Below are 110,509 nucleotides of genomic sequence, written 5' to 3' on the forward strand. Positions count from 1 at the left end.
TCCTTACCTAGTTAAAAATACCTGTTTGTGAGATGTATCTTCAAAACCAGGTATTTTTGGAGGCTTCCTGGAGGGATGTGTTTAAGCTATAGTGTGACCTGAAAGTTTATAGAGGTGCAAGCAAAAAAAGATACAAGATTCACTTCTCAAAATCAAGCAGCAGAAGACAACTAGGTTGGCCACTACTCCCTGGGACTGTGCATGTCTCACAGGGGCCGGAATTCGACTCTCAGCAGCAGAGCAGCTTAGCGAACACATACTCTGGGAAACATCACTGAGGAGTCCAGGTCAAAGTTCAGCTATTTTGGAATTGTTAATGTGAAAAATAGTACTTTACTATAGGAAAAATCCTAGGAGACTTTGTCACACACATTCATCACAAGCAGCTACAAGGAGGTTATTCAAACTTTCCATCCTCACGTTATTGTAGGAGCACCTTGGAGTTCCAGCAAGGAGGAAAGCCAGACTGCGGCAGGCACTTTACACGCATACAATAAAGGAGACAGTCAGTTCTCTGGGAGTTTACAATGAAGCAGATAACAGAAATAAATAGATCAGCTTTGGAAGAGTAAGCAGCATGGAAAGCATCAGGTGCAATTATAACAATTTGTGTAAGCTGCGAAGGTATGGAAATGGCTTTCTAATTGACATTTTTCTGAAACTCAAACTGTACCTCTTGCCTTCAAGTGGACAGAGCAGTATCACACAAACCCTCAGTACATTCAGCACAAGCTTGACAGCTACCAATTAGACCAACCATTACCTGAACAGTTCAGGGAACAAAAAAGGGCCAGAGCACCATGATCCTCAACATTATCGTGCTGATTAAAGTATCTCTGTAAATTATGGCTGTGTCACCTGTAATGGTCGTCTTGCCTGCTGATTAAAGCTTCCTTGCTGTTTTTCAGTTCTAAGAGAAAAATCTTCTGATGATATTAGAATTTGATAAAACAAATCTAACAGCAAAACAAAGCAGGTTTGGAGAACAGAAGCCTGCTTTTATGCCAGTTGTTCTACTGAGATGAGGCTTGCGTTCATCTTCTGAGGTCAATGAGAGCTCTCCAGTGAGTCTCACTGCACACAGCTTTATAAAGCAGTGATGTCCTCAGTCTTAGTTTTGAAAAATCTGTATTGCTGAATCCTGGAGTCACTTGCTCACACTGATTTCTAGATCCGCATGCAAAGCTTTGCACGTAAATTCTCCAGCTCATGAACAGCAGTTACGAAGATCTGGCAGCAGACTGCAAATGCATTTTCAACAGAAGAAGGTATGATAAGAAAGGAGGGAGAGAAGGTGAGGGACCAATTCACGTTCCTCTCATATTATGTAGAACTACACAAAACACAGGAAGAGAAGAAAATTGAAAGGAAAAAGATAAACTTCAGAAGGAGAGGATATTTCTCAGAGAAAGACTATTGGTACTTGGAACAGCAGAAGAGAGTGAGAAGCAGACGTGCAGCGCAGAGGACCTGGGCACATCTCCTTGGCCAAATGCCCATCTCACAACAGGTTTGCAAGGTCCACATGGTGCACTGCAGAACATGTCGTGGGTGTTCCCCACCGATACCAGCTAGGTCTCCTGAAAATGAGATCCAGGACCATCCTAGCAGTAAGGAGTCCAGAGACAGCATACTTATTGTCAATCCTTGCTCTTTCCTACCTTTTAATATATCCAGATACGGCAGAAAACAGCAACTGACATCATCTACCTGGACCTGTCCAAAGCATTTGACACTGTTCCACACAACATCCTTGTCTCTAAATTGGACAGACGTGGATTTGACAGATGGACCACTCAGTGAATAAGGAATTGGCTGGGTGGCCACACTCAAAGAATTGCAGTCAGTGGCTCAATGTCCAAGTGGAGGCCAGTGATGAGTGGTGTTCCTCAGGGGTCAGTACTGAGACCAGCATGTTTAAAATCTTTGTCAGTGACATGGACAGTGGGATCGAGTGTACCCTCAGCAAGTTTGCTGATGACATCAAGATGTGTGGTGTGGTTGACACGCTGGAGGGAAGGGATGCCATCTAGAGGGACCTTGACAGGCTGGAGAGGTGGGCCTGTATGAACCTTATGAAGTTCAACAAGACCAAGTGCAAGGTCCTGCACATGGGTCAGGACAATCTCAAGCACAAGTACAGGCTGGGTGGAGAATGGATTGAGAGCAGCTGTGAGGAGAAGGACTTGAGGGTGTTGGTTGATGAGAAGCTCAACATGAGCTGGCAATGTGCACTGGCAGCCCAGAAAGTCAACCCTGTCCTGGGCTGCATCAAAAGAAGCATGGCCTGCAGGTCAAGGGAGGTGATTCTACCCCTCTACTCTGCTCTCGTGAGACCTCACCTGGAACACTGCATTCAGCTCTGGAATCCCCAGCACAAGATGGACATGGAGCTGCTGAAGCGAGTCCAGAGGAGGGTCACAAAGATGATCTGAGGGCTGGAGCACCTCTGCTATGAAGACAGGCTGAGAGAATTGGTGCTGTTCAGCCTGGAGAAGAGAAAGCTCTGGGTGATCTTATAGCAGCTTTCCAGTACTTAAAGGGGGCCTACAGGAAAGCTGGAGAGGGACTTTTTACAAGGGCATGTAGTGACAGGACAAGGGGCAATGGCTTTAAACTGAAAGAGGGGAGATTTAGATTAGATATAAGGAAGAAATTTTTCACTCAGAGGGTGGTGAGGCACTGGAACAGGTTGCCCAGAGAAGTTGTAGATGCCCCATCCCTGGAAGTGTTCAAGGCCAGGCTGGATGAAGCTTTGAGCAACCTGGTGCAGTGGAGGGTGTCCCTGTCCATGGCAGGGGTGTTGGAACTAGATGATCTTTAAGGTCCCTTCCAACTCAAACCATTCTTTGATTCTATGAAAAGAGGTCAGAGTCTCTCACCACTTCATGTCCCACAAGATGAATGTAACATGCTTCAGGACTGCTCATCGAGGCGGTGGATGCAAAACTATCAGCTTGATTCATTGGGAGAAGTCTATAAAACACGGGAGAGGCAAACAGTATTGGGAGCTTATGGATTAGCATCCATGACCTTCTTTCTATAAATGCTACATGTCTACCACCACTACCAGGTTTCAAAGTGAACTAACAGCTCTAATTGCTTTCTTAAAAAATAATACAGGATTTTAACATACTTTTCCTGATTCGGAGCATGTGAGGATCTCTCATCATTACACGGATAGTGAAAAGATTGCTGCTTTTTTAATGTTTTAGCAGAAAAATGGAAATATAGATTAAAAGATATAAATCAAGACTTTATTAGGAAATATATTCTTCGGTATGAAAACCCTGAAACTGAATCATTTTAGAGAAGTTGGTCACTAGGAAAGGGCATTGTTTTCCTTTTCTTTTTTAAAGCACATTAAAAATGGATGAAAATGAGCACACAGCCCTCCAGCAGCTCCCAGCCTGCCCGCCCTCTGGGGTTCAGTTGGAAAATTGTGCTTGGAAAACATCTACAAAAATGCTGGCAACTGTATATCAGCTTTTCCCCAAAAGACCTAATGGGCTTTTGTTATCCAAACAGATCAGATGGCTCAGAAAATCCACATCTGTACCGAGCTGCCAAAAGGGAAATGAGATCAAAATGTGAAACTAAGAACTTCCGATAGCTCCTTTGTAAGTGTCATTAAAACCAGACAGAGGAGAAGGAGGTCTGGCTTCTCCGTTCCCCCATGCTCGCCCAGCTCCCGAAGCCCCAGCAGAAGGAGGCTGTCGGTGACAGAGCAAGCTCCCCATGGGGCCAGCGAGCCCCCTCCCAGCTGATTGCAGGGAGGAGGAATGAAGAGCTTTGGTTTCAAGGGGACAGCATTTGTGATGGTCTCAGCTACCAGCATTATGCTCGAACAGATGAATCAATCTCCTTTCCAGAGAGGAAAATACGAACAAAAGCACTTTCCATTGGTGTTTTTTAAACCAGAGACAATACTTTTAATATAAGGCCTCTTTTCACCAATTTAGGGGTTCCTTTTTTAAATGCAACATTGGGGCTTGTTAGAAGGAACATTAAGATTAAACTCAGCACACAAGTTTCTCTGCTCAAAGTCTTTCTTCCTCCGGACAATACAAAAAAGATTGCACACTTTCTTTTTCGCTCTGACAGTGACTGCTGTTGTTATTATTTTCCTCTCTCTCTGCAGATGCTGCCAGTTGAGTATGGAAAGACACCCTCATGGAGAAAATCAACAGGAGGAAAGGCTTTTAGAGTGAAGGTCACCTTACATCACTTAAAGTTGCTAGGATTAGCTCATTTGAACACCTATGAAGTTGGTAGATGTGTTTGGAGGTAAGCCTAGCTTTTTCTTTAGTGATATGGTTCATCCACTATAATAAAGTTTCCACCAGGATGAATTTGAGTTTATCTTTAGTCTTCCTAGTTTCTGTTGTTCTGTTGCAGCAGAGAGTCCTCTCTGCAAACCTGTATGTTTCCTTAGTGCTCAAGAAGGCAGGTCCTAACTCAAGCTGAATCCCCCAAAATATAACCAGAGAGACCATTTCTGAGATATAAAAATGAATCAAACACGTGCACCCCAGGGCAATAAAAAATAATGTGAAGTGGGAAGAGTTTTTCTGTATGAACAACTGACTATTCAGATGTAAAAGCCTCATTAAAAGAACATAAAACTTGTAACTAATCAGATACACATAATTATTCAGATCTCCAAAAGCCAAGGCAGCCTTAAGACAAGCTCTCTATATAGTTCTCCTCTGATGTGTAGCTGTGATAAAGCACTTGGACTGAATCATCACTTTGTTCCCAGAGTCAGATAATAGGACATACCATTGCACAGATATTTATTTTCACCCAGTTATCAGCAGCAAAGCCAATAAATACTTGATGCATTTCTCGTTCCTCTATGCTGGAGTCTCATTTTTTTAGGGAAGGTTAATAGCAACTGGCAGGCTTGTAACCCAGCTGTAGAAACAACACAAATGTCGTGCTTTTACCTCACCCCAATGCCAGGGAGGGCTTTGGTAAAGAGAGAGCATCTTATAGGTGTAGATGGAGCTGCTGGAGCAAGTCCAGAGGAGGGCCACGAAGATGATCCAAGGGCTGGAGCACCTCTCCCATGAAGACAGGATGAGAGAGTTGGGGACGTTCAGCCTGGAGAAGAGAAGGCTCCGGGGTGATCTTATAGCAGCTTTCCAGTACCTAAAGGGGGCCTACAGGAAAGCTGGAGAGGGACTTTTTACAAGGGTACATGGTGATAAGACAAGGGGCAATGGATTTAAACTGAAAGAGGGGAGATTGTGATTAGATCTAAGGAAGAAATTTTTCACTCAGAGGGTGGTGAGGCACTGGAACAGGTTGCCCAAAGAAGTTGTGGCTGCCCCATCCCTGGAAGTGTTCAAGGCCAGGTTGGATGAGGCTTTGGGCAACCTGGTGTAGTGGAGGGTGTCTCTGTCCATGGCAGGGGGGTTGGAACTAGCTGATCTTTAAGGTCCTTTCCAACCCTAACCATTCTATGATTCTATGATTCTATGAACTAACAGAGGAGGTAGTAGGTACTCTAACTAGTAGAAGTGTCTACTGAAATCCAGGCAGACACATCTCAACCACATTGTGGTGACAACAGAAACATTTAATCAGGTTGGACTTGAACCCGTATCTGGGCTGAGCTACACAAGGCTCCTCAGCCTTATCCATCTCCTTAGTATCTAAAGATAAGCTGCATCAGCCTCCAAATTGTACTCCTGTGCTTTATACAGAACATGCAGATTTCCCATGGCCTCGCTGTTGTCTTTGTGTGACTTCTGGGTGTGTAAGTTCAGAGTATAGCCAGTGCATAGAGCTAGTATGTCATCTTGTCTGAGAATTAACTCCCGTCCTACTGGAGCCAATGAGATATTTGCCCATTTTGCTTCACTGGGACCAGGTTTCAGGCAAAGTGCTTATGAAAGTGGGCGGTAGGTTGGAAGAGAGGAAAACAAGCATCATTGGACAGCTCAGGCCCTACCTGTTTACTGGCAATAAAGGAGAGCTGTAGCTCTTGTGTTACATCCATAGCTGAAACTACTGAGCTCCATGGGTAGAAACTGTGCTGTCTTCCACCTTATGAAACCTCAAGGCTTCCCCCTTTTTTCCATGCCCTACACAGGTGCTGCAGCTTTCATATGGTGAAAAAACTATATGCTATACTTTGCTGATATGGTCACCTGATGGACCACACTTGCAGTGGTTCTCAGATGAAAATATCACTCAAGTTTCTGGTAGGACTCAGGTCAGCTGTAGCTGGAGTGGTAACACCCTTTACGTTGATCCACATGTGTTCCCAGCACCTGGTGCTCTCAGATCCACTTTCCCCACATCTCCAAGGTGAGAACCTACCAGCAGTGAGTTAGTAGAACTGGGCAGGAGCACTGCCAGAAGCCATTCTCAAATCTCTTGCACACATACACACTCAGAAAACATTTCTTCTAACCCTGGTACACATCACTAGCTGAACCAACAGGAAATTCCCTCTTAACCATCCTGGTGTTTCTTATCTTCAGCATGCGCTCCATCATCTTCTCCAGTTAACTTCTCTCCAGCAATGAATTCACAAAAATCCACTTTGACATCAGCTTTGATATTTTAATTGTCCAAAGTTTAGATGAAATTCAAGAGCACCTTCTCAGCCTGCAAGATCCACTGCTGCGCTCTCAATATTTTCCCTGTCCTCATTGTGTTGGATGAAGGACACTAAGAGCCTCACCACTGCCAGCATTTTACCAGCTGGTTCAATGGGATTTTTTTCTGTAGTCCAAGTTTTTCATCATGGTCTGTTACCTCAAGTGCAGTCTCACACTGACATGGTTACACAGGTTTTGAATGACAGTGAGCTTGTGCATGGCCAGCTTGGTGCCCAAGCAGAGAGAGCTTGTATCCACCCACAACCTGCTGAGTCAGCATCGTTGCATCCCAAAGAAGCCCCTAGCCAAACTCAGCTCTGGTTTCAGCTGGGGCTTCTGGGCCTTCTCATAAGGCAAATATTTCTCCATGTAAGATCTGCTAGGACCACAGATGAAGGTGGACTGGCTGCATTAAGCATGTGTTTTCCATCACGATCAAGCTGTTTTAAAATTGCTTGTCTTAATTTCTGAAGCATTAATGTTTTACCATCAGCTTCAATGGGAATCTCTATGCCAAAGAAGCAGATGAGGCAGTCCACCACCCTGCCCCCCTCTCTTTTTTTTCTTTTTAATTTTACAGTACACACAAATATTAACATATCATCCTGATAAAGCTTTGTTTACTGGTGTGGCGCCAACCCCTCTGCAGTGCCTCCCGCTCAGCAGTTTAATCTCCTGAAGTTTGAGGGATGCAGTCCAAATCTCTTAGCAACATTAAATCTCATTAAATTAACTTTACTGGGGGACAGAGTTGTTTTGCTACCACTGTTTGCCAGTCTTGCCGTATATAATACGCCATCCAGCAGCTAGGCTATTCAGCCTTTAGATATGACAAGGAGACACAGCACGCTCCAGCACAGGAGCTCTGGCTAGATGGGGCATCCTGAGCTGCAAAACAACCCGTTAGCCAAAAATCCCACCAGTCCTCAGAAAGGTCCACAGTGGCCACAGGTCCAAGCCACTGCCTGGGTTTTAATGCCTTCTCTTGGTGCCACTTGTGGTCTGCACCCACCGGAGACACCTGCTCCCCTCAAGGCATTATCGCTGCCTCTTTGGACTCATACGGTGTCCCTGGCTTGAGAGCCACCACTGCAGCAACAACCAAACAGATGTACCAACATGGCATGGCCTTGAATTCAGGCTGGTCAAGTGCCCTGCCCACAGTAAGTATATGAATATACATCTCTGTCTGGCACTGCTCTATGAGTAAAAGGTCATTATTGCCTCCACAGGGATTTATTTTGTACCTGTAACAAAGCAGGGAGGGGTGCGAGTGTGTCTTCCAGGTCTCCGATGAAGAAAAGGAAACTACTACTAAACCCAGCTAGAAGATGCTGGGTGCTGTCCCCTCTGGGAAGCAGTGGGTTAACACTGCAGGCCTCCCCTGTGTGTGATTTTACACAGTATTTATGCTTAGTTGCAACATGTGAATCTTTAATTACACATATAAGACATTAAAGGGAAATTAGTTTAGTTCCAACTCATTTTCTTTCCAGAACCAGTCAAAAACAACCAAGGAAGCAGTAATTTGTTTTTGCCACACAGCAGGTGGCATTATATCCTTCATTAAATTATACAGATATGATTAATATTAATCTGCATTTGTATCACTATCCATCAAATTCAATATCCATCACACCATCCTTAGCATGGCATTTATTTTTAAATGCATTTCATTAAAGTATTGAGACATAAATAAAAGACGTGAAGAGAACCTGGACATGGAGTGATCCTTCCCTCACCCCTGCCCCCAACCAGTAGATCCCAGCATTTCTCTGAAAGACCTGCACTGATATTATGGCATTAAGGAAATCATTAATAAATTCTACACTTATTTTTCATTCCACTACTGACTTCCAAAAACCGTTGCAAATAAATTCAAAGGGTTAGGGGAAGGGGGATCCCTTATCTGCATATTTTTCAATATTGAAAAGAGTAGGTCTGAAACAAGGTGGCTCTATACATTTCATAGCCAGCAAAATGCATGTTCACGCCTTTATAAAGGCATATGCCTTTATCAGTTACCCTCTTGGTCTGTCCCCTCCATGCGTTTTCCAATCTTCCTCCTGTATTTCCACCCATGAATTGCAACTTCTAGCTCCCATCTTGCCAACTCAGTCCTGGATGAAACACTGTTGTTGGCTGCATGATGTTAAATTTAATTTGTGTCTTGTAATGTAAATGCACCCAGAGGTTGAGGTAACAGGCACATGTTTTATTATAAAGCAAATTTTACATACAGTATCATTTTTTTCTCCCTAGACACTCTCAGAGTGCAGGAAAACCAGTATTTTACAGGCAGCGCTTGAGTTGAGTTTAACCATTTCTGTGGAAAATTGTCACCTTAAATTTGTCACCAAACCAGGGTGACATTTAAGGTGCCTACTGTGACAAAATATTTGGCACTGAGAGCACTTCCTTTCAGGGTTTTTCAAGACTGGAAAAAATATTTCCCTTTAATTGTAGTAAATACTCATAGCCTAATCTGTAATTTAGCATGTTCTCCAGCAGCTAGCTTTGCAAATCCACCTTTCCAAAACTTACAGGAGCTATTACTAGTATGGCCTTGCAGCAAAACAAAATCCTGTAGCTACCTCAGCATGCAGGGAAAATCTATGCACTGAGGACCTAAGGGCAAATCTCTTACTAAGTAGGTGATACGAACTCTTGGCTGAGCCCTGGTAGGATAAAGACTCTAATTTGTTTCTGTGAGCGCTGTGATACTACTTTTATATTTCTGATAGTGGCACAGGTACGCTTTTCTTTGAAACCAGGATATTTCCTACTGCCACTGCTGAGATCCAGGCCAGTCATAAATATTTACCGCAGCATGTAGAGAGCCGAACTGAGCATTCCTGCTGGTGTCACCAGTGGGGATGAACACTGGGCAACATGGCTAAGCCAACAGGTTTAGACTCAGGGGATCTGGCTGTGCCACCAGTTCCTTGTGTGGAGTCAGCAAAAGTCACAAGATCCCCAGCGCTGCCGTTGATGTTTATGAATGCTTGGCTGCAGCCAAAGCCACTGGAGAACTTGATCTCCAGTTTCCTGAAGCCCCAGGTCCCCACCGATAAATCAGGATAACCACAGGGACTTGATAATATGAGCGTGCTGTTAAGCCTATGAAGTTAATCTTCTGAGCACCTTGAGACCCTGGCGTGGACGGAGCTACAGAAGCATTGTTATTTTTGAGCATGCACAGTCAAAGACCAGTAAACTAATTATATTCACCTTCGGAAAATAGAAGATTTTAATCTTCTCACATTAAACCCGCCCAGGGTAAATATGCTTCTACCCTTCTGCTATTAAAATATGTTGCCATAAGTGTTTAGTGTAACATTTGACCTATTTCTCTCAAATCTTCCTAGATTATGGTCAAACCATTTGCACTTCAATAGTTTGGGGGCTGTGCTGCGTTTTCTGGGGTTAGAAAGTAGCTCAGTGGTAATAACTTGCTGGAGACTGTAACATGGCATAAAGAGGTTGAGGCAGGGAGCATTTTAAAAGCCAGTTTTGGAGGGAGAAAACCATGATACTTTCTTCCTTTTTTCCCGTCCTTTTTATTGTGAGCCTAAAATATTACAGAGGTCTTCAAGGTGGCCTCACCAAAAGCAACCAGCTTTCTCACTTGACAGGTAGAGCAGGGAGTCATCAGTGCAAAATGAAATGGCTTGATTAGTAATACACTGGGGCTGTATCGATTATGCATGTTCAAAAAGGGACAGGGGAAGAATAGATGTGTGAGGACTGTAAGTCTCATGCACCAGCTCCACCATAAAGGACTGTGTGCTCTTCTAGCACCATACAGACCTTGGCACGGCAGACCCACCGTGGTCCCCTATACCATACCATCATACAGAAGTTGCCACAAAGTCTTAATACTTGTAGGTCTAATACTACAAAAATCTAATACTTCTCCTTTGCACGGTGTGCCACTTGAGGAACTGCATCATTTTTCCCAGATTCTCTCCTCCCCTTCCCAAAACACCTCTCAGCTTTGTTAACACGTATAATTTAATAGGTACATATCATTTAAGAAGTTCTCATAAACTCATGCCTGTTCAGCAACAAATAAAATAGCCAAACAAGGCTGCTTGTTAACTTCCCAGCTTCCCGGAGAGGTGGCAAGCTGTACCACGAATTCCTCTAGAATTGTCAAATATCCCCATCAAGTCTGTTTGCACCTCCAGTCTAAAGATGCTATATTCTAATCTAAGGGACAGATAAAGACACGTTCTGAGATACATACTAAAGTACAGATAAATATACAAGCTGTCTCGGTGAATTAGTTACACGTTCAAATAGCTTCCTGGAAGAGCAGGCTCAGTTTGACGGTTAAAATCTGATCCAAAATCCACAGGAATCAAAAAAAAAAAAAAAAAAAAAAAGAAAGAAAAAAAGAAAAAAAAAAAAGGGAAAAAAATCCCCTACTTTGAACCAGGGGCTCTGAACCAGGTCCTTGGTTAATTGGAAATGGGTAACACTGGATGCGACACCTGCTGGGAGGTCTTTGGTCACTAATCCACTCCAGTTGTCCGCAAAGGCTTGTGACAGTTGTCACCCTTCCCCCGCCAGGCTCAGCAGGGAGGTGAGAGATGAATGCCTCAGAAAGTCAAACCACTCACCCCTACCCCTGTTATCTTCTGGATGGGGTTGGGGCAAAGCCACGGGGGAGCATAGGTGAAGTATGCATTGCTACTGGCCGTGCAGTACCTGCCTCCAAACAGGAAAAAAGACAATCTGGTCTCCAGCACTTTCAATCTGTGGATACACAGGGAGGGGCGGAAAGGAAAAAAGTCTTAAAAATTCCAAGGATTTCTAATGAAGTAGTATCATAAACTGGTGGAAAAGACTTCTCAAAGCAAGCAACTCTCTCTAAGGAGAGAAATACACGATTTCTCAAGTGAATGACCTCCCCCCATCCCTAGCACTGAAGTCCTGTGAAAAGCTCCAGGAGGGCTTTACTCTGTCTGAACCAGGACAAATCCCATCGTCTTGTAGCAGGGATCCCACTTTTGTTAACACGGAAGCTGCTTTTTATTCCTTCTGCCAAAGCAGCCTGGCCTGCCCGGTCCCGCAGTGAGGTCATAACTCAGGGTTGATCACATCACAGCACGTTGCCATGGCGATGCTTGAACTGTCACAAAGGATGTGCGCTATGATTTCACAGCAGATGGGCTGTGAGGGAGGAAGCCCTCATTTAAATTTTAAAAATTGCTTTAGTAATTAGTAAAAGCAATAGAAAAAGACATTAAAAAGACACGAAAAATCCCCAAACCACCGCTCCCAGCAAAGGCTATAGGATTCACGTGGGATCTGCAGGCCATCCGCAGGGGAGGATGGCTGAGCTGCTGCTCCGAGTTCACCCGGCTCTTGGGGTCCCTGATAGATCCCAAACAGCCTGGAGCCTGTCCAGCTGCAGGAGGCCCGGAGCAGCGGTGGGCGAGCGAAGCCTCCATGCATTTCAAAGCACGCCAGGGGTCAGTCATCCGCGCATGCAAGGGCCGGAGAGGAGAGTCAGAGGGCAGGCGGAGGGTGCCAAAGACTTTGTTAAAACACGAACTGCCTGACGGAAGGAGAGGTGTAGCGCTCTGGCTTCAGAAGTTTTTACCCAGGAACTGGCTTAGGTAATTCTACGACCCTTTTTAACACAACACGTGAGGAGCCCGGAGTCATGCAGACGTGCTTGCACTTGCACCCTTCCAGGGACACGGTGAAGTGTTCCCCCTCAAAGATGAGAGTGAAACCCATTGGCCCGCTAATTCTCACAGCCCAGCAGCCCTGACCCACGCAGTAGCCTTGTCTTGTGTCCTCAGCACCTCTCTCACAGATCAAGGACCCCGTCCCACCTATTGCCTCTGCACTTGGGAACCGAGATCAACACCAAACAACATAGGCAGAGCAGACGATGTCAAGCTTTCCAGATAGCCGTGGCGCAGCCCTGCTCCCTCCTCAGGCTCCTCCATCCCGGGCAGAGGTGACCTTGAGGAAGCAGAGCCTCAGGTCCCCGTCCCCACAGCCACCACGGTTCATTGCAGAGACGCTGGCATCCCCCTGCTTGCCGCAGCAGCTCTCTTCCACATCGCAGCAGCTCAGCAACCTCAAGGCAGAATTAAATCTGTCTCCCCTCTGCCTGCAGCAGGCAACGCACACAGCATTTCAGGGACCTTGGGCTCAGTCCTCATATTTAATGGGAAGAGCAGACCTCAATGCAGCATGTTCCTCGTTCATTCAGTGACTAACTGTTGATCTCTCTAAGAATAAGCCAGATGGTTCCCGTGATAAGTGATCAGCTCTCCTGGAGTTTTTGAAACAGAAAAAGACAGATGCCTGCGTGCCTCTTGCCAGGACCCATCTTAAGCTCAGGCGATGAGTGCAAATGCTTAGGGAGGTTGTGTTCAGGGGATTCTCTCCATCCAGGCTTAGCAACTAATCTTCCCCATCAGCTCTGTGTCCTGACAGAGAGGCATCTTGCCTTCTGACAGCTTCCCCTGGCTTAAGGGCACTACAAATCATAAGGTCAGCCCTTATAATTGGATCAGACCTTGATATTGCTTTGCTCTTCTGTGCATTTATATTAACATCTCATTTTGCAGACAGCACGTCTGATCGGTGCTTACAACCTCAGCTTGCATTTGCACACCGTTGGCGATTAAGAACACCGATAGGATCAACAGAGTGTTTTAGCAAAGGAGAAAGCTCAATCTGGGGAGTTGTATTGCTGCAGTGAAAAAAAAAAAAATCAGCCAGGTTGGGGAGTGAGTGGCAAACACACGAGGCTAAAGAGCTTTGTTTCTCAGCCCCTGGTCTGCACAACATGTGCTGACCACCAGCCAAGCACTGCTTGGCTGCATTTATCTGGATTTAACAGCATTCATGGGCTGACTTCTTTCTAAATTGTTTTTACCTTAATTTCTACTGCTGGCTGCATAGAAAGCCTAACTTCGCTATTGAGCTGTCATTAAAAACACCAAGCAGGAGTCAGGGAATCATAGAATCAGAGAATGGTTTGGATTGGAAGGGTCCTTAAAGATCATCTAGTTCCACCTTCCCTGTCATGGGCAGCGACACCTTTCACTAGATCAGGTTACTCAAAGCCTCATCCAGCCTGGCCTTGTACACTTCCAGGGATGGGGCAGCCACAACTTCTCTGGGCAACCTGTTTCAGTGCCTCACCACCCTCACTGTGAAAATTTCTTCCTTATATCCAATCTAAATCTATCCTCTTTCAGTTTAAAGCCATTGCCCCTTGTCTTATCACCATGTACCCTTGTAAAAAGTCTCTCTCCAGCTTTCCTGTAGACCCCCTTTAGATACTGGAAAGCTGCTATAAGATCATCCCGGAGCCTTCTCTTCTCCAGGCTGAACGTCCCCAACTCTCTCAGCCTGTCTTCATAGGAGAGGTGCTTCAGCCCTCGCATCACCTTTGTGGCCTTCCTCTGGACTTGTTCCAACAGCTCCACGTCCTCCTTATGTTGGGGGTCTTCTTAGGTTGAATCGCTGTACCTGCGTGGGGTAAGAAAAACTGAGTGGAAGAGAAGTTAGGAGTAAGGTGTAAAAACAGCAATTGAAGTTGAGGCTGGTTCTTCTCGAAACCATCTCTAAGGCAGAAGCTGGTTCACCTTGCCCAGGAGAAGCAAACACATCCTGAAGCTCACAGTCCACCCATTTGCTGCTGCATCCTGTACGTAAAATTCCACCTGATTTTACGGTGTTAAAAATGAGCAACTTGTAGCCATGCACTCAACAGAAAATGACTCTCCAGTTCTTTTATTTACATGCCGCTGTTTTGGATCTTAAAGGATGCACATTCCCTTCAAGGATATTTACGCAGTCTCTTCAGAGCGAAATTCGGAGCTGCACCTCCAAGGCAGGGAATTACATCTGTAATGCTGACTCAGCCTGCAATTTCACAGGATTAAACAGTCAGAAAGAGACCATTAAGCTGAAAAAGACTGAAACACATGTGACAATACATGTGTCAGACACTCATCTCCTCACCATAAAAAATATATATATACTTATCAGTGCACAGTTCATTATCTCTGACCAAGGTATTATTTCACAGGCGAGCTTGCAACTTCGTCTGAGGGCTTTATGGAGCAGATGTCAGTTTAAACCTAGGGAAAATGCACAAAGGAAACAGAGAGGACACTAGATTTAAAGCAAGCAAGCGCTCTGTCCTCACTTTCCTGGGAAATTGTGCATGCCTGTTCACTGTGCTTTGTAATCAGTGTGGCTTCCATTGTGTTATTAATTGAAAAGAGAGGCCTTATGCAGAAGAAATTTAAAATTGCAAATTTCCTTTTTGCATCTTCTCTGAAAGCAATTTCCATTTTGTTATGTTACCCTGCATCGTTTTAATGTTAGGTTTCTACAGACAAGTTACACACCTGGAGGTGGCAAGAGTATTCACAGTGCATTTATCACTGATACTTTTTTTGGGGGGTATGATTTCTTAAGGAATCAAGGCTTTTGTAATTATAAACTTTAATCATGTTCTCTGAGTAAACTTTTAATCCTTTCACTTAACTTCAATTAAATTTGACAGAATCAGAGCTAACTGACTAACCACAAGTTTCCTAAAAGACAGCAGCTGGCTAGAGATGCCACGTAGCCTGTTGGTACCACCACTCAAGATTCAGAGGAGAAATTTGATGACCAAGTCGAAAAACATTCACAGAACAGACCTTCGCGCACTATATTTTTGCACTTCGATGTGGGAAAATGCAGTCACATAGGAGCGGGTATCCTTCGACTTACCTGCCCGGTCTGAGCAGCTTCTCTAGCACTGACACTGAATACACGGTGCTCACAAAGTTGTTCTTAGTCTGTTTATCTGTAGCAACTGCTACACTTTTAAACCCACGTCCTCCTCAACTTACATACAGTGAATTACGCTCCTTTTTTAATGACCTTTCAGCTCCTCATTTATGTGACATCAGCCAGGGTTTTGGGGAAGGCAGCTGAGCCTCACCGGGGGCCTTGGTGCAGGAATCGCTTTGACCTCGGGTTAGAACCGTCTTTGTTACAAGCCGGGCTTGAAGTCTGAAACCCCGGACCCGGCTCCCACCGCCGGCCCTTTTTTGCACTTGAAAGGCAGCATTAGCCGCCGTATCAGTCGATCAATCAAAGAGCCTTTTGCATTCGGCAATGCAAAAAAAAAAAAAGTTAAAGAGGCTTTAAAGTAAGTGTTAATTAGGACAAGAGCAAGCAGACGATTTTTCACCTGCTTTTCCATTGATCTAATCTTTATATTCGTAAGTCTTATTAAAACACTTTGGCTTTTTTTTTTTTTTTTTCCCAAATCATAGAAAAACAATTTGAGACAGCAGGAAAAAAGCTGTATCCTGGAGGGGGGAGTATTTTTTCCCCCTTAAAATAGCTCCTTTTTTAATTTTTATTTTCCCAGGCGTTCAAAATTCAGAAACATTTCCAGGGCTGAACAGCTGTTGAAAAGTTGAACAAAATACATTCGGTAGTATTTATAAGAAAAAGGAATAATAATAATTAAAAAAAAAAAAATCGCAAAATCCAACCAACCAACCAACTCTCTAGGGAGGAAAACCAGAGCTCAGTGAGCACCAGCAAGCTCTAAAGGTCATCTTTCGTACCCCCGGCAAGTGCGGAGAGGATGCCCATGCTCACCCCTTTCTAAGAGTTTCGGTCTAGAAAGAAGAGGAAAAGTTAGCAGAACTGTCGGAGCTGGTGGCAGCGAGGAAGGAACCCAAATACTCGCAGAGACTGTACTCAATCAGGCAGTCAAAAACACGCCTACTCAGATAAGGGTATCCCTGCAAAGAAATCTCTTGACACCGCTTTGACATATTTACGTTCTTCCGCGATTATTCAGTTGCAGGCACTTGGAGCTCCTCTGCTGACACTCCGATACAAGCCAGTCCCCAGCCCCACACCGGGAAGGGAGACAGAATGTTGCCCGTGGAAGTTCCCCAGCCGGGCTCAGGAGCGCAGCCCGGCTCGGGCTCTGCGTGACACAGAGGTGCCGACACGGGGCAGGGCGAGAGGCGAAGGAAGTGGCGATTCAAAGCCTTTGGAGCTTTAAGTACACAATTAAAATATTGATTTGATGCGACCTAATCAAAGATATCGCACAGTAGATAGGATACTCCTGAAGTTACGGCGAGATTATGCCACTCGTAAATCCTATTAGCCTGGACCTGTTGGGAGATCTGCTATCTAGTAGCGAGATACGATCGGTAAATTGTTTCTTTTAATTAATTCATTGAAGCAAACAGAAAATAGCCTGAGTCCTGTCTGTCTGCATCTCTTTGGAAGAAAGGCAAAGAGGCACAAGAGTTCAGCGGCGGTTTCACACGGGGGAAAGGGTTCCTGCGATGCAGCAGAGGAGCAGAGATGATTGCAGCATCCCTTGGAAATACACACTACCTTCTGCAAAGACATAAACAACTGTCGCCCGAAGCCCACCCAAAATCGCGTGGTTTGGAAAACCTTCGTCACAAGCCAAGGATGAAGCAATGCCTCCCACCTCCCCAGGTAACCTGCCCCGCTTCGGAGGGGCAGCCTCAGGGACGCGGCACAGCCTCACCCAGCCCTCAGCATCCCACCGTCGTCCCTATAGCTGGGGTCCAGCCCCCACCGTTCTTGTAACGGGGTCTAACCCCGCCGTCCCTATAGCAGGAGGTCCATCCCTGCCATGCTAAGATGGGGGTCCCGTCCCCACGTCCTGTAACACGGGTCCAGCCTCCGCCACTCCCAGAGGGGAAGGTCCAGCTCACGCCATCCTGGACCGAGAGTCCTCACCCCCCGGCCCCTGTAACGAGGGTCCATCCCCCGGGCGCCGTCACCGCTCGCATCGCCCGGGGCCGGGGGGTGGCCGCCCCCGCTGCGAGCCCCGGCTCCACCCGGAGGATCGCGCGGGGGGATGTCCTTGTGGTTCCGTCCGTGGAGCAGGACGGGGGGCGCGGCGGGACCGGCGGAGCGCCCGGCGATGCCACCGGCCGGGCCGGGCACGGGCCGGCGCTGTCACCACATGGGCGGCGCAGCAGCCGGCGGAGCCCACGCGCGCACCGCTCGGGGCGATGGCGGGGGGCGGGGGGGTGCGTGGAAAATTCGTGGGGCTGAGCCGGAGGAGGAGCGGCCGGAGCCGGGCGGGGGGGATGGAGGGGGCACGGCCCCGCTCGCAACTTTCCGCCGCGCCGAGGGACCCCGGCAGCCGCGCCGGCGGTGGTATCGTATGCAAATACGCACGCTGACGTCAGAGATCATGTGGGTTTTGGCGTAGATCCCCACCGATCGAGGGCTCTTTTTTTTTTTCCTTTTTTTTTTTCTTTTTTTTTTCCCTTTTTTTTTTTTTTCTCCCCCTTTTTTTTTCCGCGGCGGGGCCGGGGCGGCGTGTGCGTGCGTGCGCGCGTGTCGGTGCGCGCGTGTTTCCCCGCGGGCCGGCGCGGCGCGGCGGGGGGCGGGGGGCGCGGGGTCCCGCGGCCGCGGGCTGCCGCGGCGGCGCGCGGAGCGGCGCGGAGCGGCGCGCGGAGCCCCGTGCCGCTCCGCCCGGGACACTCGGTGCCGCCGCCCTGGGCGCAGGTAGGAAACTTCCCAGGCGGGTCCCCCCCCCCCCCCCCATCCCCCCCGGCGGCGCGGCGCTCCCCGGCCGCCCCCCTCCTTGCACACACGCACTCGCCGGCGCTGCCGCCCCGGCCGCTCGCACCCAACTTTTCCTCCAGCAAAAAACTGTCCGGTTCCCGGGACTCCGGCGGGGGCCGGGAAGGGAGGGGGGAGGCGGTGGAGACCGCTGGGGGGTGGGGGCCGGGAGGGTTGTTCGGGGTGGGTTCTTAATTTTTTTAGGTATATTTTTAATATTTCGCCATTCAGCCTCCTTTCCCTCCGGCCTCCTCCCCGCTCCCTGCCGCCTCCCGATCGCAAGTTTGGGTGAAGGGGGAAAGGCAGGAGGAGGAGGAGGAAGGGGGGGGGGGGAGGAAAAACATGTCTACGTTTGTCTATGTCGACATCAGCAACACAAAATATGGCGTCCGCTTTCGACAGGGCGTTACGTAGAGGCGAGCAGGGCGATTTTGTCAGTGCGGTCTTTAAAAAGGAGCCGCTGGCTTCCAGGGAGGGGAACGGGGGGGGGAAGCCGCCGCGGGGGTGCTGCGGGCGCAGGAGGGGCCGGGGCGCCGCCGCGCGTGGCTCCGCGCCCGCGGCCGGAGTTGGCAGCGGTTTCTTCTGGTTTAATTTTTATTTTCCTCGGTACCAACCCCCCCCCCCCCCCCCGCCCCTTCCCGTCTGCTCCGCCGTGGCCGTGGCGCGGGGACTCGCTGCCTCCTGCCCCGCCGCTGCCGGTAACTGCGGAGAGCGGCGGGGCGGAGCGGGCGGGCGGCACCGAGCCGGGACCGCGGCGGGGCAGCGCCGGGCGCCCCGCTCCATCCCTCCTTCAGCCGCTGCCAAAGTCTCTGCCTTCCTGTGGCATTTTTTTTTTTTCCCCTGGGATGGGGAGATTTGAGGAAACTCGGCCTTTGGCATGTTGCACCCACTTTTTTTTTTTTTTTTTTTTTTAGGAGGGGTGGTTTCCCTTTTGTTTTAGCTGATTTCCAAAGCCATCACACAACTGTTTCCTCTTTTTTTTTTTTTCCTTCCTTCTCTCTCTCCCTGTGGGATGAGGGAGATGGCAAAAGACACAGATTTTTCTCCCCTCTTTCCTAGGAATAAACTTGGAAGTGGAGTTGGGAAGTGCCTGCCTGACTTTGGGGGATTCCCCCACCTGGCTTCTTCCTGAGCCCTTTTGTTTGCTTTGCACCTGTGAATCCCTTCTTAGGGAGAGAGGCTGGTGGGGGGATGTGGCCCTGATTTCCTTCCCCCTTGGGCTCCCCAGGCACCTTTCCTGGTCCTCTCAAGGGAAGGTGCTCCTCTTAAACCTCGGGAGCTTGTGAGGGCCCTGCCATGCACGGGAACTCGTCAAAAGTTTTGGGTCAGAAGGTGGAGAGCAGAAGGGGGGAAAGCATCCAGAGAAGTAGGAATGGAAGGGAAGAGGAGGACTTTTGCTTGATGATCAGGATTACTGGATGTCAGCACCTCCGGGGCCAGCGGGGTCCCAAGGCAGCAGAGCTGGGGGCAGTGGGGTGAGGGGGATAGAATGTGTTCCTCAGCCACTCCGGGGCCGCAGTGTAAGGCTGTCAGCTAGGCAAGACTGGTCTTTCCTATTTGACTCTTTTGTGCCACAGCTGTCAAGATCCCAGTCTAGGAGGGGATGTTAGCGCGTCCTTTAGTGGAGGAATAATAGTCATCCCAACCCTTTCCAGATTGGGGCTGAGAACTAAAATGTCAAATGCCTCAACGTGATTCTTTTACAGCAAATGATGGTAGATCGTTGCTGCTCTCTGCTTTGTCTCCCAGGTCACCTATAAATAATCCACATGTACTTGGTCAATGAGTTGTCTTTTTTTAAAATAAACCAGCTACATGTTAAACTTTGTGTGGGGTTTGTCCCTCCTGGCTGGGGCTGGGATAGTGGTGCAGGTGCATGTCTCTTAGCCGAAACCTCTCCCATGAGTCTTACTGGAAAATGGCACGTGGAGTAACGTGGCTGTGTGCTGCTGTAGTTTTAGCAGACCAGCAGAGGAGTAATGTTGTTGTTTAAGAGGTGTCTGTGACGGAAGGGTTTTGCCAGTGTAATATATTCCTGTCCGGGTGAAGCCTTTCTAATGTAGATGTGGCTTCAGTTTGTTGTATGAACTCAGCAGCTCTTTGAAACACGGAATTGCAAATTGATCTCCGGGCCAGGGAAAAGCAAGGTACCTGCCAGCAATTGTGGAGAATATAAATGCCAAAACCCCTATGCATTTTTAAAGTTGTTGGCCCGTCCTTATTTTACTTCAGCAGCCATGTGTGGGGTTTATCCCAGAGTTTATCCCCTTCCAGGCTTCTGCAATGTGTCTGCAGAAATGAATGGCCAAGAGTTCTCCTGCGTTCATCCTCTCATCTCGTGCCTGTGATGAACTCTTTTGTCGGAAAGCACTTATAGATGTGCGTAGCTACCAACCCAAAGCCCATGTAATTACTCAGCATCATAAAATGATGTTTTTCCTGCCTGACCACCCCAAAAGTTCTCCTGTCAGAGTTTTGTCCCACGGGACATCGCTGCTGTCAGTTACCTTCTCTCAAAGTACCACTTTCCCCCCCCACTTTTTACCCTAGTTACAATCAGCAATTCCTGTAAAATTAATAATCCATTGTATGAGACAGCCCAAGTTGGCAATGTCCCGGTTTGGTTCTTTTTTTGTTAGGAGAGGGAGTTTTATTATGTTTTTATTAAAAGTTCAAAAAAGAAACCTACCATTAAATATAGCAAAGTTACTTGCTTCTTTTTGCATTATCAAACCAGTTTCATACTGCTGCTGGCTGGAATGAGAACACAGCAGGTTTTGCTCATCGTTGTACAAGATGAGGATTTTAATGCCAGGCATGACATCACTGTATTTGCATGTGTGACATCTTCGGGTTTTATTGCTTTTAGCTTTGCTCTAACTGGGATGATCCTCAGTGATATCATTTGGACTCTATTCTGGTTGAGGTGTTTTGACCCATGTCTAAATTATTTTCCTGCATGTCCGCTTAACTTGAGGAAGGAAAACATCCACTGAAAAGAAAACAAAATAGTATTTTGATTAGAATTTGTTTAGAAATGAACAGTGTCAAAATTGAATTCCTTGAGATTTTAGTGTGGCTGTCAGGTTGCAGTAAAGCCGCCTTTGCTTTTTGCATGGAGGGAGTGTAATTGTAATTTTGATTTTCTTTTCAAGTGTGAGGATAATTCAGCGAGTGCATTCTTTCCCTAAAAGTTGCTGCAAACTGAAGGTTGTAATGTGCACATCTGCGTGATGGTATCTGTTCGTATCGAAAGTAAGTAATAAACAAAAGGCATTAAAATCATCTATAAAGGCTTTAACTTAAAGCTGTAAAAGTAATTGCTGGTCTTCTGTCAAGGCGTGTTTACATGTGTCACCTCAGCTGGAACTAATATTTGTGGTGTTAGTTTATTTTATCAACTCTTCAAAAGTAGGTCTGAAGTTTACTGGATGTCATGATACGGTTCAGTGCCAGGGTAGCAATAAGTTTGAGTTTTTTTCTGTAAAAGCCAGAAAAGCTGTTGATTTCCAGTATAATAGAAATACTTTTCATATGGGGTAGTATTGGAGAGTTTGGTTTGCAAAGGTGTAGCAAAAAGGGAATGAAGGGAATCAGGCCTTTGGAAGATGAAGGGAAGAGAGCTCATTTCCAGCCTTGCCATCCGGCGGCAGTTCAGAAGTCACCAACCCAGCCCTCCCTCCCCAAAACCGCTGTGCTTTTGCAAGTCAAAAGTGTTGTTTGATGGATTGTTCTGTTTTAAAATAGGTGTGCTTTGGGTTGTTTCAAGAAACGCTGTAGGTTTGGATGTGAGACGATGCACTTGGCAAGCTTGTCTCTGAACCGTGAGACCCAAAACCTGTTCCTAAAGTGAAAACTGAGTTTTCCATAAAATGAGTTTACCTGAGCTGATGGAGCAAGTCTGGAGGAGAGCCACAAAAATGATCCAAGGGCTGAAGCACCTCTCCTATGAAGCCGGGCTGAAGGGATTGGGGTTGTTCAGCCTGGAGAAGAGAAGGCTCCAGAGAGACCTTCTAGCAGGCTTCCAGCACCTGAAGGGGGCCTACAGGAAAGCTGGAGAGGGACTTTTTGCAAGGGTGTGTAGTGATAGGACAAGGGGCAATGGCTTTAAACTGAAAGAGGGCAGATTTTGATTAGATATAAGGAATTTTTTACAGTGAGGATGGTGAGGCACTGGAACAGGTTGCCCAGAGAAGTTGTGGCTGCCCCATCCCTGGAAGTGTTCAAGGCCAGGTTGGATGAGGCTTTAAGCAGCCTGGTGTAGTGGAAGGTGTTCCCGCCTGTGGCAGGCGGGTTGGAACTAGATGATGTTTAAGGTCCCTTCCAACCCTAACCATTCTATGATTCTGTGGTTCTATGAAATGATTGGTATTGTGAGTCTACTGGTGCAACTGGGAGATCTGGTCAGATTGAGGGACATAGAGTTTTTCAGGGAGATGTGAGAAATGATTTTGTGGTTTTGGCACTGAAGAACCTTTAAAAGTCTGTTTTTTATTAGTGGACAGAGAAAGAAGGACACAGGCAAGCAGAGGAGGTTTTAGCACTGATAACCAGGAGGGGACTTGAAAAAAGTCCTCCTGGAGGGGTTTGTTCCAGTAGCTGAGGACATGAGTTAGGGTGCAACATCCCCTTGAATTCACGGATAAGAGGGCATGTGCCGGAGCTGCCTGTGGCAGGCGATGCTCTGAGTGGGGCTGGCGGTGGGAAGGCTTGCGTCGGTGCTTGGCAGAGGGGAGCGTTTGCCATCTGGAGGGCTGACGGAGAAGGGAGGAAAGGTCGGGAAGCAAATGGAGAAGGTGGTGATCTGTAACGCCTGCGTGGTTGGAAATCACACGTCGGGAGCGGAGGCGGGGGGATTTCAGCAAGTTTTGACAACCTTCTGTGAGTCAGCTGGGTGCACGGGGTACGTGCCGGGTGGTGAAAGCAGGCCACGTGCAGGGAATTCAGTGTCACCCTGGCAGCAAGCCTCCACAGCTATACCTGCAGTTGATGTCTTCTCTAGGTTGTGGCCCCCAAGCAGGCTTTCCAGTAGGGACCTCATCTAGCAATGTGAAGCCTGCTCATCGCTGGCCTGCCTCACCAGTTAGCTTTTGCAGACATTTTAGGAGAAATTTGCAGATTCTTCCCCTTCCCACCCCCATAGACTACAGGTTAAGCAAGGCTGCAGTCCAGGCTCACCCTTTGGTTTAGTTGCTCTCACACCATTGCCAAGCTCTGAGGTGACACAGGTGTCCGCTGTCTTGTGCTGCCTTTCACTGGCTGCCCACCCCTTGGGGCTCTGGCTCGAAGAGCAGCACCAGCATCTGTAGAATCATGGAACCATAGAATGATTTGAGCAGGAAAGGACCTTTAAAGATCATCTCATCCAACATCCCCTGCAATGGGCAGGGACATCTTGCAGTAGATCAGGTTGCTCAAAACCCCGTCCAGCCTAACCTTGAACACTTCCAGGGATGGGGCATCCACAGCTTCTCTGGGCAACCTGTTCCAGTGTCTCACCACCCTCATCGTAAAGAATTTCTTCCTTCTGTCCAACCTAAACCTACCCTCTTTCAGTTTAAAATCATCGCCCCTTGTCCTGTCACTATAGGCTTTGGTAAAAAGTGAGCACATATGTATTTCAGTCTGTTTAACATCTCATTACACTGGATACCCAAAGTGTCCATGAATGCTTTGGTGGGGTCAGTATCACACGACCACCCCAAGAACTTGTTCTTTGGGTGAATTTGCTGGTAATGGGTTTATCCTCCCAACCCTGCATGATGAGTTTGATAAGCAGCATTAGTGAAAAATGCCGCCTTTCTGCTGGCGGCATTTGCCAGCATGGATGATGTGAGTGACATGCCCTGCCCTGGGCTGACACAACCGCATGGTAAGCATTAGTGATACAGAGCTGACATGAGATGTTCCCATGCAGAGATGTCTGCTGTTAGGTGCTTGTTCAGCTCTTGATGTCTGTGCATCAACACTCCTCTCTGGGAAACACTTTTACTGCATGAATTAAGCCTGAGTTAAGCCTGAGTTAAGCCCAGTCCTCTGTCCAGGAGCAGGCTTTGGATGCTCTGGACCACAGGAGCAGGCGCATCCTGGCCTAAACGCCAGCAGCTCTGTGCACGTCGTGCTGTTTCCTCCACACTGGTATTATCTGACCATGGCATAGTTCGATTCACTTGGGAGACTCCTCCACCCTGAAATTTGTCTTCCATCCTGGAAAAAATGTGGCAAAGCTGGAAAATGAAATTATTTCCCTTATGTTACTTCACTCGCTGTGAGTTTGCATGGAAACAATCTTGATGAGAAGCAACTCTCTGCAACACTCTCCCTTTTTTTAAGTACAAGATATATAGATATAGAGATATATACATTAGCATTACTTTTTAACTTGCAGCATTTCAGTGACATGATTTACAGCGTGGTCCCAGTTGGCACCAAAGGAGACGACAGTTTTAAATTCATGCGAGTGGAGGGAGAGGTGGGATGGGAACTTCTCACACTGGTTTCCGTGCCCCATCACCGGCCTGAAATCGTAGTTTTCTTTCCCTCTTTTTTTTCTATTCTTCCTGTCCTGGCTTTATTTCCCCTTGTAAATACTAAATATTTATATAAACTTACAGCCTCAAATTACCGGTCAATTTCGGCTTCTCTTTTATTGTTAATTGTCTGTTGTTCCCACAATTTTCTAGTAAGTGTTAAAACTGCATATTTGACTTGTTGGAGTTTAAAACAAAGCAACCCAAACAAACGGGAAGAGATTTTCTCGCTTGTCTTGGGTCAATGACAATAACTAAGGAAGCCTCAAGTTCAGGGTTTAACCTCTTGTCCAGTCTGGTGAGTGAGGGAAGCCCTGTGAGCAAAGCTACGCAGGGAAAAATGTGTTTCCTTTCTTTTTAAACAGAATCTTGTTGTCTGTAGGTTATTTTAAATAGCACCCAAAAAAAGCAGGTTCTGAGCTGCTGCTAAAGGCACCCTCAGAGGAGTTTAATAAAATCACCAGCATTTCTCAAGAACTCTGTCTGACGGACATGGTCCTTTTTCTCACTCTCCAAGTTTTGGACGTGTTTCTTTTTCATACCTCTAAACCTAATTTCATGCTTTTTAGTTTAAGTTACTTTATGTTACACTTCACTCAGGTAGCAGAAGTGGGAAAATACTTGTACTTTTTTCAAAGATAATTTGCAATGTGAAAATCCGAGAGTAAGCAGTTGGAGGCAGTAAGTTTTTTTGGATTTCAAAGAGTGTGGGGACAGAGGCCCCGGGAAGCAACGCGGGGAGGTTTTCCGTCCTCTCCTGCCAGGGGAAGCCGGTACGAAGCAGACAGCGCCGGCGTCTTCGAGCTTTGCTGCTGGGGCTGGCAAAGCGCTGCTCATTCACTCTCACACAAAATAAAGGAAAGTCCTGATGGTTCTGGTCTGAACTGTTTTTGAGGAGATGCCCTCCCCACCCCTCTTCCTGCCTTCCACTTCTAAAGCAAATATGTTTTGTTGTGGGTTTGGATGGTTTTTTTTTTTCAGCATCCTCTTCAGCACGAACTGTCAGACACTGCAGGGAGTTTTTCCTTGTCTTTTGTCTCTCCAGAGACTGATTTATTTAAATAATGTGCTGGGAGCACGCTGCTGTTACAGGCTTCGGTGTTTGTTGTCTTCCAGGCTGCAGTACAGTTCCCTTGAAAACTGTGGGAAATAGAGTTATCCTGGAGGATCGTGGTCCTCCCCTGAAGCTGAAGAAACACCCTGCATTTTTCTAAAGAGATTCCCCTTAGGTTTTCTGAGAAGAGCGGCCCAGGGTTGGACCTATTTATTTCCACATGATCGGAAGGTGAGGAAGTTGGACACCTGGCTGGGTGTCCACACGGCTCTGGCTGCTCCCACCCGTGATGAGACAACCGCTGCACCAGCACCCTCCTTTTGCTAAGCCAAAGGTGGTTACAGAGTCCTTTATCACTCATTTATTTTCTTGTCACTGGCCAGTATCCCCATGGCATCTCCTGCAGCTTGTCAACGTTTATGATGCTGCTTTTCATTAGCATCATATAATGCTCGGTACCGAGAGAAGTCGTGACATTGTGGTTGCAGATTTTTGGGATCTGTTCCTCGTCTCTCAGGACAGGGCAGCCAGGGTTTTTTTCAGGCTCTGAGAGCCAGAAACCCTTTCACCTGAGCTTTAACCTAAGACATAGGTCTCCCCAACCAAGATGTACAAGCATCTTGCCAGGAAGGTGTCAGCTCCACTGTGCCGCCGTTTTGAGGATTAGGTTTAGTTTTCTTAGAGAAGCCAGCAGTGATAGGATGCTGAGAAAGCCTTGTGTAGAGTTTTTTAACCAGGGAAAGTACCTGGAGATGTTGGACAACAGAGTCCCCAGTGCAGCCATGCTGGCTGCAGAGGCTGGTGGCCGCTGAGGACCTGCAGGATTTTGCTCAGCAGCTGCAGGTGGGAAGTTTCCAGGTACCAATGTGGTGATGAGCAAATTGTCGTTTACAGATAGTTTTGGAGGAGACTTCTGCCTTAGGGAGCCTTTGCTTCCCTTCTGCTGTCTGGGATCCTCCAGCATAAGGAAGGAATAGGCTCCACGTGCATTTTAAAGCAATTAGAGTGATGAGGAAGAACGATGTGTTTGGAGGAAACTGCTTTCTTAACTGCTCTTGACTTGGCATCTTCTCTTTTTTAAGAGTTAGAGCATCCTCACAATTTTGCTGTTGCTAAAACAGTTTTTACAGGTCACCCCTCCTCTGCTTATCTGTTGGCATCTCATCTGTGTGCCTTGTGCTTATGTCGGGGAGATAGAGGTGATTTGGGAAGTATTGCTCAAGGCAAACACAAGTTTCAAAATCCACAGTTAATCAGATACAGGAAAAAAAATCTTAGCGCTCTAAAGTATTTTGCTTTCAAGCCTAAATATACTTGAAGTGCCTTAAATTCCGTTTGCTTGTCCTGTTATCCTGGATCTTAGCCTTTATCTATAAGTAACTTATTTTCATGTTTCACCTTATTTTTACATGTTTACCCTCTGCGTGTGTGTCCGAGTCAGGAGAGGAGCGTCACTTATGCCAAAAAGAGCTCGTACATAAGGATGATCTGAGCTCCGGCCCCGTCTCTTCTCCAGTGGCAGATCAGAGTGCCAAGTCAGTGGATTTAATGTTAATCTCCTGAAATCTGAACTCCTTTTTGTTTGCTCTGCTCTCACCAAGAAGCCTTGGTGAGCAGTGAACGGTGGTGTTCTCCCCGCAAAACACTTGAGAGCGGGCGTGCTTTCAGCCTCAGGGTCTGCGGCTCTGGGGTGTGGGGATGACTGGGCACTGGCACACCCCTTGCCAGCTGGCTCCAGTTCCCAGCTGAGCCCTTTGCATCTCTCCCACAAAATTTCTAGGGGACTTAAATTATTTTTTTTTTTTTTTTAAAAGCCACAAACTCCAGTCTGCACCCTGTCCACAGTTTAGGAGGAAGGATGTTGTCGAGATCGTGTTTTGCATTTTGAATTTCTTTGCGGTACCCTCTTCCTTCCCCTCTTCCCCCGCCTGCCTGTTCCCACCCTGCCATCACTTCAGAGGGCTCCGTCCGCGTCCCAGCGAGGAGCCTGCCATGGCAGGGTGCTCGCAGGGCAGGGAAGACTCCTTTCTGTCCGCAGGGAAAGAGCTTTTGTGGTGCTTGATGGAGTGCTTTGAAATGTGCTATTAAATGTGAGGCACCCCCTGAAAAATGTGCAAGGTACATTGCAAAGAGGATGTTGAATATTTAAAATTAGAACTGCTGCATCCCAAAACTGGTGATGATGTGGTAGACGGTGTGCAGTACTGTATGGTAAAGGATTTGTGACTGTTTGCAAGATGCTTTACTCAGAGAAGGTAGCAGACAGCAAGTGGAGATAGGGATTGCCACCTGGTCTCTGCCACATTTTAACTTTTCTTTGGGACATTTTGTGTGCAGTGGTGTGAGGTGCAGTTTGCTGTGCTTTGGAAATGGTGTATTTGCACAGGAAATCATTATGTAGTGGACTGCTGAATTTGTAGCTGAGCCTCCTCTATCGATTTCTGCAGCCAAGGTTGGAATTTGATCCTATTTTTCTGCTAGCTGCCTTGGACTTGATGCATCCTTTCCTGTTTGCCTCTCGCTGGGACAAGCAGTACCTAGTGGTAGGTGCAGCTCTTGCAGGGCTGCTCAGACTGGCTCATGTTTTCATCTAACGTGCTTTTGTTGTTCTATTTTATTTTTTAATCTGCCTGTATTTTGTCCCTGCCCGTGCAGATGGGGGTTTTATTTCTTCCTTCTTACTCTTGTCCTGACATTTTTACTGAATCTCAGGGCTGCTACCGTATGTTGCAAGGTCACTGTCACGTTGGGTTTGGTTTGTGCATCTAGACACTGTCGTAGCATCCTCCAGAAGAGCTCCCATGCCGAGCTTCTGGCATAGGTCGGCCAGGAGACCCTTCTTCTGCTCAAATTCATGATTGCTGGTCTGCGCAGCAGCAAAGAAACACTGTAATTCGCCACCCGTTATTACTGGTCTTTTACAATCTACAGATACTCATCTTGAAACACTTTTTCACTGTGGCAGCTTGGCTTGGTTGGGGGCAACATCATTGATTTTTGACTAGCATGTGAATGGCACTTGTCTCTTTGCTGTGTTTGAAAATCAGTAAAAATTAAGTACTGAAAAAGAAACAGCAAGCTTAAGGCATGCTTAGTACTGAAACTTTTACAATGTATCTAGAGAAGGGGAAAAATATCAAGAATGTTGTTACTTTTACTTTTTTTTAAAAAATGAAACACAACAAATAGGAAGGTGATTAAACATTTGAAGTTAGGTAGATTTTTTTTGTCATTAAAATTCTTTTTTTGGTTGTCTACGGTTTTAAAGTATCTGTGTGTAAATTATGTAAAATAGATGGTGTGAGGGTGAGGAACAGCCCAATGCACATCTGGGTTTGGCAGGGTTCTTCATATGTGAAGTTTCCTGCTTAATGTGATTTAAATAGTTCAAGGTATTAAAGTCTTTAAATCAATGCTTATAATGACTTTAAGATGCTCCCCACTTAAAGCATGAAGGAATGTTACATGCTATGGGTTTTAAAAGGAAGCGCTGTACTTTCATTCATCGGTAATTATATATTTTATTATTAAGTCAAAGTAATGATTATATTTTTTCCAAGGCATGTTTGGTAAATGATCGTTTTTAATCGAATTACAGAATAAAATAATTACTTGAAATTTAACATAATAAACTTATTTTACAAGTCTTAGTACAGCGAGGACCTATTAAGGTCACCTTTGATCTGCACCGATCAGTAGGCAGGCAGAGTCTTGTTTTAAGGCAAGCAAAGCCAAGGACTGATTTTGTTAAAAACTAGAAGAATCGTCCCAGGAGGTGCTTGGCCGGAAGCCCATGGTTTAGGTGGGAGTAGGGTGTTAATAGACAAGTTTTTTGTCTCTTCGGTGAGTACCTGCAGATAGATTAGGCAAATCGTAGTTAATTATTTAACAAAGAACCAAACTGTGGAGTTGCCTTTGACTCCTGCACTACTTAACAGCTCTGGTTTGGAGGGTGGAATTAAGGCTATTACTTTGAAATTAAGCCTTTATTTTCCTTTTCTTCTTCCCAAAGAATTCAAGGCTCTTGGCTGCCAGCTCTGAGCGTTACAGCCCAAACAGATGAAGCGCAAACTTTTGCACTCCATGCTAAGGACACTTAACATAAAAGTGTGATACTCAGATGGCATCTGAACCCCACTGAGTTCATGGGCTTGGTGTTGAAGAAGGTCGGTCTGTGCTGTCCCTATCCAACTAAGGGTCTTCAGGGAGTCTCTCTGCTACCAGTCCTTGCTTTTTGTGCAAATCCCTATCACTTGTTGAGCAGAAAAATCTTCATCTGTGACAAGCCAGTTGTGATGTGCGCTGAAATCCAGGAGATTGATTATTCCTGGGAGCAGTGGGACGGACACAGACCACTTGCCAGTGTGTTTGACTGGTGAGACTGGATTCCTGAGTGCACTGAGAGAGGGGTCAGAATAACCCCACATCCTCTCCCCTTCATGGCACGGGTGCTGGGGATCTCTCCTCTACACCCTGCCTGTTTTCATGAGACTGGTAGGAAATTACTGTCTTCAAGATTTTCACCTCTGTCAAATGTGACAGTCATTAGCCAGCAAATGTAAAAAAAAAATATAGCGCTGGGATTGAGAAACTCACATACACATGAACGTGGAGACAGCCAGAAACCAACCTCACAAATCCCTTAAATGAGTGATACTGTGGGGGTAATAGAAAATATAGTTTGACAATGTCTGAACTTTTACCCAGTTCTTCCTGCTGTCCCCCTTTTGTTTTGCCCCTCCCTGGGCTATAGGGTTGGAGTCACTCCCAGCAGCCAGGCTGGCAGGCGGCAGCCGTGCAGTGCCCTTCCTCGGGAAAGCTCCCAGCAAGTGGAGGTACCAAACGGTGATGGCCGAGGGATGCTTCGTGCTTTCCCAGCTGTGACTGTACAGACAAGGCGATATCAGCTCAGAGGTATGAAAAAGTACCTCAAAAACACCTTTTCACCGGAGTCCTCGCTGCTTGCAAGGTGGAAATCAGGGGAGCTGTTCTTTGAAGTCCTTTGCCTAATTATATTGTGCATTTGGCTTCAAACAAGCAGCTGAGACCTTTAGCAGGTCCAAACCCCCGCTCTTTTTATTGGCATTTTTACGTATGTATGACTTCAGGGTGCACCCAGGCGCCTGCACACATGCATTGCGTGGACCGACCTGGGTGAGTGTTTGGGTCAGTGCCCTTATGTTTAAGTAAGATGCAGCACCGAGGCCTTTTCATTCCTGTGAACGTGCCCACAGCATCAGGACGGTCGATTCCGATGCTTTGCAGTGGTCTCCGTCCCTGCTGGATGATAGCAGCAGGGCAAGTGGGTCAGTGCAGTTCTGCTGAAGGTCCTGTGATCAGCTCCCAGCTCTTGCCGTGATGGCGAGGATTTGATGAAAGGATCAAGCCATTCCTTCGCGTTATCACATTGTAGTGAATGGGCAAACACTTCTGTTCTCGTCTTGCCTTTACCTCCGAGATCACCAGCAGCTGCTTCATTAACTATTAATGGCCTGCTCATTAATGCTGTAAAAGGCTAGGACCAATCTTGCAAATTTTCTGGACACTTCTGCTGAAATATTTATGACTTGCTCGCTGTGCAGAAGGGCAAGAGCAACAGCAAAGAACATGCCTCCAAGTTTTGCTGAGCATTATTAAAGAGCTCATGAATATGAAGAAGCTGGCAGCCTCTCTCTTTTTTTTGGCTTTCCAAGTTTGCACTATACTTCTGGCTGTAGGGATCGAATGGGCTGGCGGTGCGCTGCATCAGTGGCTCAGTTGGTCTCTTGGTGAGCTGTTACTCCAGGCAACCTTCTATAACACGGCAGATTCATAACCAGACTAACCTAGTCTACTGTCTGATCTTCTGCCTTCTTAGCAGAGTCGTGGCTGCTTTACTGATCATCTGTAGTTTCTGTAGTGCTTTCCTTTGCATTGTGATCTACAAGCAATGTAGAGGTGTAAATGATACCTCCAGGGGAGATTTTATTACTCTTGTTTAACAGATGAGGAAACTGAGACACAAAAGTTGAACAATGTGCCTGGAAGTGAGCAGTGCGAAGCCAGTAGAGGTTGGAAATCATAGAATCATAGAATGGTTAGGGCTGGAAGGGACCTTCAAAGGTCATCTAGTCCAACCCCCCTGCAAGGAACAGGGATATCTCCAACTAGATCAGGTTGCTCAGGGCCTTGTCCAACCTGGCCTTGAACGTCTCCAGGGATGGAGCATCCACCACCTCTCTGGGCAACCTGTTCCAGTGTTCTACCACTCTCATAGTAAAAAATTTTTTCCTAATATCCAACCTGAACCTACCTCCCTCTATTTTAAAACCATTACCCCTTGTCCTATCATAACTGGCCCTCCTGAACAGCCTCTCCCCATCTTTCCTGTAGGCCCCCTTGAGGTACTGGAAGACCGCTATAAGGTCACCCCGGAGCCTCCTCTTCTCCAGGCTGAACAGCCCCAACTCTTTCAGCCTGTCCTCATAATGATTTTACCTGAAACTGTAATGCTACTTTTGATTAAAGTCTTGGTAGTGTGAAAGAGGAGGACACTCACCAAGCCTCATCTGAAGCCATTGCTGCAGGCCATTCCTGTCCCATCCCAAACAGAGCTCCTACAGGATTGCAGAAAGGAGCACTGAGTAGTGCTTTCCCTGGGAAGGTGCCAGTTGTTTTAGCTCCCTCCAGTACCAAGAAGCAGCAGGGAAGCTATTTTTCCCCTCCATCCAGATTTTGGAGATAAAATTATGTTCTTCCTGTCGCTTACATCTACCAGCAATAAAGAGCCTGTCCACTAAATCCCAACTGCAGCTTGGCTGGTGGTGTGCCAGGCAGATTAAAATCTATATTTCTTTCCCACAGCCATCTGCAGAGCAAACGCTAGTGTAAATAAATGTGGGAGGCTTTTTTTTGGTAAAGTAGGGAGGCATGCTTTAGAGAGAACAGGTATGACTTCAGAAGTGTGGACCAGTCTGTACAAAGTTTAACATCTTTTCCATGTGCAGCTGGCCTTTAGAGTAAAAAGGCTCCTGTGTCTGTGGAAGATGCAGAGTGTGTCAGGAATGACCAGCCTTTAATGCTGTTCAAGCTTCTGGACTTGCAGATAGCGCCAGAGTGGAGCCAGGTGGCAAAATAGATCTGTATCAGGAGCATTCCCTGGCACAACTTTCGCATTATTATTTCTCACTGTGGAGTGATAGGACAAGGGGTAATGGCTTTAAAGTGAAGGGGCGTAGATTTCCATCAGATCTAAGGAAGAAATTCTTCCCTCTGAGGGTGGTGAGATACTTGGACAGTTTGCCCAGAGAAGTTGTGGATGGTGTTCAAGGCCAGGTTGGATGAGGCTTTGAGCAACCTGATCTAGTGGAAGGTGTCCCTGCCTATGGCAGGGGGGTTGGAACTAGATGATCTTTGAGGTCCCTTCCAACCCAAACTGTCTGTGGTTCTATGATTCTGTGATTTCTTACAGAGTGTAAATATTTTATCCCGCATCATATAAAACTACAAAGGATGCTTGATTTCTCTCCAGGGGCCATTCCTTTTAGTTCATGGAGCGAAGTTTCGATGGATCCAGGGTAGAAATTCAAAGTCCTGTGCTTCACCGAAGTGGTGTTTAAGGACTTATCTTAACACCTTAATTTTATTCCGCTACAAGGTGAAAAGCATACTCAGGAATCCTGGTAGCCACAACTTATTGGTAGAACATGGTCATTCTGTGCCCTTTATGACTGCAGCAGGCCCTGGTGGGACTCCATTGTCACGCTGATCTCCAGGAATATCCTGGCAGCATGCTGAATGCCTTCTGAAAACTAACATAAGTGTATCTGGGGAAGACTTCTGGGACTCTGCTCGTACAAGAATAGCACTGAGATTTTGAGAGACTCTTGTCACTGAAGCAATTCCTCCAACAGCTGAAAAATGGGTAGATGCAGGAATGAAGTCCCTGTCCCTTGGCTGGTGCAGCTCTTCCTGAGACAGCTGCAGTGGCGGCTGCAGAGCAGATAGGCGTAGGTTTTTTTGGTTACCAGTGGTACCGTTACCTCTCCATCTGTAGAGCTGTCCTCTTCCTTGTGGAAGATCTACTCCCTCATACCACCAAGAGCATGAAGCTCCACCTAAGTTTTGGGGGCCCTTTCCTCACTGCTTCTTTGGTAGTTAAGAGGAGTCTGCCCACACCAGACCCTGTTCCTCCTCTGTGAGTTTGGGGTTGAATCACAGGTGAGGGATGTTGCAAAATCTCTGTTCCTGAGCTGAGGAAGACCAGTGTAATTCAGAACATTGGAGGCTGTGTCCTGTTCTTGCCAAGAGCACCAATGATCAGGTATCAGTGATGTGAGAACATACAGCGATGATTAATGTTTTCAGTAAGTAAAAACTTACTGTATCCTATGAAATAACTGGAAGAGGGAGGGGTTCTCTGTAGAAACTTTCTGTTTTCTTTGTCAACTTTTGGTTTGTGGTGTCGTAACATGAACTAAAAGAACTATCGGCAGCCAGAGGAATTCCAGATGTGTCTTCTGCATGCCGCTCAGCTGCAGGTTATGTTTCCAAGGAAAAGGTGTTTCTCTTCGCACTCTTGGGCAGATGCCTCATTTCAACACATTCGAACTGAGGACCGAACCATGCTTTGTAGGATGCTGCAACTCATTATTTATTTTCCTTTTCCATCAGTGTACTCATGTCTTACCAAGATAAAAATGATTGCTCACATGTACCAATAGTGGTTTCTAAAGTCTAGCCTTTAAAGTGATGTCTGGGCATGTAAGTGATCAAGGAGGTGCCAAGTGGTTCATTGGGACTTGCAGGTTTCCAGCATTTTTGGAAACAGCTGTTCATTAGTTATATCCATGCTTGTCCTGTGCCCCTGGGAGGGTACCGAGGTTTGGTAGTGTTAGCTTAAATTTTCATGTGCATTTAGATTGGTGAGTACTCCAGCCAGCAGCTGCTTTCGTTCACAGTAAATTCTGACTCGGGAAAATGTTACCTAAGCCTAAAATTAAGAGAAAGAAAGGGCAAAACTGGCCTAATAGTTCATGGGTAGAAATGGGGGAACAGGTCATCTGGCCAAATAAAATGGCTCCTGATTTGATTGTGTGTGGGATGAAAATGTCCTGCAAGACCTGCTAAACTTTGCCTTTTCACATTTTTATCGTCCTTTGAGATGTGTTAGTTTCTCATTTTTGTCACTGATTCTCTTTATGTCTTGTGCTTGCCTTGGCTTAAGGAGTGCAAAGTTGCCTTGCAACTGCCGTGCGCATATAGTTGGGTCCTTCTGCACTAATGTGACATGACGGGCTGCAGCCAGCCACCCATGCTTCAGGGCACTGTGCAAGCCGCGAGCATTACAGATCCATCCTGGGTGCCAAACCTTCTCCCAAAATTTAGTTTGCATATCAATGAAAACTGTCCTGTCAGACTTTTTATAAAACCATTTATTTTATGGCGTTGGCATCTTGACCATTACTTGATAGCATCTGATGGTCCCCACCTCCAGTGGCCTGAGCAGCTCTGTGTGGAAGGGCACCGAGGCTGATACAACATGGGTTGTAATACATGCTGGGAAGTTAGATCTCGCCTTCTTCTGAAAATACTTTGGGGTTAAGCTGTGCCTGCACTACAGACTTCTGCTAGCAAAGGTGTACTGGCCAAAAAGCATGGAGAGGTGTGATTCCTGAGTGATGGGGCTGCGCCAAGGCATGGCATGCCTATGCTTGGAAAACTGCCCTTTCTCTGGCCTGTGAGGGACTCACGCTGAGCTCTCGTAGACCAGGGCTTTGCTACGGTAGCCCTAGCTGCCATGTAGTGTTTTGACAACATTAATGTGGATGTTCGTCTGCAGCTGGAGTGCTTCTGGGGTCTTAGTTCCTGTAAATTTATAAGGGGGTGTTTTCAGATCCTCCTCAGTAAAACAGAGGTGAAAGGCGCATTTTAATGTTACAGGTCCTCTCTCATCTCTTCTTTGCAGAGTAGTTGTGATGTTCCCCCGCACTCTGGAGCTGGGCATGGTGGCTGTTATTCTGGCTATGTGCCATCTAATGCTGGATAGTGTTGCAAGATTCAAAAATAAAAACTGGAAAAATATACAGACAGAGGAAACAAGTCACAACTTTACCTCTTGGGTAGAGTAGCCCCCTTCCTTCTTCCTAGCACAGCTTCACCCCCCAAGTCTCGAAACGCAGATAATGCCATTGGCGTTTTACCACCTACTCTGTCATTCTACATAATTTTCAGCCTTGGCTCCCTTCAAGAACTGATGTTGTTACACTGCTACTACAGGTATTGTGGTGAAATATGGCCCCTCTCTTCCTCCTCAGCCTTTTAGAGTTACACATTTCTTTGCTCGAGAAAAACAATTCAAGGTCATCCCCAGCCTTGTTGGAGAAACAGAGAAGAGAGCAGTTTATCAGTGCTTATTTAATCCCATCACTTAAAATACAAGCACCTGATACCTGCTTGCGTATTTTCCATCCCGGTATTTGTGATATAGAAAAGTTTTGTTAGAAGAATTAGGTGTAGAAGCACTGAGGAATAAAAATGGTTTTCACAAGGTCAGGTAGAGAATTAAAACCTCCTGTCCCATAGTCTGGCTGGGACCATACCCTCTTGCCTCTCCTTTTCCTTCAGTGCACCCGTGTCCCTGGTTTATGAGTTGCTACCTGAATAGTTTGGCTTCTTGGTACAGTATAGGACACACTGATTTCCAAACAGGTCCCTAAGGATGTGCCAGCTAAGTGCCACAGATAGCAAAGGCCACATCAGACCTGCAAGTCTCTTATTTATCTGTTTGCTTGTATGTTTAAAGTTACTTATTGCCTTTGGCAAAACTAGTGCAATCATTTGGTCTGTTGGAATTGGCCAGTTAAGTCTCAGATCAGATCAAAGTCTGTTGAGATGTGATTATCAACAAGAAAGCATCAAGATCACCAACTTGGCCTCTGTGAGGAGTGTGAGTTCTGACTTGGAAAAAACACGTGGCAAGGCTGAGATTTCGGCTTGGTTTTCCCCTAAAATAAGAATAGGAAGCGTCTCATCGTTTGAAACAGTCTTTAGCCACTCCCCGCCACTGCCCTATGGAACGCGGCATTTTTCTTCCTGCAAAGGGGACCCAGAAAATGATTTTGCTAGAGCAGGGTCCAGTCAAGATGCAAACACGCTATGGAGGAGCTGAGTCTGAAACATTACTGCTCTCCCTCAAGTTTCCTATATAGATATGCCAGTTCTCTTCATAGCCATGGAGAGCAGAAATGCTTGGATTTCCAGGGCATGAAGCTCTCATGCTTAGCCTCTTCCAGTATATCACAGGAGACAGGACCTCAGTGTAATGTCCTTAATTACATCTCCATTCCCCGTTCCCCTTCTTCCACACTCTCCCTGCAGCCAGGAAGCCACCGTACTGTAGGAGTTCACACTGGCATCCCAATGTTCTAAACCAACACTTGCTATTTTCACCTGTTTAGTGGGGGTTATTTTGGAAGCAAAATGCTGAAGACAAATAAAATAAACAAGTCAATAAGCAAAGCACTTAAATGAACGTGCAGTCATTATAACTGATATCAGGGCAAAGGAATGCAAACAAGCCAGTCTGTGGCTTGGTGCTTTTAGCTTCTGTCCTCTGTTTTGTTTTTAATTTTGAGCACAGGAAAGGGCCAGTATATGACCATATGCTTACAAAATGCTGGTTACACACGTCTTCCAAACAATGTTGTCATAGTAATGATATGTTCTGTACATGTCATGTTTTGTCACGCTGTGAATGTACCCGTGTGACTCCAAACGTTATTCTGTTTCCTTCTCCTGTTCTTCATCACCAGTAATAACAGTTGTTTCCAGTCAGCTTCTGCATCCATTCTGAATAAATTGGAAATGTGATTTCACTTCATTCAGTGCTGGTGGGAAATTCATACCCTGGGAAATTTGCAAGAGTATTGCAGCGAAAATGTTAAGCATGTGCTTAAGCGTCATTGATGTTGATCAAGTTAAGTGTGCTCTTAAGCCTTAGGAGCTATTGCCGCTTTCCAAGTGTTGGTCTTAATGGAGGGTTCTGAAGGAAGGGGAATTGGTCTCCGCTTGCAAGGCCCTAAAGATGGAATTGCACCTTGCGGGGGGAATGATCAGCAGGCGATGATGCTGATATTGCTGTGAGCATTATCTTGGTCATACTTTTTCATTTTCCACACATAAGATCCTTTCAGCATGATCTAAAGATTCCTTCAATTTTCAAAAGTGGTTGTTTTTTTTTCTCCCCTACTGATTTGTTTTCCCTTATTTTTCTTGTCATGTAATCGTCTTTGCAGTTTTAACAAGGTTTTGAAGTTAACACTACTTTGAGGCAGTGATATCTAGGCCAAAGAGGTTCACACCTCCTTGGTGTGAGCGAGTTCTTGTGATTTTTGGGGAGGGACATCTTGTGATGAGAACGTGGAGGAGCAGGGAATCAAGATTTCTAAGACCAGATTCGATCTCTGTGGCTTTTCCTCCTGCGAGCCTTTGGCAAATGAGAGATTAATGCAGCCTCCATATAACCATCTTTAAAATAGATCTCCCTTGGGGAGAGTATGGATTAATTAACATTTCAGAGGCGCTTTGAGTTCCTTTGATAGGTGTTGCAGAAATGCAAAGGGTTTTTTTTCTTGCTAGACATAGGCTGTCTAAAGGACATATTTTAATGATGTTGGTTTACCTCCTAAGAGGTCTTTTTCAAATGGAAGACTATTTAACTACTTATGTGTGTACCAATATGGTCTTTTACTGCCAATTTAAGTGAAACAAAATATACAGTGTCTGGACCAAGACTGAATTTGGTACCTTCACATCATGAAAGCTCATGCTGATAATTTGCCAGTAGCCTCAGGGCTCTGATAGTAATTTGCCAGATGCTATACTGAATGTAATTTGCATCTGTATTTACATAAATGCTTTAATTAAAATTATATGCACCAACCTGAGATAGATGAGCAGCACTGCCTGCTATTTGTTTACATTCACTCACAATAAAACCCTGCCTTGACTGCTTCTTGCTGATCGTACGGCTTGACAAGGCTGTTTGAGGTGTGGACTAGAAACTTGACAGATTTCTAGTTAGGCTCTGCTGCAAACTGAGGAGTGACCTTCAGCTTCCAGGACCAAATTCTACCTTTATTTTAGCAGCAGAAGAGATTTGAGCATTTTGATTCTAGAGGTCATGTTTGGTCCGTGGATGCGCTAGATTTAGGGTGGTTCTACACAGTCAAGATTTATAGCTTCTTGCAGACCACATCTGCTTTGTCATACGTGCAAAATGTGAAACTTCACTGAGGACACTAGGAAAACATTTTAAATACAGCTTCCCTCAAGATTAAAATTTCTGAGCACTGTTCAATCTTCGAGCAGAGCGTTACAGAGCTCCTTGTAGGGCAAAGTACTGTAAATAAAAGGGATTTCTGGGCTCAAGTAGAGTCCTCATTGTTTCAGTGGGACATGTGAGAGCTCATAGCTGAGTTTGAAGGAAGGCAGTGGAGACTTTGGCTGAGGTTTTTGCTTAGACCATGCATTTAATCTGGAAAATGCAAGCATATAAATACAACTTAAATCCAAACTGTGCAGTTTGCCTTTGAACAGTGGAGGATGCTCTGGTTGATGTTGCTGTACTGCTTCCTAGCTATTTGGAAGCTGTCCTAAAATCTTGCAAAGGAAAGAAATCGAGTGACAAAGTTTCGACTGGTTTCACGCGCCACTTGGAAGATGCACAAGGACGGGCTAAAGAGAGCAGTAACTACCCTGCATGGGTTTGGAGGGTTGCTGAGCTTTATTTAAAGGTGTTTACTTAACTTGCTCTGTATGAGATACTTCAAAGGCGCTCCTTCCCTCTCTGAGAAGTTGTACATAAATCTGAGCGTTATCAATCGCTTTCTCCAGTCACCTCTGACTATATTTCCCCGTAGTCATTTCTGAATCCATTTTGAGAGAGTCCATTCAGGTTCAGCATATTCCTACGTTAACCCGTTTGCAGGATAGCTCTGTTGAAGAGGATGATTGGCCCCACGTATTACGACCTGCATGGGACAGGTGCCCAAAACCACTTTATTGAAGTTCGTGTGCAGGAGCACAAGCACGAAAGCATCTAGGTTTGTTGCAGAGGCGATAATGGTGCTGAGGCACCATCCACCCCACAGCCGGGGTCTGCTGGGGGGTCGTAGCCAGGGAGCGCTTTGCCTTGCTGAGACGTGGTGGTCTCAGTCAGGTAATGGGTGTGACAAAATTGCCATCTTGTGAAGCCACAGCTTCAGTTTAAACTGAAATAACATAAATAAATCCAAACTGTCAGTCTCGCTTTACCTCATCCATAACAAGAAGTTGAAAACACTTCCCGTATTCAATTCATTACTGCGAGAAGGTGCTCTGATACTTGCTGGGAAGGTGGGGAAGGCAGCTGAAGGAAAGCAGCCCCATTTCCTCCTGGTGTGAGGGAGAGGAGGGGAAGGGTCCACGTGGTTACTCAGCTGGGCTTTTTACAGCCACTGACCGGCGCGTGGAGGGGAGGCAGAGCTCGGCTCCCCTGCACTGACCGAGCTTTTTTTGTGCAAGGAGAGCGGGCGACGGAGGAAGGATGTGCTGCACCAGGAAAAAAAACATCCCCCAGGGAAAATGTCCTATTAGGTTGGGACATGTGTTTGGGAGGCCTTGAACTTTCTGTTAAAATCTCCTCTTCTGTTTCCTCACTGGCAGATTGTCCCCGCTCAGCCACCACTTTCCCCTCTGCCATCCCCACCGTGTCTCCCAGCACGGTTGGTGCCGCAGCCCAGCCCCTGGGAGGGACCAGTATGGCAGCAGAGGCAGAAGGCCTGGAAAGTGGGGGTTTGCAAGCCCCTTCCAATGCTGAAGCAGCCACTGGGTGGAATTTGGACCAAAATCCCATGTTCAGTATCTCTGCCTTCCCCAGGACGACCTCTCAGTGTGTTTTCATGGGTTTTTTTTGTGATGGGAGAGCCAGCCAGGAAGGGGGGGCAGCAAGCAGCCCTGTGTTTGGAGAAGGTTTCTTTCAGAAATCATTGTGTCCAATTTTAAAATAAACCACTAATGCTTTAAGTGTACCAAGCGCTGCAAGCCAGCCTTTAATCAGCCTGCGCGTATTTTAAGAACCATGCCAACCGTCACTGCCTCAGAGATACCTGGAGATTTGGAGGAGAGAAGCCTGGCCTAGTTTTTCGGGATAGCTAGCAATGCGTTTTCATTTCCTTATTTAACAGGAGCCTCCCCAGACTCACTTTTTGAGGTGTTTTCTTCCAAAGATTGCAAAGCTCTGAGCAACCAGTTAATGCATAGGGGAAGAGAGAAGTCAGGGTGTAATACAGCAATAATTCTTGCAGTCAGAAGTGTGTTAAGGACTGCACTTCAGCCGTGGATGGAGTACAGCACGGTGGGATGTGGGAGGGTGGCTGGTTGGTGCAGAGGGTCACCCCGTTGGGCGAGGGGTTCTTCTCAGGGAGAAGCAGCACGGTTCTCCACAACTCTTCGGTTATAGATGTGCAACGCCGGAGGCAGCATCCAGCAGCCCAGTGCGGGACTGGCATGGTCTCCCTGATGAAGACAAGGCTTAATTGGGTAAAATAATGGCGAGAAAATGTTGGGATTTAATAATTTGAGCATCACAAATCGTTGTGCAGTTAGGCTGGGGGTTTTGTTTGTGTTACAGAACTGGAGTGGTGGGAATGATTACTCATCTTTCTATCCCAGCTGTCCACACTGGGAAAACGGAGTTTAAAAAGTCTGAGAGATCCATCTTGACAATCCTTTGAATCTCGAGCGTGCCAGGCGGGTGTCCCAGAGCCAGGAAAGAAATGCTCAGCATAGTCAGATCCCTCTCGAGCTCTGACTCGGAAGCACACATGTTAATGGCTTCACTTACCATGTACCCCGGTCCCTGCCAAAGGAGGTCTTGCCAAAGGGGTTGCCCGGATTGCAGCAGAAGGACACTTGCTATTCAGGTTCTTGGGCAATGTGTTGTTATTCTTAGCATCGCAGCACCACCAAAATACACAAGAAGCATCTCTCAGAAGTAAAAGGAACCCATCCTGGAAAAGCACGTGAGAGCCAGTTCATTAGCTCTTTGTTTTCACCAAGAGTTAATTAGAATTCCCAACTATTTTATATATTTTTTTCTGCTGTCATTTGGAATTGCAAGCAGATTTTCTGAGTTGCTGCAACTACAAACTGTCACCTGTTGGTAGGCGTCCTCTGGGAAGTGTCCTTTCTCCATTTCCCACCTGTGTGTACAGATGAAGCTGAAACGAGACCTTCAAGATGTCTGCAACAAGTCACCTCGTTTTAAAAGAGGATCCAGCCTTTTGTCACCCGAGATCAGTTCTTATTTATTATTTCTATTTCAGGGCGCCTCAAGACACACATTGAGGTTGATAAAACAATGTAAAACAAAGCTGAAGGCTGTGCCAAGTAGTTCATAACCATGAAGGAAAACTTTGCAGAGGGCAGAGAAAGGGAGGAATGAGTTAATGGTAAAACATCTGTGTGAGCATTTTTAATGTGTTTGTCTCATGTTAGCTTTCCTAGATGTTGTCAGCTGTCTAAATTTTGTACACCTAATGGCAAAGACATTAAATAGTATTTAATAAAAACAGAAGCAGTATGTGAAAAAGGCATATACTGAATTTAAAAATCAACCCAGATGTTCTTTCACTGTTAGTTAAACTTTATTACAAAAAAAATCTACCTTTTTGATTTGGAGTCCCCCAACAAAACTAATCCTTGGCTCAGATAGATGTTTGACTTAAGTTCTGATGTTCTCTTTTTCTTCTTTTTAAACTAAAAAAACCTTAGCTTTAAAAAAACGATATGGTATTTGCAGAATCAATAGAAAAGCTGACCCAGATGAAAGTGTGCAAAAATTGGTTTCATGCCCTAGAACTTTTCCTGCATGCTTTTTGATGCAATGTATCTGATCCTTCAAAAAGGAGGTAACATACAGTGATCTCAGCAGCTTTGAAGAATTGTTCTGGAAGAATAACAAGGAGCACTGGAGAAAGGGGTGTGCACATGCACCTTTTTTTTTCCCCTCATTAAAGATACCGTGAGACGGAAGAAATTAATGTCGTGTTGCTGGTTATGTGGAAGAATAGGATAAATTTTGTATGAAATCCGGTTTTATTTGATTCTTAAAGGGTGAAAGTGCGTTTCTCCTGAACAGCTCTTCACAGTAGGATGTGAATTGCACTTTATCTTCTGTGGTTCAAACCTGCTCCTACTGGAGTGAGTGGCAAAGATGAATCCAGTAGTAGCAGGATTCGGTTTCAGAAATGTAATTATGCCCTGGATCCTAAATCAGGTAGAAAGCTGCAAAAAGCATCTGCTGCTACAGATCTATTCCAGTATAAGTAGGACCCAAATCTTAATTTGATTCCAGTACAGCACTTAGATCTGTGGGAATCAGACATTCACTGTCTGAACCTGTATTGCTTTGGCTTCCAAAAACATCCCAGGCTGTTTAGGGCTGTGGACCCGGAGGCGTAACAAATCAGCATTCAATACAGGCATCGCCGTGGTGGAGGTGATAAATTGATAGGACATACTTGTGGGACTGCGAGACTGGCAGGCTGTAAGGAGAAAGTTTCATTTCATCCCTTTGTATTCTCTGCCTTAAAAAAATAAATTAAAATCTACCCAGAGTTACTGGTTCCTACCAGAATAAGCAGATGTAGTGCCCAGGCTGTGCTGGCTAGCCCCAGAATCGGGAGAAAAGGCCACAAAAGCAGCTGCTTTGTGGGGATTTCCACAAGCCTTTCCAGTCCTCAGGGTCTGTTTTTCAGTGCTCGGTGGATGCAGACTTTCCCATTTCGGCTGTGTCTGCTGGAGCGCGGCGGGGGAGCGAAGCGCGGGCGCTGGGGCTGCGCGGCCGGGGAGCGAGTGCGGCAGGCAGGCACGTGCCCCGGGAGATGCTCCCCTCAAATGGGCTGCTCCGGGAGCTCGCAGTGAGGAGAGCGCATGAAGCTCAGCACCGAGCAGGACCGTATAGCAACGTGTAGGGGACTCCAGGCATCCTTTCCTACAGTCTCTTTGTGGCTCCTTGATTACTTGTAGCTGAAAGTAGGTCACCTGGCATGAGTGTGTGGACTGCTGACCCGGGTGCATCTCACTTAACTTTCCAGATACAGACACATGGAGGCTCTTACTGAAAATAAGAGACTCGGTAACACCTAAGGGCACTGGTCTTCACAAGCGAGTGAAGCACAAACAATTATTTGAAAGGAGCGAAGTAATTTCATGCTTTATATTTACACCCTGTGCTCATTTCGTTTCTTGTACCACTTTTGCACTGACGGCTGCTGTGTTTGGCAGGAATTTGCAAACACGTCGGTGCTTACAGCCAAAAGTAGGAATGGTCTTAACAGCCGAAAAAGGGAAACCCCTTCCTCTTGTATTTATTTTTATAACAGCAAAATGTAGTCGCTGGCTGGCCTTGATCAGTCTTTTTTTTTTTTTTTCCTTTTATGTTGTTTGTTTTTTTTCTTTTCAGCTTGAGGGTTGAGGGAAACAAAAGAGGGAATGAATTAAGAGCAGGAGAAGAGAGTGTCTGCTGTTGGGCTGTGTCATGTGGTGAGGAAATCAGGCTGAAACTGGAGAGACTGGGCCAAACCTGACAGCAGTACTGGGAGGCTTTAAATTGTGTCACTCTGACAGCGGATCTAAGCAGTGAAAATAGCTAGGGATGTTTCTGGCTGCAGTCTGGGTTAAGTAGTGTTGTGTACACCTGAAGTGATGGTGATGGGTTGCTGCTCACATCGGTTGCCCTATCTGCCGGCGTGATACCTCTTACAGGCAGTCTCAGATGATGACCCCCATCCTTTGCAAATTGGCACACTTGTTTAGACAGTGGGGATTGATGTGGATTAGTGTGCTTTTGCATTGTGTTTGCTTCAGTACGGTCTTTCTCTTGGCCTTTTCCTCTCTAGTGCTGCTGTAGTTACGAGCTTGGGTGTTTGGGGGGGAGAGGAAAGAGAGTGTAATTCTTGGCTGAGTCCCCTGTGCACAACATACCCTGTGTCTCTTGAGCAAACTTGTGCAATGACACCTAGATGGATCTTAATATAGGGACTGGACATCCCGTGGTGTTGAAAATTAATAAGTGGATGAATAGTCTGCTGCTTGGTTGTTTAAAAATAAAAGTTATTGCTGTACGTATGTTGGGCAGCAAAAGCGTCCTGCAGCAGTGCTACTGTAGCAACCACTGTGTTGGAAAACAATTATCAATCCTGGTTCTGGCAGAGGAGGGTCTGACGATCGTTTTCCAGCATGTTTATCACTATGGGCAAGCCTTTGGTGCCTTGTCTCGTAGGTAACTAACCAGAGGGTGACAGTCTGACATGCAAGGTTTAAGAGGAATGTTGTGAAATAGTTTAACTCTACTAAAAGCCAAATAAATTAATGATGAACTTTCTGTTGGCCAGGACCCTATAGGACATCGCTGTCTCTCTAGTTGAATTTTCTTACACGATCAAACATTCTTCTCCTTGCTTTAAAGCCCTTGCTGCCAATTTACAATAGTATACGAGACTGAGATTTCTCACCCTTCAAGAAAACACTTTGATTTGTTGAAGGAAACTAGGAACAGTTAAGGATATAAGAAAGAAAGTAATATACCTTTCTCCTGTGCTGACATCCACAGCTGAGGGATGTGTTGAAAAGTGAATATAATCCACTTTGAGCAATGCTTTCCCATTCTCTTTCATTTCTCTGGTTCCCAACGAACTAGACTTTACGACAGGAAGCGAGGTGCAGGAAAGGCTGCATGACCTGAGCAGAGACACGGGGGCTACATCCCACTGTGCTGAGGCCGTGGGGGTTAATGATGTTTGTTTGCAAAGTTTTAAAGAAAGCGCTGAGATGAGAAGTGGCAAAGAGTCGCTGTCTGTCCCTCCAGTGCCCGGGAAGCCAAGGCCAACCACGGCTGCTGCCAGCAGCCAAACCACATCTTCTTACAGGAAGGTACTGGCTTCAAGTAAAGCTGCGGACAGACAGATCTCAGCCCCTCCACCCCGAGCAGTCTGCGGCCGCAGGGTCAGAGCAATCCCCTGGGAGCGGCGGTTGGGCAAAGGTGGCCTTGCTGGCTGTCCGGGCTGTTATTTGCTCTTTGCTTATCTTCATCTTTCCGAATAGCTCCGAAAGCAGCTGGTGACGTTAAGAAGGCATTGCAAAGAGGAGCTTGTTGCATTCCTGTAGTTTATAAAAGTTTTCCTGGGGAAGTGAAGGCTGAAGAGCTGCAGCATGCCGTGACCTCGATGTTCCTCCCTGGGTCAGCCTCCACTCATGGCTACGTGCAAATGATTCAGTGTGGATTAAGACCTCATGCTAGTGGTTGTAACACTGCTGAGGTGGAGGAAACGACCCTTGGCAGCAGCCTCCTACCCTGTGTTTTCCAGGTTGACGCTGCTGGCTTTGCTGGGGAGCGCTGGGGCTGCCGTCACCAGCTGCTGCAGCGTGGAGATACCTGTCTCCGTTTCAGCTTTGTTCAGAAGGCTGGAGAGAGTTGCCTGAGCACTGAGTGGGGTAGGGGTAAGATCGCTGAGGATGGAAGGGTGCAGGGGATACTCCTGGGCCTCTCTGAGCATCAGTGTCTGCACGGGGTGTGTCTGCTTATGCAGAGACCTCAGAGCACTTCTGGGTTTTTTATTGGCTTTTTCACCGCATATTTAGGTATTTAATGGAAACTCTGGATTTGTGTTTTATGTCTTTGTCTTAGGGAAAGGGGCAGGCATGGGTTAATTTTATTAGCTTTATAAAAAAGTGATGAAGTGAAGGATGCTCATGAGCACATTACTCCCTGCCAGATTTGGTGAATGTTTAACAAGGACTGGACCAGCAGCTGGGAGCTGTTGAGGTGCTCAGGATCCACCCGGGATAACCTGGATTTTCAGTGTGTGGATACAGACAACTTTCAGGAACGCTTGTATCTGCTAATCATGCTGTAATAACAGTCTGCAATCTACGAGCTGCAAACTCCCCCATTTCCAATGCAGCTGTGCATATTTAATTCAATAGAAGGCATTTCTAGTCTAGTGTTAGAAGTAATTCAGATCTCTAAGGTGGTAATTTTGATCATAGTAGTTTTTAGGTATAATCTAGGTATAAGCTAGACTGAGAAGGCAATAAATGCCTGGCACAAAACAAACACCAAGGGGTAAGGAGCAGACATGAGTCTGCACCCCGGCCTCGCCGTATTCCTGCCCCACTGAGCCAGTAGCAGAGGAAAGCAGCATCCCGGGGCTCAGTAGGTTGATGAAGGAAAAGTGGCCCCAACCTATTGCCAGCCCCACCAAATTTTGGACATTGGGGCAGTCAAGTGACGGGGGTGTGTCACTGGCAGTGCCAGGGGAGAGCACCAAAGCCTTGTGGGGCTGCCGAGGATTGGTCTTACAGGCACGACCTGCTCCGTGGTGATGCTTTCGGCTGACCAGTTGCAGGGTTTAAGCCACTCAGGGGGCATCTTTCAGGAAAAGAAATCAGGAGGAGTTTGGGGTTTATTTTCCTTCGTCTCGAGCACAGCTAGGGAAAACAGTGCTTTCAGGGCTCCCAACTCCATTTCTCTCTGTAAAATGTTCTTTTACAAGATTGATCATTTCCGTAGGTTGAGAGAGTCTCAAAGGAACTTCTCTGTCAAGTAGCTAAAAAGCACTGTTATTTCTCTTCCCTGCCCTAACAGTAGCTTTAGATTTACATTTACATTTTAGCTCACTAAAAATATCTTGACGATCTGTATTTTGGGAGAAATTTCATGGCAAACAAAGCAAAATAATCCCGTTTTCAAGTGGTTGGTGCTGTAGTGTTTGGGTTGCAGAAACCGTGCAGAGTGCTGGTGTTTATCAAGTTGCATACTTCAGAAAAGTATTTTGAAAATGTTTTTGGTTTTTGTTTTGTTTTGCCATGAGATGTTAGTTTTTTGGACATCATCTAGAATATCGAAACAGGGATCGGGCTGATGGCTGAGTCTCCTGCTCAGCGTACAGAGAATGGAGGAAGGCTGGAGGAGCTGGAGTTATCCTCTGCGTGCTGCAGGCTACGTACACACACACGGAGGTAGTTCCTGTAAACCAGGCGGTGCACGGTAACTCATAAATCACCGTCCCCTGTTGCGTAGGCGCGCTCACCAGGTCACTGCACAGGAGCCAGCAGATACAAATCTCCGCAGCTCCTGTCCATGACTACGCGGGTGTTTACATGGGACAGCTCACGTAGGTGAGGATAGGACACCTGCCTGAATGCTCTCCTGTGGAGTGGAGAGGTCTGATCTGAGTTACTCTGATCCCAGAGTTGTGGTGCATTTCAGGGAAGCAATGCTTTCATGCCAAGGGGAGCTGCATCCCCTGCCTTGAGCTGGCTTGGAATAAGCATGCCCCCATGGGAGGCTACTCAGGAGCTACCCACACAGAGGTGCTCAGGATGAACAAACACGGGCAAGAGTTTTCGTTGGTAATTACCTACCTGTTGAAAAAAAAATTGATATTTCTGTGTGAAATGTGATTGTGACTCTTTCATTTCACTATTGCCTAACTCCAGGCTTTCAAAAGCAGTAGCAGATCTCCCAGAATCATTAAATTCTTTAAAAGATCTGAAATATGTATGTATGTATGTGTGTATATATATATATAGCCAACTTGTCTCTGAGCTGTTATGTTAAACGCAAATCATATTCTCATAGCCACAAGGGGTAGAAACTTTTTGCATACTTTCTGAAGAGGATTGTGCGGTACGAGTACGACAGCAAGGGACTGGATTTAATAACCCTGGAGATTTCTTCCTGCTTTATGTTTCCTAAAGTGTGAGATCCTCACAGAAATTTCACCAGCTGGGTCTTTAGGAAAAGCATCAAAAATTTTGAAGCTTATTATACAGTCCTAAGAAGCGACAGCACCATACATACGTATTTAATTAACTTTCTAAGCAGAGGTTTGAGATCAGGTGAAGGACAGGACTGTGTTGCACTGCAGGCAATTTTGTTGTTCTTTGGAAGTGTTATATTTGTAGGAGTGGTTTTGGTCCTTGTTGGCAAGATGTAGGGTCACTTTTGTGTGTTGGACAAAGCACTGAAAATACAGTATGTCAGATAGTGGATTTGGTGTAAGATAACTGGACTAAGCTCATTAAATACAGAAGCTGCTCAGCCCCAGGCTTGCAACCTGTGATGGGAGAATGGGGAATTTGACCCAGAAGAGGGAGGAAGGGCAGCAGAAGGCAGCCTGCTGCGTCCAAAAAGGGGTGATGGTGTAAATACCACAAAATCTGCAGCTATCCTGTGTGTGTATTTCTCTCTTAGAGTTAAGTGAAACTAGCATTTCTTTGCCTTACTCCGAGACAGAGCAAAGTGGGAAGCAGCTTCCCTTTTATCTATGAATAAACATGCAGCTTTTTCTATTCTAAGCTCTTAAAAAATTATTTTGCTTCTGTAACAGCTCCTGGCCTCCCAGCTCCTCCAGTAGCCATGATATGCTTTCAGGAAATCAAGTCATATCTTCATTTGAAAAGGGCCAAAAAAGTATCTTCCTAACCTGCTGGGAAGGAGCGAAAGGCTATGAGTGATTTCTTTAGGGTTTGCCAGATGACCTTCCTCTGGCCAGATAACAAGAGTATGAAGTTTCAAACTGAAATTCTTCAGCTTGAGCTGAAAATGCAGGTTGTGCTCTTGGTGCTGCTGAAGCAATCAATAAGTTCCTGTGTCTTTTCTTGAGGGAGTAGCAGGGTGTTTTGCTGCATGGATTTCTTTTATTAAGAGCAGTCCCATGATCATTTATTCTCTTTACCTATTCTTTGCAGACCCATAGACATGGGGTTTCTCAGCCAAAGGGGGAATTTTTTTCTATCAGTTCTGCTCTCGCAGCTGCTGGAGCTAAACCTTCCTCTCCCTTGTCGGTAGGGAAAAAAAAAATAGGCAAAATGAGGAAAGCTTTGGGACACAGCAGGTGAGTCCCTTTAAAAAGGAGAAAGGCAATTTTGATGGAATTTTGTTGAAGTTCCCAGTAGCCAAACAGCTTGTTCTGGTACGTGTCTGCTGCAGCAGATGTTCTGTGGGTATTTCCAGTCCAAACTGCAATGGCAGAATCTTTGGACATCAGTGTGGGAGTGCTCTCCGCTGTCTGCTTGGCCTAAGAAATATGGATTTTTTTTTTTCCCCAAGAGGCCCCCTCGAGATTCATCGTGTTACTGTAACAGGGCTGGAGCACCAAATCTTTCAAATTCTGCTTCTGTCTGTGGTGGTCAGTGGAAAAGGGAATTGCTGCAATTCCTGTCAGTTGGGATTCCCGGTTGCTGGCGAAAAAACTAAATTGCGAGTCAAAGAGTAGAAGAGATGGCTGCTAGTTTCTCCTTTTTTTTTTTCCCCACCTGACTTACATAACTTTTCCCTTTTTTGTAGGTATCAGAAGTTCTGCTCACCTTCAGAAAGATTTAAGTGCTGAGATTCCCAAGATGTAAGAAATACAGTGCTGTGAGTAGCTTTTTTTTCCTGTTTTCCTTTAAATGAGAAACCCAAGCTTGCTCAAACAGAAGGAAGATTTTTTATTTTTTTTTTTTATTTTAAAAGACACTTTAAGAAATGTTTACAGCAAGCAAATTCAGTCTTTTGGAACCAATTGTGTGCCTTTGGCACCTCTTTGCAACCCACAAAATAAAGTCAGCATTGTATTACCACATAGGCTCAATAATTATCTCACTGCAGATATGAACCACATGAATGCATTTAACTGAGAATATGGTCAACAGAATGGACCATTAGCACCATCTGAAGCTTGTTTGTCGTTTCCAAGCTTTACCAGCTATTGAAAGACAAAATCTTGCTGGAGAGTTGAGGCGAGGCGTTCTTCACAAAGAAAGCTTGCATCTTTCAAAAGGGAAGAAGAGCACAGATTTGCCTTAAGTTTGGTTTTTTGCATGTGTGTGTACAGCACCTCAGCCCTGTCTTCAAAACACAAAATTATCCAACAGTTAGCTCTTCCCTGATCTGCTGAAATAACTTTGTAGGCATCTTTACATCACAGTCATCACCTGCACTCTTGACTCCCTCCCTTGCTGCAAAGCAGCCCAGCCAGGAGCTCGTATTTATATTTAAGGAGTGGCTGCGCTGTGGCCTTTTCCCTTGCGTTGCTGAAGGACCTGGGCTGTGATTTTACAGCAGCTGTGGCTGGTTTACAGCTCTCCAGGTGGAAGGGGCAGTGCTACACTAGATCAACCTCAGCAAGCCCTAATTAGAGCCCTTGGCTGTGTGCTCGGTGCAGCGTGGGCTCCTGGGGCAGCTCCTCTAGGCTACTGCAAGGCTGGATAACAGGGCTAAAATTTGGATTGGTGTTTCAGATGCCGTTGCTCTGTGCTTTGCTGCTTTTCTGTAAGTAAATTTTTTTTAGCAGAGGGGTTGAATTAGGGAGCTTTTTTTAGCTTTTTAAAATCAACCCAACTCCTGTCCCATTTTTACCCTGTTCTGTGGTGATGGAAATCTATGGTTACTTGGAAATCAGTAGAGTTTTGTTTCTGTTTTTATTTCAGTGGCTTACAGCCTGTTTTTTGTTACAGCAACAGAAATCTATTTGGGCTAGAGCAGAATAAAACTCACAAGTTGAAATCAGCCTGAAAAAAGAAAGGGCTATGTTTTGTTAACAGGAGAGAAATCAAGTCCATCAGTGTTTGGTAAAGACATAGTAAAAATTCCCTAATAAATATCTACCAAGTCTTCAGAAACTGGTAAGCAAAAATCCTGAATAGGGAATTCTACTTTCAGCCTTTTCTGAAGGTTACTGGCAATGCGAGCAGTTACTGGTAGAAAAGGGATGGGAAATTAGGACAACGTTTTGTACTGATCCTCCCTCAGTAATGTCTATAGTTCATATTCTCCTTTTGAGTCAGAAATGTTTTTTCCTTACTCCTTAGTGTGTAAACTGCTGTGTGAGATCTACTAGTCAAGCTGTGGGGTTGATTTTTTTTTTTTTTTTGTCAGTCACTTACGAAGCATTGCACAGGACGCAGCTGTGTTAGTTCTGGAGTGGTGGGAAGAGTAGATACTGGTTTAGGTAAAGAAATTCAGCAGAGAGATGCCATGTGTATGTATTGTGTATCTCAAAGTACATTTATAGGCTAGAAATGCTGTTTGCTTATCTGAAGACAAAGCTTGCTTGGTTTTTCACTTTTGTGTTAAGTAGACAGTGTTGAAACTTGGCCTCTCTGCTGCAAGTGTTTCTGAGGTCCTGATGAATCTGTGTCCAAATGCACCATGTGGTGGATGCTGCTAGAAGAGGATGTGCTTCTGCTCTTCGAAGGTAGACTGCTGGTCCCGGGTAGATGTTGTTAAGTCAAAGCAAAGCAGTGATGCTAAGGGCAGCATGCAGTCCACGGGTGTCTTTGATGTATCATAGCTGAGTTAAGAGGGTGAGAGAGAAACAAGAGCAGGCTGCTTGGAAGCTGCCCAGGTAACTTGTGTTTGGTCTCGGATGGCTCTGGAATTATTGCAGTGAGATGCAATCGTTGCTCAGCAGTGAAAGGAGACTGTAAATTCCCATTTACCCATCTCCTACCACTGTGGTGTATGTACGGCTGCGTGGAGAAGCCTGAGTGAGGATCTGGGAGTGTGAGATGGCTGCAGCAGGGTGATGCCAACTGAGAAACTACGTCCTGCTAAGAAGCTCAGGGAGAAACCAGAGCAGGAACAGCTCAATTCCTGTATGTCTGCTCTCTGCGTCCCCGTCCAGTATTATCCCTGAAAACATTTCAGGACCGGACGTTTAGCATGGAGAGACAGGAAAGGAGACTTCTTTGCCGTTTCCTTTTTTCTGTTTGCCCCCAGCACCCAGAGGGTGAAACTCACCTGCAGCTGCTCCCAGAGGTGCTGTTCCCTGTGAGGGGTGGCAGTGCAGGATGCAGTAGTGGTTTAGGGTGGCTCTGTCTGATGCCCTTGCAGACCAAGTGCTGGTGTGCTATGTTATGAGCAGACAGGGGTGGTGTTGGTTTGGGGAGCTCCTGCCACTTCCAGTGGGCTTGGGGACATTGATGAGCAAAAAGGCAGGGAATGGAGCTACAAGCAGCTATTGCTTCACCTGTTAGGCTTTAATCTCCCTCCCCTTTGTAGGGCAGCATCTCTGTTCTGCTATTTAAAAGCAATACCCACTTTTTTTCATGATCCAGATTCCCCCTGATGGGGTTTTGTTCTCTGGGCAGTGCAAGGCAGGGCCATCTTTTCATGGGAGACCAAACACTGGGAGGATGCAGGGGGAGGGTTTTCATCAGGTTACAGGTGCTCAAGGAGAAGCATGTTCAGCTGTAGCATGGTGGTGTGGCTGCTGTCCCACCCCAGGACACCATGTGTGAGAACAGGTTGGTGAGTTGGCTGCAGATCAGGTGAGGCCTCAGGGGTGCCCAGTGCTGGTTATGGTATTGGGCTGCAGAGGCACAGCAGGTCTGGCAGGAGAGCACAGAGGGCAGAGAAGCACTTTTCATGTGTTGGAAAAACTTGAAGAAAAGTAACTTGGAAAAATTAACTGGTTTATGTCAAAGCTTCTGGATGTGTAACTATAAAGAAGATACTTGTTGCAGTGGGCTGTTCTCTACCAGGTGAGATTTAGATGGATTTGGGGGCTTCAGGGGTTGGTACTTGGAGCTTGAGCAGTGAGTTTGCAAACGTTTTCTGTCAAAGCAAAGGAAGACTGTGACAGCAGTGTGTCCTATGAGTGCCATAGGACATTACGTGCGGTAATGACTTTGTGAAACGCAGCAGTGGTGCTGCCTCCTTGCTCTTAAGCAGGACAAGAGGTTGGGCTACAGCTGGGGCAGCCCTCAGAGGCTGAAACCATCACTTGTACGTGTGACCAGAAGAGCCACCTCTCTAAACAGTGCACTCCCCACAAAATCAATGCACATTTCCCCTGTGCTCGGTCAGGCAACTGTCTGGAAGCGTTGGGCAGAATGCATTTTATTTTTAAAAAGGAGGGGGAAATACTGCTGTAACTGAAGAATAGAGGTGGGGAGGAGAAGTTGGTTGGAGAGCAGGAGAAACTTAGCCAGGAGAGATGTAGCTTAGGCAAAAGCCTCCATTGCTCCCTTTGTCTCAGACTTGGAAGCCAGGCTTAGGCTTTGGATCCCAACTGGGAAAAGGTGAGGAAGTTTCCTCAGTGTGACTGCAGACTTGCAGTTCATCTCACAGCTGAGGGGAGGGAAGAGGGCAGGTTTTCCCATGTGCTCAGTGCTCCCTGGGGTTTGGTAAGGATGGAGTTGCTGCTGCCTGGCTGTCTAACAGCCCCAGCCTGGTGGTCCTTTGGGACCTTACTTTATAGACAGGAGTTGATGGTGCTTGAAGAGGCGAAAGCAGGTTTTGTTCCATTCTTCATATTTTTGGTAGTGTCTCTTCTTCCTCTTCTTTTCCATTAAGCATGATGTCACAAATGACATCAGTCCAATAGCTGCTTGTGGTTGTCATAGTCACAGCCTGTGACACCCAAACAAAGCAGCAGGAAACCAAAGCTGGCATACAAATGCTGTAATATTCATCACATTCCTTTCAGTTAATAACTACATGGTTAGGTGTTTATTTTCCATTTGAAAAATAGAGGAGGAGGGGGTTGAAAGCACAAACTTGAGTCGTTGAGGAGGCAGAAGGTTGTCCCCAACTTGCATGTGAGCAAGGCAGCTGCACTTCTCCCTCCCGGTCCTCTTCTCCCAAGCCAACGTTGCTCTGGACCTCAACCACTTGACTCCCTCCCGCAGCCATTCCCATTGTTGCAGAGCACGTGGTGATGCCACAGCATGGGTGAAGGCAATGGCAGATGTCCCACCACCTCTAACACAAGCCCTGTCCCCAGGGAAAAGCCTCCCGAGGGCTGGCAGCAAGTGATGGAAGCAGCTGTGGGTCAGCCAGCTTTGACCGCTGCATGGCTGAGGTTGCCATCCTCGTGGTGCACGGACAGAGAGTGGAGAAGGGTTTTTTCAGCTTGGTTGAGGATGATGTGTGATGGGGACAGGGGGTTGTTGGGGTTTTTGTTTGATTTTTTTTTTTTTTTCTTTTTTAAAATCTGTAAAATAAGCCATTCTGGGTGAGTGGCAGAGCTGGTTTGCCCTTGCAAGGTTTAATCTCCACTCCCTCGGAGTTTTACACAGTTGGCCTGATGGTAAGAAGGCACCTACTGCAAGAAATAATTCCAATAATTTTAAAAAGAGTTTTTTACAGAAATAGATCTGGTGCGAGCACCACGTTTGTGAGACGAGCGCTGGGGGTGGGCAATCAGGGCTTGCTGGCAAGGAGCCACCCCAGGTGCATGGGGAGCCGCCATCCTCACACCCCTCACCAAAACCTCCCCTTGCCCAGCGTTGTCCCCCTCCGTGCCCCCGCAGGGATGTACAGACCCCGAGCACTCCAGTGTGGCTTCCCCAAAACATTTGAGCGTGTTATTCCTGGGCTGAGCCTGGATAAGTACCCAGCCCTGCCTGAGCCCGGGGAAGGGAGCGAGTGCGGAGAGGGCAGAGTCCGGCAGCGAGCAGTGCCTGGCACGGGGGCTGTGGGTTCAGACATTCGGTGCTGCGGCTCCCACGGGTGCTTGCAGGGGGGTGCTCATTATATAATAGCTGGTGGTTGATTAATATGCTGTGAGTCAGAAACGCCAGGGTATTTTAGCTTTCTCTAGTTGCTATGGCAACATTATTTTAACAAATAGCTTTTTAATATTTAATTAAAACTCGGCTTTTGGCAAGCTGGAGTAAGAACTATTACAATTGCTACTACAAAGGGTTAGCAGTGAAGTGTATTTCAGAGCCATGTTTTTTTGGTTAAGATTTTTTTTTTCCCTCCCCTCTTCCAGAGCTGTCGGCTTCCAAAAACAAAAAAAAAAGGAAAAAATCACTAATTCATTAGTTGTGAGAAACGTGTGCTTGTTCCCAAGACGCAAAGCAAATGTAATGCAAATCTGCAGTTACTCCTCACAACTGAAGGTTGTCACTTCTATAATGTATAATCCCAAGCCAGCTCCGTAAAGACGGAGCGGTATGATAGCGTTTGTTAATCGCTGCTTTGTCACTGGTGTTCCTTCTTTCTACCTTTGCCTGCCGGATGAGATCATTCCTGTTTTGTTTGCTTCATGTTCCCTCTGTGTCAGGTTGGATGCTTTTCCCGCGCCAGCTTGTCGAGGAGGCTGGTGCTGTGTCCGGATCAAGCTCTGGACTGGTTCCTAGTCTTTTTTTAGGTGAGCTCCTCTGCTTCCCGATACAGAAAGATTCTGCAGTGGAGACAAATGAACAGAGAACTCAGTCTCCAGAGAAAAATAAATATTTAACAGCTCTCTTTGTAAATACCCTTTATTTATAGAACAGTTGCAGGTTCTATCATGCTTGGTAAATGGGGATGCATTTTAGGCAAGAATTCTGCCTTGAGGGACTCGGTGGATACTTAATGTCATCTGTGATATAATAATGAAATAAATGCATCGCTCTCGTGGGATTCCCTCCCAGCCCCTATCTTCTGTGATTAACTTCAGTATTGTATGCTTTGTCTCTATTCACATTGCTTCCCTTAGTATTGAACCTTCTTTGGATGTTAACACCATTATTTCCTGAGGGGAGGGCAAGGCTGTTGAGTCTTTTGACTCATGCCAAGGAGCCTGAAACTGTATGTACCTCCATCACGTATCACTGTGCTGTCTTGCCAGGTCCCTGGGATGGATGCACTCAGCCTCTCACTCTCCTAGAGGCTGGGACCATGCTGGTATCCCATCTTATAAGTGGAGAAAGGTAGAGCTGGAGAGATGGACTAGGACGTGTTTCACCCCAGCTGCCTAGGTTACGCCGTTATTCTGTAGTAGCTGTCTAACCGCTTCTGGGATTGGTTGAGAGACTGCGCTGTTTACAGAGATGTTTCACCCTGCTTTAGGACAGGTGTTTGAGACACGTCACAGGTGTAATCCTCAGAGTTGCCCATCTCTCACCAGTCACTCTGAGATAGGGAAAATTAGAAGAGAGAAGTGCTATCCTGCATGAAGGACCTTCTATACGTGTTTCTGTAGGTAGTCCTGTAGCGTCCCAGGCTGCAGGATGTCCTCGCTCGTTACACTGCTCTGGTGTTGTAGTATCAGGTCCCCCTTCCAAAGCAGCACAGTGAATCTCTGCCACATGTTGCTCATGGATGGGTGTCCAGGATTGAACAGCTCAGAGAGATGCAAAGCTTGTCCCCAGGCATGTAAACTGAGGTGCAAAAGACTTTCCTGAACTCCTCTAGCAAGCCGGGAAGAGAGCTGAGACTTTCCTTTCTAGTGGTGCTGGAGGTGTACTGTTGCAACCAAAACTATAGTGATAGTATTATTGCTGCTGTAATATTGCAAATGTGTCAGGTGGTTCTTTAAAGCATCCTTCTGGGTTGCATCCCATGCTTGTTGGTGTGCTAAGTTTTTTGACCTCTGTTTAAACCCCTCTGCTAGCTGATGGCAACCTCAAGAAGTCCAAGAAGCTGTGATGGGAGCAGGGTCTCTGAGTGGATAGTGTACAAGCACAGAGCAGGGCATGCTCACAGCTGCTTGGGTCAGCAGCTGATTCCTGAGCGGTCTGGGCAGGAATTCTTTCTGTTTGCTACCAGTAAGGAACTGAAATGTACTGCAAAAATCAAATTTGTCTTGTTTCATAGCAAGTGTGGGTCTCCATGAGGCTTGAAAGGCAGCAGTTGGGACGGGCTTTGCAGACGGATGGCAGGAGGTCCTGCCATGCTGGAGGGGCAGCGTGGAGGGACAGGCGGTGACTGTTGTGGGGGAAGCTGACAAGCAGATGGATGAAGCTGGCATTGCCAGTGGAGCGGAGGAGGCGAGTGCTGCTACATTAATGAACACGATCAGGCAATCACAGAGGGTCAAGGGGGGGCTGAGAGGTCTGAACCAAACACCCTGACCAAGGGGAGCCTGCAGAGCTGCTCTCTGGGAGGAGGCGGGAAGGGTTTGGTGATGGTGACTAGCATGGGTAGGGTTTGAGCAGTGATGCTTTTGACTGTTACGGGATGGAGGATTAAGTAGCTGAAATGGGAATTGTGGTGAGAAGGCAAAGAAATAACGTTTCTACCTGGAATTTTCATTCTGCAGCAAAATTTTGAGGATACAGAGAAGAATGCTGCAGGATAGTGATCCTGCTTGGGCTATGTGCTGGGGCGTAAGAGAAATGCCCTTAGGTTACGGGTGAGAGAGACGTGGCCGATAGCCAAAATACGGGCAGTAGAGCAGATGGGAGAGAAGGGAAGGTCAGGAGCACCGCCGTCCCTGAGCGGAGGTGGTGCGGAGGCGAGCAGCGAGCTGTTGGGACGGGATGGCCGTGCCAGGAGCCTGTGTGGTGGAGCAGACCCGGCTGTGAGTGATTTGGGGAATCCCTGTTGCGTATTGCTCCTGAGTGCCGTGATGAGTGGTGGGTCTAAATGGTCAGATCTGCCCTGGTAAATGGTTCCTGAGGAGGGAAATTGGGTTAGTTAGGAGAAGAAAACAGTAGAAAACTAAAGCTTATATTTTTGTTTGGGTAACGTGCACTGAAGTCGTACTGGAAAAGCTGAAATGTGATTTGCAAGGGGAAATGAGGGCTCTACTGCAAACACAGACTGGTGTAAAAGAGTTTACCTGCCAGGTCCCCAGCTCAGCCTCTCCTTATGGGTGAAATATGCTATATAGATTTTCAATTTACAGTAATCTGGGACTGGCATGTAGTTGGGAAAGGCACGACATGTGCTCTGGCAGGTCTGACTTCCGCACCCCTGAAGATAAGGGTGGATCCAAGCTGGCAAAAAGCCCTGTGTGGGAGTGAAGGGCATGTCTCTCCTCAGGGAGTGCTCAGAGATATTGCAGTAACGAGGACTCCCCAAAATGAAGCCTGAGGACATTTTTTATATGGTGGTTTAGCATCTATGCACACACCTTATATTGCAAGTTGGTGATCTGTCCCAAATCCCCATGTAACTGAGCATGAAGTCTCTTCCCCTTGCCCAAACCCTCACTCCCTCCACTTGAGGTTAACCCAGGCTTTGCTTGCTTTCCTCTTCACTGTCCTCAGTTGATTTAAAACACATGATGCTACTTGCACATCTCCTTGGTAAGAGAGAACATCAAGGGATAGAATAGAGAGTCAGCTGCATTGAAAGGAGAGAATGGGAAGTGACAAAAATTGCAGTGAACTTGCTTGGAGCTCCCTATCTCCACCTGTACCAGATCTTTCCTTTATCTCTTGCTGCCATCAGTAGTTTTTGGTAGTGTTGTCTTCTCAGCGGCTGCTCGCTTGTTAGGGTGCCTGTTGCAAATCAGGGAGGGTTGATATCCTGAAAGCAAGAGCACTTGAACCTGCGAGTCTGCTCGTGTATTGGAGAAGATACTCTGGTCTCCTAACCCACTGAATGCAATGGGGGTGAGTATCTGGTGCTTTGCATCATGAATAGTTTCACACAATGCAACTGTGGTATTTGCACGAGTAATGTGTGCTTAGTCCCATTTTTGCTGTTGGAGTTAGGGTAGAGCATCAGTACATATGTACTGAGCACAGTAGTGGTCTCTGAGTTGTCTTGGTTTTCGCTGTCAACATTAGTCATGACTCAGGTATAAACAATCTGACATGTTTTCTGTCTGCGCTTCTCCAAGCACGGTCTTCTGCTTGCACGCCTCAAACCAGACTGTAACTGTGTTTGCTGCGCTCTGAAATCCAGACAGGCTTGCTACAGATGAATCAAACCCCGCAGCACGCAGGGTGGCTGAGTTTCACATGCTGCTGTGAGTGTGTAGAAAGGGCGAGGAGCGAGTGTGGCACTCGGATCTACTACGGGAGGAGACTCGAGCTCCGGAAGGATGGGGAATGATCTTGCGTTTATTGTTATTATATATAAATGTTATAAGTATATATTGCTTATATATAATAAATATGTAATCTGGACAGGCTAGATTGGTGGACCAAGGCCAGTTGTAAGAGGTCCAACCAGGCTCAGTGTCGGGTCCTGCACTTGGGTCACAACAGCCCCATGCAACGCTACAGGCTTGGGGAAGAGTGACTGGAAAGCCGCCCCATGAAAAAGGACCTGAGGGTGTTGATCCACAGCTGGCTGAGTATGAACTGGCAGTGTGTCCAGGTGGACAAGAAGGCCAATAGCATCCTGGCTTGTATCGAAAATAATGTGGCCAGCAGGACTAGGGAAGTGATCATCCCCCTGTACTCAGCACTGGTGAGGCAGCACCTCAAATACTGTGTTCAGTTTTGGGCCCCTCACTACAAGAAAGACATTGAGGTGCTGGAGTGTGTCCAGAGAATGGCAACGAAGCTGGTGAAGGGTCTGGAGCACAAGTGTTATGAGGAGCATCTGAGGGAACTGGAGTTCTTTAGTCTGGAGAAAAGGAGGCTGAGGAGAGACCTTATCGCTCTGTACAACTACCTGAAAGGAGGTTGTTGCAAGGTGAGGGTTGGTCTCTTTTCCCAACTAACAAGTGGTTGGACAAGAGTAAATGGCCTCAAGTTGTGCCATGGGAGCTTTAGATTTAGGAAAAATTTCTTCACTGAAAGGATTGTCAAGCATTGGAACAGGCTTCCCAGGGAAGTGATTGAGTCACCATCCCTGGAGATATTTAGAAGATGTATAGATGTGGTGCTTAGGGATACAATTTAGTGATGGACTTGGCAATGCTAGGTTAATGGTTGGATTTGATAACCTTAAAGGTCTTTTCCAACCTAAATGATTCGATGATTCTAAAATCATATCTAATTATTATATATTAATTATTATGTGCTATATAAATACAAAGAGGAACTGCTTTTTTTTTTAGCTTTGTTGTAAAGCATTCAGTGGATCCCGGTCTTGATGTGACCTTACTCTCTGATGGTTTTCTCCTAACTAAAAGAGCCTACTGAGTGCCCGTGGACAGGCCATTCCTCTGATACTGGAGGAATGCAGAGAGGGAGCATCTTTATGCTTTGATCTTGCTTCTGCCAGAGTCGGTAGCAAAATTTCAGAACAATTACATGAGCCAGGATCAGCCCTTCTAAAAACACTCCCAAGGCACTTGGAGAAGGCACTTGCACCTAAGTGAGAAGCAGCCTGTGTGTGCCTGTGGGGGCAAAGGGAGCGCACCCTTAATAGAGGTTGTGTCATTATAAACACGTTCCTTCTGGTGCGTGTTATTAAAAGGAAAGAAACTCCTGCAGCACGAGTGTAACATGGAGTGCTGCCTGTTGCAATGATAAGTTTTGGTCTGTTACTATAGAGATTGTGCCACTTTGTAAGAGAAGATCCATAAGCACCTTACTTTGCCGTCTGTGAAAACTTGAAGGTTGTGTTTTGTGAGTGTCAGGAGGATCTCTGAGCATCTTTTTCCAGCCAGGTCTGAGTAATTGTGTCATTTGGATGAACTGAGTGCGTACATTAGCCTCATGCTAGCCCTGACTGCTGGAGGTGGCAGTGAAATTGGAGGTATGGTGTATATGTTAAAAGCGGTATAACGCTGCCAGAGCCTGCCACAACAAACATCACCTTTGTGGATCCCGGGGAGGGTTTTTGAGCGTAGGAAGCAGACAGGGGATTGGATTTGCAGGCACAAGAAGATGGTGGTGCACATCTCCCTTCCCAGCAGAGAACGGCTCCAACATGTCTTTAAGCCTGAGGCTAACCAGGTGGAAAAAAGATCCTGTGCTCGGCACCCAGGATGGCCCTGCACTGCTCTACAGTCATGGTGTATCTGGCCCACGCACAGCTGTGCACTCAGGGACATGATACGTGGAGAGGAGGGACATCGTGACCTCCAAACAGCTGCTCTGGTGGAAGGAAACAGTGGTTTAGCTGCTCTTGGTTTTGGTAGAGGGGTAGGTAATGCCAGAAGAGAATTTGAATAGCAGAACAAATAGCAAGCTCAGGCTGAGAAGGGATGTTTCTGGGCGTTTCATAAGCTGGTTATGACTGGAATAAACATACAAAAAAAATGTCATTTGTAAGGGTGGGGAGTTCCTAGGCTGTACAGGAGTGGCTCTGAGCAGCATCCCCAGGTTAGGAGTGCTGTGTAGCATAGCACTTACAGGGCAGTGGATCTGTGTGATCGTTTCAGTGTGTTGGTTTGCTTCGGACTCGTGGAGGCTCAGCTCTGTACCTGCCTCGTGCCCCTCTCTGCTCATCTAGCCGTACTCTCCTTGCCCAGGGCTTCCTGCATAGCGAATATTTAAAAAAAAAAAAAAACACACCAACAATGAACTATAATAGATTTAGCTGGTGAGTTATCTCTGCAAATCATGGTCCCTATGTACCTGTTTCTGACACCTGGCTTCTGCAATGTGTTGCTTGTCTCCCAGCAGACACACAACCGTGCCCATCAGGTCTCTGGCCAGCCATAGCTACATGTTTAAAATGCTACTTCTCCTCCTAAAAACCTCAGCATTCTCATTGTGCTCTGGGATGTGTCAGTGGGATGGAGCACTGGTCTCATGTGACGCATCCTCTTCTACGGCCACATGAAACACACGCCTATAAACTTAGCAGCGTTAACATCAACGTAATGAGCTCTGAGCAATGCACAGCTTCGGGAGTATGACAGCTGCTCTAATATTGCAGAGTCCCTTTCCAAGACCCCTTCCCAACACCCTGAGCACTGAGGTGTCACCATACCAACTGCCAGCTGGCTATTGAAAGCCTCCCTTAAAACATGTTACTTTTAAACCACAGAATTTTGCAATAAAAGATGGCTTTAAAATGCAGCAGTTCTTACCCCCTGCAATGTGTGTCTGTGCCCTTCCTTGGTCCCGACATAGTATCTGCTTGGGCGGAGGCTCTGGGGAATGTTGAGTATTACAGCATGTTCATGTTTTGCGTCATCGCCACAACTGTCCAGCACCGGGTCTATTTTGGGGCAGAAGCCAGCCTCTTTCGTGCAGCCCCATCAGTTGATATCAATCGACTCGATTTGCTTTTCAGGATGCTCTAGAAGAATTAGTCTAGCTGGCACTGTCGGACACTGCTCTGTGCCTCTGTTCTTCCTCCAACACTCAGTTGTGAGATCTCCAGGAGGGACAATCCCCAGCATCACCTCCCATGAAGCAGTGACATTCAAAGAGTTGAAATAATTAGCTGTGTTTTCCTTCTTAGATAGCACCTATTTATTTGAGCGGAGGAGCCAGCCACAGCCATCCTGTTTGCTTCGGCAAGAGTAGCTGGGGTGTTACGTAAAGACCTCAGTGTGTGTCCTGGCATTTCCCCTCTCTCTTCTCACATGGGAGCCTTGGCTGGGATAGCAGCGTGGACCCAGATAACATCATAGCTGGCATATTTTCTGGGGTTTAAGTGCCAGTGCTGTGTCAGACACCTATGTGAAATGCGTAGGACTTCCATTTTTTTTCCAGGACATTGAACTCTGGGAGGTCCCATTAAATTGCTTGGAGATTTGAGTAACCGGACACATCTGAAAATTAATCCGTGGCTGCTATACAAAGGATGGATTCTGCTCCAGGCAATTGGAAGCTGGGGGAGATGATGACAACTTTGCATTCCTGTGAGTGAATTTGGTGGATTTTTTTCTTACTTGGCCAAATAGATAACTGATAGCATGGCTAGATGTGCTCACGCTGCTGGCCTGTGCGTCCTCTCCCATGTGGATTACTGGGGGTGATGGCGTTCTACTTTGGCAGAGGCTGAGTGCCAAATTGCTCTGTGCACCTTCAGCACAGCAACTGTTAACTCGAGGTGAGCTGTGTTTCATAGTAAATCCAGGAGGATGGTCCCCCTTTGCAAAGATTGACGTCATTCTGGTGGATACCACTTGCTCTTCGCCCTCTGCAGTATAGAAGCACACCCAGATTTTTGCCTTCATTGGACTGAAGGGATTGAACAAAATTTGTTCACTTTAACCTTAGAACAGATTTGCCTGCAAGGGGCTATTGTCGGAGACAGTAACACTTGGTGTTGCTTGTTGTTCCTGAGCCGGTGATGGTACAGCATGTAGCTTATTGCTCAAAACTGCTATTTTTATCGTAGTATAAATGGTTGGTAGAGAGTTTTGAAGAGTATGTGTTGACTCATGGGGACAATATTTAGAACTAACTTTTTTTTTTACCTTCAAAGCAATTTACAGCTATAATCCTCCTAACTCCCCTTTGAGCAGGGAAATAGTGTGTAAACTCTTTGGGATAGGGGTTGGGGCTTGTTTGGTTTTGTAGCACTGAAGTTGTGATTGGGAAAAACTGTTGATCTGGGAAAACCTTCCTGCTATGAAAATCCTACCTTGTAATCCTACACTTTATATGAATAGGTCAAAAATGCTGGAGAAAGTATTGGACTGGGTCGTTTCTAGTGCTAACGGTTAAATAGTATCTTGTATTTCTTAAATTTATGAAAAGTTTTATCTGTGTCAGGAGGTCTTCTTTTGTTGTTTAAAGTTCCATAAATCTGCAAGGGACACCTAAAAATTGTGTGAGGACTGTGTGACTAACTGAAACGTTTCTGAGTTAAGTTGTAACTTGAAGCATTAGAAAATATGGTTCTCTTGGCTTGTTGCACTAGTAGGATATATTTGAACCAGTGTGTTGCATGTCATTAAACATATGGTGAATCACATTTGACATACATGCCAAAAAAAGTCTGAGATAATGGGACCAAAATGTCATGCAGTAACAATATTCACATAACAGTAATTTCCTGGAATATAATCCTCAGGGAATGCGCAATTAAATTTGAAAATGTATCCCTATTTCTGTCTTGCCCCTAGTAAAGTAAAACCACTGGAAATTGTTAACCCCTTGGTTGTTCTTATAGCAACTTGTGAACGTTGAGCAACTTGTGAATGTTAGGTTGCAAGTGCCTTTTTCCTACCCCAGCTTCACCTGCTCAAGGGCAAAGTGAATCCATGCACCATCTCTCTGTAGCATCGCTAGACCCGTGCTGCCTAGCAGACATGAAGAACAAAGCAGTTGTTCTTCAAGTCTTCAGGACTCCTGAAGTGACAGTGACTGTTTTGGGTAACATTGCTGCTGTGTGTAATGTAACGGACAGAAAATTATTCTCTGGGCTTGTTTTGAGTTTATAGGATATATTCAACTAAAAGGCATTGCATGTAGTTAAGCGTATCGCATGCAGTTAAGTGTACAGCAAATCAGTGCTGGCATGAACAGTGGTGTTCTTCAGGGATCTTTTACACCTCAAGAGAAAGTATCATCTAATCTAATTATGGTAACCTATCCTAAACTGCAGTAATTGAACTTAAGAGATTGCTAGGGTTGTAGGGTTGGGTTTTCTGAACGCCAACTTCCAGACCTGCTCGATCCATCCCTAATCTGTGTTTTAAACGTTGATTTCAGCTTCTAGCTAATCTTGTTTAGTTTCCACTCTGTTAGTCAAGAGGCTAATTCATTGGGAACTCTTATGGGCTCAAGTCTGTTTACACAGTCCTTATTGAATTAGATTGGAAAAGCACTGTGGAATTTGAAAGAAATGAAGAGTGTGGATTTGTGATCTTTCCTTTTTTTGTAGTCTTTTTTGAAGGAGGAAGCCTGGAGTGTCTTCATCTATGTGCGGATACAAATCGCTAGCAAAAATATATAACAAAAAATGTGTTTTATCATTGCTGCCTTGCCCAGCGTGCTGAGTTGAGATGGGCATGTCTGTAGGTTGGGCTAAAGTTGGGCAGGAGTGAGGAGGCATTGTAGGTCCTGTGCATTTGGCATGGGAGAGGAAAGCCTGGAGCCCCTGACCAGGTCTCCGCTGGTAGAGGGAAGGTGCCCTGGCCGGGTGGGATTTGGCAGCAGCAAGACTGGCTGTTTGGCCATTTGAACTGAATCCAGGACCGTAGGAGGCTGGGGGCAAAGCTGTTTCTTATTTATTCTCCTTTTCCCTTCTCTCCAAGCTCTTGTAGCCCGTTGCTACTGTCTGTTCCTTTCTCTCCCCCTTCCCCTTGTTAGCAGCCCGAAAACCAGTTGAGGTGCAACCCAGCACCTGTTGTTTTCATCATCTGCCTGCAAATCACCCTTCTTCCCCTTGGGAAAACCCTGTGCTATCATCCATGCGGACACATACAGACACAGTGTAAACTTATGGTCCCACCAGGATCAATGCTGTATTAAAATCACACATGTAACACCATCAAAGCTCTAGTTTAAGCAGGGCAAATGGAAAATGCCCTGCTGACCTAATGTCCATTAAAAAAAAAAATCAGTAGCTGGTGTCAATGGGCTGCTTTCTTCTTTTCCTTTCTTTCCTTTTCTTATCATTTCTGTGCTTTCTCTTCAGAAGAACTTCAGTGCTGCATTAAAGAGATTATAGGTACTTTTCATCTTTACCTTTTTTTTTCCCCCCAATTCTACTTCTTCCCAGCAAGCCTCAGGGGGTTTTGTTGGTGTTTTATTTTAAAGCAATTGATGTATGGCTCTCCTACCTGCTGGGAAAGATTGACCCGCTACTGAGCAGCATCTTCCAGCCCTTCACTCAGGGCTGAAAGCAAACAGAGGGCTAGATTCAAAGGTGTTTCTTTCCCGGTGCTATATGCACCCTAAGGAAACAGCGATGGCATGTGCTGTATATCAAGTATAGCTCGGTATATGTCGTGTGTGTATGTGCCTGCATCTTGACTGGGGTTATCCAAGGAGGAAAGACTTTCCCAACCTGCCCCCACACCAACACCCTCTTGATTTCATAATTCAGATCTGAATGAAATCTCATTGTACTTTTTTCCACCACTCTTTCTCTCACAGTATGCTTCTGGTGGGGTTTTGCTGTGTGGTTTTAGGAGTGGTGATGGTGATTTTTGTTTACACAAGCCTCAGGCAGTGCTTTGGTTCCTCTGAAACATGAGGTGTGGATCCCATCTGAAGCCCCTTTCAGTGGGTTAAATAATTTGTGGTTCTGCTCTCACTTTGCCGCCCTGGTCTCTCTCTGCATGTCTGGGACAGAAGACACAGGGCGAGCAGCGGTGCTGGGCCACCATGCCAAGAAGTGAACGGGAAGGATGCCGTTCACATTGCTTTGGTTTGCTGAAGGTTCGATGGACCACGGGGACTATCCCACTGTTAAGAATTTGAAGCCCTGAAAAGGTATCTCAGAGCAGTCTGGAAAGGGTTATTTTTTTTTCAGTTTCTGCCATCTGATACCAACACTAAATTGTTTCGCCTTCAAAGGAACAAACTTGACATGCCGGAACGGCTGTTCTTCATCCTTTGTAAAGGATGAATCAGCCAGCGCTGAATGTCCTCAGCCGGACCTTCCACTTCTATGCGTTGGTCTGAAAACACTGACCTCAGCAGTTAGGCTGATTTATTCCACAAAAGGAGTAAAATCTGTCTATTCTTGTTTGAGTTCAGTTTTAAAAGAATAAGATAATAGAATTAAAAACAAATGATGAGAAGAAAACAGAGAGGCCTTCTTTTAACTTGCATTCCTAGATCTAATATTAAGGCTTTTCTCATTCGCTCATGCAACAGCGAAGACCGAGTCCCGCAGACATCGCTCTTGAACTCTTTTATTTAGTGCTGCTTTTCATCATTAGGAAACAGCTAGAGATACCGTGTTTGAACCTTGGCAAGCGACAAAAGAGACCGGCAAAGACTTAGACACCGCCCTGGTCCGAAGAGAAATCAAACATGGAGTGACCCGTCCTCTCTTGTCTCTCCCATCCCTTCTTGTCCGGGGGTGGTTTGGATGCACTTAATAGATGTGAACCGCCAGTTTTTGGAGAGGAGGGGTTTGGGAGCTGATTTCAGCAGCCGGATCCAACTTCTTAGCAGTGTTGTGTGCAATTGGGCTGTGTTTCATCATATTCGCTTTATTTTAATCAGTGTTACGAGCAGACTGCTCAGCGAATGAGTGAGGATTTTCCATTACAGGCTCTGCAGCCTTTTTATGCTCCCTGGCTGTCGTTCCTCCTCTTGCAGTACTGCATACGGGATGACTTTGCTTTAGAAAAGAATTTTTTCAAAAGGATTCTTGTTAGTTCTTTCCCTCTTCCCTCTGATTTTTCACCCTTTAATTTACTATAGTGAGGCCATGGGAGATACCAGGGGAATTGAGTGCCTCGGGTCACATCTGGCCTGATTTCCTCCAAGCCAGAAGCAGCCCTCCTCCACAGGGACTGCCTCTCTGGAGTGTTTCTAGAGTCCACGCAAAGCAAGAGTTGTGTGAGCAGTTTGTCTAGTTTCTTCTGCCTGAAATTCCTTCGCTCCCTGAACGTTTTGATGGGTGTGGAGAAGACAAGAGGCATTGGAGGAGAAGCAGATCACCTCCACGAGATGAAGAAATCATGAAGAGAGCAACAACTTTGGGGAGAAACAACAAAAGTAATTCAAGAATTCCTTTTTTCTTCTTGGGTTCCTCTTTCAGGTGAGGAGCATGCAGTAAGTCTTGGTCTAGTTCCCTGAATATCACAAAAGTCTTGAGACAGGAGTTGCTTCAGAAATCGTTCTTGAGCCAAGCATTTCCCTGTCAAAAGGCAGCTGATCTGCTGCAACTGAAGCTCTTCACTTAAAGGTGTGTTTTGCCAATGCTTTTGTCAGGAAAGATGCTTGAAGTCCAGGCTGCGTTTGAGAGAGGTGATGGCTAATGAATGCTCCTCTGAGATGTGGTTTCAGGTGTCTGCCACCAAATCCTATCCATGGGACTATTCTCTCCCCTTCCCTCCTTCTTGTTTGGATTTTGGGATTGGGCGACTTCGAATAATAGCATCAGCTCTTGCTGTGGAACGTGGTTTTTCCTAAACCTCAGAAACTGTTGTGCAACTAAACTTTCACATAAAGCCTCAGGAGAAATAACCCTGGACTACACAAGTCTGAGTAGTCATAGTGCTAAAGGCAGAGTCTTGCAGGTGATAAGACAGGGAGGGAATGCTGCTGGGAAGAGGGGGCAGGGGGAAATCCCTGGGAGCTGGCTTATGTGTCAGTTTTGGATCCCAAGTAGTTACACAAAGGATTTGGCTACATGGCTAGGTTGAAGAATAGCCAAAGAGGAGATGTGCCTAGAGGTCTTACCTCCCACATGTCTGGGGATGCTGAACTTCTGAAGTGTTCATTAAAGAGCATGGGAGGGGAGTGTGTTCTGGAGGAAAATTTGTGGTTGCAGAGACAAGCTTGAGAGCGAAGCCCGTGTTTAATTGGTGCTGCAGCAGTGGCAGGTTGATCCTAACAGAATATCAGGTGCAACGTCCAGCAATGGCTGTTGGAAGCAGTGAGGGAGCTCAGAAACACCCTGCCTGCCCTTCACCGCTGCCGCAGGCAGCATGGAGGTGTGAAGCCAGCGTGGCTGTCCTGCCAGTGCTGGGAGTGACACAGACTTCTACCTGTCCTCCGAATGGGGGCATCCGTTGCAGTGGGCATCCGTTGCGGTGTGCATCACATGTGGAGATCATGGCCCGGTTGCCTTAATTTCACTCCCTTCTGGTACAGGGAACAATTTTGAGACTACAAAGGTAATTTTCCATGCTGTTTGGGAAACAAAATACATTGACTGTGCTTTACAAAGCAAGCAAACGCAACCAACCTGCAAATGACCGAGCAGCTGGTTAACAGTTGGAGCTAAGACACGTTTCAGTAGTGAGACTGTAGAAGTGTTGCCTTTCCCCGCTGTCTTTGGTTCCCCAGGGCGCAGGATTGCCAGGCTGGAGTCGACAGCCGGAGCTTTTCAGCAGGCTCTTTCCTGGTCCTCCTTCGTTGTGCAGAAAAGCAGGCTCGGTGCTGGTGGGTTGCCATGGAAAGAGCTGCCACATCGCACTGAGTTCATAGTGGGGTGTTTGGTGGTTGTTTTTTTTTTTTTTTGAGAAAGAAATTTTCACAAACGCTATAAAACTGGGAGATGAACTAAATTAACACAAGCTGGTCATAAAATCAGTGGCTCTTGGAATTATATCATTAAGGATCTTTTTTTTTTTTTTTTCCCTTTGCCTTGAAAGGAGCACACGTGTTTTGGCAAACAAATACTGAATATTAGCGTCACACTGGATTTTGATGACTGGTTGGTTGGAGCCTGTTTTGCAGCGCAGAAGAGAAAGAGGGAAGGAGGAGGGTTTGCTGGAGCGAGTAGGAGCAAGCGTACACCCTGGGTGTGCTGCTGCAGACCTCGTCCTGGCCACTTTTGTGCTTCTCATGCTCCATGGCCCTGGCCTGCAGTGTTATGGGTTCTTAACGTACTGTGTCAGAGAAGATGAACTGTAAAACTTGGCTCTGAGAGCACATGGGCTGAGTGGAGGTGATTTCTGAGCCTATGTTGTACAGTCAATCCCAAATTTTGGGGCTCTCCTGGCACTAGCATTTCACAAGCCATTCCTGAACACACTCTGTGGTGGTTACACTGAGGGCTTTGCAGGATTTCCAGCTCCGTTTGGCTGGAGAGCCAGTGCAGGCTGCCCAAATGACGGGATTTTTTCAGAAACAGTGAGACTTAACACTTCAGCAACACGTTCCCTCTGCAGACCTTGCTGGGCTGTGCTAGCAAGTGAGAGAGACTGGAGCCTGCACAGATCACAGGTATGGGTAGAAAGAGGTTGATGCTTTCTTCCATCTTCCCTTTGGCCTTTTTGGAAAAAAATTAGCAAGATCATCATCCATGAGACCAACAGAGTTCTGGAGTTTATAGCAGGAGCGGGGAGGTAGGTTGGGAAGGGAACATGAATCATGTGAAATAAGAGGAAAACTGAACTCGAGACTTATGGGATGTTACAAACCGAAGCTTGGGTCTTGCTTTCCTTCTGTTGACCTGGATAGCAGCAAGAGTGGCCATCTACTGAGTTGACTTGTGGTTTTTTGCTTCTGCCTTCCTATGGCTGCTTTGTGATACTGTGTTACTCGTTTGGGTGTAATCTTTTTGGAGAGTAGCTGTTCAGTTTTTTGCTTTTAGGAAGATATAAGTTAGAAACTCTTCAAAAATAATTTCTTCAGATACTTTTTAATGGAGCAAAATTGCTCAATGATAGATTTCTAACATACCAAAAGGCAACATGAACTAATCAGTTGACCTCCTGAGAGGCAAGGAAGATGTGTTTCCCCAGGGGGATGTTTCTCATGTGTATAAAGCAGCCTTTGCTTTTTCAGGCGAGATCCCTCCTACTCACCAGAAACTGGAGGAGAAGAAACCCAGTTTCAAAAAAAAACCCCTAAAAAATTAGAAAAATACCCTTCAGTGAACAACTGTTTTAAGGAGCAGTTCTCCTCCTTTTCTGCATTTCTCAAGTATTGCTCAAGCATCACTGTTACAGTTTGTTCATCTGGATGTGCTATGCAGTAGCCCTGGGGGGAATCCAGGCACGGGGGAGACAAAGAGGCCGATGCCTTCAATGACCCTGGCCCTGCATGGCAATAGTGAGTATGCCCGGATTAAAACGTGTGGGAAGAGACAGGAGGAGGCGACTGCCAAGTGTACTTTGTCACGCTTTAAGGTGTTCTGATGGCAAACACTTCAGCTGGTAAGAAATACATGAATGGGAGGGGTTTCCAATTCTTTATTTTTATTTGTTTTCCTTGGCAGTTTATTCTTCAGCATAGTAATAATCTGAGTGAAACATGGTCCCTCTGTGGTTTGGGAGCGTAAGGGACATTCCAGGCAGATGCCAAGGCATCCAAGCTCTGGATGGTCCAGATTGAGCTCAGTTTTGGAAGCAGGAACTGGTTTGTTCTGTATCTCTTGATATTTAAAATGAGAAATGGAAGAAACAAAATATGTCCTACTCTGTGGCAAAAGTCTGCAAAGGCATGGATTGTGTTAGTCTGATCATATTTGCAAGTATGTCTGTTAGTATTTTTTAATATATAATCAGATCTTATAAAACTTCATTTAATTCCAAAGGTCCTTTTCACTCTCTTCCGCTGCATGTTTCCAATGGAAGCACTGTTTCTTTTGAACTGGAATATTATATAATTTGTGAATGATCCAGTAATCGTCTTGTCTTTGTATTTCCTTAGTGAAATGAAAATGCAGAGGCATTTGCATCCTGCTAAATCTCACTTTTCCAGCAGCATTGTGTCAGGGTGTGCTCACTCTCTGTCCCCTGCCCCTCATATTGGCATCCTTTCCCACAGCTCCTGGGTGCTGGCAGCTTGTGTCCTGGCCCAGGGACCCTCGTTACAAGGGCTGGTTGAGGGAAAGGTGGGACAAGCTCGTTTCAGAGCAGTGTCTCAGAGCTGCTGCACTGAAATAAACAAACATGTATATGTGTATACAAACACACAGAGGCTGGCAGGTTAAACACAGATGGGGAAGTGTGGCACAAAGGAATTGCATGTTGTTAGATGGGATCTATCTGCCAGGTTTCTGGCCTCTTGAGGACAAGAATGTACCTGGAAATTGGAAAGCCTTATATTCAGGTGGTCTTGTAGTATCCGGATAGGAGAAGTCCTGCAAAGAGACTGAGCACAGATCTCCAGCAGTCCCTCAGACCCATCTTTGCTGCAAGTCAGGTTAGCATTTGCAGGAATGAATGCTGCAAAAAGTGACCACTGTTCCCCTCTGTCTCCTCCGTCCTACAGTACTTGTTGTGGAAAGAAGGATCTCGTGCTGGGGTGGGGGGGACAGTGTTTGGGTTTGTGGGTTGCAGTTGTCGGGGAGTGTTTCTAACCCGGCTCTGTGTGACAAGGGGGAAGGATTGCATTGTGCGCCCAACTTCTGGCACGAACAAAGGTCCTTTGTGGCTGTGCCAAATTCTCCCAACAGCAAACTGTTACTGTGCACAGAGGGCAGTGGCTCTGCCCTGTGACAAATTGCAGCAGCAACGGGTGCTGCGCCATGGAAGAGGAAGATCCTTCTGTCCTGTGATCCCAGGGGCAAAATTTGTTTGCTGTTCTGCCTAATAGGCACCCATTGGGATGCTTAATAAACTGTACACACCCACCTGAAATCCCAGCGTCCTGTGTGGCAAGGCAGGCCTTTTCCCTATAAACAAGCATGGCTTTCTGGTTTAAAAAAAAAAAAAAAATAAAATAAGTAATTGTACATATAATCTGTGATTATCTTAAGGAAGATAAATATTCGATTGGGAGCATATTTGTTGGATGACAGAAGAAATTAGAACAGTGGTACAGAGTAGGAATGTGTTACTTAGTGAATAACTTCAGCTCCAAACAAATATTAATTTCAAACTTCAGATAGTGTAAACATCTGTAACATCAGTGATGCTTCAGCTGGCTTCTGGTTTCCGATGACAGACAATAGTTGCTGGCTTTTGGTCTTATATCAGATGCCTTAAATAGCCATTAAGCTGGGGGCAAGTGTTTTGTGACCTGCCGTGAAGGGAAAGCACACAAGTGTTTCAAAGGATCTTGCTGGCCTTGCTGTTTGTTGTCTCTTTGCCTCTTCTGCTGAACATAGGTCCACTGTCTTATGGTCTACAGGATTATACTAAAGCAAAGTGTTTTGCATGGATATGAGGTCTGGGCATTTATAAGAAAAGGAGTGATAATTAAATACACTTTGAAAACCAAGTGCTGAGATAGTTTGAAGCCAGTAAGAGAAAAATGATGTGCAGAGGTGATCTGAGTGAGAATTGCAGGAGGTGAAATACAGCAGGTGTAATAAAACAACTTCAGCAGGCACAGCATGTGATTAGGATGATGGAAAACAGAGTAGCTAAGCATCTTTCAGAGGGTCACTTTTTCCGTATTTGACCTCAGAGCTGACCAAGGAACTGATGAAGACATGATGTGATGCGTGCTAGGAACACTCAGTTTGTATTACCAACAGCAGGAAAAAATACGCCCTTGACCAAGAGGTGCAGGTCACCTCTCCAGAGCCTTCAGAGCCAGAGAGGAGAAGAGAACAATTATATTGATGGTGCCCACAGACTTTGGATAAGAAGGTCTTTGTCACATGAAAACACTCCTTAAAATACTAGATTTTTCCAGAATTTAGGCCAAAAAATGGAAAGGGGCTAGTTCTTGAACTGTAGCATTGAAGCAAGGAAGACCAGGAGGCATTGGAGCGGCTTTGCTAGTGATGTGTTTTGCTGCAGCTGCAGAGGAAAGTAACTTTTAGCTTGTGTAAGGACCAAAGGAGGTTTGGCATCATGAGAAGCAGACGGGCTTCTGTGCTGTGTACATGCACCTGGCCTGATGAGTGATTTCTGAGGGAAGGCAGATCGTTCAGACCTTTGATCTTCAGACTTTTGCTTCCTCCCATGAGCCTGCTGGTGAGTAAGAGTTGTGGTGGTTTTGTGACTTCAGGTCCCAGCGAACAAGCACCAATCTAAGAATACCAGCTCTTTTTGCAAGGGCTGTTAAATATTTTCAACTCGCAAGCCAGGAGAATACCCTGAATTTACTGGAGAATGGAGCAGTAGCCTGTAGCACAGAAAACCTGGATGCAGTTTCCAGCCCTGCTGAAGACTTTGGGTAAGACATGATTTCTGCATTGTTGCTACCCCATCCCTTTTGGTGGCAGCAAGCTGTAAATTGGCTCGGCCATTTAACGAAGCCTCAGCTACGCTCTCTTCATGCCTTAATTGCCTGTCTGAGCAATGGGGGTAATAGCAATGCCTTTATTCACAGGCCTGCTGTGAGGATAGGTGTCTTAACAGCTGTAAAGCCTGCAAACACTGGGCCAGTGGGATCCTCTGATCACCACAGGTCATTAACTATCTAAGGCAGACTCCTACATAAGGGGCAAGGACTCAGAAAAGATACTTGTTTTACATAGTTGGTGAAAGTCACGTCATTGCTTTTTAGAGGAGAAAAGCCTCCACACGTGGAGCCACGTTTTTCGTGGTCTGATACAAGGCCACTTTTGAAACCGTCTTTCCCTTAAGCAAGTAGAGCAGAACGAAATTTAATGTAAAATGCAGCAAGATGAGAGTGAAAGTTATTTACACCAAGATACTTGCAGAGCCCCTCAGCAGAACCAAATCTGCTTGTCACCAGGGCTGGAGGGAGCCGAGGAGGTCAGATAGATGCAAAGCACTGCATGAGCATGTACTCTTCCGAGCGCCTTATTCCTCTTCACCAGCAGCAACCACCCTTCCTGTGTGCTGGGACAGCAGAGATGTGGCCTGCTGACCTTATACATCTGCTTTTTGTCTCTGCCTTGGTTGGGAAGAAATTGTGTCAGGTTTGAGGAGGGAGATATATTTTCCCAGCAATGCAAAAGTTCATCTGTATCACAAGAGTCTCCTAAACTGGAATAGGGTAGATTTGGATTAGATCTAAGGAAGAAATTCTTCAGGTTGCCCAGAGAAGTTGTGGCTGCCCCATCCCTGGAAGTGTTCAAGGCCAGGTTGAATGAGGCTTTGAGCAACCTGGTGTAGTGGAAGGTGTCCCTGCCCATGTTAGGGGGGTTGGAACTAGATGATCTTTGAGGTCCCTTCCAGTCCTAACCATTCTATGATTCTGTAAATAGACATCCAGATTCATACCACACGTGCATCATCTGGCAGCCGTTTAGGGTCCGTTGTCAGTTTGACAACTGAGTGGGGGACCCAACATGGCCATGGGCACAGGCAGCATGGGTGTCTGCAGCATGCTGCCCCAAGCTGGCAGCGATACCTGTGTGGGGGTCTGTTTGCACTGCCAGACAGAAACACGGCATTTCGACACGAGACGCCGGAGGTTTGCCTCCTTGGTTCATCAGGGTACTGAACCATGTGAGTCAGGCCAACGGCTGACTGTTCGTGTGCTTAAAACTGGAGCTGTCCTGAAGTGCCTTTGCCATCAGACTTGTTTGATAACCTCTGGCTGAGTTTGGAGGACACGGGGTATTCAGGTCCTGTGAAAATCCGTCTGGCAGTTTCCAGGGGTGGTTTAGTTTTGAAGGAGTGTGTTGAAAGTCCTGGTTCTGGAAATGTCGAGGTGAATGTTTCTGTTGCATTGCCGTGCAAGTATTTAGTGTGGTCTGCTCCAAGATGCTTTTTTGTGCCCCAGACCCTGCTTTTGGGCTTCCTTCAATAGTGTCTGGCATGGTAGCTCAAGACTTTCCATTCTGGAAGTGAATGTTTTTAGGTGTCACAATTATCAGCCAGGCCTAATGTTTTAAAAGGGGAAATTACTGTGTACTGAAGCTCTTCCCAGCGGTGCAAAGGTTCAGACTGCTTAAGCTGTGTCAATCTGGATGACTTGAAACGATAGCCGTTGAGTTCACTAGAGCGTAGACGAGTGGAGAGGGAAACGGGGACAGGAGAGAAGAACAGCAGTGTTTAGGGGGCATGGTTAAAATCATCCCGTGGGAGGGAGACATTACTCTAGTCTGCTTGTAGTGTTTTATTATCCTCTCATCTGTACTCTGCGTCGGGGAACGTGAAAATACACAGAGAAGCCCTTGGGGCGGGGAAAGGAAGGAGGTACGGTGACTCATCAGCATTATAAATCACAAACCATCTGCGTTTTTCTTGCACATCATGAATGAGTCAAAGGGGGAGGTGTGCAGCTATAGACACACGCAGGTTACTAATGTTTTGTGTTAATTATTGAGCTCCTTCCTCTCTTTTGGAAACTCCGTAGGCTCCTTCAGTGCTGCTGTTGTGTTGGACGAGGCTGATGCAAGGGGTACTCCCATGTTGGGCAGATAGTGGTGGCCAGGCATCCCATAAGTCTGCCTGTATTGCCTGTCTTGTTCAGACCCGACATCGTGGTGACAAGGGTTTTTTCTCTTTCCTCTTTCCCTTGAATCTAAACCGCCTGAGAAGCAGTCACCAAATCATCTCCTGGGCTCAGCCCTCTTTCCCCTCCATCATGCCCTCTGAGTGCTTTTCTCTCTGTTTCATGCTATGATGTGTGCCACATGCTGCCTGAACCAAGAGACGCAGGGTTTCAGGGCTGCTTCCTGAGATGTCAAAGCTTTTTTTCTGAGAAATTTAGAGCTTTTTTCTACTCTGCAGCCATGCAAGGGGATGCCCGGAATGTGCTTGTGACTTATATTTTGTTTTCACTTTGCAGTTCACCTGCAAAAGTGTTTGTGAGTGATAATTGGACTTGAAAAAATGGACCCTCAGCTGACTAAAGGCAGGGTACTGTGGTTCCCTGAGCAGAAGAATTTGCCAAAGGAGACAAGCAGTGTGAGAAGTACTAAAGCAGGAAAACTTCTGTACTGTTGCTTAAGTCTTGTAAGCACGTGGAGCAAAAAAATCAAATATATTGATTCTGTCATAATCTATATTGCTGCATTGCAGGCGTTTAATTGTGATGGTGTCCCTATAATAACAATAAATCTGGAGAGAGAGAATATATAATAATAGATAAAATGCTTAGTAATAAATAAAATGTATACAGCTGTAACCTGTCTAGGTGGCTGTGTCATGGAATGATGACATGAAGGAGAAGACAGAATGACAGGCATTTCTGTTAGAATGTTTGATGTTAACAAATGGAAAATGATTACTTAAAAGTTGCTTAAATGAAGAGTACTTTTTTGATGTCCTTCCCTTCCTAGAAGAAAAATCACTCTTTAAAAGTGTACCTGAAAAGAAATGAAGTTGAATATTCAAACAGAAGAAACTATTTTTTCCTGCATAAAATCAAAGGTGGATATATCCAGGTTTTACCCACGTAGCTGAAGCGAGCGTCTACAGATAATTTTTGTTTTCTGTCTGTGAGTCTCTTGTCCTCCCACCACATGGTGCTGGATAAAAACTCAGTATGAAGAATTACTTAAATCCAGTGACTTTAGACCAGTCTGATGATGAGGATTCAGTGAGCTGCACAGACAAGTAATTAAACTAATTAGATGAATGTTTTTATAGTGTTTCTATTTCTCTCAAGAAATCTGTTGGTCTTTATTTCTCTTTTATGAACATGCAAGTACCCACCCTAGGAGTAAACACCCCACTGATTAAAGGAGAGAATTTTGACAGGGTATGAGACTAACCTTTAGAGTTCACTACCCCTGGAAGCCACTGATGGAGGGCATTGGAGGTTCACCCCTGCTGCAGGTGTTGAAAACATCAGCTGATGTATCTGGCTGTATCTTGCATGGGTGATTCATGGATCTTCTTGCTTGGAAGAGGTCAGTTCATATTTTTCCTTCCCAAAGGAGAGAGCAAGGCCACAGGAGTGTACCCACTAGCACCTTTTGGGGTTTGAGCATGCATGGTCATAAGTGCCGCTGGGTTTGGGGTCCCTTTCTGTCCCTGAGCATCTGCGACTCCACTGGAAGGCACTAGCTAAGCCGTGTTTCAGCAGGACACTGAAGCGGGTGCCTCTGACAAAAGCCCATGCTACAAGGGAAAAAGCTTTTCCCAGACTGAGCCAACTTCAGAAACCAGTGGGAGCTGCAGCCCTTGCGTGCTGTTCACGGTTGCCCATGTGTCCTGTTTCGTGTGTGCGCTGTGGAGGAGAAAGCAGTGGCTAGGAAGCAAGGAAACCTGGATTTTGTCCCTGCCTTGGCACTCTGGTGCTCTCCCTCCTGCCCGTTGCTTGTCCCATTCACTCTGGTGTGTGCCCTCCTGGAGAGGAACCATCTCCTGCCTACCCTGAGATTAAAGCCACTGTCTGGAGTTGGACAAGTGACTGTTGCTACACTATAAATATTGTTTCAGGGCAGGAGCTAGTCTGTAAGGTGCCATTTCCTCTTGAGTAGATTATTCTATCATTTTTCCAGAGAACAAAAAAGCTAAAGTCAGGCCTAATTCAGATTTTAGCAACTAAACTTAGGTCTGCATTTAAAAAAGAAAAAAAATACAAGCTAGCGATTGCAGATGAGTATTTACTATAGAAATTCACAGCACACACTATTCAACTTCCCCTTTTCTGGGAAGGGGTTGGCCTCTCGCGTTCATACAACATACAGCACAGAAAACCCACCATTTTTCCTATGTCTTTGGCTTTGCAGCAGCATGAATGAGAACGTTGGAGTTCAAAAGAACAGCCTGTGAGCAGTGTACTCTGAAACACGCCTATTGTGCGGTCCTGCCTGACACAACCTATTCTGGTAAAGCCTACAGAGGTTTTTTTTTTTCCCAGAATATTTGTATTTTCCAGAAGAAGTTTTTTCTATCTCTACACAGTGGTCACATCGCAGCTGAGCTGTTAACATAAAGAGGCAGCTTTCACGTGGGTCAGCTTAGGCATGCAGTTCTCCATGGTTTCCTGCTACTGTTGGTGCTTGTTGAAACCCGGTTTCATCCTACCTTTGGCTCATCTCCTCCAAAACCCCTCATTTGTGTTTTATCCATGTATTTTTAGAGAGACTCTGGGTGACCATGCTGTAGGGGTGCGAGGCGGAGGTGGGTTGTGCGCTGAGTTTGCTTCTGTCCCCGTTAACAGACGTGTTGACATCCAGTTTCACAGGACGTGTTGCTGGGGGGGTCAGGAGTCCCAGAGGCAGTTTGGTTTGCTGATTGCCTTTGAAAGGTGTGAGCCGCTGGTCCTTAAAAGAAAGAAAAATTATCAATTGCTGCTTCTCTGTAGACCAAAACTCATAGCCATGGCACTCTGCTACAAACATCTGTGTGGGTTTTTTTCTAATTAAAAATGTCTATACCAGCATATGCACATTGAAAATGTGTAGCGCTCTCAAATTTGTTTTTTCACGTCTGCAAAAGTTATTGCTATAAGGATCTATATACCTCCCTGTTAACTGTGTTTCATTCAGCTTACAAAGAAGTGCAGAAGTGTCAGAGCTCTGACGCTGGTCTGACTTAAATGCTGGTTTAAAAGCTCTGTTCTAGTTCACAAAACCTGCCTTTCTTTCAGTGGTTTTCTTTTGTAAATCATTACAGTCCTGATCCATCATGCAGGAATTATTTGCCCTGGTTTGCTTCTGCTTATTCTCCTGCATATAATTAAGCAATGTTTTTAAGTGTTTTATCACAGTGGAGAGCAACAGCATTTTTTTGCTGTGCAAGCTGATGTGCTTTTTGATATTACTGTAGCAGCTGCATGCTAAAAACAGTTGTAAGGAAGCAAAAACATCACCCTAGGCATGTTCCTTTTTTGGACCATGAAATGTGTATCTCACCTCTCATCGTTGGATTTGTAGAAGAATAATATTACTGGAGCATTAATCAATGTGTATCAGTGTCTCTGATATGGAGCAGGATGATAGCTCTGCTCTGTGCTGTGTATGTTTGTGTTGCTGCAGCCTTCATGGGTGAAGAGTAGATGGTCGTGGGGAGGGTTATGATACTGTCAGGTAATACCAATTAATTTCTACTCTGCTCTAAACAATATGGGCATGACTTCTGGGCAACCACGCAGGTTGGAGTCGAGTGTGAAATGCAGAGATGCTCACAGGGACATGTGCTTTTGAGTCCTGGGGGAGCAAGGGACCCGCGAGCTTGGAAGGTTCTGAGAGGGAGAGGACCATCACTGAAGCTAGTCAGTAGCGAACAGACGCTCTGAGGTCCATCACAGTGTGGTTGGTCACATGTCCTGGAAGGGGTGGCAAATTCTTCAGCTCAGGAAAAAAGCGGTGCACAGAGTTAAATTACAAGGGCATAATTTGCCGTTGCCTGTCCTGTGTAGCAGAGAGGATGCTGTTCGTGGAAACTGAGCTCCCAAGCAGTAAAGCAGTAAAATGCTTCCACCCTCTTTAAACATCAGTCAGCCCTTGCAAATGAAACCCCCTGTATTTCTGCACTTACGTGCAGGTATCCTCATGGTGGTATTTTTCCTGCTGTTCATTTTCAGATGAGGCCAGGTGCTGGGATCTCTCTGCTAGCACAGGGCAGAGCAAACAGTGCAGGGAGAAGGGAAATAAGAAAGATTTTATTGGCAAATCACACAAGTGTAACTAAAGTGTTTTTCTTTTTGGGTGTTTTTTCTTTTTGTACCTTTTTAAAAAAAAAAAATATGAGAAGTAAAAATCCATTTGCACTGAGTGACGGGCTCAACCTGTTTCAGCCTCCGTTGTATTACTTGCTTGTTGCAGCACGAAGTAGTGATATTTCTGGTGTGCTTTTCCCTGTCTGCCAAACTTAAGATTTTCCATACTTTTTAATTTGAAATCCTTTCAGATTTGGTTATCTTTGGACAGCACTTTTCAGACTCGCTTGTGTTTTGGGGTGTGAGAAAAGACAGACAGCATCTCGCTCTGTGTCTCCACTGCCATACCACTTCCCCAGCTGTGGCTTGCAGGGTTTTGGCCAATGCTTTGTGCAACCGGGCTGTGTCCCAGCTGCCATGGAAAATTCCTGCTCTGCCACCACCTTGGAGGAGCCTGTGTGGGAACAGCACTGTGAAAAAGCAGTTCAGTGTCTACCCAGATATTTGCACTTCTTTCTGAGAGGGGGGTTATAAAACTGGCTGTGTGCACAAAGGAAATACGAGAGAGTGAAAAGATTTCAATGTTCAGTAAGAGAAAGCTTTTTGATTTGTTTCTTCCATCCTTCCGCTTGAACGGTACAGTTATCTTTTGCTGCTGGAAGGTGGCATTGCTACACAGGCAAACGTTTTCTAGTGCCAGCCAGGCCTGAAAGCATGATTTATTTAACTTGTGCAGTTCTCTGCAGTTTCCCCAGTCTCGGGCCAGGGAACCAGGTAGGAAATCTGGTGGTTTTGCAGTTGTGTGCAGAGCGACTAAATTAGTTGCCACTTCATTCTCTCATCAGATGCGTGAGAGCCATTTTAACAAGGGTTTGAAAGATCCGAGGACTGTAGCTGGGTTATTTCGTTAATTAAACACATTAAACAATTTTCAGAGATTAGACAAAACCAGACTAGGGCCTCTCTTGTAACTGCTGTGACATGCTTGTGGAGAGAGAGGTTTAAAAGAACGTGTTGCTTCTGACCTGCGTGCTCCTGTCCCGGATGGCTTTGCAGAAGCAAAGCAAATCAGAAGCTCATGTTCCTGCACACAGGCTCTCTGTGGTTTGGTTTGGACCTTGTTCATGACCGCAGGTGTCTGCATGGGGCTGTGCGCTCTTGTTTTTCACCTGGTTGCCTTTTGTGATTTTATGCGTCTTCTTGTTTTAGAAATAATCCAAAAAAATTCAATGGTTTTATTTTTGTCAAATCCCTTCCCCCAGTATGGCAGGAGCAGCAGGAGCTGTGGCAGGTGGGCTGGGGGGGCTGAGGGCTGCCCTCCCTCCCCACGTCAGGGGGCACTGGCTGCTTGTGGGGCAGCTGCTGGCAGCACCCCTGCACCCCGCACCTCTGACCACCCCACCGTGACAGCAGCCCAAAAAGGACGTCAGGTGCCCAAGGTCTTGTCGGTAACAAAACACGAAGAGTGAACCAGGCCAGCTTTAGGGATAGAGGTTGTCCTCTCTGTGGTGCAGCCCCGTTCATTGAACATCAGATGTGAATTTTGTCCCTTGAAGAGACGTGTGTGCCATGGACACAGTCCAGGTGATGACGTGTAGCTTGGATTCCCATCACGATGCACTTGTTGCTAAGCTTTAGCTGTTGCTGAGGGGTATCTTCTCTCTCCCCTGGGATTTTGGGGTTGTCACTAGCTGGAGGAACAGCTGTCTGCAGGTGAAATCCAGAGGTTTGTGGGATCGGGCTGGCGTTTTTCTCTACCTGCTGAGCTCCAGTGGAGTGACTGTCCGGGAGAGCAGCCTTGCTCCTGAGCCAGAGGAGCTGAAGCAGTGGTGTTTAACAGCTTTGTCAGGAGCAGCACCATGTGTTTAAAGCTGTCTGCTGGCACTTCAGTGTTCCAGCGGGCATCTCGTGTTTGAAAGCTGTGAGATGCTCCTGGTGCTGTCTGTCATCCTCAGATGAGACATGGCAGCCCCTGCAAACGTACGTGATGTGGCTTCTGGAGATATGACATGGGTGGGCCATCCCCTGTAGCAGCTGTGTATTGATTCATCCCAAGTGACATCCTTACCGAGGCTATGGCTTGGAGGTACCAGTAAACACTCCTTGCTCATACAGGCTTTGGGCATTGTTTCCCCTCCCTCTTTCAGGACACAGTTTGAAGAGACAGAGACAGTCTCTGGCTGGTCGTGAGCTCCCACAAAATGCACATCTTGGACTGAAACTTGTTTGGTTTCATTACTGACCTCCAAAAAGAAGCATTTGACTTGGGCTTGATTTCTGTGGTGGATAGTGATTTTCATGTGGCAGAAAAACTATTGAAAGCATAAAGTTAGCAAACCAACAATTAGACATGTGGAAAAACCACTCTGTGGGATAGAACATGGAAGAGGAGCAACACTCTGTACAATCATCTAGTAAAACTGTAGCAGACATATATGTATACTTTTAATCCATCCACCCATTTATGTATATTTTGGAGGGGCCTTGGCTCTTCCCCTGTATCAGAGCATCCTTGCTTGGGGCTGATGCTCATGTCCACATGAGAGGTGGGAGCTCAGTGCAGCAGAGAGCTTGCTGAGCTTCCAGAGACTGGGGAATTCAAAACATTTAGTCTGACTTTTAAAAAACCTTTGAGTGATTCAAAGTTGTAACCTAGATGTTTCTTTCTTTTTCTCCACACTTTCTCTCTCATCCCAGTCCTTCATCTTTTTGTTCTTAGCTCTTTCTTCCTTTGGGGGGGGCAGGTGGGGTGGATAGTCAGTGAAATATAAATAAGCCTTGCTCTGTCTTTGATGTCTTTTGATTTTTCTTCCTTTTGCTGATATTGCCACGTGAATTTTGCAGAGGTCATACATCAGAAAAGGAGCATACCATTAGGTGCAGCTGTGTGTCCTGGGAGAGAGAGCGAGCAGCAGAGGAGCATCTTGGGAGCTGTGGTTCCATGCTCATCTTCGCCCCCGATTCCCAGGGCACTGCCTTAGGCCTCTCTGCCCTCATCTGTGAAAGTCAATGTCACAAGCATGGTGGGATCTGCAGGGCAGAGTAAGGTGACCTGATCCCCTTCACCCTGTTTCCAGCAGCAGCCAGGCTTACACAGGCCATTCTGCCCCCTTCTCTCACCTTTTGGCCTGTTTCAGCCAGATTGAGTACAAAGGAAGGTGTTTCAAAGGTAACTTTCTGCAAGCTTTGTTAAAAATGGGTGGCCAGGAAGATGGGCATTTGGGCAGTTGTGTGTTTATCTGTAACTTCTGATCACATCTGCAGTGGGATACAGCAAGGTGCAGATCACAGCCAAAATACTCTGCAGGAGGACGATTGTGAGGGGAAATAGAGGGAAATTCTGAAGGAATATGTGGAAATAACAGAGAATATTCAGTGTAATCCAGTTTAAAGGTCAGTCAGCACAAATCTTTAGAAAGCCAAGTGTCATTTGTTCCACTGTTCATATGCTTGCTTACTATTAAAAGGGAGAAGAAAAAAAGAAAACAGAAAAGGATGTTTTGGCTCAGAGGTGCTAGTGCTTTGGAGCATGACAATGACAGTACTGGTGATCCCAAGTTAGAAGGAAATGGCACCATGTCACCCTCACCGAGCCAGATGCTTGAGGCAGAGCCATAAGCCCACAGGCAGCCCCATCCCAGTTTCATGGAGCTGAGCAAAGATGCCACATTTCCCAGAGAAGAACCCAGAGCTTAAATGCACGCTTGAAAGCCAACCGGATGCTCCAGTGCTTCACCAGTCTCCATCGGGGCGGGGAGGTGTGGAGGCGGCGGTGGGAGCGAGCGCAGAGCACCATACCTTTACACTGGGGCATCTTCAGTATAGCAAATAGTGTCTCTGGATGGCCTCTCCCCTGCGCTGCGTGCTCAGCGTTTCACAGCTTGCACTTCACGACAGCTGTTATCTGCGAAGATGCTTTGTGGAGAATTCATGTATGAAGTGGTTTGTGTATGGAGGATTGCTTCACGCTGGATTTTGAGCACATGGAGGTGGAAGCTGCCATCCCTGCTCTAATCCCCAGCCAGAGCTGCTTCCTGTGTCGGTCCATCGTTTTGGGTTTCCTTACTTACAGGAGCGATATGATCTGCGAAGGGCAGAGTAGCAGAGATTTGCAGCGTGTTCGTCTGCTGTGAACAAAACAGAGAAGTTTGTGGCTGCTTTTGCATCAGCTGTTCCTGGCTCTTGTGACAACGTGCAAGCAAGAGGAGCAGGTTCAGGGACAACAGTGAGGTGGTTATAAACTGTCTGCTGATGTTGAATGTGTCCAACATCCAGATGTAACTGCAGTGGGATTTTATCTCATTTGATCTTTGGGTCTGCTGGGTACTGGAGGCAGCTCATCACTTACAGGCTTCACAATGAGGATGTATGCATTTGATTAGATGCAAGATCATAGAATCACAGAATGGTTTGGGTTGGAAGAGACCTTTAAAGACCATCTAGTCTAACTCACCTGCCGTGGACAGGGACATCTTTCATTAGATCTGTAGTTCAGTTTCTTCATGTAATACACTTCTATAAAAATCAGTGCAGGTCTTACCCACTCTGCAAACATCTGCTTTCTATCATCCTCCAGCTTGGATACCCTGGTGCCTCCCCCACCTGATCCCAAGGACTCCTTGACCGTAAAATATGAATTTTTCCATCAGGACTGGGAGTATTATGAATCCAGAGCCCATCTGATCAGCAAGAGTAGCAAATTTGAGTCAAGGATTGATTAGAAAAGGCATCTCGTCAAATAAGAGAGTGACTTTTTTTTTCCCAATTAATGAAACTACTTTGACAACTAAATTCCTCGCCTTCCCTCCACCCACTCCCGATGAGTGCGGTAGAACTAAGACAGCTGGTGTAGCTTTTCTTTGTGGCTGTACTGACTTGATGTTGACCTCAGATCATTTTAAAAATATGTTTTACAGAATTCTTGCATTTGGGAACCCAAAACCACTTCAACATATGAATCATGCTCAAAAATGGATTTTTTTTTCAATTCTGTAGGGAGTGAAGTGCACAAATCAGGGCTTGATGAGAATATCAGCAGGGTCGCAGGAGGGAACCCTGTTTAAAAGGTACTAAGGGCTTCTGTGACCTTTGCTAGCTACCTCTGTCCATATTGAGTGAAAAGCGGTGTTTTAAGGAAGCTTTTGTTCCAGAAAAGACTTGATAGGCCTCCACAGATCTGCTGCAGTTTCTTTGAACCCACCCCTTGTCAAGACACAGACCTTTGAAAGCATTTATTTGCATTAACTCGCTCTTCTTTCTGCCTTTACTCTTACAACCAAGGCAGGCCCTATAGCTTTATTTAGAAATTACCCATCATTAGTAACCACAATCATTTAGTAGACATATTTACAAGGTAAGTGACAGTGGGAAGTAATTAAGTTTAATATAAATTGCACTCAATTTCAAATCTGCAGGCTTCAAAATAATAATTAATAGAAACTGCAGCTTCTATAAAAAGATACAGTATTTATAGCAGTATCGTCTTTCTTTTCCAGCTAAACACATTGAATCTAGTGGAGATTAAAATCCCCTGTCTGTTCATCTTATTCGTTTCAAAGTCATTTTCTTCCTGCGGTGCACTTCATTGCAAATTACCCACTGCTTTTATTCTTTGTTGGGAGATTTTTTGACTCTTAAGTTGGTGATGGGGGAGGAGGGAAAGAGTTCAGCATTGTCCAAAATGGCCTTGTAAATGCACATATCTTGAGCTGTGGCTTTCTGCTAAATCTATGTTTTATAGATCAGTGCTTTGTTTCACAGGTGTCATGCAGCTGACAAGTCTACTGGCGGAGCTGATGGTCACAGCCAAGGTGGAAATTCTTCGTTAAACAAAACAGTAAAATAATCAAGGAACGTTCGAGCTGCTTGCAAGATCTATTGAGTTGATTGCTCACCCTGTCAAAAAAGTCATCGTTTGGGACATCAGCACACTGCCATGGCTAGCAAAAGAAAGTCAACGACTCCGTGTATGGTGCGAACTTCTGAAGTCATGGAGCAGGAAGGTGCTGAGGGCGTAGAGGCCCCTAAAGAGAAGGGGACTGGTACATCACAGCAGGACTCTAAAAAAAATTTGCCTTCAGAAAGCTCAATCAAAGACTGTGAAGTGGTTGAGGCAAAGCCCCCAGCTGAAAATCAGTCTAAAAAACCCCAGGGTGGTTATGAGTGTAAATACTGCCCGTACTCAACACAAAACTTAAATGAATTTACAGAGCATGTTGACACTCAGCATCCAAATGTCATTCTCAACCCCCTCTATGTCTGTGCTGAATGCAACTTTACAACCAAAAAATACGATTCTTTATCTGACCACAACACAAAATACCACCCAGGAGAGACTAACTTTAAGCTGAAATTAATTAAACGCAATAATCAGACTGTTTTAGAGCAATCCATTGAAACCACCGCTAACAATGTCGCTGTTACAAGTGGTGGGCTAGAAAAAGCAGAGTGTGATGATTCACTTCATGGGGGAATTAGTGCAAGTAAAACGCCAGTAATGAAACTGGGAAAGCCTAAAGGAGAAACCAAGAAGGGTCCCAAAAAGCCGGAAGAGGGAATTACAGAAAACCACGTGGATGGCACTCTACCCCGCATCATAACTGAAGCCACTGAAGCTATTGCTTGTATAAATGGAGACCTTCTCCATGATGTGTTAGCCCATGTTATGCCCTCTGTACAGCTGCCACCAAATATTAACCTTGTCCCCAAGGTCCCGGTACCTCTGAACAGTACCAAATACAACTCTGCACTGGATACTAATGCAACCATGATCAACTCCTTTAATAAATTTCCTTACCCAACACAAGCAGAGTTGTCGTGGTTGACAGCAGCATCAAAACATCCAGAAGAACAAATTCGGATCTGGTTTGCTACACAACGTTTGAAACATGGTATAAGTTGGTCTCCTGAAGAAGTGGAGGAGGCAAGAAAGAAGATGTTCAACGGTACTATCCAGGCAGTTCCCCAAACCATCACCGTCCTGCCAGCTCCTTTGACAACTGCAAAAATGCCCCAGCCCATCATCCAGACAGCTTTGCCTTGTCAGATACTGGGCCAGACTGGTCTGGTTTTGACTCCTGTATCAAATGGTTCAACTGTCTCCTGTTCACCAATTACGCTTGCTGTTGCCCCAAACCAGGGGCAAAAGAGAACGATACAGAACTTATCAAATGCCCCAGAGGCCAAGCGTCCTCACGTAGTTCAGGTGCCTGAGATTGCTGCCAAACTGACTGCTGTACCGCTGACGCCAGCCAGTGAGCGAAAAAAGACAAAGGAGCAGATAGCAGAGCTGAAGGCCAGTTTCACAGCAAGCCAGTTTCCCAATGATGCAGAAGTCTACCGGCTGATAGAGGCAACGGGTCTTTCCAGGAGTGAGATCAAGAAGTGGTTCAGTGACCACAGGTACAGAAGTCAAAGGGGTGTTGTACACATCCCTGGCGATGCTTTAGGGAAAGATCAAATGGCACCTTCAGCTGGTCGACACGTCCGCTCGTTTCACCCATACACAGATTTTGCTCCCCAGAGATTCAAAGAGAAAACCCAAGAGCAGCTTAGGGCCCTTGAGGAGAGTTTCCTAAGATGCTCTTTTCCTACCCAAGGAGAACTGGACAGGCTTCGAGTGGAGACTAAGCTGAGTAGGAGAGAGATAGATTCGTGGTTCTCTGAACGGAGAAAGATAAGGGATAGCATGGAGCAAGCTGTCTTGGACTCAATGGGATCATACAGAAAAATTAAAGAACAAGGAACTCCCAATGGTGCGATAAGTCAGACAGAACTGCTGAGTAGCTCCCAGCTCCCTGGTGCTTTATCTGCATCCTCTGCTACATTTAAGAAAACCCAAGAGCAAGTTCATCTACTGAAAAGCACATTTGCAAGGACCCAGTGGCCGTCGCCCCAGGAGTATGACCAGTTAGCTTCTCAGACTGGGCTCACAAGAACTGAAATAGTTCGCTGGTTCAAGGAAAACCGGTCTTCGCTAAGAACAGGATCGCTTAAGTGGATTGACCAGTACCAGCAGCAGTATGTTGTTGATGGTCATAACGAGCAAAACCAGAAAAAGGGATCAAAACACATCGAGAGTCCAAAGAATGGTAGTGAGGTGTCTCGGCAGCATTACCAGGAGCATAAAAACTGAATGAAGAGAACGAGGGGAAGCTAGCGGTGAGAGCAAAAAGAGACTGTGAACCACTGAAAGACTCTTTGTTGGGGAATCAAGCGGAGGGTACGGACAGGTTGGAGTGCAACAGCCACGACGGCCATGGTAGCGAGGAGAACGAGGAGCCAGCAGAGGTCAACTGGGTGGAGGTGACGGTGGGTGAGGATGATGCTGCATCGGACTGTACGGACAGCTGGAGCCAAACGGCACCCGAAGGCCAGACAGAGCTGGCGGACTTGGACTCTGAAAGTGTATCTGGAGACAATTCCCACGTATAGACAGGTAATGCTGATAATGCCCTGTTTCTCTGAGCCTGCCTCTGTCTGGGTGTGCTTCCAGCATCCCGTAGCCCCTCTTCAGTGTAAGTTCCTAGAGCCCGTCCCTGACGGATCCTTGTGCCTGCTGGGTGCCTGAACACAAGGGAGACCCATCCTGCTCGTCAACTAAAGCAACTGCATGGTAGGGGAGGGGTTAGTGCTGTTGGCTTTGTTTCTTGTCTCCTTGTGGGTCAAGTCCTGTATAAGGGAGACTTTTTCTTTTTTTTTTTTTTTTTTTTTGATAAATGATTAAACTTTAGAATTTATGCCTTTAAACAACCTATGTAACCTCTGCAGTGCTTGATGTAAAACATACCGGCTGAGCCACACGAAGAGATAGTAGGTAACACTAGTTGCTCATATCCCCCTTACTAAGAGATCATTGATCTCCCGTGAATAGAGGCTGTGCCTGGTTTTTGCACCTCGGGTCCTTCCTTTGCAGCATCCTGCCCTGCTTAGAAAAAAAGGGCACTGGGGGAAGGGCCCAGGACAGAGATGCTTCTTTATGCAACAGCAAGCATTAAAAAAAACCCCACACTGCTGTGGGGACTGAAGTGGCTCATGCAAATGTGCTTTCTTCCTCTTGCAGGTGAGAACTGTCTCCAGCCTTGCTTTGTTCTGCTTGCTCACTCTAGAGGCTTAGGAAATGCCCCAGACTAAGCTGTGTGGGTGTTTTAGCAGCTCTTCACAAGATTCTGAATTTAAAAGCAAGCTGCAGGGCCTGCCTTTAAGGAGGTTTTATATGATCTTTCCTAATGTGAAGGGATATGTTATTTGGAGACTCGAAACCCATTTCTGATCACAGTTACACAGGTATAAATCTGGAGCAAGCACTGTCAGCATTTCTTGACTTGCATGTGGAATTGAGTTCACTGGAGCCTGTAATGTTTTGTGCTCTGTGTTACCAAGTTTGTCTCTCCTAAGCTGGAGTCTCCTTAAGCTAGAACTTACCCTACAGAAAGCGCAGCACACTGCCTCAACAACCACGGCAAGAGAACACCTATTTTAGAAAGAGGTGATAGTTTTGTGGTGTCTAATAAGTATAATATACTTCAGCATTTCTTTAAAAAAAAAAAGTAAAAATTTGAAATAAACAAATGAAATACAGAAGCCAGGACTGAGAGAAGTCCAATCCACACTTGCACTGGAGACTTTTACTATTTCAACTGGCAGTACTTGAATTGAACTACTATCTGTTGCAGAGGTGCAGTTTTTCTTAGCCAGCCCTGTGGGCGAGCCTAGAGCCTTCTGCTTTTGCCTTGTGCAATACTTGTCCAAAAGCCTCCTGGACATTTTCTCTGAGTTGAAAAGGGAAACCCTGAAGTGGTTTTATTTTGAACCACGAGGTGTGTCAGTTAATTTTGAGAGAGGTCGTCACAGCATCTGTACCGCGAAGTATCTTACAAGCTCCAGACTGCAATGCAAGGCACTGCCCTGCGTTGCGCTTGCAGAAGTTGGTAATTAGGGGTGTGAGGAGTGTTACCTGTGTGGCAGACAGAGATTAAAGGAGGAAGGACACAGGAACATCAGCCAAAGACATGCTGAGGTGCCACTGCTGTGCAGCCATGTATGAAAGGAGAGCTGAGATCTGATCTGCCTTTTAAAATCAAATGTGCAATGAATAAATGCATTGTGGTTGGTTGGTTGTTTTTTTGGTTTTTGTTTTTTTTCAGGGTTGTTATTCCAGATCATTTACTACTTCTAGCTATAAACATTCGTACTGAGGAGAGGGAGCAGACCAGGGGCTAGGAGAGGGAATGGTGAGGGGGAGTTGTCTGAAACCACTTTCTCACCATGAAACCTTTCATACCATGAAACTAAGCTCTGCAACAACCTTCTTCCAGCAGTGTAGGTTTGATGTCTGTGTTTTTGTGCTTGGTAGCAGCGTAGGGTATGTTAGGGTGAACTTCGTGCCCTGGCCTAGGTGCTGGCTGTAAAGCTCCAGGGCTGTGGAGGTGCTCAAGTGTTATCAGAGAGGAATTTTAGTAAGAACTTTGATCTCAGTTAAACTTTTGCTGGGTTATCCTTTTGATGAGGAGCTTTCCCACTGGCTGGTTGTAAGATATACCTACTGAGAAGAGATGCACTGGAGCAGGGCTTCTGCTGTGAAGACCATGCAGTAAGATCAGAGGATCATTTTGCCCTCTGCTCCTTGCCCATTTCTCAGCGTGCTGGCCTGGGGACTTGACAAAACCTCCAAGTCTTTTTCGTTTTCCTTTATTTTCACTGTAAGTCTCAGTCCAGAAACACAAGTGCGTGCTCTCCAGTGCCTGCGTGGAGGTGTTGTCACAGGCATTGTGACACGAAAGCTGTAAACTTTATCATCCACACTGATAGAACCTGTGGAAAAATCCCAGCTATTGGCTACTTTTTCCTTCAGGATAAGCTTTCAGTCTTATCTTTGTGAGCCTATCTTACGTAATTTTTAACTGAAACTTTAAATTAAGTTAAATTAACAAGGCATTATCTTAGGTGACGTCCAGGGTATGACTCAAAAGCAAAGACTGCGTAAGACCTGATGGAGAGCTTGTTTCTGCCTGTTGTCACCTAAAAGTCTGATTTTTCCTAACATCATAATCCTTTGTACCTTAGAGGGGTCGTGTCACTGTCCTAGATGCAGGTAAGAGGTGGACTGAAGAGCTGACAAAAAACTTTTCTTGATGCTCTCACAGCCATGGGCATTATGTGAAACTTTCACCGCTGAACCTTACATCGTGTGAAAACACACTCCTTTGATATTCATGGGGTTGTTATTTTCTCAGCTTGATGTACATAGTTTAAAGTGAATGTTTTTCGGTGATCAATCTCATACGCCTGTTGTTGGCTGAGTCTGTGTGTGGCTTTGTGAAACCTGGACTCATCCAGATCATCTCAGTCACTCTCAGCTCTGGTGTGTAGCTTTAGGAGTTCCTGAAACTATTAGGAAGTATTTGTGTTACAGCCTAGACAGACCTTATGCCTTAGAAAATCAAGTTTTTCAAAACTGATCCGTGTTTGGCAGATGCTGCTGCTGCAGCTAATGGGAGTTTCTCGAGTGCCTGGCCTCAGCAAGAGCACGGTTCATACCGGGCTCTGAAGTACCATCCCTGGACCAAGAAAAGGCTCTGTTACCAAGTCCATATCTGAAGCTTTTGGCAAAATTACGTTTATTGGACAGAGCAGGTCAAGTTTCCTGAACAGTGAAGGTGGGAGACCTGTCACTGGAGGGTACCAGGGCCTCTGAGATGTTGAGTGTCTGCTGTAGTGTGCAGTAGAGCCACCACTGGAAATGCTCCAGATGCTGTGTAATGAAGCCTCTTGTAACGAGACCCAACTGCTCTATCAAGAGAGTGCCTTAGCTGCTTTTCCATCAATAGAGATATTCCTGCCTTCCAACAGCATGGGTCAAAATTAGGTCTGTTGTCCCCATTTGTGCAAGCCTGACAAACAGAAACTGGTCCTAAATTAAATACAGCAAATTGCAGCTCAGACATGAGAGCGGGACCAGAGCATGCCAGAGTGGCTGGCAGCTACTGCTGGCTTTCTTCACAGCGTTGTCTCCCTGTGGGGTTTTCAGCCCAGAGCCTTTGTTTTCTTCTCAGAAACTTTTTTTTTTTACCACCACCACCACCTTCTCCACTGTCAACTTTTCTTTTTTAGAGTTGTCTCATGACCTCCATTTTAAGCCCAAACCCTGCAAGATGTAGGTACCAAAGTCCCTCGCACGGTGGGAGCGAGGTAGGTGGACACCACAGAACGTGTGTGCCCTGACTCTTGATGGCTGCAACCACTGCTCTGTGGAGATGTGCCAAAGGAAAACCACGTCTGGGAGCTGAACACCAGAGTGGGCGGGGCGGGGGCGGGGGAAGAGTCCAAAGGAAGTCACCCCTTTCTTCTGCTATATGCATCATACTGGACATCAGAGGTAGTCTGGGTCCTCTTGGTGTCCCCAACCCCTTTTGTACCACTGCAGGAGCTGAGATCATTCAGTTGCTGGTGGCCCAGACTAGTCCTCTGTATATAAAACTGGTGAAAGTGAACAGCATTGGGGTTTCCCTCCCTTTCTGTCCAAGTTCTCATTTTTCTTGTGGTTTCATCTATAAAGCTATCTATAGTGCCTGTTACTGGTGTTGGGCACCAAGGCACCCTCCAGAAGTCAGTGTGGGATTCACCAGTTGTTTATACAGAACTCGAGTCACCCTAAAGCATTGCAGGGAGTGAGGCTGAAATAAGGAGAACTTGCCGTTTCCCCTGAAACCAGTGAGATGTGCCAGAGGCTCAAGCTGTAACGCAATGAAGGACTTCAGAAGGGGACACAAAACCTAACACAGCAAGGAAAATTTTCCTAAGAGTTAGGAGGAGCAGAGGGCTGTTTGAGGAAAGGTCGCAAGGATGGGGAGGACTTCTGCCTTTGGTGTTTGTGCAAGCCTGTGCCCTTTTACTGGGCTTGACCACATTGCTTTCTGCGTTGCAGATGCCCAACAGAGCTCACCGCTTTTGTGGGAAGTAACAGACCTGGCAGTAATGTTCGTAAAAGGTGTGAAATAAGAGATTAGCTCAGGTTTTGGTACGCGTTGCTGCAGGACAGGTGAGGAGGATGGTGCAGAAAAGCCACCGTGTGCTGCTGCATGCAGCTCCAGCCTAAGCAGGTGCTTGCACCTCTTGGACATTTACACCTCAGTGGGGAAAACTGCTGAACACAATCCCTGTCATAGAGCCCTTGCTCTGTGCTGGGAAATGGGGACTTGTGTAGATGGCTCAGTATTTGAAGGTTGGTCTTTGGGGGTTATTTTTTAATCTCTGGTCCATGGTGCAGCCATTACGTGGCTGCAGGAATTGTAGCAGACCCAGGGAGCCGCTCTGTAGAACGCAGGCACATGCAGCTTTTTCCATTGTCTTGCAGTTTGTATGATTGTTTTCTAAAATCATGCAAAAAAGTATTTAATGAGAGGATTTACTGGGGAAGAAAGATCTGAAGCCTTCTTGCCTTTAGCACCACCCGTCCTGTGGTCACAAAGTAGCTGCCCCCAACCCATGTGCACATGGTCTTTGAGCCAGCATGAGGATCTGACCGAGGTGTATAGTAGTGAGGGATCTGCAGAGTCAAGGCTGGGCTGTATGGCCCTGTTAGAAATCTATAGGGGGTTATTATCATAGAATCGTAGAATGGTTTGGGTTGGAAGGGACCTCAAAGATCATCTAGTTCCAACCCCCCTGCCATGGGCAGGGAAACCCTCCACTACACCAGGTTGCTCAAAGCCTCATCATTATTAGCTGGGTGTTATATACAGCAAAAATCCAGCACCCTACCACAGCATCAGGCTGTGATAGGGATAAACTTCAGGGTATGGTTAACACAAAATGCAGTGCTACTGCGTGTGCAGGGATGTCAACTGGACACCATGTTAGTTGACAGCTCACATAGTTGTTTGTAGCGCCTTCAAAAATAACATGCTGCTCTTACAATTTTTGCAGGGTACTCCTCGGCTGCACTGTCCTGACGTTGAAGGGGAAATGCTGTCTGAAAATAGAAGAAAACTCTATTTTCCTGCCTGGGGTGAGATAGCGTGTTGCGACTCCAAGTCTCAAAGTGCGCTTGCGGAGGCACAGCAAGAAATACTCTCATGGAGCATCATCATGGGATCGTTTATAGTGCCAAAGTCCTACTACTGCATTAAAAAAGTAAAAGAAAGAAAGAGAAAAGGGTCCTTGTACATAGGTTTCTCCTTAGCTTCTCTCCCACCCACTTTCCTGCCCAGCCTCTTCCTCTACTGTAACAGATTTGTACAACGTGGAAATTTTGGTAACTTTTTAATAGGGGCAAGTTATTCTTGCATATAATGCCATTGCAAAATTCGGGGGCTGGTTTGGGGGAGGGAATCGTGTCTTTTGTCGGGGAGGGAGAGGAGAATTTTTTCTTAAGCGTTTTAAGACGGATTTGTAATCTTCTGGAGTCTTCTTGGTGCGGATCAACACCTGAGCCCAGATCCCCACCCTGGTTTACATTTCAGCCCACTTAAATGCGTTATGGGGTTGGGGAGGGGTGTTCTGGAGTGTGTGGGGGTTTGTTTTTTTTCTTTTTATTTTGACCTTTTTGTTCTGTTTTATAGCCGCCTGCTACTGTTTGAAATATTTAAATCTCTGCTTTTCTGTGCTCCTACAAGGCGAGTCTTCTCCAGCTCCTGTACTTCACTTTTCACAAGTCAGCCCTGGCTGCGGGTCTCTGAAGATCTGGCTAGAATGCCTTTTTTTTGTTGTTGGTTTGTTTTTTTGGTTTTTTTGTAGCACTTTTTGTTTAAACATGCAGTACAACCCCCAGAGGGGTTGGAGCGAGGAAATTAAGATGCTTCATAATTCAAATTTGTTTGTGTTTCTTCGGCTGGTACAATGATGGATGCCATAACCAAGAGTCTGCCCTCCACCTTTAGATGTTGTAGTAGCACACAACAGAAATTTCTGATTAACCCTTGCCACTAAATTTTTAGATCAATCCTAGGTTCCCGAGTGCACTTTTTTTCAAATACTGCTAATTCGGATTTGTGTGGAGGTGTCGGTCCATGCACGTGTGAGGAGGAGGGAGAGTGGGAGCGTGGGTGCATAAGCGAGTGGGTGCAAGAGGCGTCGTCCGGTGCGTTCCTCTGACAAGCTGGGTTCGGAAAACTTACCCACCTTTCAGTACACTGCACAAATACTGTGCTAGGGAGTTTGAATAAATCCAACTTTTCTAACTTGTTGCTCATTTGTTGTAACTCAATAAAACAAAGGCTAAACATTTTGGTAACCTTTTTCTTGCTGGCTTTTTTTTTTTTTAATTCCATATAAAACCCAAACTCGGCCCACACCAGATTTCTTTGGTGCACAAGTTCAGCGTCTTTAGAGCCACAATCAGGGTTTTAACTGGTTTTGCAGTAATCGGCTTGGCAAACACTAACCAGATCAAAATGGACCTGGTGAACTACTGATGTCTGGTTCCCTGGTGTTAGATGGCTCTTCCCTGTGAGAGGGCGTTGATAGCACCTGGGAAGGAGGATTTGGCAGGGCACCTTTATTTTGGTTACGATCACAGCCTGAATGAATGAAACCATCACCATTACTCATCTATATGGAAGAATTTTTGTTAAGCATTAGCACAAAATTTAAGTGTTGAGGGAGGTTTGCAGTGGGCAGAAGTGTGCACTCAGTGCCTTCCCTTACAATGAAGTTGTCTGGTTTGTCACTGGAAAGAAGTAACGAGATGGGGCAGTGCCTGTGCTCACTGTGTTTACGTGACATGGGCCAAGGGCAGGAGGTGGGGAAGCAACCTCAGCTCCTGCACGGGCAGAGGCAGCCTGCTGGCGACCGTGCATGTGTCCCATCACGCTGTGTGCTGTGCATCATACTCTGGTGAGCGTGGAGGCACATGCCTGTGCAGTCACATCCGTGCACCCTGTGTGGGTTGTCAGCTCGACGGATAGAAGCGTCAAGTGGCCAGAAAGAAAATGCCACCGAGGGCGCTCCTCCAGGACTCTGAAGTTGTAACTGAAACTAATTGCTGCTTCTGTCTGCTTGGCTTACATGAAAAGCTGCTAATATTTTAATTGTCCTTGTGCACAGTTTTTAACAGCCACTTGGCGGCTTAACATTCCTGTTTGTGTCGCTCTGGTCTGATGTGCGCGTACATCTGTGTGTCTGGAGCGCTGACCCACTTTGCTTAACTAGCAGCGCTCCCAGGGAGCTCAGCAGGAGGTTTAGGAAGAACAAGACCCACCTGGGCTTTTCTGTATTTGCACAGCCCCAGCCACGGTGGGATTAGGGGCCAGGACTGGGGCTCTTTAAGATCTCTGCAACTCAAACAAAACAATAGCAGCGGCCCTGCAGTCTGTCATCGCACAGACAATAAAGCTGAAGCTCTCCCACGGCAAACAAACGGGCTGGCAAAAGACTGGCATGGCTTTTGCTGGCGTCGGCAGAAGGGCAGCACCGGGTGCGTTTGTCCAGGCAGGTTGTGGTGTGATGCCAAACCTTCAGATGCCAGGTTTCGTCCAGGAAAGCTGATCCAGTGGTCTCTCTCTCTTTTTTTTTTTTTTTTTTTTTTTTTTTTAACTTAAAGCAAGCCAGGTCCCCACAAAGATTGCTTCAGTGTGGCTGCTGGAACCGATTCACGAACTGGGCATTGCAAGCAGGCTTTGTTTTTAATTAATACGGACGCAGTGACTGCGTTTCTAGGAGAGTCCACAAGGCACAATCAGGACATTGTTTGTACACAGTGGCCATTAGGGATGGCCTTGGCCATGGGCTTTCGTTGCACATGGCGGAAGACAGGCTGCTGACACTGGATGTCCTCACGCGCATCTGTACCTGCTGGGCACAGGACCCTGGTGTTTGCACCACGGGGCATGGCTGAGAGCAGGGCCCTGCACCCAGCAAAATCACAGAATCACAGAATGTTAGGGATTGGAAGGGACCTCAAAGGATTGTCTAGTCCAATCCCCCTGCTGGAGCAGGACCACCTTAGATCAGATCACACAAGAACTCATCCAGGTGGGTTTTGAACATCTCCAGAGAAGGAGACTCAAGTCCCGCAGCGAAGAGATGGCTTGGGACAGCCTTTCTCGGGCAGGGTCTCCCAGGACCAGCAGTCTCTGGTGCTCAGGTTTTGATGGACATCTTTCACAATGTGTTTTAACCTAAGTCTCTTGAAATGTACTAATCAGAAGAACTTTAGTTAACACACACACAAAAAAATCAGATTTCTGCACTTGTGCAACATTTTTTTTTAATGTGGTTTGTAGAAAAAAAAATCCATCATTTGGAAGCCAAGAACAACATGAATTAGGTGGCCTCTGCTTTCTTAATTTAGTCTGCTTGTATGCTGACAAGAGAATGGGCTTTCATTATATACACACATTTCTTTTGTCTGGGCCATAAGCTACTGGGAAGGGTGCTGCTCAGTATAGGAGCTGCCATCAGCTCCTCACCGCTGTCGGAGATCTGGGGGCTCTAGGCACGTAATAACACAGGTACAGTTTAGCATAGGCCAGACAGAAGCTTTATTTACTGTGATCACAGTGAGAGACCACTCAGACACCGCAGAATCCCAGAATCACATAATGGTTTGGGTCAGAAGGAACCTTCAAAGATCATCTCATCCAACCCTCCCCTGCCATGGGCAGTGACATCTTTCACTAGATGAGGTTTCTCAAAATCCCATCCACCCTGACCTTGGGAAGTTTTGAGGCAGAAACTTCAGCATATTTGAACTTTTCTGCAGTCTAGATTAATTTTTCAAAAATCCTTTTTTTTTTTTTTCCCAAGAAAGAAAAGCTCCTCACTTTTCAACTACGTCGCTGCAGCGGCACCATTTCTAATCTCAAATCTCCAGTATTGACCTTGGGAATTTGATTTAGTGCATCGCTTTGAAAGTCAGCCAGCAACCAGTGCAGGGAGTCTGCGTTTGCAGGGTGAAGCCCAGCAGTTGCAGGGATCATGCTGAGAAGAAGGGGTGTCCCAGCACCACGTGGACCATCACAGGCTGAGGGAAGAAGTGCTGGGTTATGCAAGAAATCTGAGTGATTATGACCGTATGATAACAATGTGGTGATAACTTAAAAACTAGAGAAATATACAGGTAAAATGGCAACCAAGCTAAGTAGTAGTTACGCATTATATTTGCCATTAGCAGAAATTTAATCACTGAACCGTTCCTTATCATCATCTTGTAGCCCTCAGATATTGTTAGGTAGCAGAGACACATCCTGAAAACTTATTAGCTTACAAAAGGGAGAAAAGGAACTAATTTTGAAGGCACATAAGCCAACATTGTAGGAAGTCCTTTTGGCATCCTGATAGCAAGGAAAGAGCACACTAGTGTTGGAAAGGAACTTTTTTAATTAACTCCTGAAGAAAAAGAGAGACCTGAGACCATTTAGATCAGCAAAAGGGAGGATTTCTGTACTCATCTGGGCAGTAACTAATGGAAAGCTGTTAGGAATGGGCCCTGTGGCCCTGGAGCGTCATTCTAGAAATACTCATAGTACTGCAGGAAAAGGGAATGTATAAAGAGTAAAAGAATGTGAGATACACAGTGAGGGAATGAAAAAGCAGCATAAAAACTGAGTGTTATGCAGTTGAACCATATCCCAATCAGATTATTGCAAGCTCTGGCGAGGACGGAGGTAAGAGCTGAGTGACCGGGTGATTGTCAGACCTAATCACACAGCACACATCTTGAGCGCAGTAAGCAAAGCGGGGGGGGGGGGGTTCCATTGTTTTCTTATTTCTATCAGACTTGATGCTCCACAATCGTAGTTCTAATTATATTACAATTCTTATAGTTTAAGAATATAAGTATATATAAACCACACAGCCAGTAAATTGGGTCAGGCATAGTAAATGGGATATCTGTGAACCTTCTTCAGTACACAAACTCACCATCTCCTTGCTCTTTCTTTTCTTTCTTAAAAGTCTAGATCATCCTAGTTGAATATATCATGTAATATTTAGCATGCAGGAATCTTAATCTAAAAAAAAAAATCATTGTTTTTGCAACACATCTATGAGATAGTTAAAGGAATAATACCATTAACCTGAGTTTATGGACAGAGAAACTGAGACACCTGTGTAGTTACTCACAAGACCGGAGAGTAACTGTGCGGAAGGCAAGAGCTGGAGTCCAGCTTGGCCTTGTCTTGACTTCCTAGCAAGGAAGCTTCATTTTAGATTTGTATCAAATCATTGACATTTCATTGGCATTTCCTATTCTTTCACCCAAAGCCTTTCCCTTTGCAAGAGGCAAAGACACAAGGGCTGAAACAAGCACTCCAGGACGGGGGCTCGTCAGCGACCCATATCCCACATGATCCCACCGGACATCCCTCTTGCCCGGCACAGCTCTCTAGGCAAAACTCACATTCCTGCCTTAATTCCCTCCACCTTTAAGTCTCTCCCTAAACATCTTCCCTCTGTTTCCTCTTTCCAGTGACCTTTGTTTTGGGGTGCTCCCCCGAGCCTAGCTGGTGTTTCTGGCCACCGCCGCAGCTGCTCTTTTATTCCCACAGAGAGGGAATGTCTCCTCCCTTTAAAGCAGGAGCTCACAGCATGCCCCAGGGTGCTTTATAACACATTAGCATGCATGTGCGACTAAATCCCTCTTGGTATTAAGAGAATCGCTGTCTCCTCAGCTTGAGAGCAACAGAGCCGTTCAGCCTCTTTGGCCTGCCTGAACCGCTCACGTGAAGTCACTAATACCAAAAGACCTTTTGCCACACAGTGACACTTGACCTACAGCCCTACTTAAATGTTTGAATCTGACATATTTTGCTTTTTCATCATCCCCTAACCCCAGTAGTCCCTCTCATCTCAGCGCTGGAACCATCCGCGAATGCTGGTGAATGATGATGCAGCTCTCCAGCAAGGTGGAAATACTTGACTTTGCCTCCACCTTGATGTGCTCCCAAGACACACATTAAACAGCAGCGTCGTGTCTTATCGCCCGACTGTTAAACCTCTTCATAAAGGGATCTTCCCCAGCATCTCTTCATTGCAGCCAGGGTTTCACACAACTTCAGGCTTATTTGGCTCCTCTCTGATTGTCTGTTGCCTACAACTCTGCTCCAGGTTCTCCCAAGGCACTTTTGAACATTCAGCTTCACTTGGGTTGGCTGTAGCTTCCATCATTAAGCCCCATCAGCTGCTGCCTCACCTGAAGGGCAGTGTTCCCCCCATGCTCTCCCCCAAAACTGCCTCCAGGTGAGGGGAGGATGCTGAGCAGGGAAGCTGGCCCTGAAATCCAGGGAAGAGCCTTGCAACCAGGAATTTAAATCAGCACTGTTTGATCAACTGGTGTTGTTATTAATTATTACTTGTGACACATTTGGAGATAGAGATAGGCACTGTGCGTGCTAAGAATGAGGGACACATCTGGAGCAGCTGTGGCAGAAAGAGGACACCAGCAGTTTTGGCATCGTAGCCCCATTATACAGAGGGAGAGCAGAAGTACCCCAGACTGAGAAGCACAGCTCCAAATCTATTGTCCAGCCCAGATTCAGCTACCACCAGGTTTCAACCACAGCTGGGCAAAGAGCACTTGGGTCACGGCAGGGGGGATCTGGGGGTTTGACCCGCTCTCCACCATGCCAACAAAGCCCAGGTGAACAGCCCAAAGCCAGCAGCCAAGCCAAACCCTATCCCCCCGTCTGAAGGGCAGCGTGCTCTAAGGCTCCCTATTAGGGATTTAAACAAAAGGAATTTTAATCTTTTTTTTTTTCTTTCTTTATAATGCCAGCGTTTGAATGTGGGGGGATGGAAATTTTAACACAAAGCCACATGCTGAAGGTCATAGAAAGGCAAGGCAGACATTGTCTTCAGTAGTATTAAAAGGAAGACCAACCCTGCTGTGTCAGAGGGAAAAAAAAAAAAAAAAGAATACTTCTTTTGATTGGAAAGAAAGTTTCTCCATGCCCGGCTGCGGTGCAGCATTGCACAACGGAGACTGCTGCGGCTGCGAGCAAGGAGAATTAATTACTTTGCTTTTTGAAGCATGGGCTGCTCTGCTCTGCTGTGCCAGCTTCGAGAACGATAAGCGCTTATCCGAAGAGCGTGGTTTTGTCCTCCGGCGTGGGAGTTCTGCCCATCTAAATCACAGGAGGCCAACGAGTTTTTGGTTTGTTTTCTTCATATTTGGCCTACGCTTGAACCTGGGCAGCGCTGCTCTCTTTTCAGACTCACAGACACCAATTTTCTGTCATCTGAGGCAACAATACTGGACCAAGCATCGGCGCTGGCCACGAAGCGCCACGGTGTAATTGCGTTAAGCACCATCCCAGAGTGGCGGCTACCATCACCGCAGCACGTTACAGCCCTGCGGCACAGACAGGGTTTTGCCAAACGCAAATTCATCTCCAAACCACCTCCTCTCGGGGGATTTTGCTTTCAAGGGCATTTCAGCATCTAAACAAAGATGAAGTACGCCTCTCTCCGAGCGAGCAGGCGGTGGGGTGGTGGTACTGAAGGATGTCTTCAGTGCTTTGTCCTCAGCTGGGCAGCAGCAAGTCATGCCGCAGACCAGGCGTATTAAAGATGTGTTTGGCCTTTCAGGGGGGTGAATTGTTTTCTTGAGTCTCTTAATCTCTCCCTTATTCATTTACAAGAAGATTTTATTTTTTTTTTTTAAATACAAGTGACTTGGGAACTGAAGTCATACAGGTTGCTGAAGCTTTCCTCCTCTGCTCACAAATAACTTCCAGGTGGCCCTTGGCAGGAGAGGAATGATTCTGCTCAGTGAAAGCACCACCCACCAATTCAGGATAGCTGCAGATGCTGCCTCGCTGACCTTCAACAAGCGAAAAATCACACAGTGTTTAAATTTTCACCATGGTGTTGACATTCCCTCTGAAAAAGCGTGATTCCCACCGCTCCCAGAGCCACCGTTTGTGGCCATCTGCAGCCTCGGCCTGCCAGAGTCGTAACTCCTGCACACTGAAGTTCTTAATTCATCATCACAGCATTATTTTTTTTAATGTAACAAGCATAAGATTAAACGTAAGAGCTACTCACAGCTTACCACTGGGCTTTTACCATCCATTCTTGATGCGAGCTATAACTGCCCTACTTCCCATGCCTCGCATAACTGATTTTAATTTGCTTCTCCTGAACCACAGCCACCAGTACCTAAGCAAGCCAAGAAACAATCTCATGAATAAGAAAGGTCAGCACTTCTTTGGAATTATGTTCTTCCTCCATTATCATGTGCAGATAGCAATTTCTTAATTGACACTTATGCTTGTTGAAGAGTAGATCAATGCTTCAAAGATGACCCAGACTACCAGCTTCTTAAAACCATCACCATTCCGGTTGCAAGACAGACGTACAGGGGTAGGGAAAAAAAAAATAATAAATTATGCCCACATCTGATTTGTTGCTGCTATTCAGAAAGAGGGCCTGCAGATCAGGACACCAATATACTTTTTTCTTCCAACCTTCTCCCCTCCCACCTGTGTTCACCGGCTCTTTACTAGGGTTGCAGTACCAGTCAGTGCTTGTTTTCTGGCAAACAGGTCGCAAAGCTGAAGCCTTACACACAGTGGCATAGTCAGAAATAAATGAATCATCGAATCATAGAATGGTTTGGGTTGGAAGGGACATTAAAGATCATCTAGACTAGATGATCTTTGGAGGTCCCTTCCAACCCTAACCATTCTATGATTCTATGATCTAGTCCCAACTGCCCTGCCATGGGCAGGGACACCCTCCACTACACCAGGTTGCTCAAAACCTCATCCAACCTGGCCTTGAACACTTCCAGGGATGGGGCATCTACAACTTCTCTGGGCAACCTGTTCCAGTGCCTCACCACCCTCATTGTAAAAAAATTTCTTCCTTAGATCTAATTGAAATCTGCCCTCTTTCAGTTTAAATCCATTGCCCCTTGTCTTATCACCACACGCCCATGTAAAAAGTCCCTCTCCAGCTTTCCTGTAGGTCCCTTTTAGGTACTGGAAGATCACTCTGGAGCCTTCTCCAGGCTGAACAACCCCAACTCTCTCAGCCTGTCTTCATAGCAGAGGTGCTCCAGTCCTCTTTGTGGCCCTTCTCTGGACCTGCTCCAAGAGCTCCATGTTCTTCTTGTGCTGGTGGCCCCAGAACTGAACGCAGTACTCGAGGTGGGGTCAGACTTGCCCTCATTTGGGCAACAAAAGGTTTAGGATTACTCCCTGCCCAGCAAGGAACATCTAAGACTAGAGTAAGCTTACCTTATAGCATTTCCTTTAACACAGCTTGCAATTTTAAGATACTCCTCTGAAAGGGGAAAAGATTAAAGCTTTATAGGCCAGATGGTGAGTGATTTGGCCCACAGATTAATTTACGCCTTGGGTCAAAAACCAGCAGCAATACAGCTAGGTACATACCCAGCACGAGTGATCTGGGCAGCAGCAACGGTGCCAAGTTAAAGATCAGCAAGTCCAAGGGAGATGCCATGTGCGGTCCTGCCCCCAGCTCTGGCTGAAAGGCAACGTGCAGGTCTGCCCCGCTGCTCCGCTTTCAGGGCCAGGTGCTCTTCCACTGCCAGATCCCTCGCCATTCACCGAAGCCCCCCAGAAAATGAGCAGGAACAAGCCCATCTCCACACCTTAAAAACCAAATCGATCTATATCAGTGGGACTGAGTTCCCTTGGGCCTTCTGGCTATGGAGGCATCAAGACTAAACTATTCTTGGATAGCCTTCCCCAGCGTCAGGGTGCTGCCTTCATGGTCGCAGAGGTACAGTCGCCTTCCCACTTGCTGCTCTTTTCCCTAGATTCCTCCTGCTCTCCCCCCTTTAATAAGCAGCCCATGCATCCTCTTCAGGGTGGCGTTTTTCTTTGAACAATGCAGCCAGGGGCCATGATTAATCACAGAGTTTTCCATACTCCATTTCCCTGCTCATTGTCCTGTGCCACTTGTTGAGAACCTTATCTTTATTAGCTAGTCTTATCACGACTTGATTACACATTAACAGAAACTCTCCTTACTCAGCAGGATTTCCTTAGGATTGCCTTGCTTTCGGCTTCAGAGAGCAGCTCTGTGGAGCGAGCCACTCCACGAGAGCCAGCCTAGGAAGTTATTGATCTAATTTAAGATGCACAAGGGGACACAAAAAGCATAAGATGACTTTGAGGAACTGGCAGGAGCAGATTTAGAGGACAAAGCATTTCTATAGGGGAGCGAATGCATTAGCTTATGTTGTTTGTATTGGCATTAAATTATACAGTAATTATTTGGTCCCAGTGAGCTGTGCTCTAATAGCAGCTACAGAGCTATCTGAGATCCTTCAGCGCAGGGATTGCATCCAGCTAAAATGTCCCCATATCCACTTAGCTACTCAACCAAATAATACAGCTGTAGGGTCTATTGTTATCTGCCTGCTTTCAAGAAATTAGACTGATACAGTTCGTAGAGATTTACTAGACCTTCAAGTACAATATCACCACTCCACGTACATCTCTGATAGAGGATTTTTCTCCTTCAATGCTACTGTCACCTTGCCCAGGAGGTTAAATGGCATCAACTTGTATCAATTGCTCTTGCTTTTTCTTCTTTTCTTAAAAAAGACATTACACAGAAGAACTCATTATTTGAAAAGGACAGAGCGATGGATGCAAGAGAGGGGGAAAACACATTGTTAGAGATGAGAAAAGCGGTTTCTTAACAAGCGGCTCTGTAAACCCCCAAAATCCATCTCTTGTGAAGGCAATTGGCCATGCAAGGACTCCACAGCCTAGTGAGACCTCCCAGTGTCAGACAGCCCAGGAGAGAAGCAGAGCTCACTGCTGGGTTAATGATAGTTTCCCTTCTGTTTGGGAAGCATGCTATGTCTGCAATGACACGCCATCACTGTGACCCTTCACGCTCCCCTCTGCTCCCAAAACATGCATGTCTCCACGGACTGGCTCTGAGGAACAGAAACAGAGAAGGTCTGGAGAATTCATGAGGCACTCAGTTAGCACAGCTGGAAAAAAAGCATGTAAGACTGAAAGCACAAAAGTTGTTCTTCTGAAACAGCAGCAGCAGGCTCCAAAAGCACGTATGGCATTTGAGGACAATTACTTTGAGTGTAACTAGTTACATTCATCAGACCATCTGGGAGCACAAGTAGCTGGTATCTGGAAAATAGAGATAGATGTAAGCAAGGGAAGAGGTATTAAACTAGTTATCACCTACAGGGGAGGAAAAAAAAAAAAAGAGATATTGGTAATTTACTGCCTGCATGACAGCCAACAGAGGAGGCAAGAAAAGATTATAAATTGCTATAAAACCAATATTGCTACTAGGCACATGATTTTAAGTATCAAGACTCAACTTCTGAAAATGGTTTGGAGCTCTTCTTTATATACGATGGCTGTCACGGCAGGCAATGGATGGAAAGTCCCTGTAACAGCCTGCTTAGGCTTTCTAAAGTCATGAGGATTTACATTTTGCAGGTGCATCTGATGATTCCTGTAGGTCTTCCCTGCCTCTGCAGAACACAGGTATGATGCAGCAGAGCTGAGAATATCCCTTTTCTTCCTCCTGTGCTATTGTGAAACATTAAATTTGGACCTGATTCTTCGAGTGCAGTTTCAGATCAAAAAGAGGGAAGGGAGATTTAAATGAAATAACATTACTCTAACTAAAATATACAGCAAAACTAAAAATCGGATTGTAACTACCCCAATGACAGCAGCAGACATGCTAGGAAGCTTTCACCAGGAATGCTGAAACTCTCCACCCAGAAGCTATAGGTTCTTAAACCTCTCCAGGTACTCCCTGCTCACAGAGCAAAGGATCTGTTGACAATGATCCAAGTCAGGCCTTTTCCCAACATGCAAGTCCTGTCTCAGGCAAGAGTCACAAATATCAATTTTTTTTTACTCACTGCAGTGAAAAGCCACCACCGCGCTTCTGGAAACGAAGTGTTTTGCCCCAGTCAAAACAGTAGGTTCTGATTTCAGCTTTGAAAGGTTGATTTGAGCTCTGAAAACAGACAATATCTTCTAACTAACTGAAAAGTCATTTTAGAAACAAAAACCTGAAACATTTCATCCTCATCAGAATCATCCAAATGAAGTGTTCTCACATTGCAAAAACAGCCCCCACCACACTCAGAACTTCTTTCCGATACTATTTCAGTGAAACCAGCACATGCTGCGAGCACACGTGAGTCTGTTCTCCAGCTGGGAACCTTCCCTCCACATCCACCCAGGTTTTGCCCCTTATTTTCAGATTAGGAGCTACCTTCCCCTTTACAGCCTTCAGGAATAGTAGTTTACATCCCAAGAGACTTCCCCGAAACTCCCTGGGAAAGGCTGTCCCCAAGAGGTACCAAACCAGGGCCCCCTCAAAACCATTCAGCCACATCTTCATTCTTGACTGTCCTACCCCCTTCTGGGTTGTGCAACCCCACCAGCTCAACACAGCCAACTAAGAGAACTCAGATAGAGAAAGTTGACTGTCAGGTCATGCCTGACACTCCTCTCCTTCCTCTTAACTCAGTTCCCACAGATTTTTTTGTGTTTAGGTGTTCTGGTCTCCTTGGGGAACCCCTGCCCCTGGCTACGTGCACCATGGACTACTAAAGCCAAAGCAGACATTGATACGGCTAGGGAGGAGCACCTCCATCCCTGTAAGTGAAGGCTGCACTTAGGTTTGAATACTGCCAAGACACAGCTGTAGAGTAGAAAAAAAAAAGTAAATATTGCTGTACTGCATGATCCAGAGCACTTTCTAGTTTGAAATCTTGCAAAATTCTTGCTCTCCTGCGCATAGATCCTGGACAGGATCTTCCAATAATATCAATTCCTGCAAGATTTAATCTGTTTTCTGAATTTACACAACACAAGAGCTGCAAGAACAATAAAAGCTCTTTATGCCATCAGTTATGAAGCATAAAGCTTCAGCGTGTAAGAGCTTCTTGATGCTGCCTCAGAATCTTTGCTCTACTTTTTCAACATTAATTGAATTTTTATCTCAAGTTACATACCTTGGGGAAGACAGGCAAGACAGAACAGAGAACAGGACAAGACTACTTTTCCTACTCATTCATACATTAAAAAAAACCCAAACTTTCTAGCATCTGGGCTTTGAATCAGCTTTTAAGAAAATTAATCTGTACACGAAAGCTCCTAGGTGAAAATACTGAAATGTTATCATCAGTTACAGTTAACTCCTTAGCCTGAGCCCCTAACACAAGGCCAACACCCAAGGCACATGTTTTGCCATTTCAGGTTTGCAATTGTTTAAACAAATAACAGCAATAAGCACGGGCAGTTCAGAGCAAATAAACAACTGCTTAAAAAGACAGGTAAAGCAGCATCACGGGCACATGCTCAAGGCTGCCTTCCAGTGAAAGGCTTATGCACTGGGCCCAGTTGCAGGTACAAATACCAATGTCTCACCTTGCCCCACCGTGGGGTTAAAGATTCAGGAGATGAGGACAGAGATAGGTGTTGCTTTTCTTTGCAGCCTGAGTGGAGATTGCCACTTCTTAGCCCATGTTGGGGAAAAATGTTATTTGATCAGATAATTAATACAATCCTTTTTCTCATTCTCAAGTCCAGTTAAAAACCAATTTCTCAGCATCTTTAGACCTCTTCTTGACCAATTTAAAATATTTTTTATTCCAAAAATCAGTACCTTAGGCGGGTTTTGAACATCTCCATAGAAGGAGACTCCACAACCTCTCTGGGCAGCCTGTTCCAGTGTTCTGTTACCCTTACTGGGAAGAAGTTCTTTCTCATGTTTAAGCTGATCCTCCTATGTTCCAGCTTATATCCATTTCCCCTTGTCCTGTCATTGGATGCCACTGAGAAGAGTCTGGCTGCATCCTCATGACAGTCACCCTTTACATATTTATAAATATTAATGAGGTCCCTCCTCAGTCTCCTCTTCTCCAAGCTAAAGAGACCCAACAAACTAAACAGTTTAGGTCACACTGATCCGAGACCTTCTCCCCTATGTATAGGAAGAGCACTACACAGGAGAGGCATTATATGGACTGCAGGAAGGCAACGGCCCCTCCAGCCTAATCCAAGAGGAGAAGCACACTGTCCCGCTGCACAGGGAGGGATGGGCAACGGGAAGATCCCTTAATCTTGTCCCCTCTTATGAGTGTGAAATGAACTTTCCACGTGATTGCCTGCTGGAGTTCTTACAGTACCAACGATGTGGTGCCAGTCAAAAGCCTTTCCAGTTTGAGAAGATGAAGGTGTTTTGATTTTAAAACAGGCTGAGGGGTCTGTTAGGGTTAACTACTGCTGACACACTAACTTGAAAGCAAAGGGAAACGTTACTACAAAGCAACTTGCTATATTTAACCAGCTACTGCAAGGTGATCTGAACTCTGTGGCATGAAGAGATTTACCAGGCACTTGGCAGGCCCGAGGGTTGGCGCAGGGAAGCATCCTCACACCTCCGGTTACACAGACAAGTCAATGAAGCTGTTAATACAGGGATCTACCCACTGTCTTTTCATCCATGGCCAGGCCAGGGACTAAATACACATATTTAAGAAATAAATTTAAGCATTCAGATGCAAGAAGACTGCTTGTGGTGGTTCTGTTTTTAAATGCTGCCTCCAGTTGCCATGATTTTCATCACGGGAGACCTATGGCTGATGGTTAGCAGTCCAGAAAAACTTGGCCTTAAGAGCAGATTTGAGCTCTAATGGCATTTTGCAAGGGCTTTGTTCTCTGGAGGGGAAAAAAAAACAAAACAAAACAAAAACCCAAACCACCTCCAAGCACAAGAATTAAGGTTTCATCATCACTTTTTTCTCCCCAACATCAACAAGATTCTGCAGAGGCCTCGCCAGCATCCCACGGTTACAGCTCCTTTTATGCAACTTTTGCTCACAAGTGTTGTAATGACTCCTCCTAGATCATCTTCCAGACGATAAAAGGGTGAGCCACTGCTGCGAACAGAACTCCTTTCATCACCGAAAAAGTGCGCTTGAAAAATATGAGCAGCTGACATCTTTTCAATCCTAGAAAATAGCACATAGAATCATAGAATGCTTAGGGTTGGAAGGGACCTCAAAGATCATCTAGTTCCAACCCCCCTGCCATGGGCAGGGAAACTCTCCACTACTCCAGGTTGCCCAAAGCCTCATCCAACTTGGCTTTGAACGTCATCACCTTTTAGATGTGAGCACTTCTGCTTAATATGCACATATTACACATTTAACTTCATTAATCAAACCATGACAAGAGACTCAACTCTGAGCTTCAAGTCACACTGTTACTATCATCCATGGCAAAATAAGAATCTAGGGACACACAAAACAAAAAAAAAAAAACATTTACTGCTGGAGGCAATGCCAACACTAAGAACAACTTCACCAAAATCAGTGCTTTGCCATGTTACAGGAAGTACAAATTGATCCATCATCCGAAGCCTAGCACAGAACAAGGGAGAATATGAATCATCTCCGTTTTATGGATGCAGAACAGGATTACAAAGCCATTAGGTGACTTGTAATATCAGAAGCTTCAGACTGTAAATTAGTATGTATCTCTCCAGCTCACTACCTTAACCATCAAGGCAAACCAGTCTTCCTCCCTGATAAGGTACACGGTGATACATAAACACAGAAATAATCTTTTGTATTGCAAACAATATGCTATTCTAAAAATTAAAGCTCCTCAGTTTTCCTAATGCAACAATTAGGTGACAGAATGAAGCACCAGGTCCAGTTTCTCACTAAGTCGCTGGCAACACCACACTACTGCATCGTGTTGAGAGAGTAGCTGTCACCAAGACAAAGTGATGGAATGAAAGATGTGGTTTAGAAGCATTTGATTTCATATTCCCAGCTCTTCCACTGACTCTTTACACAGCTGGAGCAAAATCGAAAGGCACACACTTGCCACGCTGTTCTGTCTAGTGCATTTAGTATGGATGAAGACTTTCCAGTTCAAGAAGCCTAACAAATTCATACAGTGCCATATGTACCACGTCCATAGTCTTCTTTGGTGCCTCTACGGTAGCAAACAGGAAAAGTGCAGTCAGATGAATGATGACCAGAAGAGTCATTCAGAGGATGCTCAATGTGTCTCCAAATCAGTTAAGAGCCTCGAAAGGAATTCTGGCAGTTGTGCACATCTGGATGGACAGAGAGAGGGTATTGCAGAATACCAAGCTCACCCCTGGAAAAGTAAGTGATCTTTATCAATGCCACAAAGTTTTAGGGTGAGTAGAAG

The 110,509-nt window shown here is 46.0% G+C and overlaps 1 protein-coding gene across 1 annotated transcript; it reads left to right on the plus strand.

Annotated features, from left to right (window-relative positions):
* The first annotated feature begins 18,137 nt into the window (after window positions 1–18,137).
* Window positions 18,138–95,063, plus strand: ZHX2 (zinc fingers and homeoboxes 2). The gene is given in 5 exon segments (XM_086609551.1): window positions 18,138–18,176; window positions 50,194–50,265; window positions 86,127–88,489; window positions 88,492–88,803; window positions 94,293–95,063. Coding segments are annotated over 2 exon segments (2,496 nt in total). The 5' UTR covers window positions 18,138–18,176; window positions 50,194–50,265; window positions 86,127–86,301; the 3' UTR covers window positions 88,800–88,803; window positions 94,293–95,063.
* Window positions 95,064–110,509: the final 15,446 nt, after the last annotated feature.

This window comes from Tauraco erythrolophus, chromosome 3 (assembly GCF_009769465.1).
Source record: "Tauraco erythrolophus isolate bTauEry1 chromosome 3, bTauEry1.pri, whole genome shotgun sequence".
Taxonomy (NCBI): domain Eukaryota; kingdom Metazoa; phylum Chordata; class Aves; order Musophagiformes; family Musophagidae; genus Tauraco; species Tauraco erythrolophus.